Below are 144,179 nucleotides of genomic sequence, written 5' to 3' on the forward strand. Positions count from 1 at the left end.
AGCAAAGCTATCAGTGGGCCTTTCATTTGAAAGAAGACACTGTTGTAAAAAATATAATGTTAAAATATACTTCCATTATTTACCTATGCACTGTACAAAGCTGATACCTGCAGACACATCAGCACACTGCCATGGCAATAGTTCGATCGTATGTTGTTTAATATGGGTGTCATAATCATTATTATGTTGCATGCACTTTCCAAATATATTGCGAACGAAGAAACAATATCCAATGTTTCGACCATCCTGGTGTGTTTATTGGCAAAGGTATCTCTCTTTTACTCTGGCCCAATTAAAAATGCATAACAGCCAGGATAATTGAGTCAGTGGAGCACTGAGCTCATGACCCCTATGGTCGTGAGTTCAAGAATCTGTCAGTCGACTCAGCCCACCATCATCATCTTTCTGGTGTTGCTAAAATGAGCACCACCTGGTGAGGCAGCAGTAGACGGCACAGTGACAGAATGGGTAACCCCGCAATACTGGCTCCGGATCAATGGAGACGGAGCGTTTGAAAGAGCACAATAATGACTTGAGTGCTTAATTAAAATATCAATACCAATCACTTGACTGCACCAGGATGCGTTGCGCATACAACACATGCCAGAAGGGTCAGTATGAAATGTGGATAAACAAGCAGAATAGCGTATATACATGGTAAGTTAGTAAATTACAGCCAATTGGTCAATCCACTGCCGGATGAGGGCATCCCTTTGCTTTATTGCTCTTACGGGTTGTATTTACCACATTTTACCATGCTAGTCCGTTCAGGTTGTGAAGGGGGGAAACCCATGACGCATTCAGATATTTCGCCTATGATGATAGCCGTGGTAGGGAATCAAACTCAGGTCACCGGGTCCGTAGCATAGTCCACTAACTACTGAGATGCCACTCCACCTGAATAAAGTAAATGCTTGCTCATGCCATTGCTGGCCCACGCTGGTAAGACGTCTTGGAAGAATTGGGAGTAACCACACTTTAGGCCACTACACTAATCCTGCCTATGGCTTCAATCGTCATGCAGAGAGAACGCCCAGTTTGCTCACTATCGCACCACGGGCTGCTCCGATTACGCACAGTATGTACAGGTAATTTAAACACGCAATGACCCATCAAAGATACGAGCGGTGTCATCCTGGAGGGAGCCACGATCGTTTTTGCAGTGGTCCTGGATCTCGGGTTGGAAGCGCAGAATTCGCGGCGCGAGGGTGAAATCGATTGGGCCGCGCGGGGCAGCTCCCGTAGCGTGACGGAAGGGGCCAGTTCCGCCCGTGCCACCTTTCATCTCTCCACGTCCGTCGAACCTGCACGTCCCTGCACACGTGCAGAACGCATCGGCTGTCCATTGCATCACGCACCTTCCTTCCTTCATACATTAATTGTGAAAACAATCCGGTGTAAAATCCCGTGAAGGATTTCCATCGAAATGCACGTAATGCTCATCATAGGCACGCGAGCTCACGCGGCGACACGCCGTTAACTCTTCAACGTGATGCACAACGTCGACGTTTAGCTAATTTTTCTTTTATTTTCGTCCTCACCAAAGTTTGCTCCCAGTGCGTCAAGAAAGTCCAGGGAAGTGCGATTTGCGCACCCTTGTTGCGTATGCGCCCTGAGTCAAGATGTTGCAAATGATTTATGGCACCTGTGCCACGTGGGCCAGCCAGCATATTGACACGTGTGCGGAGGTGATCGCTAATCACTCGACGTGTGCCGAGATCAGATGCGCGCCAGACGAGCAAAGCCCTGCCCGCCCGCACGAACACTCTCCAGCGTCTGCGAAAGTCATCAAGAATTCATTACCTGCTTCGGTCTAAATGACACATGCTGCCTCATGTCAGCGTGAAACGTGACTCCTGTGCAACCCTTGGCTCTGCAACCCTTGGCTCTGCACACCCCCCCCCCTTCTGCTCTACCCAGTGCCCGTACAAACTCAATCCTCGGCTGCCGAGCGCTCCCACCTTACTTTCACTTTGCACAAAGGCAGCTGTGTAAAGTCACCTCTTCCACCCTCTTCTGTCTCTTTTGTGTTGTTCATTGTGCCCCTCCCATTTTGGCTGTTTCTTTATTCTGCTACTCAAAAAACCCCATTCAACAGGAGTATAACGTTGTCAGCTGCTCCGAAACTAACACACCAGCGTAAGCCGTGATTGTTTGCGGTGCAAAACGTGTAAACTGATCGGTGCCAGGGAGAATGAAATGATTTGACACATTGGTTACAAAGGAGGCAGAGGAAAAGCACGGGACGAGGGGTGGGGGAGCTAGTGGGCAGGTGCTTGCATTTTCGGGGAAATTTGTCTTGAGGGTGGCCCGTCTCTCGGTGTTTGAGCGTACACCTGAGCAGCAGGTGCTCGCGGTTCTAAGAGACGAGGTGGAGGGTGGGAGGGGAGTGAAACATAAACCCGGCGTCCACATGGGCGTATTCTCCGTGTGTGTTAACACAGATTAAAGTTGACATAAGGAATAAATGTTGTCTTGATCCCTGGAGGTCAATCGGAGCAGTTGCCTACAACTGTGTTTAATAGAGAGGATGGGCGAGTTAAGATGGACTCCTCTGCGCATGGATAACCGCGTAAGTCACACGAAGTAAGACAAATTGCTGGAGAGTCTAAAAATGCAGACGGCACCGTGCTGTGGCTACTAAAACAATTGTCGGAAAACTCAAGGCTGCAATCCAATAAAATTGATTGATTTAAAAAAATATTTGCAGAAGATAATCAAATATTGTAAACACACGAAGCCAAACATAAATAAGCTACAGTTCTATATTTTTTGTCATGTGCTCGCATTTCTGTCAAAAAAAACTTCTAAATATAAATTCAGGTCTGCATGCGGATGTTGAGTTATTTTTCATTTGAACACACACACACATATCATTGTTTTAAAAATAGAAGTAGCACAACGCTGACCTGCATTACAGGATGTCCTATTGTTTCAAAAATGTTTTAAGAATGCAAATATCAGTAACCCCGCAAACATTGTAAACCCTGTTACCATAAAGTACCGAAGTTGATGTCTGCTTTTGGAGAATTCTACATCAGTGTCATATGATCCAAGGGTATCAAATGAAACAACCACATTATTACGTTCACATTTGAATGTTTAGCGTATATACAGTACTTTTTCCCCCTCCGTCCTGTTGTTTTAACCTCCGATTTCAAAACGCAATCACTCAATACCAGCACAATTCCTCAAAGATTGTTCTATGAGCAAGAAGCAGAGGTCCCTGTTTCTCGCCATCCCAACTCCTGCCACCGCCTTGCCCCCCACCTCCACCCCGCCAACAGAAGCGCACCATATGGCAGGTGAGACTCAGGAGGCGGGTGTGTGGGGGGAGAGGCGGCGGAGGAGATGAACTGATTGGGCTATTGTGCAAACACACTTGGCTGCCGGGGACGAGTTTAAAATCTGAGGCGGACCGCGTGCTGTCACTTGCCAGGGCGAGTGGCGGTGGCGGCGGCGTGCGGTTTACGGAATACCTCCCAGTGGAAGCCAAAACGACTTGGTGGGAAAGCTTCGGTTTGGTGACACGCGGACCGACGGGAAGGCGTGCAAGCAGCCCCGAGGCACGGGGATGCCTTCCCTGGGTCTCACGGTGCCGAGATCAACGCTGGGCTTTTACTGCCACCAGATGATCCGGCAAGACGAGCGACTGTGAAGATCTGTCAAGAAAATATCGTCGTAAGTTTTCAAGTACTACTGCATCGCGATTTGTGTATTTGGATTTTTTGTAGACGCAATTGCGGCATAGTTTTAGAGTAAAAAAAAACACTTTGAAGACTTATGGAGATGGACTTGAAATAAAATGGCCTCTTTAAAAGCTAAACATTTCTGTAAAGTAAAATCACAATTGTAGATATTTGTTGTCTATAAACAAAAACATTTGTCTTTTATGTAAAAGATGCACAATTATCATAATTTATCATCACAGTTGGTAATGCATGGAGAATTACACTCACCATTGTTCTAATTTTCATACGGCTAAGTGTTCCTTCTTACAAGAGGCGTGAAATAGCTCATCGGTGATTTTCATTTTGTCAGCAAATTATTCATTTATGGTATAACTCAGTTTTTCATGTCTTAACAAATGTCATGAGAAAATTAAACGAAAACAATTGTTTATCTGTCTCTGAGTAGAATTGAATACGATAATTAAAATCAAGGAATGAAAATAGTTTTTTTGCAATAATGCCGATTTAAACAATCGGCACTAACCATATAAAAAGTTTGTTATAAACGTTCACGCCTCTGATTTAAAGCTTTCGTGACTGCAGGGATTCATATTCTTGGTTGTTTCGGTAAAGTCACGTAGAAGGGAAACAATACAATTCTCACGACGTTTCCACTGCAACACAGCAGTCGAAACGCCGTGAGAATTTTACTGTTTAATATTTTGATTATTTTATTGTTTCCCTTCTACGTGACTTTAACCGAAAGAACCAAGAATATGTTCACACCTCTGTCAATCCACTGCTCGATAAAGGTTCCCTCGCAGTATTGGTCGTAGAGGTTGTTTGACCAAACCTCATCCCGCTGGTCAGTGCAGGCTGGCAAAGGGTAGGGAGTGCCCAGCACCGGTAAAGATATCACCCTCCACTTATATTACCTATGGCCTGGATTCAAACCGGTTTGTGGGTTCATAGCGCAGTGTGAGAACCACTGTACCACCACCACCACTCTCCTGCCAAGCTCTTCATTATTTATCATGGGTTACTTAGAATCGACTGCATTGCACGCAAACTAAAGAACACCGTAGTGTAACTGACGTGACTTCTCTCCGGCGTTTTCCCCATAACTCCCAGTGGGACAGAGACTTCTTCTTCACGCTTCAACAAAGGAGTGTTTGAAGAAAAAAAAGACGTTACCATTTATACGGCACCACTCGACCATGGAGCGACCGTCAGGAATCCTGTGTGTGATGCTGCTCATGTGTGACGGCATCTATGCGGGAATAGGTAAGCGAGCCTTCTCACCCTCATTTGTCTTGTGTGGATGTTTACATTAACCTTGAAATTCACGAGTCGGAAAATGTATTGTTTGTGTTTTGTCCCCAACCATTCCGTCATTCTACAAATAAGAGACAACGTGCTTAGCGACTTTGCAATATTTTAAGTTAGTATATGATTTTAAATGTAAGGACTGCATTGTATATATTTGCACATTTAAATTAGTTTGTATTTTAATGTACGTAATAGACGCTTTTAATTTGCATTTAACTTGTAAGGGAGAAATTCAACTTTTTACGGGTCCGGTTATTTAGAGTGCAAACATTCCACCATGATGCGCCTTGAGATATGTTCGTACAATGCGTACATATGGAACAATTCTGCATTACTGGTTAGACTCATATGACAGGTAAAAAAATTGTTGAATTCCTCGTTTAGCGCATTTGACATAAGGTAATGTTTGACATAAGCAACGTGTGATGTTTCCTCCTTGAAACAAGTGGCAGGGAACAGGGGTCACGGTCAAGGCAGTGTTGTTGTTTTTACAGCGTTTATTTTTTTAACACAAATTCAATGGCCGCAATGCCTCTTAAAAATGTATGCACTGTTATGATTATCGCAAACGAAACATATTTTTTCACAATGACAGCAAAATAATTCTCACGGAAATACAACAAAGTAGAGTAAATAAATAAATTCGATTCCTCTGCGTGTGAAGTCTCTTCTTCTCAACTGCCAGTGTTTGTAAACCTAATCGGCAGACTTTAACGACGTAAATAATTCACGATAAAAAATAGTTTGGGCTAGATCGCATAAATGTGTCGTAACCCACCTCCACCCGACACAGCCAATTACTAAGGTTTTGCCACGTGACAAAAACGTGCCAATTTGTGACTACTGCAGCACACCGATGTGTTTGTGAGCATTTACAACACAACGGTGGGCTTGATAATTGGCTGTGTCGGGTGGAGATGGGTTTACGACACATTTACATGATCTTACCAAAAAAACGTTATCATGAATAATAGTGGTCGCAAAAACCTACGTATTATATGTAAATAAATTATAATTGGGTGTCTCAGATGTTATACTTAAGAGGTCAACACCGTTTATTTTAATTTAGTTGTCTTGCATTTTTTTAAAAACATTCACCGATTGTTTCCTGAAATGTACTTCAACAAAATGAAAGCTTTGCATTCAAAAGCTAGAATCCATCTTTTTCCAGTATCATGTTGAGGTCAGGTCTTGAGTGTCCCGTGAAATATAACGGGTACGTCTACTAAAAGTATGAACACTTACAATGCCATGGTTCTTTTTGCCAGTGTTGAGTCACAGAGGTGCAACGAGTGCCACGTTCGTGGAGGGCTTGTCGCCGGTGCGCGTGTTCAAAGGAGAAGTCACAGTTCTTGACCAGCGCGGGACAATGGCATACATACAGGCGAGTGCGAGCTGCACAACACGTTGCTTGTGCCACGCAACACATTACTTGTGCCACGCAACACGTTGCTTGTGACACGCAACACGTTGCTTGCGCCACGCAACACGTTGCTTGCGCCACGCAACACGTTGCTTGCGCCACGCAACACGTTGCTTGCGCCACGCAACACGTTGCTTGCGCCACGCAACACGTTGCTTGAGCCACGCAACACGTTGCTTGCGCCACGCAACACGTTGCTCGCGACACGCAACACGTTGCTCGCGACACGCAACACGTTGCTCGCGACACGCAACACGTTGCTCGCGCCACGCAACACGTTGCTCGTGACACGCAACACGTTGCTCGCGACACGCAACACGTTGCTCGTGCCACGCAACACGTTGCTCGTGACACGCAACACGTTGCTTGTGCCACGCAACACGTTGCTTGTGCCACGCAACACGTTGCTCGTGCCACGCAACACGTTGCTTGTGCCACGCAACACGTTGCTCGTGCCACGCAACACGTTGCTCGTGCCACGCAACACGTTGCTCGTGACACGCAACACGTTGCTCGCGACACGCAACACGTTGCTCGTGACACGCAACACGTTGCTCGTGACACGCAACACGTTGCTCGCGACACGCAACACGTTGCTCGTGACACGCAACACGTTGCTCGTGACACGCAACACGTTGCTCGTGCCACGCAACACGTTGCTCGTGACACGCAACACGTTGCTCGTGCCACGCAACACGTTGCTCGTGCCACGCAACACGTTGCTCGTGCCACGCAACACGTTGCTCGTGCCACGCAACACGTTGCTCGTGCCACGCAACACGTTGCTCGTGCCACGCAACACGTTGCTCGTGCCACGCAACACGTTGCTCGTGACACGCAACACGTTGCTCGTGCCACGCAACACGTTGCTCGTGCCACGCAACACGTTGCTCGCGACACGCAACACGTTGCTCGCGACACGCAACACGTTGCTCGTGCCACGCAACACGTTGCTCGTGACACGCAACACGTTGCTCGCGACACGCAACACGTTGCTCGTGACACGCAACACGTTGCTCGTGACACGCAACACGTTGCTCGCGACACGCAACACGTTGCTCGTGACACGCAACACGTTGCTCGTGACACGCAACACGTTGCTCGTGCCACGCAACACGTTGCTCGTGACACGCAACACGTTGCTCGTGCCACGCAACACGTTGCTCGTGCCACGCAACACGTTGCTCGTGCCACGCAACACGTTGCTCGTGCCACGCAACACGTTGCTCGTGCCACGCAACACGTTGCTCGTGCCACGCAACACGTTGCTCGTGCCACGCAACACGTTGCTCGTGACACGCAACACGTTGCTCGTGCCACGCAACACGTTGCTCGTGCCACGCAACACGTTGCTCGCGACACGCAACACGTTGCTCGCGACACGCAACACGTTGCTCGTGCCACGCAACACGTTGCTCGTGCCACGCAACACGTTGCTCGTGCCACGCAACACGTTGCTCGTGACACGCAACACGTTGCTCGTGCCACGCAACACGTTGCTCGTGCCACGCAACACGTTGCTCGCGACACGCAACACGTTGCTCGCGACACGCAACACGTTGCTCGTGACACGCAACACGTTGCTCGTGCCACGCAACACGTTGCTCGTGCCACGCAACACGTTGCTCGTGACACGCAACACGTTGCTCGTGCCACGCAACACGTTGCTCGTGCCACGCAACACGTTGCTTGTGCCACGCAACACATTGCTTGTGCCACGCAACACGTTGCTCGTGCCACGCAACACGTTGCTCGTGCCACGCAACACATTGCTTGTGCCACGCAACACATTGCTCGTGCCACGCAACACATTGCTTGTGCCACGCAACACATTGCTTGTGCCACGCAACACATTGCTTGTGCCACGCAAACGGCTACATGGGGGGGGGAAATACACAAGCGGAAATAAAACTGGCCACGTTTCCAATCGGCAATAAAATAATGAGTCAAGCAACTGCAGGGTCGCGCAGTGACGGGACACACAATGACGGGTCATGGCTTGACGGATCACATGGTCAGGAACTGCACAATGGAGGACAGTACATTTTAGGCTTTACGAGGTCATGGCATTTTTAAAATACCATTATGTGCCTTGTCAACTCGGAAAAAAATACATTTGAGATTACGAAAATAACAAGCAAAACCATCGGAAAAATCGACATTCAACATAATGTGAGGGGAGCAAAACAATGGCTGGAAAATGGGAAATGAAAGTATGAAAATGTAACGTTAAAAACAAACGGAATCTGGTTCATCAGTAGCAACAGCAATGAATGCTTCTAAGGGGGAAAGCTGTGAGGCTTCTGTATCATGACTCCCCCGAGAGCGACAATTAAACGAGTTCATAACAGATGAAGGGCGCCTGCTATGAGACTGAGTAAAATGAGACAATATTGTGCGGCATTTGTTTACCCGAGCCGTCTGGCAACTTGGCTTTAATTTGGGCTCTTGGGTTTACTATTAACTCAGCCTTGTTGGGAATTATTTCAGACTGCGTAATATGGTGCCATTGGATACTGCTGAATCAAGTTACTACTGGGCTGCTTTCCAACAGAGTGCCAGGCTTGTAGTTGAATTTAATACATATATATTACATTAATGACAATACTGTGGCCTCTCTTTAACGTGAGAAAGATATTTATTATATTCGTAGCTTTCTGCAAACACCCAATGGCGAAAGTTATAGGCTTACATATAGGCACATCCTATGCATTAAGAGTATTCAGATATCAAATTGAAACAAAGACTCCCAACCTACCCCCCCCCCCCAGTCTTAATAAAGCTATTCCGACCACCAAATATATTGCAAATAAAATTTAGCAAACATCATCTGCCTGAGTAACCATGCCCAAGTAACAAATAAATCGTTAGTATTAGTGAATGAAGGTCTCTATTAGCCACATGGTCAGGGCTTAATTTCTCACTCAACATTTTCCGGAATGTTGCAACCACAGAAGTAGTGATTATCAACATAAGACACTCCCACTAAAGTACAACGTTTGCCTATCCATAATAATATGATATTGGCAATATGGATGTGGCATGTGTCAAAATAATCTGCGGATTAATATGCTGGACTTTTCCAGCTGAAATTAAGCACTGCATAACGTCACCTCCACGCATGCACATTTCTTGAGCAGCGAAATTTCCAGTGAGACTTCAACACAAAGAGACGCAGAGACGTAAAAACCAGGCCCAAACCATCTCTCTTTCTCGGTCAGGCCTCCATATTGAATGCAGTGGACGGGCAGGCAGAAGTCCTCTCCACGGGCCAGGACGGCGGCCCCGGCGTCCCCTGGGTGCAGTCGTCCGAGGGCACGCTGACCCTGCTGGAGCTGAACGGAGCCCACGCTTACCAGAGGGCCCTGGCTGCGCTGACATACGCTAACCTCAAGCACAACCCGGACCCTCGGCCACGCCACGTCCACGTCATCGCCGTGCGGACAGGTCAGGAGACGGCGCGGGTACAAACGGCTGGGTGGCGTAGGGGGCCCCTGCCGTGTCAGCGGACCGGTGCTGCACTGCTGAGATCCAGAGTTCGAATCCAGGTTTCGCCCACTTGCGATTAAATTGGTATTCCCAAGTGTAGCGAATGATGGCCTTAGCCTGGTCGCCAATGACCAAGTGAGATATAACATCGTACCGAATTTCACTTTTCACTTACTTGGGCATATTTAATCTCTGAAAAATAAAAATGTGAGTTTGATTGATATTCTATGAACAACCTTGGCATGGTATCTAAATGGTGTGCTGCTCATGGGGGTAAAGAGCCCTATTGAAGAGACTGCACAGATAGGTGTGTAACTTCATCATCTTTTGAAACCGTTCTTCCATACAGGCTGGTGCACTCTTTGCTAGGCGAGTTCCAAACAGAAATGTCTTTATGTCATTATGTGATGCCGACTGTAAAACAGACATATAATTGGGATAAAAACATTAAAAGGAGCGTGCAGCCCCAGCGTAATTCGTGACCCATGAAAAAAAAAACAGCACATGCTGGATAGACGGAAAATTGGATCAAATCAATCCGTGAATGATCACCCTCATTAGGCCCCTCGGAGTGTTTACCGTTCGAAGTACAATGTTGCCACAACACGCGAAACTCACCTCAGCACGTTCCCTCCGGGTGCAGGCGGTCGCGTTAGCGCTGCCCTCAATACCACGGTTCTCATCCGGCTCACGAACCGCTCGCCGTTCTTCAACCACGGACCGCTGCACACGCTCTACACAGTGGAGAACGCCAACAAGTGGAGCCAAGTCCCGCACACCGTTCTTGGACTCTTTGGTAAACACAATGTTAGCTTAGCGTGCATGTGGGTGGGTAGTTTGGGAAATTAGGCAGCCTCACAGTCAACGTTTCAAAATCATTTAAATAATACATGTGAGGTGTCATTTATTTTTAAGGTGTTTTAATCTATAGTTTGAGAAAGGATGACTTGTTTGTGGATTAAATCACTGGTATGACGTATTAGAGCGAATGCAGTCACCAATCTAGTGTGGATGGAAAAGTTAGTGTCTGAGTACGTCCGACATCATGGCTTTGTATGAAAGAGCATTTCTCCCTTATGAAGAAAGGTGGACAATTACTTTTTTATTTGAATCACAGTCCTAATTGGTAAATAATACGCACAAGTAAAAAGCCACTTCATGGTTATTATACTATGAATACTTATATCTTAAAGTCTGAAATGTAAGTTTAAGGTAGTTAAGGAAGTATTTTATTCAATGTAAATGTTTTGGTCAAAACTATTTCAATTATTTTATGTAAAAAGGGAGATTGTTACACCAGATTATGTATACCCTTCATTTGCAGCATGGGAAGGTGCTAACAGAACGCATTGCTTTCTTGTTTAACAACTCCCAAGTAAACAATGTTAAATGTAAGACAAATTGTGATGTAATCATTTTCTCTGTCTCATGTCACCTTCATGCCTGAGGGTAGGTGAGGGTAGGGCCCATGATAGGTCCTCTCCATAATTATTATTTTTATAATTCTGATAATAAAAAACTGAAATAAAGGATATTTGATACCAATGTTAATCTGCCAAAAAATGCTCTTTTTACGATCGGAAGTGTGCATATATGTACTGTATATAGCCCAACATCGCATATCCAACTCTGAGGTATAGGCTGATATGTGAAAAAATCAGATATGTAAATATCTATAGAATTTTACAGTTACACCATAATGCAAAAAAATAGTATTGGATAAAATAAAACGCAAAATGCTGTAAATATGGGGAAACTTTTCACTGTCCTATAGAAGTTAGTAAACGATGGTACGGGAGATTATGAACACCATACTGTATGTGAAAAGGCTGGTTTTCTGAGAATCAATATAAAATTTACAAGTTACACCATAACGCACAAATAACGCACCGGGTGTGGGCGGTTAATTGGTCAGGGTGGACACGTGACAGTCGGATGTGGGGCATCAATTGCATGGCTTTCATTAACAAGCCTTCCAATGTGTTTACAGGTAGCTTAATTAACGACACGGACACCGGGGACCAGCTGGGCATCGCCATTGTGGGGGCCGACAACAGCCACGGACAATGGGAGTATCTCACATGGCCCGGCTCCTGGAAAGGTACGCAAAGCAGCTCAGCTTCGAGGTTATTATTACAAGAAAATTCTTATTTTGTGTGTTTATGTAACACTAAGTTATTTATCCAGGAAAGCCCACAGTGAGTCATAGGAAGCTTTTTAAGAAAGGTTTTGCATTGGGTTTCTATTTTAAGATGTTTTCAGCCAAATAATGAGATTATACAAGTGGTACAAGTATGAGGAAACCGGAGCGCCCTGAAAAAGCCCACGCATGCGAAGAGGCAACACTCTATTCCCGTACAAATGGAAACAGACGGCGATTAGTCCACTTGCTGTACTGTCTTCTCCTGGTGAGCCAGGGTATGGCACTTAGACGGCCACGGGACGGGAAGTTTACATTTGTGTGATTCGCCAACCCTCCATGTGTAGTACCTTTGTAATTGTATTGTATGAATGCTGTGCATCCACTGACCTGACCACGGGTCCCCACAGCCATGTCGGAGGGGAGCTCCGGTCCGGATAGGCGACTCCACCGGAGTTCAACGCTGCTCCGCCGCTCTGTGGCGCTAAGAGCCACCTGGGGGAACTTCCTGCGTTTCCTGCCCGCGCCACACTTCAATGGCAATTCCACAGTCAGCGTCGTCGCGTGGGACAGCACCGGTACGCATGCTCGCTTACCGGACCCAATTCACAAAACAGAATGACACGTTTTAGATTCTCCAGTGTGCATAGCCCACAGGTCGGTCAGATTGCTATGTTGTTTTAATTCATTTGTGATTGGCTTACAATGGACAGGCAGAATTTTTTTTATAAAATGGGAGATTTAAATTTTATGCAAAACTTGATTGAAGGCTTTATTTGCAATAGAGTGATTCCTCATACCAATACACTTATTTCGAAATGTACTTAGCACGAAAATATAGAGCAATGAAATGTCTCTTGTTCGATTGGTGCAACTTGTTTCAATGACACCCATCCAAGCTAAAACGATAGTTGTTTACTTATTAATTTCCCCTTGAGACAGACACGTTAATGATACCTTTAAAATTATGGTCCTGAGGTCCACTGCTTCTGAACAATACTATGCGCAGTTAATAAACTGAGATTACTATATTCTATTTTTCGATTTAAAGCTTTCGTGACTGCAGGGATTCATCTTCTTGGTTCTTTCGGTAAAGTCACGTAGAATTGAAATAATAAAATAATAAAAATAAAACATAATAAAATAATTCTCACGACGTTTCGGCCACAACGCAAGTAGCCGTTCTAGTAATAAGCAATTATGAAGTGCTTCGTCAATGCACTTCTGGGTGCGACCTTCCTCACGCTGTCGGTCATGAAGTTACTTGACGATAGTTCACCACGCTGGTAAGTGCTAGTTTGTGAAGTGAGAGGAGGCTCAGAAATTAATGTAGACATCACTCGCCACTGATGTTACCAGTTGCCAGGAAATTAACCTGGGTCATTGGGTTTGCAATGCAGTGTGGTAACGACCGCTTCACCCAAATGCGGTATTTAAATCTATTTTATTTAGGACTGCTTTTTGTGTTTAGTTTTTTTGTCCTTCCCCCGTACCTCCGATTGGCACAGTTGGCTCCGTACGGTGCGAAAGAAGAAGTTGAACATATGTAATACAACTGTACATTAACGGCTTGTTTATTGCAGGACACACTGCCTCAGTCCCAGATGGAGGGATGGTGAACGCCACATTTGTGGATGACTCTTGCCCATTCAGGTGCCAACCAGAAACTAGCACTCTTACCACTCACACGTGCAATGTTTACTGTAGCATTTAGATTATATCTGATTGCTTTGAGCCACAGCAGAGTTGTGTAAATAGTGTAAAATACATTATTGATATTTTATATTCATATGTGTGCTGTAAATCATAGTCATGACAATAGCGAATGGAAATGAGTTTGAGGAAACGATGTAATAAGATAATAAACAAGTATGCAAAGTTTGGCCAAATATAAGTAAAACAAACATCATCTAAAACGAGTTCATTCAAGAAAATGTTATATATTTTAAAAAAGATTGAGACAGTAGTTGTATATTCATATTCTTTGGGTCTTTCGGTAAAGGCACGTAGATAGACCAAATAATACAAATAATAACAATAACACGACGTTTCGATTGCAACACAAGCAATTGTTATCAGGTGAAAATTATAGCGGGAGAGCTGCTTAGAATATCGTTTTCACTTGATGACGATTGCTAGTGTTGTATACATAATAAAATGTACTTCAAAGCTCCACAAAAGCAGAAAGTGCTGGCCACAGACTCGCTTTCACCAACCAGACTCAGCAGTAACACCTTGTTACCGTCAGGTTGAGACACAGCTTACTGCAATGTTCCCTGCTGAAACCAGTTGGGAAGAGCTGGTCTGAGGCTGGCATTTTCTGCTTCTGTGGTGGCCCAAAGCGGGCTTTATCAAATGGAGATATCGGTGGGAGGAACGCAATATTGAAAAACACATCGAAATAGGGCACTTACTGAAGGCGGGCGGGGATCAAATGTATTACATTCAAGAGGGTGAACAAGAGCACTCGGGAACAGTGGCGTAACTAGGGTTGGTGTCACCCAGTGCGTAACTCATGGTGTCACCCCCAATGGACCTCCGCCCGTACCAGACCATATAGAATCCTTAGTAATATATTTTGAACTAATGTTACTCGTAAATCGTAATTCCCGATTATCACTTAATGTAATGGCAATAGTAGTGGCATAAACAACTAGCAACATTCTAATTACACCTTTAAATTACAATATTTCCTTTAATTACTACTTCATTTGAGAATAGGTTTTCCCCTTTTTGTGGCAACAAAATTTTGGTACTGGCAAATGAGGTCCCATGATGTAGCTACTACTTCATTCTCAAAACAGTTATTGATATAGGTTGACAAATACTAATTACCACAACATTGTAGCTAAAACACCAGAAAACTTGACAAAATCAGCGACTATAAAAACACCAGCAGCGACGAAAACAACAGCGCGTGCTTATTGTAGCGCGTGCAGACGAAACCACGTGATTCGAAGCGTCATTGTAATTGGGTAACAATGACAGCTCTGACCGGAGCGCATTAGGTTACAAAAGTAAATAAGCATAGAGTTTTAGCCTTGTAGGTATATTTTTACACTACATGTAAGCTGGGCTTACGAAAAATTATGTTTTTATAACTAACTACTGGGATATTTTTTATTTAAAAAATGCTGCTGAAACACTGCACAAAAAAATGTTATAGACAGTCATTTTGGTGTCACCCCCTCTGATGGTGTCACCCGGTGCGGTCCGCACCCCCCGCACCCCCCTCGTGACGCGAGGTAGATTGTGATATCACGAGACTGTGAGCGTCGGCGAATTGCGGAAGCCTTCATCCAGTAGTAAGATAGACTTTGGCTGATTATGAAATAAAAATCATTTCAATTGTTTACTATTGTTGTAAACAATGCTTAATAAAAAACCAATTAGTAGTTTTCCATTCTACAATCATACAACACATATTCAAATACTCAACATGTGTTTATATATCATGTAGCAAAAAGGAAAAATCAGTGTGTGGTGAGAAATAAAAAACAAGGCAATATTTTCAGCCGATCTGATTTCACCTTTAAAACAAAAACAACCAGCTGGCAGAAACCGAAATGCGTTCCAGCTTGCGTTAGCCGTTGTGAATTGAGCACTAGCAAAAAGCAGTGGAGGCAGGCAGAATCCCATACACACAGCTGCAGCCAGTACTGCATAGATACAGAACCAGATAGGGCTTGTCCCACACGAACCCTGCCATGGTATGTGAACAGGTCTGCTATCCTGTATGTGGGAGAGTCCCTACATTGCCAAAGTGAAGCCAACCGTGGCTCCTTAAAATGGGGAGGGGGGATGGGGGGACAGCATCCTTATCACAAACCCTTGAACGCTGGCTGCCTTGGTGTACACACTGAAATCACAAGTCCAATCTGACCTGTCCATCTGTGTGTCCATTTCTCTGTCCCGTGTATATCCAACAGCCGTGAGATGCTCACCATCACCATGGTGGTACTCTCGGTCAACGACGCCCCATGGGTGTCCCCCGAGCCGCTGTGGTTGAGCACAGTGGCGGAGGACTCCCTGGCACCCCCAGGGGACCCCATCACACTGTTACTCGACATTTGCCGAGACCCCGATGTCACTGAGCCTGCGCAGGCTCTCGGCGTCGCTGTCACAGGTGAATGACCGCACACGTCCTGAACCTCCTGGCCATGTGTGTGGCCTAGACGGCTCGTTAATTGTGGCTGTACCATGACACGGCCCAGTGCTAGAGGTAGTCTCGAACTCAAACTTCCCAGAATGTACACTTTTTGAGGTAGCTGACCTGGGAAATCTGCATTAAAAGTCCCAGTTAATGTCAATTGCATAAACATACTCCACTCAAGACAATGCATTTACATGCACTTAACCTCTATTCCGGTATTGCAAGATATTTTTCCTCCTACGATATTTCCTGGTATGTAATTTGTACCTCAAATATTGCAACCCAATCTAGAGGGAATCAGCGGTGACATTGATTCAGGCCACCCCGACTGCTTGCTATGATGATAAACCCAGGGCAACGATAAATCCCGCTCCTCAGATTCAGAAATAACCATGGGTGACCAAGAGTCCACAAGATTCATCTACAAAAAGGAATGCACCTTGCACACATAGACAAGCATTAACAAAACAGTGTCCAAGCAACTTAAACAAAACAAAGAGTGTCATATGAGATATGTGAGACATGGGAAAAGTATGCTAAGAAACATGGAGAGCTGCATGCTTTGAAATACTCTGTGAGACGGAAAGAGGAACCATGCTTTAGAGAGCTTAACTCGGTTAGATATATCATATTGACTGTTAAGAAAAGAAAATGGGTTTTGGCAGAACATGTTGACTCGAACAGATGATGACTACTGATGGAGTGGTGGTCAAATAATATAGCACGCCCAAGATGACTTCCACTGCGGAGGTGCTGTGAAGAAATCAGATCATGTGCAGGAGTTCGATGTATTGTTGCATTGCATGACCACAATCGATGGTGAGAGCTTGAAGAAGCCTTCAACCTGCAATAGATCATGGCCTGATGATGGTTTATGTTAGATTTTTGTATGTATACATAACAATAATAAACATTGATTTATACAGAAAAGCTTCACTAATTCTCAAGATTATTTTCAGGAGGGTCCTGCTTTGAGATGTTTGGCCAACTGCATTCATAATTGGCAACTGGAAGGAAACCATGGCACCCAGAAAAAAAATGCATGCATACGGGGATGTGCAAATGAAAAAATTAATAGCTCTACTGCCACCTCTTAACCACACTGCAGCTCAAGCCTACAAAACTGGGATTCCATCTGTACAAAGTCTCCAAGTATTCCACCCAAAAATTTGCACATAATGATCTTATGATTATTATCATCACCCTGATCGATCCTTCGACGAGCATACTCCAATCCTACTGAACACAAACTGTGTCCTCCAGATGTGGAGAACACCAACGGCCAATGGGAGTACAGTGCGGATGGTGGGGGGACGTGGCTAGCGCTGGAGTCATCGCTGGCGCTCATGGACGCGATGCTTCTGGGCGAGGAATGGTCCAATGAACTCTACCGCCTGCGCTTCGTGCCGCGCCTGCACTACACCGGCAGGGCCTCGCTCAGGTTCAAGGCCTGGGACTTCACAGATGGCCGCAAGGCCGGCACCCGTGGGGTAAGAACGTCTCTAATTTCACTCGCTTCATTCATAATACTCTACCGTATACCATAACAATAATATGAATCGGAATTTACAACCACTTTGTCAATCCACTTCTGGATGAAGGCTTCCACATGCCGTGTTGTCTACGGGGGGGCTTTTTCACGAAATGTCACCATGCTGGTCAGTGCAAGTTTGTAAAGGGTGGGGGGGGTGACCAGGACCAGTTTTGACCACTCGGCACTGGTGTTTGCCATGGCCAAAACATTTTATTCAAGTCACCTGGGTTCTTCGTGCAGTTGCACTAATCGATCCACCACTGGTCTACCCCCCCCCCCAGGGCATATAAGAATGTAACAATAAAAGTATTCTAATAGTAATCCTAAGCTAGAATCCAGTTGGCTGGATTCCAGTTTTCTTTGAAACAATCTACAGTTATGCTATCATAATATATCTATGACTTTTTTAATACGAGTGAGGTGAGCATCACCGAATACATAGCAACATTTGCGCATTTCAACAATTAAGCTGCAATCCTCTCCACAAACCCCATGCGTGACGCAGGTGAACGTGAAGCTGTACACCCCATTTGGAGCCTACAGCCAGTGGGAGGGCACGGTGCTCATTCAAGTGACCCCAGTGAACCACTCGCCGAGCCTGGACACCGCGGCGCTGTCCCTGGGCCACACGGAAGAAGGATCCACAGGAGGGGAAGGCACGCGCATCCGCGATTCCATCTGGGGCCACTGGTCCGACCCGGACCCTAAGGATGACCGCGGAGTGGCAGTCGTTTCCGTCGACAACTCTCATGGTCGCTGGCAGTTCTCCTGCGACGCCGGTGATCGCGATGAGCCACGGCAGTGGACGGAGATCGGTGGCACGTCTGTTGAGAACGCCGTCCTCCTGCTCGTTTCCTGCGCTGTGCGTTTTGTGCCGAAGCCTCTCTTCAACACAGAGCTGGATCTGAGCGGGGATCGGAGGCCACACGCCGACAGGCCCTCACTGGGCATGCTGGCGTGGGATAACACGGGCCGCAGCGCAGGCATGAGTGGCCAGAGCGGCGTCAACATCTCCTACTTCAACGAGAGCAACAACACGGAGTTCGGAAAGGTCGTTGTTTCGGCATACGCAACAGTGAAATCTGTCAACGATCGGCCCGTGATTAAATCTTCCAAGCCAATCAAGTCTGTCAACTTTTATGTAGCTCACGGCCCTTCTCCAGTGTTTTTCAACGATCTTTTACTTTATGATTTGGACAGCAAATATATGATGTCTGTCAGGGCAAAAGTAAGATACGCACCGGCAACAAGCCCAGCTGAGTGGGACTGTCGATCAGACGGCCAGCACAGCCATGAAACACTGAGTGTGAAGAAGACCATCCCTCCTGCCTTCTCTGTCAATGTTCTTTCTTTGTGCCCATACAGCATAGAGATAGTGGCCAGGGTGGAGGCCAATGGCAGGAAAGCCAGTGCCTCCGAGTACACACAAATTCTCACGAACCTACAGTACAACAACACATCGCCACGGCCAAGCCTTGCCCAAAGGTACATCAGTTTGCAGGCATGGGATGGGGAAGACTGGAGTGACACGCTAGAAATAGGTCTCCAGATAAAATGGCTCCCAACCCAGATGTTGCTTCTGAATGACCTCATATTGAACAAAAAGGTGTCAGTCATGCCAGTCATGAACGTTACTCTATTAGAAGGCTCTGAAGTGTTGTTTGCTATTGTACACGAGCTCGCCACACAGATGCCAAACCTGCAGCCTCAGCACATTCAGATCCTTCCAGATGGACTCAATATAACAAGGGTAAAGTACGACATCTATTCTGGAATAATCTCCATCCAAGGGGTATCAGGTCAGCATGGGGTGGAGAAAATGCACTATGCGGTGGACAGGGATGGCAATGGAGGATACATATACGGAATATTAGTCATCAGTGTTCTGCAGGTGAATTACTCACCAGTGTGTGAAAGTGCCACTTACGAAGTATTAGAAAACAGCCTGCAAGTCATAGACATGCAAAAGTATTTCAGTGACAGGGATCACGCGGCAAATGAGCTCACGTTTAGTCTGGTTATCAGCGGTGGGATAATTCAACAGGAAAACCTTACATTGCCTTCCGGAAGTCACGTTTCGAGCAATGGGGGAGCGTCACTGGTGTTCAGCCCCGCCAAGGGCTACGTGGGCCCAGAGCTCATTCAGTTTATGGTCTGTGATCCTTGCGCCGATCAGGCTTTGTACACTAAGTCGGAGCTCCCAGCGCCGTGTGAACGAGAGGCAAACCAAGTCAGAGTTCATCGCATGTCTGGCCTCCAGGCTAGTGGCACCAGACCGGGGTGTGGGATGGGCACACTCACAATACTGGTGTTGAACGTCAACAACCCTCCAGTAATTCGGCCCCTGTCGGCAATTGTGCTCACACATCAGAGCACCACCTTTCAGCTGTTCAGCTGGCTCTTTTACAACCAGTCTGAGGGTCACCTTTCCACACCAGGAATGGTGCTGTACGACCCCGATGATGCCCAGGCTCAATTTGTTTTAGGTCTCGGTCTGAACCCGAGCGATTACGGCTTAAGCAGCACGACAGACCTTGACGTTACCTCCCTGATGCTCACAGAGACTCCGCAGTTGGGAGTTGTAAAGTTGGAAGATGAGGAGGAGCGTCCCCTTTTGAAGTACACAGCATCAGCAGGTAGTGCAGGATACGACTTGTTCACTTTCAGAGTCTGCGATAGGACGTCGGCAGAAAAAAAGCGCGCCTGTGCCAAGGGCAGTGTCTCCATTCAGGTCACCAACCCCGGCCCCAGTATTGTGAGTTTCACAGCGATTCCCGCACTAACCAAATCTAGCGAAAACGCCGCTCTGCACTCTGATTCAAAGATCTCAAACGGAGACATGATGGTTGTAGAATTTGACATGGACACCAACTTACCGCCTCTGCAAAAAAGAGGAAAACTTGTTTCCAAACAAGACATAGATAAAATGTTTAATCTGTCAACCTGCTGGGACCCTGCTTTGTCAGACTATGTTGGCACATGGCTGTCACCAAAGCAGTTTGTGATCGTCGTGCTCAATGTAACTACTTCAGAGTTCAACAGCAATCGGATAGACCAGTGCTTGGTTACAGTTAGAGGGGACGTGGGGCAATGCGGAGGATTTGTGAATGATGATCCTTTGCCAGCATCTGGGTGGTCTCCATATTGTCTGACAACAACGTCTATGTCCTCTGCTCACACCGTCTCCCGGTCCCCACCTTTACAGGGCTCCTGGGGTTTAACCATCCCCAAAGTCACAGGTGTTGTTGTGCAAAATGACCACGTGCCACTCTCGCTGATCGTGTCTGGAGGTCGGAGTTACTTAGGGAAGTTCTCCATGATCACAATCGCATTGCAACCGCCCCTCTCCGAGTCGCAGTTACTGGAGTTCTGCAATGCAAACCTGGGTGACATTGTTGACAAAGATGCAATCCTTCAAGCTGGCTTTGTTGTCAGAAAACTGCAATGCTTGAATAGACATGAAGATGTGACTGTGGGGTCCTCAAATATACACATGGATTCGAATTCTGTGCTGAAGAGCACAAAGGCCTCGGGTGGTTTGAAGACATTTAAAGAGATATCAGATTATTTCGAGAACTATCAAAGCAACGTGACATCCATGCCAGTGTCAACAGACTTAACGTTGTTCATTGACTCATCTAACGGATATAATGTAGAATATTCACAGTCCTATAATTTATTTAAACGCATTATACGCAATGACTTTTTAATCAACATAGTTTCAAAAGACACAAGCGTTCATGTAACAGAGTTTGTCAAATATAACGAACTACACGCCAACAATCCAATTGAACTCTATTTTGCGCATTTTAGTGATGCAACTCCAAAGGTAACAAAAATTGACGTGAATGATGCTCCAATTCCAGTTCATGACTTTTTCAGTAGAGGCGACATCATAACGATTGAGTTTGACAGGGATACTGATACGCCACTCGTGTCTACTCGAAAGGAGCTCGATAAAGTGATCAATTTCAGCACCGTCATCGGGAAGGACTACATTGGCCAATGGCTCAACAAGAAGGTGTTGCAGATCAAGATCAAAGACAGCATCGATCAGCCACATGGGCCCGTTGACGTAGTCATGAGCTTCAGACGAAGCACTCAGAGCCACTTGCGAGATCCTCCTGCCGTTTCGAAGCAGCTGCTAAACTGCGTCGGGGTGAACGTGTGCGGGAGCCATTCCGGGGCGTCTGTCGGCGTGTGCGAAGAACGGCAGCTGTCCTGCAGAGCCGAGGGCACGTTCAACATCGCTCAAGCTGCGGGCGCGGCCAGGGCCACCTCCACCCACTGGTGGTCGTACGCCGTTCTGACGCTGGTACTGGGACTGCTGCTCAACACGCTTGTGGTTTTGTGGATTTTCTGCTGCAAGCGCAAATCAAAAAAGGACCCGCCGAGGGAGAGGGCAAACGACGAGCGCAAGGCAACGTCTGTGCAGCGGGCGTCTCCCGCGGATCGGGGCACATCTCCCGTACAAGTTCAGAGGACGAGGGACTCGACTAGGCAACAAATCGGACAGTTGGGAAGTACCTCCCCCGAATCCTCACGACTGCTCCGAGAATGTGTATTTGTTGACCTCTCGGCAGATGACCCAGCCAATATCCACAGAACTCTACTCAAGCCGCACACTAAAATGCTGCTTGAGAATGACAAACTGTAATAAGTGGCATATGCTGGCATATTACCACTTCATAATCATTAGTGAGATGCCCTTTAGGTGATTGTGCTATTTTATAATGGAAGTTTTTTCTCTCCAAATACTGTACTGTATGTAAAAAATGTAAGCATGTGGTGTATGTTTTGATGCCGCTGTTATTTTGAATGGCGTTACATAAATACATCTTATAGTATTTTTATAACTTAAAAGTATGCATTTGTTCTTGCCATATTAGGTTACTTATTTTCTGGGTGGTTTTCACACATCCACAAGTTATTGTTTTGAAAGCGATGTTATAATTTATTCTTGCAGCTGCTGTTGGAATCATGTACATACCTGTATATTCTCAACAACCTTGGTTGAAAGGACTTACTATTTGTACCATATTGTATCATAGTAATTGCATGATTTAGATTTACTATTTTATAAGGACAGTTAGTTACATTTAATATTTTTGAAGGTTAATTGCGTGTTTTTTTAAAGAATGGTAAATAAAGTTTTGCAGTAAACCCACTTAGTACTTTTTGCTGTTACTTCTGTCACCCACAATTTTCACATTCTCCTATCAGCCATGATCTATAAACTGCTTCATAAATGCCTCCCAAAAGCCGTCACCATTTCTCAAGGTCTTACAATTGAAGAGGAGTCGGAGAATGGTTAAAGCACTTCTTTATTGCACCAACGCACAACAACACTCGTTCCAATACCAACCCCAAACACACGTCCCACAGCCCCTTTTAACCCCTCCATCTCCGCCCTCGCTCCCAATACACATTCACGGCGGGCACGCCTGGCCCGGGTAACGTCACTGCCATTTGACCCCTGACCCCCGTCCCGCGCATGGCCGCGCGTGTGATTGGTGCGTGTTGTCGTGAGAGCGGAGATGTCATGTCTGCATGGTGCGTGTGCATGAGGGTGGCTCGCAGGTCCCTTACACAATGTAACAATCCATCTAGCTTTCACACATTCGCTGATTTCATCGCAATCGTTGCTTCCTGGGTATGCTTCCTTCTTTGGCCGCCACTCCCCTTAGACTTTTTCTAACGGTCAATACCCTATGTCTAATTTGCATATTTTGTGGAACTCATGTTCTATATCTCAGTGTAATTGACATATGCACACACACCAATGTTCACTCAAAAATCACATTATCAGTTTACCTTCATAGTCCGTTCAAGCAAGTGCTATGAAACATCACACACACAAGCGAACTGCTGAACACAAGGCAACACAACATTTGGCAAAGGGCTCAGATACCAAACTGATGGCCTGTGAAGGGCACACATGTACTGCTTGCAATGCACTTACAGTTTAGGCTCATGGCACCTTATAACTGATTTCTCACATCAAGCACGCCATCTTCCACATCGTGTTCAAGCCGCATTAATTCCACGGCCTGTAAAATATGAATGTTTCACAATAGTACTGGTGTAGTGACACAACGCTGACTGTTGTACAGCAGCTGCAACTGCAGGTGGACACTTAGCGCACACGCCGTTGAGCGTATACACGGTGTGTGTGCCGGCAGGGCGGAGGAACTGGGGCAAGGGTCACGGTAGACATCGTGGGGAGGCCCCTGGAACCCTCTGGTGGGTTCGAGAAGGGAGGTGCGGCTAGGGCGGAGCCAAGCCGCGCCGAATAAAAGCAGCAGAGAGCGAGAGCTCTGGGCTGCAGGATCTGGGAGTGGACTCGTCTCGTCGTCGCTGTCGCTTTCACCTGATCATTTAGCGGCCGGACAGTAGTTGGCTGTCTCGGTCGACGGCGTCGGTGCAATGCAGGCAGGGTCGTATCTAGGCCGGGTCGTACGGCAGCGTGGTCGTGAGAGAGGGGGCCGGAGTTGGCGTGAACACAATAAAAGTGAAGGATGGTGCCTCCTGCGACTACCTCGTCTCCGACTGAGTGTTTGCGCAATGCACGCCACCCGCACACACACACAAGCCTCGAGTAGAAGGAAGAAGAGCCCTACGACACTACACTGGTAATACTGTGTACACATATAGCCCTTTTGTTAATCCACTGCTGAAATAAGGCCTTCCCATGCCTGTGTGGATCGTAAGTTATAGTGATCATACGTCACCATGCCTGCAAGTGCAGGTTGAAGGCAGGGAGCATACATAGATGTGGAAGCAAAGGTGTACAATATAATTAGTTTTCTGCACTGACTCCTCCTGCCTACCAGGTATCCGCGACCGCCCAATCACAACATACTGTATCTGTGCATGGTGGTCAAACTCTCAAAGAACTATCCAGGCTCACCTCTGCTTGGATTCCAAGATATGACGACATTAGGCAAAATCCAATTTGGGCTCAATAACTTAATAGCAACACCGGCCTGAGAAATGTAAATTTAAAAAATGCATAAATTCAACCAAGTTAGAAAGGGAGCAGCCTCGAAAAGATATACGTAACATGGTATCTGGTAAGTTATGTAAAATGGCAAGCCTTGAAAACATTGAAAGTATATACGTGATTAGGCGCAGTGGTGCTATGGTTAGTGCGTTGCACAATGAACCGGGCCACAGCTAACATCAGTGACGAGTCATATCTGTTCCTGACTTCCTGCCGTCACCATCTCGCAGGAGCCAGTGTGGTTAAAGTACGAACCCGAATAACCTATATGGTCATGGGGGGGGGGGGTTGCTTTGATTCACAGAGGGATGCTGTTATGATTCACCAGATTATTAAATCTGGCTAGATTACAAAGGAAAACCCTGTGAAAAAATATACAAAAAAGAGCAGGCTATATAAAATTCGTTTCTCTAAAGATGTAATGTAAAAGTAGCTAAGTTCATTGCAACAGGATCTAAAAGTAACAATCGTTGCTTCTCACTCTATAAACACATATTCAATGTATGTGATGCTGGTGTGTGTAGATCTGATGCGGAATTGAAGAGATGTGCAAATTTCACAATTTTGCCAAGTAAATCCGGTCTTTTAGTCATAGCAGTGTGCAGTACCGGTAATTATATTTTTACTGCACTTTGACTTGGCTCTAGTTACTCAGGATATTTATTATTTTGTATCAAAATATGTATTTATCCTGGAGGAATCCGATGAGGGTCGAGTAGGGGCGGGTCAGAACGTTACAACAATACTAAAACATTATCGGATTGTACAGCAAAGAAAGGTAAAAACATCACTTACAAACATACAAGCAAAACTAAATAATATATATTTTTTAATCCTATGAGGCAGAGCCCACTGAGGTATTAACTTATTTTTCAGAAGCGACCTGGCCACAAATGATAGTCCAACAAAGTGGCTCTCATATGGAAATTCATAGCAGCAGAATAATCTCAATGCATGTGTATCTCCACATAAGAAACGCTACTTTTTACACATTCAATCAGGCGCACACATTTCATTGAGTGCATGCATCATATCGTATATGACTCGCCACAACCGTATGGCCATGTAGGGAACAATTCTTCTTACCAAGGGCTCGAACAAAACTTCCGAATACTTTTTTGGCAACATTTAGCCCTACTGAGTATGTGTTTCATGCATCTCACTGGGTTTTTGTAATATCCTGCGGGAATTAAGTACACTATACAAAAAATACATGTTCTGTTTGCTAACACTGGTTGAGACTAGGCCCTAAAGAAGGCTATCTCTGGTGTGGACCAATCAGTTTCAAAGACAATGCATATATTACCAAAGCATGTTTTTGTTTGCATGTTCACTGCAAGTATGTGTGGTTAATGCAGACATGATTCCTTGCAAAAGGTTTCTGTTTGGTGTTTGAAGATCTTAGCACCTGCTGTTTTCAGTGGCGGCTTGTAACATTTCCACTAGATGGGGCTATTGTGAGTGACATCTGAAAATATGGTGTTCTAATTCATAAAAATCTCATCATGTTATTGGCCTTCCCGCAGAAGTGATGTAACTGTCTTATCTACCAACGGCAGGCATTTATACAACACGTTCCTTCGGAGTGGGCAGATAGGAACTTGGTTGGACAGCGCATTCGTGCACGACAGACAAATATGCAGAGGTGGGACAAAGTCATTGTTATGCAAGTCCAAGTCGAGTCGCAAGTCATCAAATTCATGACTCGAGTCTGACTCGAGTCCAAGTCACATGACTCGAGTCCACATCTCATAGGTGGGACAAAGTCATTGTTATGCAAGTCCAAGTCGAGTCGCAAGTCATCAAATTCATGACTCGAGTCTGACTCGAGTCCAAGTCACATGACTCGAGTCCACACCTCTGCAAATATGCACGACAGACAGACAAATAATCCCTGGTGGGCAGTGTGGAACCTGTTGTTCCTACCTGTATAACTAGCCTTTAGCCCGTACAAGGACGGGTGCATTTCAGTAAATCTGAAACTTGCAAGCGAAAAGCAGACCGCGACGTGATATTCATTGCATCAATTCGTGTGCAATTTGTAAGGCCGCGGTGACACAGACCTATTTCATTTAAAGGTTATAATCCCTTGTTCATTATGACGTCCGTTTTACTTCAATGTCTCAACAGCGCTACGGAGATCGCATGACGTGAGTGTTCTGCCTTTGTAGTGAGGGTTGTAAGTTGACGCCGAGGAGGGGGGAGGAGGCGCCTCGCCCCCCCCCATGTGGAGTGACGTCACCCGCTAATTATTATGAATGGGGGGGGGTGTCCATTTGGAAGACGTCACCTCTAATAAGGGGGGCTGTTCGATGTGGAGTGACATCACCTGTTCATGATTATTAATGAGGGGGGCTGGTCAACGTGGAGTGACGTCACGTGCGGGACACAGCCATTCTTGGCTCATTATAGTAGTAAATACTAAACAAAACAACAAAGCACCCAAATGCTGTCCCCATGACCCTCAAGTCGACACAACACAACCCCTTTGACACTGCCAAAAGAACAATTAAAGATCATCTGACACGACTCAACAAATTAAATAAGGCAACAAAGAAACCGTATACTGTACAATAACAGCCACATATCGTCGTACACCCACCTACACAACAGCTTTGATCTTTATTCACTTGTGACATTAATACAATGTACACAGGCCTACTATTGACTTCACTTTTCATTAGAGCGTGTTTCATTGTGGTCAGTTTGTCTCACTGTCATCTGTGGCAACTGTAACATCACTTTACACTGACTATATTGTTGAATTGAAAGCTAGTTCCTAAACTGACATTAGTCTACAGATTTGATTTTGGGTTTAAGCCACGTAAAGTGCAATGTAACAACTATTTCAGATTTTAAGGCCACATGAGTGCTATGAGGGTACATCTTTAAACATATTTCAATCAACCCACTACATTTCCATGAAATAATTAACATAGCTTACTGTATATCATATCCCCAAAATAGGCCACTCACAATAACAGGTTCCCTTTCCTCTCCATTGGCCTATTTGTCCAATAATTTGGCACGTCAATCCTTCTGAGAAGCAACTTTGCTGTTGTTTCCTCCTAGAGCGTGTCAGCTGTGACCTGCTATATTTGCACAGTGCAACCTAATGTTGTGACATCGTCTCATTACAGTCATGGGCGCATTTTTCACTGCTCTGAAATGGGTCTCAAACGGCGTGGCTACAATGCTCGAAGCTAATCGCAACGAATGATAGAGGATATCTCTCACTCAGACGCATTCAGTCGCACCCGAGACCTCCCCGAGACCTCCCCGAGGCACAAATCAGGTTGCGGTGTTGCAGCCGTTTCTAATACGAACTTAAAATGTCATCTTCTCATCTCCAGCGACTTGGTGGGGCGGCGCCCCAACGCCCCTAGTGGATGAATCGTGCCTTGCTGTTTTATTGTAACAAAAAAGCTGTAAAACCCATTCTTTTACCCCCTCTAGTGCCTGATCAGTGCGGCCAAGATGCTAGCGGTGATGAATAACGGAAGCGGCCCATTTCAAAACCGCGGGCCCTGTAGATGCAGCATCAGTAAAACATTCATATTCTAAAAATGTTCCCGGGTGACATGGTCACAGGACAATACAAGGCGTGCATTTATAACTTACTAGCGGGAAGTACCCGGCGTTGCCCGGGCGAAAAAGACACACACACATCGACTTACACACACACACAGACACCGACCCACACACACAAACACATCGACTTCCACACGCAGACATATGAACTCAAACACACACACATCGACTCACACACACAAATACATAGACTCACACACATATCAACCTACACACACACATGGACTTACACACTCACATATCGACTAACACACACATATCGACTAACACACACACAGACTCACACACACAGACATCGACTCACACACACATATATCGACACACATACATCGACTTGCACACACACACAGCGACTCACACACACACATTGACTTACACACACACATCGACTTACACACATATGGACTTACGTGCACACATCGACTCACACACACATATCGACTCACACACACAGACATCAACTGACACAGACACACATCGACTTATACACACACACATGGACTTACAAACACACATCGACTCACACACATCGACCCACACACACATCGACTTACACACACACATCGACTTACACACACACATCGACGCAGACACACACATCGATGCACACGCTCACATGGACTTAGACACAGCACATTATTTTAAAATGTACTAACTTAATTTTGAAATTTTAGTTGTCTACACACAAACATTATTATTTTATCTTTCCAAACTGATTGTTTAAACATTAGTTTACTATCTACGTGAGTTTAGCGAAAGAAGCAAGAAAATAATACTTAACATAGCCGTGGTGAGGCCTAGTCCCGTGCAGAGCCCCCGGCCTTGCCTATATTGCCCAGCCTGCCGAAGTGGCACCTTGGCAGGCTGGGGTTGGGCTGCTACCCGCCCCCACCCACGATCACCCTGCCAGCTCTGCAGTAATATCTACGGCCTATAGTCATAACATCTACCGACTCTATAGTTGTAACTGCACACATTGGGGTGGGGGGGGGGAGAAGAGGGCATCACACTGTGAAGAATTTACCTCAGCGTTTTGTGTATTTTTATTGCATTTTGAACGCGAATGAGATTTTTTCCAGATCGTGTGTGCGTTGCTAGGGGCAACCCCCGTCAGCGTTTCGCGCATGCGCAAATGCGTGCTGTGTCACGCGCTGAGCGGCGTAAGGAAATAAATAAAGCTTAAAATCAAGATTCAAATAAAGAATTAAAAATACTGTAGCACTAACTTGTTAATTTAACCACTATAGAGTTGACGTCATATTTGAGGGGGTCTGACTTTTTGTGACGCCGCGTGACGAAAAGGGGGGGGGGGGGGTCAAAAATCGTCCAAAATCGCGTGACGTCATTTGTCATTTATGGACGGCCCCTTAATACCACAAAACACGGACGTCACATCAATAAACACTCCCGATAGCTCCTCACGCAACTGATAGTTTATGTGATCGTCGCGAATTGAATTGATCTGTAATCGATAACCACCCCCTCCCCCCCGTCAGAGCAACGACGGAGTTTCTGAAACACGGACCGATCGCGTTGTTCGGTGCCGCCGATTCGTCAGCTCCCCCCCCCTCCCTCTATCTTTCTATCGACAACCGCGCTCCACACCCCCTCCCCCTCCAAAAATAAAAATACACCGAGCACGAATAACTTGTGAACAGTTCATATACTGCGTGTTCGCGTTCACGCGCCGCGCGTGTAAAGAAATAAAAACATATTGACGGAAGTGCGCGGCTTCGACACCAGGCGACGAATCTGCCGGGCTGCAGATTCGCGCCTCGTTTCAAATGCCGCGTGGTGGACTGCGTTCGGTGCGGTCGCCGATTGCTAATCGATGATCTACAATTCGCGTCCGTCGATCGATTAAAGCACAAATAGCGGTGAAGTATGGAGGATGCAGACGTGCAGACGCTGCCGGCGGGCGGGTTCTTCTGCGTGCTATGCGACGTGAAGATTCCCAACCGTGAGAGCGCGCGGGATGCGGGCCGAGTGCTATTCCACAGACACCCTCCACACACTTAACACGTGTGCACATACAGACACGTGTGCACATACAGACACGTGTACCACTTCACATGTACACATACAGACGCGTGTACCACTTAACACGTGTACTACCACTTACCACGTGTACCACTTACCACGTGCACACACGTGTACCACTTGACACGAACACATACAGACACGTGTTCCACTTAACACGTACAGACACGTGTACAACTTAACACGTGCACATACATACACGTGTACCACTTAACACGTGTACCACTTAACACGTACACACACGTGTACTACTTGACACGAACACATACAGACACGTGTACCACTTAACACGTACACACACGTGTACCACTTAACACGAACACATACAGACACGTGTACCACTTAACACGTACACACACGTGTACCACTTAACACGAACACATACAGACACGTGTACCACTTAACACGTACACACACGTGTACTACTTCACATGTACACATACAGACACGTGTACCACTTATGTATGCATATACATACTGTACATGTACCACGGATATACACTTAACCAACACACGCATGCCACACATATACAGTACATAAGTGTCCATGCACGTGTATACCAAGTAGGTATTATGCATGCGCCTGTGACGAGAGACTTATATTTGCAAGAATACAGCACAGAACCGTGTGTATATTAGGCTGTAAGATGGGAGGGCGGCAGTTTCCCCATAACCTTTGGACGGAGGCGAAGTTTTGTGTGTGTGTTGCCTTTCTCATCCATAGCCTTCAATGGGGGGGGGGACCCCTTTTGGGGTTCCGACATGGGGTTCAAAGCTCCAAGATCACCTAGATCAGGGGTCGGCAACCAAAATAACAAGAAGAGCCATTTCTTTCCAATTCGGTACAAAATTCAGTATTTCAAGAGCCGCAATGCATCTGAGTACATACTGTACTCACGTACATATCGTCAAGAAGCAGCCCGTAAAGAGCCGCATGCGGCTCCGGAGCCGTAGGTTGCCGACCCCTGACCTAGACCTTCAAAATCGTTCCTCACTCCGACTGCACATTGGACCATTTTGCAAGAAATCTTACAATTGTGGGCCTCTCTGCAGATACTCATGAATGAATTTCATTTTTTTGAGGAGCGTAGTTGATTAATTGCATTATTCTTATATGTAATTCAGGTATCCAATAAAGAATTATCGAACCCGAAGACCCTTTGGCGAGTAGGCTCTGCATTTTTATATGTGGCCATGGACATTAATAAGTGGCTTGCGGGATCAAATGCAAGGGGTGACAATACCGCCCTCACGTGGTCACCTCGCATATTTGTTCTATAAATACATCGAGTATTGTACACACGTTGCTGCCAAGTGGATCATAACTCTTTGGTTCTTTCGGTAAAGTCACGTAGAAAGAAAAAATAAATTAAATAATAGCATACGACGTTTTGATTGCAACACAAGCACTCATCATCAGGTACAAATGAAAGAGAAAACAAACATAGTAAACTTAGAAATATAATGCAATACAACACAGAGAGTCGGCTAACATAAGTCAACACCCTACCTGGTTGATTACGTTCTTCCAAAGATTGCTAAATTTGAGAGAGAGATAAAACACAGACACATAAACAGAGAGAGATAACACAGAGACACACATGTGAAAAGGCAACATAAGTTAATTTAAATGATTGAGACATTTTCAAACTGTGAATAACATAATCAAGAAGCAGGTTTTTTTTAGGGCAAAGCGTGTCAGTCAATTAGGACTGCAAATCAGGTGGAAATAATTTATCCGCCTGTCTTGATGAGGAATAATTGTTAATGAAACATCACAATATGACTTTTGCGTCCACGCTGGAATTCTAATGGTGCATTCCGTTTTAGCTGCGTGTGAAACTGTTGACTTGTTTAGTAAATTATCCATATTTCTAAAACCTGGAAAATGACACCCCATATGTATGTTGGAGTTTTAAGTTTTGGCTGCAATGTTACCACAATTGGAACCAGCCAGTTTCTGCTTGCGGTGGTGGTCATTAGCAGGGCGTGTTGTACTGTGCCATATGGGGTAAGGGATAGTGAGTGTATCCTCTTGATGAAAGTGCTTGTCGGGTGCGTCCACTTTGCCCGCTGTTCGCAGAGTCCAGCTTGGACGCCCACCTCGGTGGAAAGAAGCACCGACGACTCGTGGGTCTCCGGGCATTACGGAAGGCGCAGGAGGAGCGTAGCGTGTTCGTGAGTGGCTTTGCAAAGGGAACTTCGCAGCTGGAGATCACAGACTACTGCATGGCGTTCGGCAGCGTCTCCAGCATCATCATGGACAAAGACAAGGTGGTTTGTTTGGCTGCGGTTGTTGGAGCAAGCGGTCAGGGAATGAGAAAGAAACTTAATTTGGAGCTTTCGTGACTGCAGGAATGACTCTTTGGTTCTTTCGGTAAAGTCATGTATAAAGATAAAATAATACATTAAATACTAGCATACGACGTTTCGATTGCAACACAAGCAATCATCATCAGGTATAAATGAAATAAAAACATAAATATAGTATACTTAGAAATGTAATGTAATACAACAGAGAGTCGGATAACATAACGTAGGGTGTTGACTGTTATGTTATCCAACTCTGTTGTATTACATTACATTTCTAAGTATACTAGATTTGTGTTTCTATTTCATTTATACCTGATGATGATTGCTTGTGTTGCAATCGAAACGTCGTATGCTAGTATTTAATTTATTATTTGATCTTTATACGTGACTTTACCGAAAGAACCAAAGAGTAATGAGGCAGAAGTTCTAGTCCGTGTTTGCATGGCCATCGTGAATCATACAGGGTCACTTTTGGAACCAGAGAGCCGTGTTCCAATTGCAGCCCTGCAGTTATTGGCCCCTGGGACTTACTTCTTGACCCATGCTGCATGCTTAAAGTTAGGTTGACCCCTAAACAATCCAGATGTTACTGGGTCAAAATAGAAGTGAGGTGTGCAGGCCCATGGCATCACTCGTTTTTGTGTTAAAAATGTCCGGTTAAAAATATAAATGTTTTCAAGTTAGTTTAATTCAACCATGAACTACATAAAACTCTCTCAAACACGATGGAGGGTAAGAGAAAACATGAGGGCGGGGAAATGGAATGGAGGGGAGCCCACAAAGCCTCATGGGGCCTGGAGAGCAATGGCTCAGGGCCTTGTGCCATTCGTGGGTTGCTCTTTGGCCAGCAGAGTCTAGTTCCCAGTGCTCGTAGAAACGTAGTAAATATGAGGAATAATCAGCTTATTTACCCCAATTAGAAAACAAACGTAGTGAGAGCTATGGTTGATGCAGACCCTCACGCTGGCACATTCAATTCACCATCTTTGTTCAGCTACTTAATTTGACAAAACGGATAGCTGACCACACTTGTGAATATTAACTCATCTTCTTTACTCATTTGGACATTGGGCACAGTAGAAGCATGTATAGGAGGTGCAGCTACGCTTAAACGTGACTGGTGAAGTATGATTCATCACTCATAACTGATCGTTGCTCAACACATGTTTTTGCAGGAGATACAAATGGAATCCATCTTGGAATTCCAAACTCATACAGTAATAAACTCAGTCTGTTGCTTTTCAAAAGGCATACTCAATGAAGTACATCAGAAATAATACAGCTCGTACATAAAGCAGATTACACTTATTTAAAGAATCTGTGACCTTGTTACATAGGTGATTTAAAACACCTAAATAGATTTAGTGTATAAAAAATATATATAAAGCCAATTATTCATCATGTATCACCGCCCATTAGCCATTTATGGTCTTAAAGTACGCTTGCAGTTGTGTTCACTTGTTTATCTTTATGTCTGTTAATATGCACGCGTTTGTAGGGTGTGTACGCCATCGTGGAGTTTGAAAGCGCGGACGCGGTGGAGGTGATACTTTCCCAGAACGACCACGTCATGAATGGGCAGTGCCTTCGCGTGAAGCCCCGCGAGAAGAAGGGATTCCACGTCGTCGTGCGCAAGAAGGGGGCTGGCGGCAAGGGCCAGCTCATGGGCCTGGAGCAGCTCTCCACCTTGCTCTGCCAACAGGAGACCGTAAAACATTTCATACCCAGGGCCAGATTTTGAGTAACGCTGTCATCAAAAACCAAACGGGACATTTGTCCAGGGCCTAAAACTTCAAAGGGGCCCATAAAAAAAAATTACGTGTTTTTTTCAAAAATGTATAACTTCATATTTTAAATATTAAAATTATTAAAATTATAGAGTGCATCCCATCGGTGAGGGCTAGGGATTTTTTTTTTTACACAAAGCTGGGTGTTGGAATGATTGGCAGTTGACTCAAGCATTGTGACTGGTGTGCAGGTGGAGGAGCAGATGCTTCAGCTGGTGCGAGTATTTCAGCTGTCGGAGAGTGCAGTGCGGCTTCGAAACCTGCTAGTCAACCTCCTGCAGGAGGTCTTCACCGAGTTTTTTCCAGGTTTAGAAATTAACCCCGCATTTATCACACTACCTCTTAGGTTTTCACGGTTGTGCCATACAGCTCTCCGTTGTGTTTTTGCGATGTTTGGCATGATGTCCAACGCTCTGTTCACGTGCTGGAACTGAACGTTCAATTCGTGAGGAAGCTCCCAGAGCGTGGAGTGAAATGTCGGAGCTCGTGACGAACAATGCGATACAACCCGAAAACACGTCGGAGAGATTTTTTGTGCGGGAGGGGGGGTTACATTGTAACAATAACTTGTCTTGTTTCATTGTTGTGCCTGTATTTTTGTTTCCTCAGGGTGCATTATTCACCCGTTTGGCTCCACCGTGAATGGCTTTGGCTTGCGTGGCTCTGACATGGACCTTTTCCTCGACTTGGAAAATGCAAAAACCTTCCAAGCCAAATCAAAAAAATTTACCGAGGTTTGTATGTTACCGTAATAAATCACGTGTTTTTTCATACTGGTCACGACTATTATAGTAAAATTAGTGGATAAACAACATTCACTGTAATGATTTAAGTAAAATTCGTGAATAAACATCACTAGCATGGTTAGAGTAATTGTGATAACATCTAAAATATATATGTAATTAGTATTTTTGTGATTCCATGAATTATCACGCTACAGAGTTGCAAGAATCATATTGTTTTACATCCTAGAGAATGTAGTAGCTGCTCACAGCTTGCTTGAGTTACGTGAAGTCGTGAACACATTACATACAATGGATACGATGTGAAAAAATATTGGTTTTCGTGCATGCCGTTCAATGCGTATTAGATTTAAAAATCTATTTTAATTGATGAGCCGACACGTCTTTGCACCTCTAATTGAAGATAATATTTCATTGCAGAAGGAAGAGGAAGCAAAGAAAACCACCGAACCCATGGAGGAAGATAAAGGGCACACTTCGTGGGGAGATGAGTCTTCGGATGAATCTGTGCATTCTGAGGAATCCATGCATTCTGAGGTGGACCTGGAGGGCGCTTTGCCGGCCGAGGTGCTGGAAATGGTAGCCTTGGTGCTGCGCAAGTGCGTGCCGGGCGTGCACAAGGTGCAGGCCGTCCCGACAGCCCGCCTGCCAGTCGTCAAGTTCATCCACCGCGAGTCAGGTCTCCAGTGTGACATCACGATCAACAACAGGTAGATCTTTCTGGCAATCAGTGTCTCAACAATGTTGTTTTAAGTTTGGAAATAGAACCATTGAATAATAATTGTAATCTGCCTTGTAAATGCTTCGACTTATTACAGGCTACCTGTTCAAAACACGAAGCTGTTGCAGTTGTATGCAGCGGCAGACAGTCGTGTGAAGCCTTTGGTTTACACTGTCCGCTATTGGGCCAAACAGAAGCAGCTGGCCGGTAAATATACCAAGTCTCCTCTGCTCACCCCAGTCTACCTTCCTCAGCAATCCGTGTTCTTGACTCCCTCCCCCTCTTCAAATTCAAGCACAAGATCTGTATTTTTCCTTTGAATGTGAAGGCATCTATCCACAAATATATAGTTTCTTTACTGCTTCTTGCAATGCGGTCACATTTAGATGCTACGCGAATCAATGTTATTGTAAACTTGTGTGTTCACAAGTAAAACCTTTGTGCTTTCTGTGATGTTTCACACTGCTTGCAAATTGAAAAATAAGAATTTCACGATATCATGGCAAAGGTTGTTAATTTACAAATGTTGCTGCATGGACACGTTTCAGGCAACACGTCTGGAGGAGGCCCACACCTGAACAACTATGCCCTCACCCTGCTGGTGGTTTACTTCCTCCAGACACGCCAGCCGCCCATCCTGCCCACCATCAGTCGGCTCAAGGAGCTCGCAGGTCAGTGTGGCACTGGGGAGTGTACATTCATGCCCCAATTAAGTCGTCCGTGCTGGTTGTGTTTGGAATTTCTCAACGGTTGTCAATCCACCAGGTGAGGTGGAGACCCATGTGGTGGATGGCTGGGATTGCTCCTTTCTGAGCGAATGGACCGACGAATGTGATACCGATAACACGGATACCCTGAGTAAGTTTCAGCTACTCAAATTAAGTCATCTTGTTTGTAATTTGTGGTGGGTTTTTGTTCTTGCATAATGCCAAGTTTCTTACTGTAATAAAAGTGTTGGTTCCCTTACAGATTCACTGCTGCCAGAATTCTTCAAATTTTATGCTTCATTTGACTTCTCTGGCTCAGTAATATCATTACGAGAAGGTGTAGTTTTTCCCGTGGCGGAATTTTTTGGAATTTCCAAGACCGAGCAAGCGAATGCCAAGCCGAAATTAAGGCTGGGGCCGATTAATGTGCAGGATCCTTTTGAGCTGAACCACAATGTGGCTGGGAATGTGTCGGAACGGATGGCACGGCGATTTAAAAAGGAGTGCGATGTAGCGAGCAAGTATTGTCGCAGCCTACAGTACCAGCACAAATCCACCAAGGGGAAGGTATGGGGACTGGTTAAGCTCTTCCAGCTGACCGGAGGGGAGGATATCTCGCCTATGGGGTCTCCTGACCCAACCTCATCCAATGCAGCAGCCACGAAGACCACGATAGAAATTGCATTCAAAGTGCCGTCCATGTCAGAAACGCTGAAGAACAAAATGAAAGAGGCGGCCAATTTTAGGGGCGTTTGGTTCAACAAAGTTTGCCAGTTAACTCAACGTATCCTGATGGAGGTGCTCAAGTTTGATGTTTGCAGAACTGATGTTTTGGCGAGCGAACCGAAGGAATCTGAAGCAACAAAAGTGGGACACCTTGAGAAAATGCCTCAAGAAATTGATGTCCAACAAACTTCGTCTGCCTGCTCCAAGAGAACACACCCAGATGATGACGGTGGCCATTGCAGCAGCAGTAAGAAGGCCAAAATAGAGAGTTGTGTCACAGGGTCTGTCAGGTGGTCTTGCAGCATATCCGCCGTCATTTGGGTGGGACGACGGAAAGTCAAGCGGCAGGTTAAGCTTGAAATGCAGAAATCTGCCAAGGAGCCTGCTAGTTTAAAGGAGCCTTGCGTGGAGTCCACCCTGCCAACCATTGTGCAAGAAGAGGCCAGGATTACCGAGGCGATCCTAAAGCAAAGCTCGGGCACCGGTGCAGGTGATGAAAATAAAGGTCCCCTTCTGAGCTTTACGTTGTCGGCCGCGCTGGCTGGCGGCACTCAGGACACTAAGGCTTTGCTCACAGTCACTCCCATCAAGGATGAAAAGAACTCCTTCCAAGACTTCTTTCACTTTCTCGATTACTTCCTGCCCAAGCAGGTGGAAAAGTGCCTGGAACATGACAGCTGAACAGTTTTTTTGCTGCACAGTTCATTAAAAGCAAGCTTTATATTGAATGCATTTGGCAGTTATTTCATTGGCATGTTTTTCCTTTACCAAATGCCTGCAGCCTTCTACCAACCTAATGGCCTAATACGAAAGAACAGTATTTGGTATTACTATTGCAATGTTTAAAAGGTGCTGCTAAAGTAATACTGGCAAGTTTGACTTTGGCTCGGTGTACTTCTTGGACTAACGGGGTACTGTTTAAACATATCTTGGTTGTTATAATGTAATTGACAAAAGCAACGTGTCTTAGTATCTATGACCGCACAGGTTCTAGTTGTAGTTTCCAGACATTTGTAAGTCTTGGAATATTTATGTTCGAATGACAGATTTCCCTTGCTTTATGCGGTAGAGGCATTCCAAAAAAGGGGTGCACAAAGTGAAATCAAGGAAATAACTGTCTAGTACATACAGGAAATAACAATGTTGTCCCACGCCCAACCACATGAGTAAATTCAAACGGCATATAGCAAAGTAGAAATAGGGTAGCCAGATGTACATGAAATTGCATAGTGAGCAAAACCTGTAAATGATGTAAACCAATGGTTACATTTTTTAAGCGACTACTTTTTGTAATCCCTTGTTTAATTTGCCACCGTCAAATTTTTATTTACTGAAGTGGGACGTTTGTGAGCAAGATTACACAATATTGTGCAAATGTGGCACCTATGCGGTTTACATATTACGCGAGTGTGGTTTACACATTAAGTGACTTTTCAAGGCTATTGAAGACGACCTGAGGTGATGTCAGTTGTGGTGAAAGTGGCATGTGACTTCATTTCGCCAGTCTCACAATACCATTTAAGCTGCGCAAATGTTATTAACCGCACAAGGATTCCTGAAAGTTGATCGGCTCATGACATTTTTGTTGAATCTTTTATTTTACTATTTACAGTTTTATAAGTACAAGAAGCAGATAATGGTCCGAAGCGCCGTTCTTTTGCAAGCAATGTTGTACAGTATATTGGACACTGTATTTAGGGGAAACAATTTCAATAAATAAAGACGTGGGCTTTGGTTGTCTCGACTGAATTTCAGCACACACATACAAATTTAAACATGTTTAAATAATCTGAATTTTACGTCCTAAACTGGACTAAACTTACCTTTTTAAAGAATGTGCATTGTTTAAATGCTGAATGCAAGTTATCAGAGATGTCCCTAAGATACAGCATAATTGGGTGACCACCCCAGGCCCCGTTTTTTGGAGGGCCCAGATGTCAGATGTAATACTTACGGTTTAGTTTGAAGTAAATGGTTAGGGTGGGGGGCGCAACACATAGTATGAATTGCTCAGGGCCCTGCACTCCCCTATGGACGACTGGTTATCATACCACTTGCTGCTCATTTATTGCTGTTACTGACTTTGACCGAAATGGCTACAATTATCCTGCCTCCTTAAAAGACATGGTTCATCCTGGTCAAGAAACTGCAAGTTATTGTAACCTGCAATCAAGACTTGTAGAAGCAACGGGCTATAGTTAGGAGTGAAACATCAAAGCCTATCTGGATGAATCGGATTATGCACCGACCCATTTAACTATATTTAAAACCAAATGTTCAGCAGCATATTGTGATTGAAACAAATAACAGGACCTTTACCCAGAACACAATCAGACTACACTGCCATCACATGCTACATGCTTACATGGTTACATGGTATGGCGGGTTTGACTAAGGTCTCTTGCACTCATTGTACTTGGGTTCATACTGGCTCCTTTACAAATAAAAAAAAAAGTTTAACATTTCCAGATGCCAAAATAATCAGGCTTCTGATCAGCAAAAAGTCACAAATTGAGCTGTTTGCTCATTACACTTTCTCATCAGCTGTACTTGAAACATGGATGACACGGGCCTGCGTTGACAAGTTATTTTCACTTTGCAGTAGCTGGGTCTTTCAGGGACTTTGTTACAAATTAACAGGACAGATTCTCATCACTTTCCCAAACAGAACCCGATTTTTTTCTCCATTCAAGTTCACGGCAAAGTGTACGAAAACAGTGCACGTTCAATGTCACACTGGCGTTACAGCGCCTGGCTGATGGGCTTTGCCAGAGCTACTTGTCTCTCCTCCAGGCATTTGCCCTCCAACACCGAGCGGATCTCCCGTGCGTCCAGCGTCTCGTACTTGAGCAGCGCCTCGGCGAGCAGCTTGTGCTCCCGTGAGTGCGCCTTCAGGATGCTCCGTGCACGCTCGTACGAGTCCTGTGGAAACCGTGCGATTGTAGGAGGAACACCAGTCGCACAACTGATCAATGCCAGGAAGGGTGGGAGTATCAACTCGCATGCCCCAAATGGAAGAGGCCCAAAGGTGTGCAAAACATTTGCTAAATTGCTACAATTAATGGAAAAACTTTATTTTATTTGTTCAATTAGGTATACCCATACATTGATAAAGCCAGACAAAACATACGAAAGCAAAACAGTAGATCACGTAGATTTGTGAAATTCCAAAATCCACTGGGTAGTCAATAGGTGGCCTTATGATAATGACTTGATATATTATTGAAAGCAAACCACCATTAAATTCCACATAGTCTAAATTTGAAAATATTAATATCACCAAATGTCAAACTATTCATTCATACAGCAATACACACAAGGAAATTGGCATCAATTTTAGCTGGGGTATTTACCTGGAGCATTGCCCGGACTTCGGTCTCGATAGCAGACTGGGTTTCTGGGCTGAGCTTCTCCTGATCTTTGTAAATCATCACTCCAAGCTGCATCACACAACAAAGTACAGCACAGAAAACAGCAACTTAGTCCTTGAAGTTAAACGTATAGTTCACAATAATAATGTGCATGGCAGTCATAAGCTTAGCTATGCTGTTAAAGCACACTTTTCATAAATGTTATGCATCACAGTGGAACCTTCACTTACCTTTTCACTCATGCCAAATCTGGTCACCATCAGACTTGCTATTTTGGTGGCAGTTTCAAAATCACTTGATGCACCTGAAAAAAAAACAAGTAATGTATTAATCAGACATTCCACAACCACACAAATGTATCAACCCCTCACATAAATATTAAACCACAACAATAACCTATGAGCAATTATGATAAACAATTACGATACATAATCTGAAATCTTCACAGAGCTGGTTGACAATATTACTGTTAATAACCTACATCCATGTCAATAATGTGCTGCAATGGCAGGCAATGCATGTTTTACCCGTGGTAATGTTGTCGAGCCCAAAGATGATCTCCTCCGCCACACGGCCGCCCATGCTCACGTCCATCTGGGCCAGCAGCTGGGCCTTGGTTTCGCTCCACCGGTCATCCTCTGGCAGCAAGGAGACCTGCACCCGAGTAGACAGGCAAAGGTAAACGTTTGCAGGCTTCTGCCATCACGCTCCCACAATGCCACCTTAAAACTTGTGCAGGGATGTCGATGAAGGTGTGCTGTTACTGAGCTAATAAAAAAAAGTCACGGACATAAAGCATCAATAACGAGTATTTTTTTCACAAATAAGCCACATCCATCTCAATGGTACTTCCCGGTATGACTAGATATAGAAATCAAACAAACTTAATAGCTGCACATGCCACAGCCACTAGCGGACTGATGTTTCCATTTCCCCTACTTCAGCTGGGCAGTACTCACGTGTCCCAGTGTGGGCCCGCGGGGCATGATGGTGGCCTTGTTGATGGGCATGGCATCTTTGGTGTAGAAGGCCACGAGCGCATGACCACCTTCGTGGTATGCCGTGATGGTCTTGTTCTTTAAGTCAATCTCCGCGCTGCGACGCTCCGTACCTGGAGCAGCCAGAAGCAGTACAAGACTTGTATTTAAACTTTGCCGGGCTGCACTGTGTCACACACATCTCAATACAGTACCAGCTGTAACCATTTGCTGCATCATGACTGTACTCTGCAGGTTGCTGATACATAAGGCAGGACAAATACTTTGATCAACAAAGACGGCTTACCTCGCTGCTTCCAAGTCCTCATTAAAGAATCACAATTAGAGATTTTAAGACGTTTGCTAAACTATGGAATTAATTACCCAATTAATGGTGTAAATTAAAAAACAATTTGAAAGCCTACAAGTTAAACTTTTATCGCTAAACCTATGGTGCACCACTGCCTTGAATAAAATGTCTTTAGGTTATGTCTTCCATGTAATTCATGCTTGTTGTGATCATATGTTTGGGATTTTTCTGTTACTCATCATCAATGCTATTTCAGTGTCTCCAGACCTGCCGTGCATGTGTGAGACGCTATATAAATAATATATGATGTCCTCCATCCACACCCACCCATGAGGATCTTGTCCTTGGCATACTCCAGCTCCACCATGCTAACGACGTCCTTGCCATCCATGGCCGCTTTGAGCGCCGCCTGATTCACCAGATTCTCCAGCTCGGCGCCCGTAAAGCCCACCGTGCCACGCGCGATTGTCATCGGGTCCACACCTGCGAGGGTTGCGCGCACAACGACTTTACCACCATTGCCAAGGGATTCGTGAAGCTGTGGCAAATGGTTTGTGTCGTGCGAGGTGGAGATTGTGTGCTGGTTAAAGGCAGAGGTGCGAGAATTACCACTTTCCATCTTGACCTTGCTGAGGTAGAGCTTGAGGATCTCTGTGCGTCCCTTGACGTCAGGACGCGGCACCGTCACCTGCATGTCAAAGCGGCCCGGCCGCACTAAGGCACTGCACACACACGCACACGTCTAGTCTACAAGTTGCACATTGCAGTCATGACCACAAGCACTGACGATGAAGGCATTTCACAACAATGTATCAACACACTGTCATTTACTTGAATCAGATTTTTTAATAGTTATTATGAATGTATCATAATATGTCAGTAATTATAAAAATATACACTGGACAGCTTAAAAAGCTATTGCCACTCTTATACTTGAAAAACCTCAAAGTTAGCATACTTATCCAAAGCTTCAGGGAAATTGGTTGCTCCAATCACAATCACTCCTTCATTGGGCTTGAACCTAAAAAAAAGTATCAATTAAAACGTGCACAGCATATAGTGTCCAAATGCAAATGAACAGGCACTGTGCAAGCATTACTTATTAAACGGAATACTTCATTAGACAGACGTAAGATTAAATCAGCTGTAGTCTGGTAATAGCTGCAGTGTTTTGGTGCTTGCAAACAGTATAACTCACCCATCCATCTCTGCCAAAAGCTGGTTGATGGTCTGTCGCGAGTACGGATGCATGGGAGACTCAATTCTCTTGCCACCAACAGAGTCCAGTTCATCAATGAAGATGACACACGGAGCGTTTGTCTTTGCTTCACCTGCACCACAAACAGCCATTTACAATTAAACTCCTCACTGCACAAACCAATGAGATCATTAACCGTCACCTTGGCACAGGCCAAATAAATGACGAAGAAATTGTAATTTATACTTTGACATCCACAAACTTGCATTTGACAACATTACATACAGTGCAACAGATTAATGCCTCAAGCAGAGCCCACAGTTTAAGGTTGTAGTGTATCCAAATGTATACCTTGTTGTCAAAGTGGCCAGTATTAATTGTTTGTCACGGTCACTTACGAAATAGGTTTCGAATGCGGCTGGCCCCCACACCCACGAACATCTCGTCAAACTCAGAGCCCGAGGCGTAATAGAAGGGCACATCAGCTTCCCCAGCCACGGCACGTGCCATCAGGGTCTTGCCTGTGCCAGGTGGGCCCACCAACAGGATGCCTGGACACACACAGCAATAACAAGAGAGCAACATAACATCAAACTTACCGACAAGGCACAGAGCAGCCACAACAAAGGCCTGTTTGTGGCAGTGCTCTTTCATCTTTCTAGGATTTTTTTACATTTGCTAGTTGTCACAGACTAAGAAAAGTTTCCCGGGTATATGTGCAGTGAACTTGGTATGCACTCTGTGGTATTCTGAGAATCCAGAAGACCGCACTAATTTAAATGTTCACTCCAGACATTTTATGCAATGCTTATACAAGACTAGCTTTACAACCCGGCTTCGCCTGAAACTTGGATTCTTGTCTTGGATTAATACACGGCCTACGCGGACGGTAGGGGGGGAGGATGCGTGACGTCAGCAGGCACACTGCGTAACGCTGCCGCATGCGGGTGACATCACAGATGTGACGTCACCGCTCACTTGCCGTGCAAAATATATCCATTATTGCACCCCCCCCTCCCCAAATACAAAAGTCTATTTTGATACTTTTTGCATTGTGTACAGTCTGTAAGCTACCCACATGCCAAATTTCAAGTTTGTTGCATGTTGGGAAGTATGCTAAACATTTCGAACAGACACACATATTCACAGATCTTATCTTGTAAGTACATTCATTATACAATTTCCTACATTTGCCAACACACCCGTGACAGCACTGAAGTGATGTCACTGCGTTGACATTCCATATTACTAAGTTGACGTTGCCGTGACCACCACTACACAGTACCATCATGATGTTCGAATAACTTTAAAGTCTATTTTTTTTGTCACGTACGAAGCTTCAACTCATGCTGGATAGCCTGGAATTTCTTACCTAAGTGCATATCTACAAGAGTTATGTGTCCTTTAGCTTTTGTCTTTTAGTACACACATTTCTTACAAATATGTGCCCCATAATTACATAGGTGACCTGGCTACAACATTGTGTTTCCATGCAGAATGTCGGAACATTCGGCAGAATTAGAATGATTAATGTGACCTTTTGGCAGCTTGCCACCAAGCACAGTGAACTTCTGTGGGTTCTTCAGAAACTGCACCACGTCCTGCAGCTCTTCCTTCGCTTCATCAGCCTGAACGGGCAACAGCGCAACGTTAGGATTGCTAGGGCAACACAGACGAGCAAATTCACAAAGGCTGCCACCAGCGGTGCATGCTTTTTAAAGAGGAAGATCAGAAATACCCCCTTGACGTGCTCAAATGTCACGTTCTTCATCGTGATGGGGTCCACCGAAGCATCAAATCCTGTCGACGTGCGGAATCGCACTGCCGCTGTTGAAGGACAAAACAACAAGACGGTATTTATAGACACAGCATGATCACCGATGAAAACAAATCTAATAACGCAGAATCAGGCAAAATCACGATAAAACACACCTTTAAAGATACATACCACACTCCATGCACACACGTTAAGAAGCAAAATAACCTAGCTAATTACATTTCATTTAATATGTTTCAATACATGATGATGAATCGGATTGCAGGATGTCTAGATTATTTTGAAAACTGAAAAAAATGCAATGTTGTAACATAAAAAACATGCATATTTACCAGAGAGGAATGGGTTTTTGTATAGGAGGTAGACGCCGATCAGTATCAACGCCAGCAGATACAACCGGCTTTTCCGCTGGTATTCTGTACGGCAGCCAAACACAACATTACAACGCAAACTCACATGACCGTTGGCAAGAAATGATTAGTGCCATAAATAGCTTGTACAAGTATTATAAGCATATACACACACACACACACAATGAGCTGTAGCTTTTGTTGCCACCTGAGGTGCAAAAAACAGAGACACATGATGGGAAGTAGAAGGGATAACTGCACGTAATTTACACAAAAATAATGTTCCAAGAAGACTAACAGATTTTCCAGAACTGCTACCTTAAATAGAGGATAATTGTGAAAAAAACAGGACAGGTGGCAAACCGACCGGGAGAAAAGTGTAGCGCAGGAAACACTTGCCTTGGGCCCGCTGTGTGAACGTCTGCACTGCCATGAAGCCCTCGGCAAAGCCAGTCTTGAAGGCGTCCTTGTGACCCTCAGGGATATGCTTCCGTTTAAGTATCTTATCCAGGTCTTCTCCCTCTCCGACCTTGTCCCTTAGCAGTCCCTAAAAATCCAGAGTTATATGTTGACATATTTCGTAAATACCGACAGCCTCTCACACATACACACTGCTTTAAAAGCAACCACAAATTACAGCTGTATACTTTTCAGGTTATGAAGGGGCTTTCAAGCCTGTGATGGAAAATCAGAAATACCTTGACGAAATTTTGTCCACTGTTCTCTCCTCTCTCTTCGCGGTCCTGGAGTGTGTTGCGACGGACCCCGTGCAAGCGCAGGGTCTTGAACCCACGCCGCTGATCCATCCCTGCAGCATCACGGTGATATTCAGCCTTCACAATACACTATGCACCTGTTAAGTATTTTAGTCCCTTATTAAATCTACTGCTGGATGAAGGCATCCCTCCACCATGTCGTTTGTGGGGGAAGTTGTATCGTACATCGACACACTGGTTAATGCAGCTTAAGGTCATGTTCAAATAAGACTCGGCAGTGATGTTAACCGTAGTCAGAAGATTACCTTGTGTCGCTGTGCTTACAGCACAGTGCACGAACCACTGCCCCACCACTCCACCCACTGTGTAATCCGCAGGAACACAGGAATGTGGAGTTTTGCATTATGGGAGAAGAGAAGAGATGCGTTTTCAGTGCTTACCATGCAGCAACTGCAGGGTGTAGCTAACGGTGGGCACAGAGCAGGGCTGCAGGTAGGAGGACATGTAGGGCGAGTTGCGTCTCAGTAGATTGGCAGGAAATCCTTCACGTATGCAATGCATAATAAAAGACACATTCAGACACACACATCAGTATAATTAGCTTCATCTTAAGACAAACACTCCGAGCAATACAGTTTTGTTTAAGGCTGCAATGTTTATGGGTAATTGCAAAAAGACAATTAAACAAATGTACGTACCCTCACTGCCAGATTAAGGCCTACCCAGGACCTTCAGTAACAGGAGTTGTTGACCACACTATACCGCGTTGTTTAGTGAGATTGTGAAGGGGGTGCACTTTGGACCAATTCAAATATCACTGCCACTGATATTAGTTGAGGCTAGGATACTCAGGTCACTGGGTTCAAAGCACAATGTGCTAGCCACTGCATCAACACTCCATTGAAACATTATTGTAAATTCCAGAATATCTTTCAACTTTGCTTACATTTTTGTGACAGCACAGATGTTGACACAGAGATAGCTACCCCGGAGTGGTCAGTTGTTCAGAGTACACATTTGTTACTCATTAACATGTCATGATGACATTGTCAAAGTTTGTTTTCCTCCACACACACTCTGGCTGCCACTCCTATTCTATCTCAACCACCAGCCACCATCTCTTTTAAGGATGTGTTCTGCCCAGGCCCGCTTACTTTTCTTAACAGAGAGTAAGAGATCTTTAACTTTCGTATTGTCTCCATTTCATGTTGTTATTTTATCACTCAGAAACATGGACATTGACAACTAAAATGGAATAAAAGCCAAAAAACTAAAAAGTGCAAAAAGCATTGAGGAGTGCATGCCTTGAAGTACACTTTGTGCCAAGATTAATTCACGGACACGGCTCTCACTAACCATGCTTGTTTTGGAAGAAGGTCTGCGAGGAGGTGTGAGAAGATTTCCAGTGCGCGCTGAGCGAGGGGAGTGCAGACGGAGGCTGTGGAGTAGGCAGAAGCCGGCCGAGGAGTTCCTCTGCATGGCCGACAGTCAGCTCCGGCAGCCCCAGCTCTCTGAAGACCAGCGCCGCCTGCACCGTACCACAACACGATACCCTCTCCTCAAGACCACCTTGTACTACTTATCTTTCTTCTTCTATATATATATAAAAAGATACATTTGTGAATGTGTGTCTGTTCGAAATGTTTAGCATACTTCCCAACATGCAACAAATTTGAAATTTGGCATGTGGGTAGCTTCCATACTGTACACAATACAAAAAGTATAAAAATTGACTTTTGTATTTTGGTGGGGGGGGCGCAATAATGGATATATTTTGCACGGCAAGTGAGCGGTGACGTCACATCTGTGATGTCACCCGCATGCGGCAGCGTCATGCAGTGTGCCTGCTGACGTCACGCATCCCCCCACCCTCCGCGTAGGCCGTGTATTAATCCAAGACAAGAATCCAAGTCTCGGGCGAAGCCGGGTAGTAAAGCTAGTATGATATAATTCACATCACCCTTGCAAATAAGACCAAGTTTACGTGTTTGTCTTAACAGATTTTTAAACATATCCTGATGAAATAATGATCAGATTTGATTGGTTTCCCTCTCCCAAGTGTAACAAATATACACATAGATGCAGTCTTTAATGCCATAGTTATGCATTTCCAGTGTGTTTACCATTAGTATCTCAATACTTATTTTTTGCTTAGAAAACTTGAAAAGGAATTGTGTTTTTCTCATACAAATATAAAATTTTGCAGTTCTTCAGTCATTTCTTGTAAAAAAAGAATAAGAATTGTTGTTGTTTCTTTATTTAAGGCAGACTGGGATCAGGTTTGGTAAACTTAGATTTTATAATGAAAATCAACCTTCCAATGTGCTTAAAGAAGAGTTTCAATTGGAGCATATTACAATCAAAATTTAACAAAATCTGAAAAGAAACCAACGAAACATGCAGAGATGCATGTTGGGAATTAAAAACAAAACATTAAACACGTGGATCACAGAAAAAAATGCAAATTTAAGAACTCGGTGAACTTGGGCAGGACAAATCTTGATTTAAAGCTTTCGTGACTGCAGGGATTCATATTCTTGGTTCTTTCGGTAAAGTCACGTAGAAGGGAAATAATAAAATAAAAGTAATATAAAACAATAAAAAATAAATTATCACGACGTTTCGACTGCAACACAAGCAATCACACCTGATGATGATTGCTTGTGTTGCAGTCGAAACGTCGTGAGAATTTGTTTTGTTTAATATTAATATTATTTTATTATTCCCTTGGGCAGGACACTTTTCTAACAGGGATGAGACGGATAAGAGAATGGCAGGCAAAGGAGAGAATATTCCTCAGAGATGGAGCGATGTGTTCATGTGCAGGGGCGACATGGATTATGGGATTGCAAAACCATGACGGATACTGTCAGTGTGGGGAGGCCTTTAACGTGTGGCGAGAGTGGCTGATGATGACCTTGTTCCGTAAATAGCATGTCACTGTTGTGTAAATATACTTTAACATATCTAAACGAAATCACATACAAACACAAGACAACTATAGGCTCATTGACAGATGTTATCCCTGAGATTGATGACTCGCCGGTAACGAAGGCTTACTAGCCAATAAGGTTGGCACTTGGTACAGCAATGCTGTTCTGTCTCAAAACCCTGTCTTTGCAGCGGCCATGTCTGCTCGTGGCATGGAGATGAAAATGCCACTAATTGTGGCATGTGGAGCAATGCAGTTGAACGCACCGTGTCATCAGATCCAGATGAAATACGTTCCAAGTCGGCCGTTGCCTCCTGATGCCGCCGTTGCACGGACGCCGATCCCACAGAGCTAGCGGCGCTCTTGAGTGCGTGCAAGGCACTCAGCAGTTGAGACAGTGGCACTGTCACCTGCTCGACACACAGCAGCACAGTTTCAAATGCCAGTTGGGTGCCATGTTCTCAGTTGTGTACCTTGCTCTATAGTTGTTCCTGAGTTGAGGTGGGTCACAATCCATATTCACCTAGTTGTGCTTGAGTTGTGGTGGGTTCTGTACTAAGCTCACAGAGCTGTGCCCAAATTTTGGTCAACCATTCCAGTACAATTGGTACTGTTGACTAAACACAGAAAATTGTGTCAAGTCTATATGTAGGCTCTAATTTCAAACACAGAGCCAATCCATGTCCTGGAAAATGTGCATTGTACCTAATGGTTGACAAAAAATTGCAGATTCTCTCAATTACCAATTTTTATAGGTGTGAATCTGGTCTGTTCCGTAACTCAGTGTCTAAACATGTATTTCTTTATTTGGCCAAATTAAGTTGTTAACATACGATAGGTGGGACACGTGTTGAAGTACACGTACTTATTTTTTTAATCAGCAAAATGGGGATGAGCGGTATTGCAGTGGTTAGCATACTGCAATATGAACCTGGTGAGATAATTTAAGATTTCTGGCCAGCATTCGTATTCATAGGCAGTAGACAACGATGCTATCAGCCAAGTGTTGACTTTTAAGCAGTGATGCAACATACATGCAACATGGGTACAAACAGCCTTCTCAAGCCATTACACAACCAAGTGTCATTTAAATAATATATTTCCTCATGGTGAATGAGAGACAAGGACAAATGAACCAGGCAGCTCAAATGCTAAGTCACAGGTGTGTTTGCTCAAAGTTTAAAAGCAAAAAACCCCTTAAAAACACCATGGAATACCACAAACACATGCTTAAATTAATAAAGAGAACACTTAGTTAGTTTTTTTGTTGGAAGCTAAGGGTGAAGGTGACCCCCATAGCATCCACCCAATCATCCCTCACCCCTTAATAATAAACCAGGCCCCAGAGGAAGCAATTAGAACTCATGCAACTGGTTTCATAACAGCTGCATCACCAGGAAGTAGGGAGTGGGGTTTTAGTTCCAAATACGTTCCCTAAATCCAGGCCAAAGGGTGTCCATTTAATTGTAACGGAACAACAATATATTACCAACGCGTGTCTGGTACAATGTGGACATTAAAGACGTTTCAGGAACAGCTGCAAAAAATTACGGAACTCTGCTGACATAAACTAGCGTCACACCAGCCCACATGCCTACTAACATGTAAAACTTACATTCTACTAAGTTGGAGATAAAAGCAGAACTCACGAGTGGTCGACGTTTCTCATCCACGTATATTACAATTGCGCCATCAGCATTGTCAATCATGACATTTCCATTTATAATGCTGGGAAAAAGCGGAACACCACCTCGACACTATCAATTCGTACACTTGAGAACCCAGTTTCATCATGAGCGACTAAAAATGCGAAACTCAACCTGGATTTTGGGAGTGCCGACTCAATGACTCTGAAATGGAATTATCTCCGAGCCACATGGTTAATAATTAAGTGGGTTTGATCCGCCTGCACACCTGAAGGTGAAAGCCCATGCGGGTTGGCCCCCTGGATCTGTCGGCCTCCCTATCACGAACTGAAACTCCCTTCTCCCAACCATCTGTGCTGTCGACTGTGTGACCCCGTACAGGTCCGGGCACAATACCCCTCCTTCCTCCCACACCCGCGCCACCCTCTGCTTCGGCGTATGAAATAAAGACTCCTCCTTTATCCCTGGGGTGCCCATGTTCCAACGTTCTGTACGGCGTCTTGAGATGCGGTGGCATCTGAACGCTATAAAATCAAACACTGCACAGTACTGTAAATTGGAATTGCATTAACCCTCTTGAGCCAACTCTAAAATGGGTCCCTGAACCCAGAGGGCACCTCTTGAATGTATCGTCTGAATAGGTGCGATCTCTCTTTGAAGGGGCGCAATCGCTTGACCGAGCCCACTCCGATAACATTCCGATCTCCCGTGATCAACCCCTTATCAGTGCCTACCTTATTACAGACCAATTCAGACTGTATTGGTCACCCCGTGCCCCTTATGAATCTCAACTTTCATCCTACAAAGTCCCACCACAAGATAGAAACATATGTTTTGTTGTTGCCCGCATCGAAACGGCTGTACGCCGTATAGCCCTGAAAACTACATTTCCCTGTACAATAATACGGGGTAAACCGTATGGGTTGACAGGTATGGTATAGTATTGTAGTATATAGTACGTAGTGTTTAGCAGTGAAATGTTTAGTGGGGTGTATAGTAGTGTAATGTATAGTAGTGTAACGTATCGTAGTGTAATGTATAGCAGTGTAGTGTATAACATACCTGTCAATCCCTTATCAGTGTCTACATTATTAGACCAACTCAGACCTTATTAGTCACCCAATGCCCTTATAAACCTCAACGTTCATCCTACAAAGCCCCATCACAAGGAAAAAAAGACAAACAAAACAAGACGCATTTCTTTGACCGTACGGACCTGAAAACTCAATTTCCCCGTACAAGAATAAATACGGGGTCACCCGTAAGGGTTGACAGGGTTATGCCAACGAGTTTGCTCGGCGTGGGAGGGAGGACATCTCTCCTGTAGCTGCGTCCGACGGCCTCACCACGAACTCCACAATGCGTCACTCACAAGGGGAAGGCCGCGCTCACGCCGACTAGCAGATAACGCAGCGTCGACCAACGCAGGCCGAGTCGCACGACGGTCAACTAACAAACACAACTCAACAACCGTAGCGATATCGAGACGGGGATAACACCGGGAGATTGAGGAGGGAGGTGGGAGGAGGGTGCCCTGGTAGCTTGGCCGAGTGAAGTTGCGAACCCTCCAGGCCGCGGGCGAACTGCGACCCGAAGCGCTTCTTACCTGCGACGGGAGCGTGGCGAGCGAGAACATGGTTCGCTGCGGGCTGCTCTCTCGCAAGCGGCTGCTTGTCGACGTCGAGACCACTCTCTTGTGGCGTTGTTGTTTGTTGTTGTCGTCGTCGCTGTTGTTATATAATCTTCAGTTTAAGTGGTAACCGCGCGGCTGCTGGCGACCTTAGAGTCGCTTCGTTCACGTCCTGGGCCTCCAACCCACCCTCAGCCAGCGCGTCACGCGCGTGACGTCACCGCATTCCGTACGGGTCGCGCAGAGGCACTGAGGAAGAACGCGATTCGTTTTACAGGGTGCTTTTAAAAAAAATGTTAACACTTATATGGGGCTATCGTTTTTTCATTGAAAAGAACTGATAATACACTGTAACATGATGACAATGTATGCTAATAGATTCAAAAAGTCAGTCTCCACTTGTTCGCCATCATTGTCAACACATGCCTGGAGTCTTCTCCAGGTGGTCTTGTTGCAAATTCTCTGAAGTGTTAAAAAAAATTGAAACAATTTTAGGGTTTTTAAAAATTATTATTTCTGTTATTTAAGTCAAATGTGGGTTTCTTTATCTCCAAACGGAAATTCCCGCTTGAGATGTACATTACACATTTAGAACGGTTCTCTATGTGGCACATACTTAGTAAAAACACGTAACGACAGGTGCATTTCGAGCACTTAACAATTGCTCCGTAATTGTTGACGCTACCGATGATGGTTTACGTATATTATTATCGGGAGGGCCTATTACAGTGAGCAATTGGGGCATTGTGTCAACTCTTCCACGCTGACGAGACGTGCCTACACTTGCTGTACTGTGGTGGATACAATACTCATGTATACTGCCGAGTTTGACAGCGACGTGGACTTAATAAACTTGTTCTTTCGGTAAAGTGACTTTACCAAAAGAACCAAGACTATGAATCCCTGCAGTCACGAAAGCTTTAAATCGAGACTTAAGAAACTTTTCCCATTGATTAAATCGCCAATTCTTAGTGAGGTTTCGTCACCGACACGGGAGGACTTATTCATAGTTCTGGCTGTCGCCTGATGAAGCTGGTTGCAATCACCGGCGAAACGTCGTGCTCGAATTGTAAATGCTGTTTACTCTCCAAAACAACTGTGTGCTGAAGTAATACGGTAACTAATTGACATGTGTTGTTTTACGTGACAAACCCTTACTAATTCAGTGTCAACCCATGCAGTTTACCCCGTATTCTTGTCCAGGGAAATTGAGTTTTCATGTCCATACGGCGTACAGCCGTTTCAACATGGGCAAAAAAAATGTGTCTTCGATTGTGTTTCTCCCTTGTAATGTGACTTTGTAGGATGAACGTCGAGATTTATAAAGGCACGGGGTGACCAATAAGGTCTGAATTGGTAGGCACTGATAAGGGGTTTACAGGTGTGCTAATTTGGTTTTGTCGGGTGGTGGCGGGTTTCACGACACAAGTGTGCGGCAAATCGGAAAACGTTTTTACCAGTTTATTTTCATTTGGTTACCGATATTTCAAAACAAACGATTGTAACAACTCGTCGACTCCACCTCAAATGAGTACTGTACCGGTGTGCGATGTGAAGTATAAACACCGCCACTGGAGAGACAAAGGCGGTCGGGCGTGGTGCTGGACACCCACCCCCACGTGTGCCGTGCCGGCCTTCATAGGTGCTCGCTAACAACACTTGCCCCAACAGTCTGATACAGGCTACAAGGGAGATCCTATAGCCTTAGAGCCTTAGACAAACGACGGTGGGGAGATGTTAACGACCTCTCTAGGTATACAGGAGGTCGTGGGTTCGATCCCAACCCTGACACCTGCTGGATATTTGGAGTTTGCGGTGTCTCTCCGTAGTTGCATGGAATTGTCTCGGGGTCTCCCCCTCCACATATATTTGGCTGCTATACATTTCCACACGATAAGCCACTTCGTTGCAGCTATCATTTGAGGCAGCCAGGTCGCTTCTGTAAAAGAGTTACATATGTCAGTGGGCCTCAACTGAAAAAATAAGAATACAAATTTAGTTTTTAGTTTATATAGAGTTCCCGTGCACGGTGCTGCTTAGGCGAATTGTTACATCATAAGACGGCTTGGGGAGGCCTTCATCAAAGCAGTAGTTTGACCATTGGCCGACGATGCTTACTGCAATCTTCCGAGCAGCTTGAGATGAAGTCACACCACATCTCCATGTCATCACGCATACCGGGCATCATCGCGAGGCACGCACATAGCGTGCGATGTCATCACTTTGGCCGAAAAGGATTTTATATTTAGCAGTGGATGTTTGTGTTTTTTGTAAGGTTTTGCACAAACCTCTGATCTGTTTTTCTGGTTTTCTTTAGAGTTATTCCCCAATAACAAAAAACACACATTTATAGAAACATTTATTTAATTTCGGATCAATTTTACGAGAGTTTTGGCCGCCCTTTCACAAACGGACAGAGATAGTGTGCAAAACATACATTTGAAAAATCGATTGAATTTCTTCAAGTGCATGCACTTACAAATAATATAACTTAATGATGACTAAGATAAAAAAAAACCATATCTCCTTCCGATAAATGCAATTACCGTAGTTTGCAGTACTGTATGTGCAACAGCCAGGTGGCTCAGCTGTAGGTTCACTCAGCCCATCATCAATAATTATTCATCCATCCAAGGCTGATAAAATTTGTACCACTCTGTGGAGAAATTAACAATGGTCTTCCTATGGATAAGCTCTCCCCTGCCCATAGGTTTTGGGCATTTTCAACACTTAGGGCTGTAAACGTATGCGCACCATCTCAGATGATCATTAGTGCAGAAAATAGCGTCAACTTTTGCTTTATATGCACAACAAATTTACATAAAATCATTTATTTAGCACGACCAATTCAACATATCTATAGTTATGGCAATAATATATATTTTAAAGGATTGATAAATGGCTGTGTTTAATAAAATAACAGAAATGGATAACATTTATCACTTTTTTTTACTCGAGTTTGACATTGTGTTTCCAGTTAGAAGTACGAGATATTACATACTCCAAAGGCATGTAATCAATGACCCGTCACGAATCAATGACTTAAGATTGCAAGTGGCTCTACGTGCTATGAAGGGACGTTGCCCGAAATTTGGCCTTTTCTAGTTCTTTTGATGGACGTGTTTAATTTATTTGGGCATACGCACCACTGCCAACGCAGTATCGCAAACAATTGTCAATAAATATTACAAATGTATTCAATACCCTTTTGCTTCTAAATGTATAAATGCTCTTACTTTCTGTGAGTGTAAGAACTGATATGAATGGATGAATTGTTACATAGTAATAACTCCAGATGAATTAGCAAAAATGCTCATTTTAATGGATGGATGGCAATTACTCCACATATGAATATTTATCCTTCACTGCATCCTAAATGCACTTATATATTATTAGTTTAAGTGTCTTAAGTAAAATGATCTTCTATATATATAAAAAAGGGAAATTTGTGAATGTGTTTAGCATACTTCCCGACATGCAACAAACTTGAAATTTGCCAGACTGTACACCATGCTAAAATTATTAAAATAGACTTTTGTATTTTGGGGGGGGGGTGCAATAATGGATATATTTTGCGCGGCAAGTGAGCGGTGACGTCACATCTGTGATGTGACCCACGCACGTGGAAGCGTCACGCAGTGTGCCTGCTCACGTCACCCCCCTCCCAACCCTCCGCGAGTAAAGTGCCATACAAATGTGTTGCAGGTCTAAGGCGTTCTTCGCGCAGCATTGCTTTATTATTCCAGTCGTTTACTGCCGTACGCACCCTCAAAGTTGTGTCTGCAGCAAGCACGTGTTTGTGTACCTATGGACGCGCGTATGTGTGGGGAGTGGTAGTGTAGTGGTTAGCGCGCTGCGCTACGAACCCGGCGACACGAGTTTGATTCCCACCTCACGGCCACCACCGGTGACGATTATTTGAACCGGTCCTGGGCCCTCCCCTAGGTCGACTCAGCCTCAAACAAGTAACTGGTGTGGTGTGTGAACATCGCCACTGGGGGGACAAAGGCGGCCGGGCGTGGTGAATCAAAGTCCAGGACGAAGCCGGGTAGTAAAGCTAGTTTTGTATATTAATGTACTATAGTTCATAAACCCTTTACTCTGCGTAAAGTGCAATCATTTGACAAATACAGCCAATCAAAGCAGTTATTTACACTTTTCATTTAGCACAGAAATCACTCTACTTGTACAATTAATGAGTCTCATTCACGTGATGCACATTTGTTCCTTTAAACCACAGTATCATTCACGAGGTTTACAACAGTGTGTAGTGTTCTTCATGGAGGCATACACTTGACTCGGAGGCAACACGTTCATTTAAACACCCCAACAGGGTAACTACATAAACATACGGGATAACGACATAGGTGATAGCCACTTTTGAGTATTAACTAAGCCACAACGGGGGAAACTACATTACTGAGTCAGTCAGTAACATTCTGACTGACCCACGATGCCGAGCAAAGACCGAAGATCGGAGTGACATAGCACCAAGGGTTGATTCCAGAGAACAGCCGCAATCGGGACTCGGCCTTTATAGGCCGTGGCGTGGCTCCGCCCTTGGCCACATCCCCTTCCAGATCCTTCCCGAAGGCTCTGGCCCCTACATCACGTGTCCCTCTCTCCCCCTTTTGAGCCCCCCTTGCCACCTCGTCCAGTCACGTGCCCTCTCGGGGTCACCCAGGCTGTCATGTCCTCACTCGACCTCTCTCTCACTGTCACCAGAACTATGCCTCCTAGGGCCTGATTCCTTGCCATACCCACTCTAGTGCCAGAGAGAGATCCAAGACACACAGCTCCACTCTTGTGACAGTAGCTAGCGCTAAACGCCATAGTGACCCCATTATGTCACTACAAATGAATGGGAATTAAAAAAAAACTTAACTTTTACAAACTAAACATAACTAAAGACCTTGAAATGTATTTACAGGTCTTATATATTGAATTAGATTTTTTTGTTCGTAAAATAGTCTAATTGGACAATTTCGAATGGAAGTCATTTTCTCATTTTCAAGCGAGGTCAAGGTGAGTTAATGTGTCGTCCTGCAATTACGGTACTCGCGTCTGCCACTGCTGTCAGATGGGCCTCCCACTATGTGGTCCTATTGTACCACACTGGAATGCAGTATATGTACAGTATGTATGAACTTATTTCGCATTGTACTTAAGAAATCGTGCTAATCGAAGGTGTGGGAAATAAAGGTATTGGAATAGGTGGGAATACCCACACTCTACCCCACCACACAACCTGCCAATCGACTAAATGGAGTGAAATACCGTAAAAGCAGTTTGCAAGGTAAAGGAATATACAAGTAAAAGACACGTGGGTACAGTGTCTGCCGCAATAAATGGCAACACATTGAATATGTCATGCGCATCCAATATTTTATTCAACAAAATTGAGATTTTGATATACATTACATTATTTTACAAAATTTTAACTGAAAGTGCTCATGACTAAAAATATAAATTATTCATCTCTACATTCATGTCTTGTGGCAACATTTGTCTGTTGCTTAATACTTTAACTGATTTAAGTCATGCATTAGCATCACGATGATATTTAAAAATTAGTGCAAAGTTGAACATTTAACGTACCATTTCGTATTTACTGCAATCAGTACGTCATACTTTTTACATTAACCATCACATTCTAAAATAAAACTCAAGCAGTGGTTATTTACCTTTAATATGTATCGGTCATCTACTGCATGAACATAATTTATACTCTAACGATTTTAAAGATTTACGGGGTTTATATCTGTAAACTTGACTTATTTTCAGTGAGGAGCCAATATTTCCTGATACCAATGGTGGACAAATCTATGAATGATAAACTCTTAAAGCCACTGATCGGCAACTTCATTAAAACGGAGGTGTGGAACCTAATACAATGGTACTTATCTCGAAAGGTTATTGTATTGGTGCTAGTGCAATCATGCAATTCAATTGTTTAATGCGAAACTAGAGCTGGCAATCCCAAAAGAGCAGAAGGCATGTTTAACAGCTTGCATATAAGTCATACAATCGGCATGCTAAACAGGATTACTTATTTTTATTGTAGAAGTAGTTTTTACATTCATCAGTTTTCTAAAACTACAATTTCATCATTCCTGGACGAATCATTGATTGTGAAAATATGAAGAAACCTTTGCTAGGCAGTTTTTCTGAAAAGTGGAAAAAACAAACAAATTTGAGTCAACATACATTATCGCCATTTTCTAAAGAAGAAACAAACGTGTGTCCTCAAGCCGTCGAGTGTTTGTTATGCAGTGTCATAAACTTCTTCATTAATCAAGCAATCACATGCCTGTATGGTAATTACTTACCTACGCCTTTTGAGAATGACACGGACAATCCACTGGGCGAAGAATGGCCACGCCAGAAGAAATAGCAGCGTTAGGCGTGACAGACCGGTGCGTTTTCCTGCAGCACGCTGTCAGAACAACATGTGCTCACTATTTGCAACAAGGACCAACCCTCGAAATCTGCTGTAAGCGACTTTGTTTACACTCACCAATCTTAACGGCACATGTCCTTCAACCCTCGTTGGAGATAGAGCCGACATAGCCTGAAAAAGAAAAGAATTCAACTTTTACAGTTAAATACACAATACACTATGCCTGTGACAAAATCACGTGACGTGCTACTGATCTCGTCAGATCACAGACACTAAGCAGGGTTTGCCTTAGATAGGCGACCACCATGCATAAAACAGGTGTTGTAGGCTGCTGCAGGGCTATGTCAGGGTGGTGCAGCAGCCTCTCCCCACTTTCACCAAACTGCACTGACAAGTATGGTGAAGTATGTTTAAATAACCTGCTCCGTGCAAGGAGGCCGTCATCCAGCAGTGGATTGCCAAAAGGGCTGTACATGGAAGCAAGTGTGGTCAGTACACAGCAACCTCTAACATACTTTCCAAAGATAAAATTCATAATTTGGATAAAGCATTGGTGTAAAATCAAGCCATAGATTTAAACAAAGTTGACATTAAGCAAAGATTAGCCCAACGTAGGTCAACAAATGCAGATTTGATTCTTGTTGGTTGCTGAAAATGTTTGGGTTTCAAATTAACATTTTGGGAGCATTAGTTCTCTAACAAGTAAACCCGTAAAAACAAAGTTTTTCACTATAAATCCTTTATATGCGTGGCGGCTAGAGTCTTCTCGTCCTCTGGCTTGAGATGGCTGCCACCTATGGGTCATATGATTGTCTGCCAGTATTAAGCAATTGGTAATAAAATATTTAATTTGTTTTCCCTAAACAGTGTAAAATTTTGGGAATTTTTTTTCACGAACATTGTCTCGCACAACGAGTCTGTGTGGAAAATGTCAGCTCGATTGGATCACGGGAAGTGGGTTAAAAAACGACCGAAAGATTTGCACGGTCGTAAGCAAGCACGCAAGCAAGCAAGCGAACTTAATATAAAGGATTTAAAAACAGGTTCATGTCACCCGAGCCAAATTTGTCACGCTGACCTGAGAGGAGACAAGTGCCTCCAAGCTTCCAAGCTGGCGCAGAACCCTCTCCATGTCCTCCTGCAGCCGCTGGAGGGTGATAGTGATTTGTTTGCTGATATTGAACGTCCGTCGTCTCGACTGGTCAAATTCATTGCTGCTGCCGCTAGTGCCAGCTGTTGGCTCCTCCATGCTTCCATCGACCAACATGGCGAGTCCTTGGCCTGGTGATGGATTTGGGTTGGTGGTAAAGCATTATAACTCTGCTCGCTTTTTTTAATGCCACATACAGCCGACTACATGAATGAGTTGGATTCAAGTGTTTTTCTACTATGCACCACACCACATGCAATAATATATCAGTAATAATATATCATAGAATTCTGGAAAATGCATATGAATACCAAATACAATTCTTTGGTTCTTTTCGGTTAAGTCACGTCTAAAAATAAAATAATAAATTAAAATAACATATTACGACGTTTCGATTGCAACACAAGCAATCATCATCAGGTATAAAAGAAATAGCAACAAAAAATCTAACTAGAAAACTATAGACAGACATACAAGCAGACAGACATCACAACGGCACACAGAGAGAGGACACACATCGGCACAAAGAGAGGGGTTGTCTCTATGACGGTCCCTTAAATATAGAGAGGGGGGGCGAGAACGGAGAGAGGGAGGGGGCAGAGAGAATTAGCATATCAATGAGTGTACGCCAACGTACTGCTGCTGCTGCAAGTAAGATGACAATGTGGAACGCGCACGCAAAATTGAAAACTAGGAGACAGGCACACGAAAATTAAATAACCCAGCAAAATATCGAAATGTGATGTAATACAACACAGAGAGTCGGTTAACACACAATTAACGCATAGCCTGGTTGATTACGTGTTTCAAAATTTGCTAAGTTAGAATTTTAAGTGTGAAAATTCCAAAGAGAGGACACAGGCAGAGAGAACAAATAGCCAGAAAGAAAAAGGATAAGCTTAAAACTTCCCCGTAGAAGTGGTTCAATCTTAATTTAGGAGCTTTCGTGACTGCAGGAATTATTCTTTGGTTCTTTTCGGTTAAGTCACGTCTAAAAATAAAATAATAAATTAAAATAACATATTACGACGTTTCGATTGCAACACAAGCAATCATCATCAGGTATAAAAGAAATAGCAACAAAAAATCTAACTAGAAAACTATAGACAGACATACAAGCAGACAGACATCACAACGGCACACAGAGAGAGGACACACATCGGCACAAAGAGAGGGGTTGTCTCTATGACGGTCCCTTAAATATAGAGAGGGGGGGCGAGAACGGAGAGAGGGAGGGGGCAGAGAGAATTAGCATATCAATGAGTGTACGCCAACGTACTGCTGCTGCTGCAAGTAAGATGACAATGTGGAACGCGCACGCAAAATTGAAGACTAGGAGACAGGCACACGAAAATTAAATAACCCAGCAAAATATCGAAATGTGATGTAATACAACACAGAGAGTCGGTTAACACACAATTAACGCATAGCCTGGTTGATTACGTGTTTCAAAATTTGCTAAGTTAGAATTTTAAGTGTGAAAATTCCAAAGAGAGGACACAGGCAGAGAGAACAAATAGCCAGAAAGAAAAAGGATAAGCTTAAAACTTCCCCGTAGAAGTGGTTCAATCTTAATTTAGGAGCTTTCGTGACTGCAGGAATTATTCTTTGGTTCTTTTCGGTTAAGTCACGTCTAAAAATAAAATAATAAATTAAAATAACATATTACGACGTTTCGATTGCAACACAAGCAATCATCATCAGGTATAAAAGAAATAGCAACAAAAAATCTAACTAGAAAACTATAGACAGACATACAAGCAGACAGACATCACAACGGCACACAGAGAGAGGACACGTCGTAATATGTTATTTTAATTTATTATTTTATTTTTAGACGTGACTTAACCGAAAAGAACCAAAGAATAATTCCTGCAGTCACGAAAGCTCCTAAATTAAGATTGAACCACTTCTACGGGGAAGTTTTAAGCTTATCCTTTTTCTTTCTGGCTATTTGTTCTCTCTGCCTGTGTCCTCTCTTTGGAATTTTCACACTTAAAATTCTAACTTAGCAAATTTTGAAACACGTAATCAACCAGGCTATGCGTTAATTGTGTGTTAACCGACTCTCTGTGTTGTATTACATCACATTTCGATATTTTGCTGGGTTATTTAATTTTCGTGTGCCTGTCTCCTAGTTTTCAATTTTGCGTGCGCGTTCCACATTGTCATCTTACTTGCAGCAGCAGCAGCAGTACGTTGGCGTACACTCATTGATATGCTAATTCTCTCTGCCCCCTCCCTCTCTCCGTTCTCGCCCCCCCTCTCTATATTTAAGGGACCGTCATAGAGACAACCCCTCTCTTTGTGCCGATGTGTGTCCTCTCTCTGTGTGCCGTTGTGATGTCTGTCTGCTTGTATGTCTGTCTATAGTTTTCTAGTTAGATTTTTTGTTGCTATTTCTTTTATACCTGATGATGATTGCTTGTGTTGCAATCGAAACGTCGTAATATGTTATTTTAATTTATTATTTTATTTTTAGACGTGACTTAACCGAAAAGAACCAAAGAATAATTCCTGCAGTCACGAAAGCTCCTAAATTAAGATTGAACCACTTCTACGGGGAAGTTTTAAGCTTATCCTTTTTCTTTCTGGCTATTTGTTCTCTCTGCCTGTGTCCTCTCTTTGGAATTTTCACACTTAAAATTCTAACTTAGCAAATTTTGAAACACGTAATCAACCAGGCTATGCGTTAATTGTGTGTTAACCGACTCTCTGTGTTGTATTACATCACATTTCGATATTTTGCTGGGTTATTTAATTTTCGTGTGCCTGTCTCCTAGTTTTCAATTTTGCGTGCGCGTTCCACATTGTCATCTTACTTGCAGCAGCAGCAGCAGTACGTTGGCGTACACTCATTGATATGCTAATTCTCTCTGCCCCCTCCCTCTCTCCGTTCTCGCCCCCCCTCTCTATATTTAAGGGACCGTCATAGAGACAACCCCTCTCTTTGTGCCGATGTGTGTCCTCTCTCTGTGTGCCGTTGTGATGTCTGTCTGCTTGTATGTCTGTCTATAGTTTTCTAGTTAGATTTTTTGTTGCTATTTCTTTTATACCTGATGATGATTGCTTGTGTTGCAATCGAAACGTCGTAATATGTTATTTTAATTTATTATTTTATTTTTAGACGTGACTTAACCGAAAAGAACCAAAGAATAATTCCTGCAGTCACGAAAGCTCCTAAATTAAGATTGAACCACTTCTACGGGGAAGTTTTAAGCTTATCCTTTTTCTTTCTGGCTATTTGTTCTCTCTGCCTGTGTCCTCTCTTTGGAATTTTCACACTTAAAATTCTAACTTAGCAAATTTTGAAACACGTAATCAACCAGGCTATGCGTTAATTGTGTGTTAACCGACTCTCTGTGTTGTATTACATCACATTTCGATATTTTGCTGGGTTATTTAATTTTCGTGTGCCTGTCTCCTAGTTTTCAATTTTGCGTGCGCGTTCCACATTGTCATCTTACTTGCAGCAGCAGCAGCAGTACGTTGGCGTACACTCATTGATATGCTAATTCTCTCTGCCCCCTCCCTCTCTCCGTTCTCGCCCCCCCTCTCTATATTTAAGGGACCGTCATAGAGACAACCCCTCTCTTTGTGCCGATGTGTGTCCTCTCTCTGTGTGCCGTTGTGATGTCTGTCTGCTTGTATGTCTGTCTATAGTTTTCTAGTTAGATTTTTTGTTGCTATTTCTTTTATACCTGATGATGATTGCTTGTGTTGCAATCGAAACGTCGTAATATGTTATTTTAATTTATTATTTTATTTTTAGACGTGACTTAACCGAAAAGAACCAAAGAATAATTCCTGCAGTCACGAAAGCTCCTAAATTAAGATTGAACCACTTCTACGGGGAAGTTTTAAGCTTATCCTTTTTCTTTCTGGCTATTTGTTCTCTCTGCCTGTGTCCTCTCTTTGGAATTTTCACACTTAAAATTCTAACTTAGCAAATTTTGAAACACGTAATCAACCAGGCTATGCGTTAATTGTGTGTTAACCGACTCTCTGTGTTGTATTACATCACATTTCGATATTTTGCTGGGTTATTTAATTTTCGTGTGCCTGTCTCCTAGTCTTCAATTTTGCGTGCGCGTTCCACATTGTCATCTTACTTGCAGCAGCAGCAGTACGTTGGCGTACACTCATTGATATGCTAATTCTCTCTGCCCCCTCCCTCTCTCCGTTCTCGCCCCCCCTCTCTATATTTAAGGGACCGTCATAGAGACAACCCCTCTCTTTGTGCCGATGTGTGTCCTCTCTCTGTGTGCCGTTGTGATGTCTGTCTGCTTGTATGTCTGTCTATAGTTTTCTAGTTAGATTTTTTGTTGCTATTTCTTTTATACCTGATGATGATTGCTTGTGTTGCAATCGAAACGTCGTAATATGTTATTTTAATTTATTATTTTATTTTTAGACGTGACTTAACCGAAAAGAACCAAAGAATAATTCCTGCAGTCACGAAAGCTCCTAAATTAAGACCAAATACAATTGTCTAGCTTTTTTGTCCTTTGCAAAGGCATTTGATTCAGTGGGAATGTATGCAGACATTAAAACTCTAACAAAGCAAAGCATATTGCTCCAACATGTTATTATCAATGCCAAATATGTTCTTAATAATACAATTTTTTATTTTTGTATTATTTCCCTTCTACGTGACTTTACCAAAAGAACCAAGAATATGAATCCCTGCAGTCACGAAAGCTTTAAATTAAAATGCCAAATATGTCATATTTGGGAGTTATAACCCAACCGATAATAGGTGCTGCATATTCTCAGATTAACATAATCCATTGTATTTTATATAACATTAACTCTCTTTTGGTCTTCACACCTGACAGGCTTACAGTGACAACATTACCTTTACTCTATTTAAGATCGAAACAGGAAGACGTTTTCACAATTCTGGAAAATTTCCTGAAGCTGTTTGTAATAACCAGCGAAACGTCCTCAAATTGTAAATGTTGTGGGTTTAGTCTGCAACACACCGGTGTGCTGAAGTAGTAACTAATTGGCACGTTTTGTTCACGTGACAAATCTTACTAATTGGCTGTTGGGTGGCGGTGGGTTAACACTACTTTTATATTTACGCGATAGAACCGCTTTTTTTTTATTATGCAAATATTAAATATTTACAATAGTTTCATAACTCATTTTGTTGATTAAATAAATATTTCTATTGGATCTTTTTGCCAGTATCAAACTATGAAAAATAAGAATAGGTTTTACCCTTTTTGGCAATAAAACAGGTGTTAATTTTGTAAAACACAAAATAGATACCTTGTAGCAAAACATGCAAACAAATATTGTTAATCACCTTTTTCCGCTTGATTCTTGAATTTTTCAGTGTCTTCATTTAGGATTTCCTTACCATGAAGTTGAATAATACATTGTGAGGCACAAATTGTCCCTTCCCTGTAATGGATACCATTCTTTTCTGGCGACATTCCTTCTCCACTATGGATCATTTTACTTTTTCTTTCAAAATGAGGTGGCCTAAACGAGCCATTGAGAAGCATCTGCTGGCCACGATATGTCTTGAATTTAGTTTCGTCATTGACAGGGCAGTTAAGTTGGGCTCTGCTATGTTCCATACCCTCTGTGGCTTCTTCAACATTGAGGTGTTCCATGGAGTCACAGTAATGTTCGCTGTCCGAATCACCTGTGAAATGTGGCAAAATTACACCTCCATCTATTGCAGACCGTTTTAGTCTGCCACTCAGAGAGATTGTGATTTCATCCGATGCACTGCCTTCTTCTCCTTCAACGTGTCTCAGCATAAGCAAAGGCTCCTGTTCCACTGTAAAGGAGCTTATTTTGCTTTCATCTGGGTTGCTGCCTTTGGCTGCTGTATCTGCCATAAAGTTGACACCTTGGAGTTGGGTGCATCCAGAGGCTGGAAGATTGAGCAAACTCCTCTCAGGGGAAAAGGACTTCTCATGCTGTAAATGTTCATCCTGGTGCAAACAGTTCATCTTTGGTTTATTGGTTTCATCTTTTTGGAGGGATTTTAAAGCAGTGCCCGTTGTAGCAGTCAAAGGGAATCCATTATGTTCACCCAAAGCAGGACCGTCAGCTGCATGTTCGTTCATCTGACGATTTTTCATTCGCTTTTTTTCTGAGAAAAAGAAACACGTAAAAATTAATTTTATATTACTTTTAAGACTTGCATTGTACATTTAAAATACCAGTTAAAGCATATGCAAATGTGAAAACGTCACAATGAAAGAGTGCCATTTATTGCAGTCTACAAATGTTTACTGTTTCTTTCATCATCAAGATAATCTTCAGTGTCATATTTTCCATTTAAATTTATGTCATGACATTTTGAATCAAGGCTCTGCTGTGGGTCTTTGCCATTCTGCATGGGAGAAGACTTATGCCAGTCATTTGGTTCTGCAATACAGGCACACGCACACCGATATTTTCCACAACTCACCCTGTTTTGAGGTTTCATACAGGTCTCATGCAATTCTGTCCGTATTTCAAATGCACATTTATTATTTGTGCAGGTTAGACAAATGCATACTTAATAATTGCTTACCCAAGCTCAGGTATTTGGGGTAGTCCGATATGTTTGGTAGGTTCAAGTTTTGTTTTGTCGATATGTTCAGGCTATTGTCTACGATCTCGTAAAAAGGACCAAGCGTGAGAAGAAATTCTTCCACTCGGTCTGTAATGGGCAACATTTCCAATATCTGTAATGACAAAGTTAATAACCATTGTTAATATAAAACATTAACTTATTATGCTTTCATGTTTTCTGCACTATGAACCTGGCGACCTGAGTTCGATTCCCGGTCATGGCTAACATCAGTGGTGAGTGATAGCTGAACCGGTCCTGACCTACTCACCTTCACCCAGTCTCACTGACCAGCTTGGTGAAGTTTAGTCAAACAACACCCATAACCAACATGGCGTCAGGAAGCATTCATCCAACAGTGTATTGAAAAAGGTCTGTAAATTAATACTTATCCTTTATTATATATATTACCATATTATAGCTTGTCTTGACTCTTTCTGTGCAAAACTACAAGACAGGTACCTTTCTGCTTACGTAGACATACATACCTGCTTGATTTCATTCACGTACTCAACCATGGCCTCTTCCTTTGACATCTGACTCAGTGCATTCCAGGCATCCCTGGCAGATTTATGCAAAAAAAAACTGTACTCGGCTATACATGTTCAACATCATTATCGACAAATTAACAAAGCATTTGATTATAGACTGTTGCAGTGGAAGTTGCACTTCAAAAGGGCCAAAGGGGAAAATGAATATCATGCAAAATCATATAGTTAACATAAAAAAACTATATTAGCAGGTTGCTTAATGTAGGTTAACACAAAGCAACAGCTAGACATGATACAGTTACTGGAAAAAACAAGTGCTCATTTTGATATCTCATTAATGAGACAATATTTGATATTAAAAAAAAATAGATGCAACTCTCCAAAATAACCTCCACTGTAAAAAAGGAAACTAAAGTGACATGTAAAATATGTATGTTTGCATGTCAACGCTAATCATGTTGGTCAATTTTTTTTTTATTTTAAGCCACTTTGGAATGCATGATAATTCCATTCCACATTTCAATTTAGAGTAAACATAAAACTGTTTTATAAATCGAATGCTGGATGAGGGCCTCCCCACACAGTATAGCTCACAGAGGTTATTTGACGATACATCATATTGCTGACTGACCAGTGTGGATTGGTCAAAGTAAGCAGCCTAGAGGTGAGGGCATAGAAAAACAATGGATTTAGTTGAACTGCCATCTGCTGCCCACTACGTAGCCCCACATAATGACAACCTGTTTGTGCATGGTGGTCACCCATCCAAGCACTATCCAGGGTCATCCCTTCTCAGCTTCCAAGACAGGATCAGGAACATTCCAGTCAATTTGGCCATATGCTCTATTTAACCCAGTTTACAGTACACAATAAAAGTATACAATATAGAAGCAAACACGTCTTTTGAAGCCAAAATCATATTGATTTGTAACACGTGAAAATATCTGTGTCAACATCATTTGCTTCCTCTACCACTTTTGGCGTCCAAGTGGGTCCCAGAAAGAAGGCCTTGAGATGTTGCATGGCCCCCGTGTGGCTTGCTTAAAGAATCCGTACAGTCTCAGCATGACCTCATTGGACGGCTGGACTGATCCTAAAACAGCACATGTGAAGAAAAAAAAAAGGAAATTTTGTTTCCACACTGAAGTTCGTGACAGCGTTATCTTTAAGCTGGGCTAATCCATTTATTTAAGTAACCAATTTATCGCTTTTCGGGTTCACCTACACGACTAAATCGGGGAACACGAAAATATCTCACGAAAGAAAGTCTCACCTCTCCATGTTTGCCGCCGCTGAACGCGAGGCGGTGGCGGGACTTAGCGATTTCATTGGCTTTATCAACTGCCGCACACTGGCTGTGAGAGGCAGGCTGCGTGAGATTCCGCTATTTTTAAAGAAGCCTGAATAATCAACCACAAAAGCACTAGTAGATTACAAATTTTAGTCAATTATTCAACTTAATTGACTCATCAATCTGGCTCTATTTGTTTTTAGTTCATGACATTGGCTGACATCATGGGACCTCATTTGCTAGTACCAAAATATGAGAATAGGTTTTCCCCTTTTTTCTGGCAACAAAACAGGTGTTAAGATGTTAAAACACCAAACCGAAACCTTTTACAAGGAATCATGTCTGCATTAACCACAATACTCGTGGTCAGAATGTAAACAAAAAACATGAGACTGGGCTCGAAAGAAGCTGTCTCTGGTGTGGACCAATCAGTTTCAAAGACAATGCATATATTATCAGAGTATGTTTTTTGTTTGCATTCTGACCACAAGTATTGTGGTTAATGCAGACATGATTCCTTGTACAAGGTTGAAGTTTGGTGTTTTAACATCTTAACACCTGTTTTGTTGCCAGAAAAAAGGGGGAAACCTATTCTCAGACATTGGCTGACATTCTAAGTTTCCAGAAATTGAATGCAAAATGGAGTGAAATGTCAGACATTTAGACAATTTTGCATGTACAAAACACCTGCTAATGTAATTGACAACCAATTATGGAAGTCCCTTGATTATCCATATTAATTAGGACCATGTGCCAATTGAAGAGCGCTGGTTTGGTTATTAAATATATGTCCCTGCGGATTTGTCATGCACATATTACACACAAATGCCACCTGCGCATAGGTTTTTCGTTATTTTCCCAATGGTTCTGTATTCCACGTAGAATGACGCTTCGCTGAGAAGACCACACATAGGTTGTACTAAAGCACCATTCTGCAAGATACAGGACTCTGTATAGGGGAAAAGCTTAAGTGTGTCACCTAGGCAGGCATTGGAAGTGAATAGGTTACAAAAAATAGTTTTTCCACACCATTAGAAACAGCTCTTTGTCATTTATCCATCTCATGTCATCTTCATAATGGAGGGTTGATGTCCAAGACAGATACTTTCTATATTTCACGATCTTCAGCATCTCTCGTAGAGGTATCTGTCCAACTATTCACATTTTTCCTTCCTCTTCCCTACCAGTTTCCCCTGCAGAATCATCTATGTCATTTCTGCAGCTGACCTACCTAGGGTATGTTCTTGTATATGCCACCTTCCTTTTTATTAGGCTTCCTGTTAATTCTTCATAAACACGATTGCCAAAAATGCTGGTAAAGATTTGAGTGAGCTTCAGTTTGCTATTATCATAGTAATGTGCCAGGCATAGCTGATACTCATTTACAAGCATAGTGATCTATTATTACACACAGGAATTCACTACACTGCATGTGACCAACAGAGGTACCTGCAAGGTGTCCGTCAAAAGTACAAGTATAGACCCTTTTTTCTTCTTGGTTCTTTCGGTAAAGTCACGTAGAAGGGAAATAATAAAATAATAAAAATAAAACATAATAAAATCATTCTCACGACGTTTCGGCCACAACGCAAGCAGCCATCCTCAGGTGAAGAACAGGTCTGTCGGGAAGACAGCGTCTGAATGAAACACCCCAGGCTTGGAGCGTATATTTAGACAGACCTGTTCTTCACCTGAGGACGGCTGCTTGCGTTGTGGCCGAAACGTCGTGATAATTATTTTATTCTGTTTTATTTTTATTATTTCCCTTCTATGTGACTTTACCGAAAGAACCAAGAAGATGAATCCCTGCAGTCACGAAAGCTTTAAATCGAAATATAGACCCTTTGACAATACTGTATACTGAAGGATAATGGCCTCCTCATGCCATGTGGGCTCTGGGGTATATTCACCATACTTCACCACACTTGTCAGTGTGGGTTGGTTGAAAGCAGGAAGCGTAGATGTATATAAGTCACGTTATTCGACAGATCAGAAGCGTGGTATTTTAATGCTTTATTCCATCAAAATTGGGGTCTAAAGTCAATCCTTGCTTCAAGGGCAAACTGCTGTAGACAGTAATTTTAGGTGACATGAATGAACATGATTCACAAAAATAAGTATTTTGATTGATACGGGCTCTGCAAAGTTTTTTAAATGGCAGCTAGAGAAACAGACTGACATCCAATATTAAACTGAATGTGCATACAACTTATTCTGGTGATGATGACCAGTCACTTTTATGAACTACTTCTTGTGATGATGAGCAGACTGTTTACGAGCTGGCTCTTTAATACATTTACTTGCAGTCAACTGAATGAGATACAACCATTCGATTCCATGCTTTTTATGTCTGTCGTAAACAAGGCTGCAACAAAACTGGTGCCATAATGAATGCATGCTATTACAAAATAATCATGTACAGTTTATTCTGTGGAGAAAGGTCATGGCTGTGGATGGAAAATGTAACCGAAATATGCCTATCCCTTGTACCAGCATGGCAAGTGGTGGTGGCCACAGAGGTGCTTGCATTGTATTGCTAGGTTACTAAAATAGACTCCACAAATTATGGTTGTAAAGTGGGCACCTGATTGGTGCCTTAAAGTCAAGAGCTATATCCGCCACAGCAAACATCATTGCAAGTACAGCAAACCCTCTTCTATCCACAACGCTTACATTCTTGAAAATGCTTGTGAATACAGAATTAGCAAAAGCAGAAACCTTGTTCCAATGGTAAAAATGGGGTTATGTTCCTGGTACGAGTGCACATAGGGGGGAAAAGGTAAATGTTTCATCACAATGACTATAATATATAAATGTCATATTGTAAAGAACAATGTGTTTTTTACGCACAATAGAGAAGGGGATTGCTGCGAGACTGAGGACTAAATGTTGCAGCCGAGGGGGTGTGCCCAATCTTCGCAGACAGTTTCAAATGCAATATTCTGCGCGTACTTCCCCGGTGTCAGTGGTCTGGCACGTACATTCACGAATACTGTAGTCCAACGGGTCACAAATAAGGAATTAGTCTCCAGCTAGTAGCTCGCAAATATGCAAAATTCTCGAATTCAGATCTCGTGCATTGCGAAAGTTTACTGTACTGCCAACCTTGCCTGAGTGTCAGGTATGGATGGGTATACACAGCAGTCGTCGGTCTCCGAGACCAATCCTTGGTATTGATGCCAGTTTGAGGACATTTTCTCAAGTCTCAAGTTCTTCACCTTGGCCTCAGCGGTATGGCCTCAGTCTGAAAACATGGCATAGAGGCACCCCACCTTGACACTGGCCTCAGCATAGAGGATCCAGCTTTGACTGGCCTTGACATTAGTCTCGACCTAAAAAGCTCCTGACCTCGATCTCAACCTTAGCCTTGTGGGTCTCAACCTAGAATATAAGATTGATGCACAGAAATGCATCAAGCAGTGTGTAGCATAAGGATATTCTGTAACAAGAGCCCCTAGGGGCAGTGTTAACAAACATTGTAGAAGCTGTGACAGCAGCTTGGTGCCAAAGATAATCACTCTAAATGCACCTGATTTTGTTAAATATTGGAAGCTAAGCAGTCTTGGGCCTGGTTTGTACTTTTATGGTTAAGCAACAAAGATTACCAAGTATTGTAGTCATGGGGTTGTGAGGCGGCCATAGGACAGTACATTTAACCCCGAGGACACGTGGGTTTCATCCAAGTTCTCTGATTTCCTCCTACATGCCAAAACACTCAATAATAGTGCTAACCAAACCCAATGCAGGTCCCTCCAAAAACAGATGCTTAATGCTCAGTAAAACTTTCTATACAAATGTCTGGCATGTGTATAAGTACATCTACACAGGTTCCTTTTGTGCCAGTAGGATTAGGTTGCATTAGCACTTTGCACAAGTAATCTTAGATATTATGGGCATGCCCAAGGTCACCTTGGACAACTGCACAAGTCAACTTAACCTTGTGAGAGTAGTTTATACTGCTGACCAATATTAGAGTTAATGACATTTCGACACCTTGCACAAAACAGTAAAGTAGGAACCTACAGCCCCCAGGCGAAATAAGATACGTAACCCAATTCCATATGGGCTGCAAGGATTTTGGCCACATTAAAAACGGGTACTAGAGGGGTATATGTTCAACCTGACACCACCATGTTTCTAGTTTTATCATGTTTAATCACCTGTAAAGGTGAGCCCAAATATGTTTGCTCTATTATTGAATAACGCTAAGGTGTGTATTAACGTGTGGTTACCTGCTAAAATTTCCATTTGGCCCTTATAGTAAGGATAAGATTCTCTACCCCTGCAGTAGATTGACCACAGGTCTCCTACATACAGGTGCCACATCTGAGGTACAACAAGCCAGGATGTATCATGGGAAGAAAAATATCTTATTAATTACCAGAAGATGGGAGAACATGTGTAAATGTTTTGTCTTGAGTGGTGTATATCTATGTAACTGACAAAAACTGACTTGAATGTCCAAGGAAGCCTTACAGGTTTCCAAGAATAGCTACCTAAAACAGATATATACAGTACCGTATACTCAGATCTCCAATCTGTGTTTCCACACAAAAAATAGAAACATGTTTTAGTCCATTAGCCAGACCAATATTACCTTCTGGTTCTCGTCAGGTCAAGAGTTTACTTGCTTAAACGCATTCGACTTGATATTGATCTGGAAACCCATTCATCTGATGGACTAAAATATGCTTATTAAACAAATGCTGCTGCATTATCAGTTACTGGCAAGAGGAGCACTCAATATACAGACATTTCCCGGAGATATGAACGCCCGACTTACAAACATCTGCACTTACATGTGAACCGCCATAAGATGATATTCTTTTTAACCACCCGAATTGCAAACGTTTGCTTGTCCAGTAAGGTCTCAGAGTACGTGAGGGTTAAGTTCTGTGTGCCTCTGCGTAAGTGCGAATTCGCGTAAGTTGGGGTTCGCCTATACGAGGGTATATAAAATGTAAGCATGTATATAAAATGTATATAAATACATAAATGTTTAATAAAGTACAGTACTGTGCAGTAAATTATTCACTAATCATATGTATATAATATATACGAAAGATGCTAATTGGGTGTACTCATTTCTTGCACGGGCGATACAGTTACACACCATCAAATAAACGTTCACGTGATGGCGGGGCATGATTTGACTCGTTTCCCGCCCCGTTTGTGTAGCGAAAGTATGAGTCACAAGTGTAAGTATGGATCGGGGTCGGTCGCGTATGAGTGCGTCTGCGTACTCTGAGCCCGCGTACTCTGACACCTTACTGTTCTTACGAACCGAACCGCAGAACAATTTTGTTCGGTGGAACGATCCTCCGCAGGATGTAATGAGTCCCAGCATCCCGTGTGATGCACGACGGTGAACCGTTTGACTCAATAAAACAGGTTTTTTTATTTTCATACACCTTATTTTATGTTTTATTCAATATACAGTATACCGTATGTACAATTAAAGATTGAGTTCCGACAAACAAACAAATCGACTTACGAACGGATCTCAAGAACGTAACCAGTTCGTAAGTCGAGGACTGCATGTAAGCCCTATTTAATGCAAAACGCTATCGGTTTGTGTACCTCCAAAAGAGGCCAACACTGAGGAAAGCAGGCCAGGTGACACAACTCTGCAGGTCCGCAGCCATAATGCTGGCGATGCTGATACCCCGAAAACCATGACACAAGGGAGGACTCACCGTTGTTAGGTAGACTCTGAATAAGCTTAACAGCCGCATCAAACTGCTTTTGATGCTGAGATCCGCCGTCTGCCATTGGGAACCCTGCCTCGCCTTCCTATAACACCGGACTCACCTGGAGAGAGAGAAAGAGAGAGGAACAAGTTGGTTTTATATTGATTTGAGACACGGATGGTCTCGTTTAACCAGTTTCCTGGCCGTTCTGCAAGGGAGATCCGTGGTGTTCGAGCATAGCCGTAAATATTTTAGAGAACAAACGCAGGGTACTTAAGAAATATTGCACAACTAATAACAAACGAGGTGTTTAACAATCTAAGCACAATCAAAGTGTGCAAATGCGACGAGAGCAAGCGGCGCCAAAGAAAGTTGGGTACAGGTGGCAGCAAAGTAAGCGGAATGTGTCCATAGTCTAGTCAAACAGTGGCATACACACACGCCAATCGAAAAACAACAGGACACATGTAGGAGCCCAAGAAAGTTCGGTACAGGTGCAAATAAACACCGTGTTTTGGCCGAATCGAGAGGTAAAGAATGGGTAGTGAAGGGAGGGAAGCAAGCTATAGATGAGCATCATCATAATCATCGTCATAATCATCGATTGCATGATAATCATTGGTCTTTGTACAACTGTCGAGAATCTGAATTGGACACAATTGTGATACTGTACGGTATCACAAGATCAGAATCAGAAAGGGTTTTTTTTATTCGCCATGAAAGTTCGCAGACAAGGAATTTACTTTGGCAGGAAGGTGCTTACATTCAACATATAGGAATCTTAAATCTTAAATAAGTGGTGTACAAGTCGAACTATACTAAATGTACAAAGTCTAACTAATACTAAGGGGCTAACGTATGTAAAAAAATTGAATAAAATAAAATATAAAATAGCTATAATATACAATATAAAAATACAAAAATACAAATAAGGTAAATCAAGTGACTGCATCATCCATGTCATGGCATTCAAACGCAGTTATCCGTACGCTTAACATCGGTAACTTTAAAGGGGAACAAGTAGCTCTGATGATGATGTCGAAGAGGATGAGGGCATTCATACAACAGTGCTTAGACAATGCGTGCAATAACAGGACATTTGATGAACTTCGTTCGCACCGTACATAGCCAACCTTGCTAATCGGAGGTGATTATGGGGATGCATTCATCCAGTCGTCGATAACTGCGGATGACGATACTGGAGATGCATTCATCAAAGTGGATTTGCAATAAACACGACGGTCAGGCCACTGTCCAGCAGTGGATTAGGCTAAGGCTATTATAATAACATGGGAGCCTTGGTCCAGAAGTGAATGAACAATCGATCATGGAGATGCATTCATTCAGCAGCGGATAAGACCACACACACACACACCTGTCAACCCCTTATGAGTGCCTACATTATTACAGAACAATTCAGACCTTATCGTTCACCCCTTGCCCCTTATAAATCCCAACATTCATCCTGCAATGCCCCATCACAAGGGAGAAACACAAACAAATAAGACACAAAAAAACATCTTGTTGTTGCAAACTCAATTTCCCTGTACAAGAACACGGGGTATAAACCGTGTGGCTTTAACACGGTGTGAAACCATAACGTGACGACGTTAGTGTCCATATTGTCCACTACAAACAGCATTGACTTGCACAGAAGCAGCAGCAGCATTAACGCCACCCCACGGGCATCGAACCTTGCACGTCTGACACTCACCAATGCGTCTGGCCCACGGCCCCGCTTTGTCGCTTGCTATTTGTCGCACCAGGACGACGTCTCGTTGGTAACCTCCTCGAGGACACTGATGATGTCGCCGCCGTCGCCGTCGTCGTTTTCGCTTCAATCCCCCGCCGCCGCCGCCACAGCCGCCACAGCGGCACTTTGCTGCGGCGTTGAGATGTCACGGACCCCTTCGAGCTCTGCTTCAACAACACTCTCTTCCCCTCTCGTCTCACACCCACACCGCCCGCCACCAACCCCGAGTCTCTCTCTCTGTCTGTGTCACTAAAGTAGCCGCCTTCACCTTTGGCAGACTTGCTCAGTGCTGCCCCCCGTCGTTTTGGAGTGGGACAGCGCTTCTTCATCCATTGTTCCACCCCCCCTCCCTCACCGCTGACCCCTGACCCCGGTTGGCTGCCGAGGTTGTGGTGGTGGCTTTGCGGTTGGTGGCTTTGCAGTGGAAAGATGGGTTTGGTCCGGGTTTTAAATGGGAAGATATTGTTTGGGTGGGAGGGAAACTCATAAATGATTCCTCCGATTTCGATTTAAAGCTTTCGTGACTGCAGGGATTCATCTTCTTGGTTCTTTCGGTAAAGTCACGTAGAAGGGAAATAATAAAATAATAAAAATAAAACATAATAAAATGATTCTCACGTCTCCAGTGTCAGACACTGTCTTTCGGACATACCTCTTCTTCATCTGAGGATGGCTGCTTGCGTTGTGGCCGAAACGTCGTGAGAATTATTTAATAATGTTTTAATTTTATTATTTTATTATTTCCCTTCTACGTGACTTTACCGAAAGAACCAAGAAGATGATTCCTCCGATCCCCACTAGACCTGAGGAGGAGCTTTGCTCCGCCTGTGCGTGTCCCTGTGAGTCTCAGTGCGTGTCTGTGGACCTAGGAGTCTTATCTGTGAGTAAAAAAAAGAATCCTTGATTTCTTTCTGAACGCAGTCGAGTTCAAATTGTCATTCCCACCACGGCCTTACGGAGCATTCCGGCCCATTCCACCACTGAGTTTCGTATGGCCACTGATGAGCACCCATTAGGTTGTTGCGTATGGCAATATATGCAGGAGATGAATGCCAGTGTTGGATGTCTGCTAGCCACGAGAGGCCTTCGGGAGAAGTTCCTCCTCCTTTGAAAGAGCCGCATACTACAGTGGTTGACTATATGGTCCATAGTTTGGGTTGCATGGTGACAACCTCATTGTGTCTTTAATTTTCCATTTTAAACTTGTTTTCTACATTTTACCAGATAAGGCCCACTGAGCTATATAGCTCTTTTTCAGAATCTACCTGGCCACAAATGATAGCTCTGCTGAGTGGCTTATCACGTGGAAATGTATAGCAGCCAAATACTATACACGCATGTTTCTAAGTGTGGAGATGAAAACCGGAGGACCCGGAGTAAAATCCACGCGACCACAAGGAGAACATGCAAACTCCAAATATACAGGTGTCGGGGTCAGGATCGAACCCACGAGCTCCTGCATACCAGGCGCGATAGTTAACATCTCGCTACTGTGGCGAGATGTGTGCATCGACCTGTTGATGTTCTGGTGCTGTTGATGGTCCCACCGGTGTCTTTCAGGAGGAATGTCAATGATGTTAATTCTGGACTTCTGCATTGTTCCACTCTGTTTGCCAGTATTCTTCTGGAACTATGTGAGATTCTCGGATGGTAACAGGGTGATCCCAGAAGGGATGGAAAAGGAACTTGAGTTGGCGGTGAGGTACATTGTTGAAGTCTTGGTTGATGGGTAGGTTGCCGTTGCCAAAAAAATATAAACAGTACTTTCACAAAACTATGATAGATTCGGTGGAATAATTGTGGCATTGAGAGGGAAGACATAATTAATTTGTCGGGCATTTTATGTGTGCGTGGATTATATAATTATCAATCTATTGCAATTACTAATCTACTCAATACAATTATATCAATTACCACACGATCGAAAGGGTTCAAACGTCGCTAAATTTTAAATACTGTATCGACAATGTATTGTATACTGTACATAGCGATGTTCATCGCCCCCTACTGCGAAACCTTGGCAGGATCCTCTTGAAAAAGTCACGAAGCTCAGGCCATCCTGGGTAAACAAATGGAATAGCATTTAGCACATATTGTCCGTGAAAATGTAATCTTTATGTTAGTTAAACGAGCATGTTAGCACATAGAAGACACCCCAAACAAGACAGCATAAACGAATTAAGATCATGAACCTGAAATTTCTCAATTAACCAAATCGCTAAAGGCAAAAAACCGTGACGTCCAAAGTATATGGATACACTTAGATAATTGTTTCACCACTACAAAGTGAATTGAGACGAGACATCCATAAATGTTTAGAATAACTATTGGCATTAAGACCAATGTTTCCCCGCAGCATTTGTTAAAATCGAGAAACCCTTTTACCGATTTCCACTGAGTCTCATCAGCAGACACAAGCCACGGTTACTTTTTTGTTTTACGATGCTAATTTTAACCTTGATTGCAGATTCTTTTTTTTCTGTTCGGCTTCACAAAACACTGTGAAGCGACGGGTTTGGTTGTTTGGACGGATTAATATTTAAACTGGCTGGAATTTCAATGACGGGGCTGTTCTATGCCGACCTCGCGCTCGCATGGATTTAAAATCCTGGCTATGAAAACAAAATCATGAACCACCCCCTTGTTGTTAACGCCGTCGCCCTACCCTGTAAGCCGGGAAATAATGCAAGCGGTACTGTATTGTATTCAGCTGCCGTACCGGGCAGACGGGTAATGTCTGATTTTCCAGAGAAAGGCAATAAAAAGGGGAGATGGATGGAAATCGGCAAACGCGTGCGAAATAAAGGACCCGTACGGTTTGTCGAGTTAAAGGGCCGGCGCAAAGTGCATGGAGGTGGTTTCTAAGTCTCAAAACAACACACGAAAACGTGTAAGTAAAAGCATCAGCAGCCACATTAGTACATTGCGGTCCCTCTGTTTTAGGTCACTATCAAAATAAATGCGAGAAATTGTTACCGTCTGACAGGCGGCAGTGATACACTCAACGATTTTTTTTATCAGGTAAGTCTAATGACAACATATTAACAAGATATGAACACTTACTTCCCATTGTCAATACAGACATATTTGCTCCAAAACAGTACGCGCGTCCCACGCTTTTATTTAGAGTTGGTTCAGAAGAGGCCTGGCCACAAATGATAGCGCAACGAAGTGGCTTATCATGTGGACATTTCTAGCCGCCAAATACTCCAAGGGGCCGTCCATAAATGACGTCACGCACCTAGGGGGGGGGTCAGACATTTGTGACGAGGGGGGGGTTGAGAAATGTGACGTCACATCAAAATGCGCAACTTTAAATATAGACAACACGTTCTACTTAATTAAATAGACTTTTTAATACATGTTTTCTCCTACAATATCAGAGTGCAGCGCCACATTAAATACGCACTACTATGACAATAGATTAAAGCGATTTGAAGCATGTTTTATTTTGTGTGGGGAGGAGGCAGAGCTTTGTGACGTCATATTTGAGGGGGGGGGGTCTGACTTTTTGTGACGCCGTGTGACGAAGGGGGGGGGTCAATAATCGTCCAAAATCGCGTGACGTCATTTATGGACGCCCCCTAAATGGGGGGTTCTAAATGTGGAGGGAAAAACCGGAGGACTCCGTGAAAAATCCACGCGACCACGGGGGGAGTAGCACCGCAAACTCCAAATATCCAGCAGCAGGCGTCAGGGTCGGGATCTAAACCACGACATCCTGTATACCTGGCGAAGGAGATTTCGCCACCACTTATTGAAGGGTAGGGAACAATTACCCCGATGGTCGAATGGAATTAAAAAAATTGGTATGACCCACATAAATACACGCCTCAGTCGCTGACTGACATCCTTGCAGCGACAGAATTGACAGAGAAATATCGTATTGTTCCCAAGATTAAATAAAATATGCCTGGTCGTGATGGATAAATATCGTTGAGTGGCCGTCTCAAAGTGATGAGGCCCCACTGTGAAATGAAATCGCAGGTCGAGAATTGCCTCTGGTCATTGCTATATCCCCCCCTCTACCCGATTGAGTTGGATTCATCCAAAACGAACGACCTCCTCCCAACCCCCTCCCCCCCCAATCCAACCCAACCTGGTATCGTCCTTGTAGTCACGCCCACTTACCCAATGCCCCGCCCCTCCCCGCAATCATCGAACGTCGCGCGCTCGTCGTCGGCTGCGTTTGCTTGGGAGTTGTGAGCCACGGGCTCATTCTGCACTCTCCTCTCGCTTTCCTCCTCACGTTTGCGCTCTCCTCTCGCTCTTCCACCCTCTCCCCTTGCTATTTCGTTTCGCTGTGCCGTCACACTTACTCCATTTTTTCTTATCTTGCTTTCCTCTCACGTTTTGTTCTCCCCGCACCCCCCTCCTCTCGTTTCTCTCCCTTCACGCGTTATTTTCTCACGGTTTTCCCCTCACTCGAGCCCGGCCCGTTAACCTCGCCCCCTTAAACTTTCTCCGCCCCTTCACCTCTCCATCCACCACCCCCGCGATCCCCGTTAACTCTCCCCGCCCACACTTCGCTCAACCCCCCCCCCCCCCCCCGTATAGCCCCGCCCACACTTCGCGCCCCCCGTATAGCCCGGCACACACTTCGCACCCCCGTATAGCCCCGCCCACACTTCGCCCCCCCTTTTAGCCCCGCACACACTTCGCACCCCCGTGTTGCCCCGCCCACACTTCGCCCCCCCCGTATAGCCCCGCACACACTTCGCACCCCCGTATAGCCCCGCCCACACTTTGCCCCCCCCCCGTATAGCCCAGCCCACACTTCGCCCCCCCCGTATAGCCCCGCCCACACTTTGCCCCCCCCGTATAGCCCCGCCCACACTTCGCCCCCCCCCGTATAGCCCCGCCCTCGCCTGCACACCGCGGCTCACGTTGCCGCGGTTCCGTTAACTCTCCCTGCATAGATCGCCCCGCCCTCTCTTCCCCCCCTCATCACTGCCTCGGCTATCTCAACCATAGTCCCCCCAATTCAGCCTCAGCTCCCTCAACCATAGCCCCCCCCCCTCTTGTATCACCCCCCTCAGCCTCAGCTCACTCAACCATAGCCCCCCCCCCCATTTGTATCACCCCCCTCAGCCTGAGCTCCCTCAACCATAGCCCCCCTCCCATTTGTATCACCCCCCCTCAGCCTCAGCTCCCTCAACCATAGCCCCCCTCCCATTTGTATCACCCCCCCTCAGCCTCAGCTTACTCAACCATAGCCCCCCCCCCCTTGTATCACCCCCCTCAGCCTCAGCTCACTCAACCATAGCCCCCCCCCCATTTGTATCACCCCCCTCAGCCTGAGCTCCCTCAACCATAGCCCCCCTCCCATTTGTATCACCCCCCCTCAGCCTCAGCTCCCTCAAACATAACCCCCCCCCCATTTGTACCCCCCCTCAGCCTCAGCTCCCTCAACCATAGCCCCCCTCCCATTTGTATCACCCCCCTCAGCCTGAGCTCCCTCAACCATAGCCCCCCTCCCATTTGCATCACCCCCCCTCAGCCTCAGCTCACTCAACCATAGCCCCCCCTCCCATTTGCATCACCCCCCCTCAGCCTCAGCTCCCTCAACCATAGCCCCCCCCCCCCCATTTGTATCACCCCCCCCTTTGTATCACCCCCCCCCCCCTTTGTATCCCCCCCCCTCAGCCTCAGCTCCCTCAACCATAGCCCCTCCCCCTCCGTTTCTCCCCGCCCTCACCCCCTCTCACCCCCCTCCTCTTCCCCCCGCCCCTCCCCCCTCTTCTTCCCCCCCCTCCTCTTCCCCCCCCCCACCCGCCCGCCGCTCCCGGCTCCGCGGCGCGCGCCATGAGACGCGGCTGCGCCCGCACAAGATGGCGGAGCTGCAGATGCTGCTAGAGGAGGAGATCCCCGTGGCGCGACACGCGCTCATCGAGAGCCACCGCAACCTGGAACGAGTGGCCGACTACTGCGAGAACAACTACATACAGGCACGTCCCCCATCCCACCACACGTGTGTGTGTGTTCGCTCGCCGTCGACACCGGTCGGCGTTAGCAGCATTGCCATCATCGTTGGGCATCATCGTCGTGAGCAGTCGTGGGAGGCAATGACAATAACGGCGGCGTCGTCAGCACCGGTCACTCGTTGTCGTGGTCGCCTTTATTGTTGCCCGTCAGCAGCGATGGTCTCGTCGGTATCAGCAGCAGCGACAACGACGACGACGACGATAGCAACAGCAGCAGTAGCAGAGGCAGCAGAGGCAATGATAATAACGGCGTCGTGATCATGGACACTCGTTATGGTAACGTTCACCACTTGCCGTGTCATAGGCGTTATGGTCAATCGGTAACAGCGACAGTGTCATAAGCAACACGAACAATAGCATTGGCATCATGGGGAGCAATCTCGCCGCTGTCAGCAGGAGGAGTAACGTCAGAAAGTATTTTGCTCGTGGACACTCATTGTCAATACTGTACTGTCATCATCACTCAGCAGCATTGACAGCAGCATTGACACTTCTAACCACGAATCATCGTCGATTGAACGTCATAATCGATATCCTCACCACTGGTCATCATGACAATAGTCAATATCGGTAACAGCGATATGAATATTACGGTACCAGGGTACGACGAAATCACTATCCTCGCTACCCGTGACCACTGTCGTCGGCACTTTCATTCTCGCCACAATTATTATTCATCATCGCCCATTATCAACATCATCACTTCCATCATCATCACCATCATCACCGTGGGCAGGGATGGCCCGTCAATACGGCACGAATCGCGGTCTAAAGATGAGAAAAAACAGATATACACATATCCTTAGTTTTTATTGTGATCATCAAAACTACTTTTCTGATCATTTGGCTTCCCAACGAATGACCGGATCGAGCTCGGGTATCGGCGTGTTTGTTGAACATTTTTTTTAATGATTGGAGGAAGATATGTTGGCAAAATACTGTATGTTAAATGCCGTATTGTGTTTTGTTCTAACACGCAGTACGCTATAATGCATTGCCTGATGACACACTGGCTGTGGTGTTAATTAAGGCAAGACAATTAGTGGCACCCAGTTGCTGGAGCTGATTGGAGGGTAGTCCAAGTGAATGATGAATGACAGAAATTATGATGATGGTGGTGGTGGTGATGATGAGAGATGTGATGGCGGTGTTATAAGACATGCTGACGATACCAATATACTGTATATGTAGTGGTAATTATGAAAATTATAGCTTGATATAGGCTATAACGTGATGAGGCATGATGGGGATAGTGGTAAATGAGAGGTAATGGTAGTGAGTGATGGTAGAGAGAGAGAAAGAGATGATGGAACGGTAGTTGTAAGAAATACTGATGGAAATAAATGCAAGAGGTGGTGGTTATGAAGAATTATAGTTGCTGATGACGAGGGCAATGAAGTGATGAGACATGATGTGGTCGTAGTAAATGGAAGAAGCATGGTGGTGGGTAGAGGTGATGCTGTTTTCCGTGGCTTCAGAAGCTGCAACCGCCATACGCTTTTGCTCTTTAAATCGCATACAAAAAAGGGCACTTAAAATATTGCACGGATTTACTCGCGTGTGCTACTCTACACGTGTGTCATGTATAACGCCACCGCTGAAGCAGAAATGCGGTCACATGCTCCACACGAAAATCGTTCAATTGCAGATGTAAAATTGTACAAGAAATGGAACGTCCCCCCCCCACCTCCTTTAATATTCAGCGTGTAGGCGAACTGTAGTGCATGCATTCTCTGCATTGGAATCTTTTGTTTGTGCAAGAGAAAGCCAGCGTTTAAACAATGTCATTTACAGTATTTAAAACAATACTACAATCTCCACGTTGATAGAAATTCCGGGTCGTACGTGAATGTGCAATTTGTGGGGAAAAGCGGCAGTGCAGCGCAAAAGATGTCTTTTTTGCAGCAGGCGCTGGCTGTATATTTGATTGCTATTCGTATTACAGTACTGTCTGTGGTGGGCTGATGAGTGTGTGTGTGTGCCCTGTTTTCAGCCACCACCTATTACTGTGGGAATGCTGCTGCTGCAGTAATAAGCGGCCTGCAGTGCAACACGCGCAATGTTAAACAGCTGGATTGTTTGCTGTGCACCCTAACAGGCACAGGACAAGTGGCGGGCTCTCGAGGAGACCAAGGCATACACCACCCAGTCCCTGGCAAGCGTCGCCTACCAGATAAACACTCTCGCCAACAATGTCCTGCAAATGTTGGATATCCAGGCCTCTCAGCTTCGCAAGATGGAGTCCTCCATCAACCACATATCTCAGGTCAAATAGCGCGTACAATGACCGATTTTCATAGGATGTTTAGTTATTTTTGCTGAGGTCACACGTATTCAATACTCTTGTCAAAGATCAGGTTTTTGGCTAGCATATGTGCTACGTATACAGTCCACTGACAAACCATATGAACAGTTGGTGACATATTTACATATGGTTATAATTGATCTTTTCATAAAATAAACATTTGACTAAATTTAATAGAAAAATCTTACCGCTCTTATTAAGCATTATTTTACATCGACGGAGGAGAAATGTTATATTATAATGTTATATTATAATAGTTTTTGGTCCAATTTGTAAAATAATATATTGCCGGATTTTCGTTGAATTAAAATAAATGGTTACAAATTTACAAACTATTTAAGTGGCTGTTTGATGTCTGAGGAAGTACACATTTGTATTTGCTGCTTCAATGGCTATTTTACAAAATGAAAACCATTTGCACTGTTATTTAAAAGTAACTGAAATTAAAGAGGAAAGTGTTTCTGCCCAACATCCATCTGACGTTTCTTGCAAAAAGTAATTTTGGCAGTAATGTTTTGTATTAACTGCATTATTTACATATAGCGAATACTATAACTGGGATTGTTTTATTACAGCAGTTTTAAACTACTGCAGCTGCCAGGCAGCTTTGGTTTTATATGAATCCAAAATAATTTAAATTTTTTAAAATGCTCTTGTTGACATTTGTGAAATTATTGAAAGTGAAGAGTGAAGCTTCCTTGGCAAATTGAGATCTAGAGCTGCTTCTGCACACCGGTACATGTGATATATGTGGTGTGGAGGAGTGGCACAGTGATATTCACACTTGGCTATAAGTTCAGCAACATAAGTTCGAATCCTGGCCATAGCTAAAATCATAGGCGAGTTATACCTTGGGTTTCCCTTCGCCAATCTCTGCTGACTTGTATGTTGAGGAAGAATGTTTCATTACTTTTTTGTTAAATCAGGGGAGAACTCAATAAATTAGGATTGTCTCATGCAAGGGTGATTTGGGGCATTAGTCTGCCAGTAGGTGGCAATGATTGCTACGTATATTCCTCATTTCATCATTTTTGGATAATATTCTAAGTTGGAAAATGTGGACCCTGATGCCAAATGACAATTGCCTACGATTGCAAATTACGTCGGGGGATCTTTAACAACCACTGAAGCAGGCTGCGCATGTTATTATGTTTATTACACCTGCAGTAATAATCAGGATGGCCGCTGGATTTGAGCTGTGAATCTTTGCACTAAAACCTTTTTATTGTGAGGTCATTTAACTGCTAAGCCATATCTGCCCAGGTATGGTGAAATAACCCTCATTCTTCACACAGCATGGAGGGGACTTCTTCCAGAATTGGGTTGACAAAGGGCTGTACATTATCATTATACTGTATATGTAGAATATGTTACATCCCCTTGATAATTATAGGTGTTCGGTACATAGTGCTAGTAGTCCAACTTGGAAAATGTAATACGGCAATATATTATAGACTGGGGATATACGTATGGGCAAGTGTAACTCAGAAAAATGTAGTGCTTCATGAAAACATGGTAAATGGGGATATCATTTTGTAAACTTATTATTTCAGACTATGAATATCATTCCGTCATAAATTGTGGCAAAATGGAAGCCCACTTGAAAGGTAATATCTGCAAACCAGCTGTTAGGAAACTCTGGAAAATGCATTAACTGTTAAACTGCAGAAACTATCTTTAGAAAAATCTTAACAAGAACAAGCTGATTTAATAATACACTGGTTATGTTCGACTATCAATTCGAAAAGTTAGGTTTATTTTCTAAATAAAGTTAACGTAATAATAAAAACAACCTTAATTTTGCTAGTAGGCTGCACTGAATGCAGCCAAAGATCTAACTAAGAAGCAGTGTCGAGTGCTGTTAATAAACATTTGGAAAAGATGATCTTTGTCTGCTGTCAAAACAACCCTCTAAACTGATTTGCAGTGTGGTCAGCTTGCAACCAGTGCATGAAATGTTTGTCGAGGCTTGATGAATGAAGTGTGTGCTTTAATGATTTTTTTGCTATTATAGCATATGTGAATATAATACATCATTGTCAATGCATGCGTGCAGTGGTATTTTTCCATTTGTGATAGTTTGGGTTTCTTAAAGTCTAAGCATTGATTTCGATTTGCAGTGATTTTGTGGTAATTAAAGTGTGATGTATAAACACTAAACGTGGGCATGCACAGGTTGTTTGAATATTTAATATTTTCAATTTCTCATCAGGTTTGTGTTTTTAGTGAAGAAATGCTCAATAAATTAATTATTTCCCACAAATGATCTATTCAGTGGCTTATTGCATGCTGAAAGTGCATATTGATACCTGATAATCACCGACCATAGTACAGAAGATGATTAGGGTGCAATTGTGGTAAAATGTTACTTTCGGAGCCTTTTTAATCTTTGTTTTTCAGTGAAAAATCTAAACCAATGAAAGCAACTTTAATTAATGTTTTGTAAAAGTGAAAGCACTGACAACATCATACGTGCACTGTGAAGATTGGTGGTTTTGACCTGTGCAGCATTTGGTCCGATAATTTTTAATCCCAGCAATGTTTATGCAAGCTCTGCTTGTATCAAGCGGAAAAATGTCTATCGTGCATAACATGTGCCAAGCTGAAGCATATTGGCATCCTTGTGTCAGTTCAATTTACGTGGAAATGTCACGGGAATTTTTTTAATAGTAAATGGCAGATCTACAGTGTGGCAGTTTTTGCTGTTGTAATTGTTTTGATGCAGAGAGATAAAATTAATGGATCCCTGATGCTAGCTTGTTGCATTGATTTGCAGTCAGTGAAGGTTCATCATCACACTTAGGCTTTAAAAAATTAAGTGTTCGAGACATTTCAAATTGTGCAATGTATATAGTATTCTTAGACATATTATGTAGATGTTTTAATTAGATTCACATAATTAAAATCTGTCCCTGTATTTAATAATGTGATCTGAAAAATGCCTTCTCTCAGCTTAAATTGCTGAATTTTTTCTGATTGGACTACACAATTTGTATTCACCTAATGGAAGCTGCATTATTATATTTGTTGTTAAATGCAATATACTTAAGTGTAATATTAAGTGATAGTTTTCTTTTCCTGATAACGTATCAAAAGTTCCAATTGAAAGCAGATCTATGGCATACATATAATACACTACACTCAGCCCATTGTACAATGATTTAATTGTTTCAGTTTTGTTTCCTATACATTAGACATGAATCATGAATTAAACATGGACAGGGCATGTCACTTGAAGGGCTAGTTTGGCATCCAAGGGAGGTAACTTGCCACCGTGCAGATGGAGCGATGACATCATCCTGGGTACTGGATTGTTAAATTTCTGCACCGTGAGAGATGGCTTGGTGAGACCTTCATACAGCAGTGGATTAATCATGGATTATGATGGCTGATCTTATTTCAGACAGTGGACATCCACAAGGAGAAGGTGGCACGGCGTGAGATTGGAATCCTGACCACCAACAAAAACACGTCTCGCACTCACAAGATCCTGGCACCAGTCAACCCTGAGAGGCCTGTGCGCTACGTGCGCAAGCCGGTGGACTATAGCGCACTGGACGACGTGGGGCATGGTGTGAAGGTAAGCGCAGTACTGCACATGGCCAATTTACAAGTTTTTGTTCTCTGTCAAGGTCTGTTACACCTTAAATTGTATTTCAAGCTTCTGCATCTATTTGCTGTATATGATATTTTTTCAAAAATATATTCCACTAGGTGGTGATTTTTCATTCGTAAAAATATATGTACATCATATATAAAATGTTCAGAATGTTCCTTGAAAATACTTTTCTGACGATACCTTCATAAATATGCTTTGACACTTACGCAGTTTGGTAATAATTAATAAGCCTCATGACTACTGTTCAAATGAAATACGTCTGCTTTTCACCTTAGAATTGTGAATTTGATCGAAATTGTAAAGTATATGTATTTGGTTACAATGCAGTTGGCAATGTGCAAAATGTTTATTAAAGTAAAAAAAGTTAGCCTTTTACCCTTACAGCCAAGCCTGCCTCTCCAAGGAGTTCCTTAGTGTATACACTTACACATTGGCCACACAGGAAGTCGTATTGCCCTGCATGTTGTTTCGGTTGATTACAGCACCTTTTTCCAGATGGTCAAATGTTTATGAACCTTAAGGTTTTTCAATCTTAATGCTACATGAATGAAAACATCCTTTATGATGTACACATTTTTTAATTGACAGTGCAACAGCTCTTAATCCTATTAATGTCACATTATAGTAAAATTTTATGGTCAAAAGATAACGTTTTTAAACGTAGACAAAATTTAATGTTATGTCTGCGTGTATACGGATTACTGTACGATCTATTAATAGTATACATTTGTCGCAACCAAAATGTTTATTTTTAAGAATCATGTGTCGAGGTTATTGAAAAAAAACTCGACACTTTTGGATTTGTTTAATAGAATGTGGGGGGGGGAAGTTACAAGGATGAGACAAGTAGCAGATGTTTGTACAGATGGTGGCTACCAAAGGCCTTGTGTAGATAGCATAACTTTTTGGTCTGTTTAGTGCAATTATGTATAATTAAAGTTACATAGTATGTGTGTATACGTACACACCACTTTATGTATGCATGCCCCATATAACTTGGTTTTTAATGCCGTAATAAAAAGTAGTATTTTATTAAAATCGTAAAAGTCATTAAAAACAGCCTTCATTTGTTTGTCTTTAACTCAAGACATATTTTTTGTTGCTCCTTTGCATTTCACAAAGTGGCTTTTGAAAGTCAAGGTAAGAAGTGTATTCTTGGTTTCTTGAAAACCCAGAGTAAAACATATCTTAGTATTTGAAGGTTGGATGCCTTATTATAGATTTATTTTTTAGTTTATTACTGTGCATTGTTTGCGTTATAAGTGAAACATGTACCCTGCATAGGTAGATGTAAAGAAAGAAGCATGTTTAATGTGTTGCAGTGAATGACCGCACACTCGAGGGATTTCATTAATCTGGTTCAGTACATAATTTGGGCATGGCTGAATTAAAATTTTCAAAGTGATTATACATTGTTGTAAAAATAAATATTTCCTTTTGAAATACCAATCTGTATGTACATATGACAGAAATGTGCAATGATGGCCACGTGTATAGTGATAGATGCCATTACATACCCTAGTGGGAGTTTATCACGATGTTTACTTGAGCCAATGAATCCTGATTATTTAGGATTATGTATTTACAGTCATGTTATTAGTATTATGTATGTTGCATTAACATCAGCGCGCCAAGTGCTTTATAATAATATAGTGTTAAAGATTGCATGCTGTTGGTTTGTTGCATTCATTGCAGCAGGGAGGAAACCCCAATGGGAGAACAAGTAGCGTGAGCGTTCCGCGAAGCACACCGCCCACTCAGAGGCCCCCCAGCCCACCAGCGGGTGGTCGTGGCACCATGGGGTATGCCCCTCACATGTCTGTCGTCTTGAACTCTGCTTGCATTGCGGTCCCTCAGGTTGCAAACATACTTTGCATTCCTTTTCGTACAACCTACGTTTTTGCATGTTTTCCAATATAAGTCCTCTCCGCACAACACTGCACTCTTCTGATAATGATTACGTAAGTGTAGCTGTATTTCCATCATCCCTAGGGTTGTGTGAACTACAAGTGCTCGCACAGCTGATGTAATAAAACTTGTGCTGTGAAATTTCATATGCCTAGACTAGGGCGTGCAAAGGGTTTTAAGTACCTTGGTGCAAAGGCAGTAATGTGGCATCGTCCTTGCATGCATTCATATGTGTTTTTTAGCTAAACAGACAAGGGAGAATAATACACTTTTCCTAGGACTCAATCAGTTTGGGTTTCAATGCAAGCCTTGCACAAGTTCAGTCTCCCCAGCGACCCGAAAGGCTACGGAGCTCAGTGTCATTCATTTGTTTCAGGTTTTCTGGCTTCTTACTGCACTGTAGTGTGCAGGGTACAGTATAAAACAATTAAAAGGTCTTCATGCTTCGTACTATAGATGATTATTAAAGTTCGTCTTGGTGTGACTAAATCGTTTTGATCTGATAGGCTAAAGTATAAATGAAATGCAATTTAAGAAAATATTGAGCTCATTAAATACACGCACCTCACTTAGAATATGACTACAACTTGAAATGAAAGGGATAACTTTGACCAAGCATAAACAATGGAGTGCTTTCTGTGGAAGTCGGCTGCTGCTTGTAAAGTTGCTGTTTATCCTGGTTCAGTAGAGAATTGCCACTTGAATTAAAATAAACTCGGCAGTCTCTTTAAATCAATTTTGCGGCATACTAATTTTTTCCCAAACTGCTGATAGATCTTTAATGCCTTGAAAAAAATGTCCAGGGTGTAATTTAAGTGCAAAGTCTTCCTGGGCTGCACATTGCTGTGGCTTTTCTCAAGGGACAAAATATGAGCTTTCAATGCTGTGTCTTGGCATGCGTGAACCATAAAAGGTTTACTCCTATTCTTTGAACATTGTTCACAAAGCCAAGTTAACCACAGCTCCCTTCTTTACTCGCCTGCTTGCCACAACTCCGGCGACGCGATCGCCGTCCGATCCCGCAGCACACTGGGAAGAAAGGGGTACGTCGTCTTTGCTATCAGCTCTCCTCCTTCAGCCTATTTCTAGTCTTTTTACACAGGGCCTGTCTGGCTTTGGAAAAAAATTTGAATGCTGTGGCAGTTTTTACATTTGAAATAATATGCATTGTTTTATAGCTTTTTTAATCCGATGCAGCAGTATTGAATTGGCAAAGCCGGTTTCCCAGTGAGGTAATACTGAGGTTGCATCTTTTGTGCCAGAGGATTCAAGTTGGATGTGGCTTTTATTTTCAACTAGCAGGAGGTACCTGGCGTTGCCCGGGTCAAAACAATATTTCAAACCTCCTCTTAGAAATGTAACAGCAGTGCATACTGACTGTGGTGGTACCTGCTATGATTACAGCAGTGCATACCGACTGGTGGTACCTGCTATGATTACAGCAGTGCATACCGACTGTGGTGGTACCTGCTATCACTACAGTAGTACATGCTGACTCTATAGCAGTATTTATCGACTGTATAGCACAAAGTACTCACCTGACAGTGGCGTGGTGAGGCCTAGTCCCGTGCAGAGCCTACGGCCTCGCCTAGATTGTCCAGACGGCCGAGGTGGCACCTTGGCAGGCTGGGGCTGGGCTACCCTGACCCCCCCCCCCCAGGCACGATCTCCCCGGCCGCTCTGCAGTAATATCTATGGCCTATAGTGGTAGCATGTAGCGACTGTATAGTAGTAATCACTGCACGCATCGGGGTGGGGGGGACATCACACAGTGAAGAATTTACCTGAGCGTTTAGTGTATTTTTATAGGATTTTTAACGCAAAAGAAAATGACCCCCTCACTCCCACCGAAGGCGTGCGACTTGGCATGGGCCGTCCCCCCCACCAAAGGCGCGTGAGTTGGTATGGTCGTGCATGCGTCATAAATAAATAAATACAAGGGAAGTGCGCAAAAATCGCACAAAATCGCTAAACTAATTAAAAGTTGACGGATGTGAAAAAGGAATAGCGCTTGCTCACGGCAGTGATTAATGGCGTGATACCTGGCTATTTTTATTTTACATAAACCCCACCGTTGGAGAGCCAAGCGCACGAACACACACAAACCCACAAACAAACCCTGCCACAAACCCACACACAATTTTTTTCTTTTTTTATATATATAGATGGTCCAAGTTGGGTTCTCAAATAGCACACAAGCTTTGCATGTTGTAACAACACTTTTATCAGAATCATTACCCTTGTCTGCCGCATTAACTGTTCATCGTGAGGCCTCTGTTGTTGTGCACCATGTCCCCTTGTAATGCACTCGGCCCCCATGCGTGTGCGTACATGTACGTGTGTGTCTGTGCTGTCCTGCCGGGGCTGGCAGGAGGAGCTCGCCCTACCGCACCCTGGAACCTGTGAGGCCGCCTGCTTTGCCCAACGACTACTCATCAAGCCCCGGCCGTGCCACGCCTACGTACCCGCCGCAGCAGGAGGCACAGAGTCCTTCACGTACCGCCTCTCTCAACCAGAGGGCACGCACATACAGGTGCCATTAATTGCCTCGTGGTTAATGACGGCAAGCAATTACACGATTTTTGATGTGCTTATCAGACACTTGAGTCATGTCGGTAATCAGTATACAGTAATCATGAAGTGAATTTTTACTTTGACATACCTTCATTGTGATGCCATGTATTATGATGATACTCAAAAGTTGAAGGTGAGGTTGCATAATTGGTGGAACTATCCCAATAATAACCTACAGGCCACCATTTTGTAAGGTCTGGCAGTCTTATGCACTTGCTTACTCTATCAATTTTTGTTTACACAATAATGCTTTAACAGTGCATATAAAGTTCCCAGGACTAAATTAACAGCTATATACGAAATTATTAAAGAGCCAAAAACTGAGACTACTGAATGTTTCATTTCTGTTGTAAGTTTAATGCAGAACAAATGTTTGGAGGGCAAATTGATTTAATTCTTTGACAAACTGAAATCATTTGATTTCAAGCTTGGAACATATTTGACCGCAAATAAGTATGTGTTTAATGCAGCGTATAATATAGCTTTTATGCATTTTGGTTAATTTTATTCCATCCATCTGATCCCTGGCTTTTTGTTTGTGGTTACAGTGGCAGCAGTGGTGGCAGCCGTAGTGGTGGCAGCCGGGAGAACAGCGGCAGTGGCAGTGTGGGCGTTCCGATACCGGTCCCCACTCCATTCATTCCTAATGCTTACGGGCCAGGTCAGTATCACATGCATCCTTGTAGCCAAATCACCAGCCCATGCCTCGAAATACACATGGAGTGCAGTACTCCTGTATAAATAAATATCCTTTATAAATTAACCACTTGTGTGAACCTTTAATGTGTACTAACTTTTTACATTTCCTATACCATTTCCGAGCATAGATTCCTTCTACAATAATAATACAAATATTTTCTCATACATACTGTGGAAGTCTTAAAAAAGCAAATTTAAAAGTTGGCTACTGTGTAAATTGCTTCCGCAAGTAGTATGCAATGTGTTTACAAATATCTGACCTTGTTTTCTCTGGCACGATTATGTGGAAGTGAGTTACTTATGCTTTAAATGTGCACGTATAACCTTGAATTTGCAAGTCTCGGTGACCTTTCTGCACGTGTAATTGCATGTGTTACCTGCGTGCCTCGGCTTTTCACCTGCACTCAAATTACCCAGCTGCCCCGTCCCCTTTGCCACCTGATGGCCTCACTTCTCCACTGCCCCTGCCTCCTGCACAAATCGCAGGTCAGTCCCCACTATGGCTCAGAGGTTGTTGCGCCACCGTTCTGGCCCGCACTGTTGGCCATCGTCCATCTCATAGTTCATCCACCTGTCTCTGTCCATATCAGCCATACTTATACATTTAACCAGACACTTTATCATCCATAATTTATATAATTGGTAAAATTACTTTTTTTTATGTCTTAAGTGGTGATGAGTTAATTGTTTTTATTTAATTTTTTAAGTTGTGTTATCATACATTTTTTTTACAGTGATGCATGACCATGTAATTTGTACAGGCAATTGTGAAAATGTTTGTGCGGTTAGCCATTTTAAAATCTGCTATATCTGCAGGATTGCCTGTTTAGTTTTATTATCACCATTTTAATATTTTTAAATGTATTATGTACATTGGTTCAATGTGCTTGATCGATACGTGACCTCAAGTCAGGCGAAAACCTTCGCCTTAGCTGAATGCCTCTGCCAAATCGATGTCATCATCTGTGTACTCAAGGGCGTTGCTTAACATGCTGTGTGATGTCACGCATGTCAATTAGGCAGTGCTAAATATCTGTCATTTTCTTGTATGCTACTTTGCAAAAATGTAATTAGAAATATAATTAGATTTTCATTATTTGACTTGCAGTCTGGGCCAAGTTAAATTGGCTCTTAGCCTGTATATGATGTATTAATTAAATAAATAATTGGCGTTCTTATCTTGCTGTAATTTTTTCACCTTGGCTCATGTTGCAACACATGCCACCAACACAGAATCATGATGACATTAAACATCACTTTAGTAGACAAATAATAGTTGAATATGTAATTGCTGTATGTGTTTTCCCTGGCTACCAGCACCCATGATGGGTGTGCCGCCACCTCCTCCCCCCCCTCCTGTGTTCGGTGGTAAGACAAAATGTATGCTGTGTCCATAGTAGCTTAGTCTGTTTTGCGGGGGTGTCGCCAGGCTGCCATAAGAAGGATCCAAGTCCCTGCTGTGACTAACGCTGGGGAGCTTTTGCACATCTGAATTCTAGAGTAGCAGTAGAGCCAACAAGAATGGCCCTTTCATATAACATGAGCCCCTGAAGACTCCACTTGGGGAAATAAGCGTAGTAAGCATCTTGGCAATGCTCCTGTCTTAATTATTGCATGGCTCACCTAATGGTAGCATTTGCTGACTTAATTCCCTAATACAATTCTGATGAGGCTTGGGCAGCATTTTGTGGTTTTATGCTGAGTTGCATTCTTTATTTGTCATTGGACATGGCATTGTTTATTTTTGATTGGAGGCAAATAATTTTTGTCTGGCAAGAAAGTTATGGAGATGGATCTGCGATAGGTTTGCATACATTTGCTTGAACTAATTGGTGTTATTCATGTGAATAATTTATGTTTTTAGCTATTTGTGTATGTGGTGCAATGTTTACAGCTTAAGTATACATTTATTTTCGTGAGTATGAATAGTTTTTAAGTAAGGCTGTGTCTTATCATACATGAGAAAAGCATGTTCATGTTGAATAATCCCAATTTAGTTCCATATTGGAACAAATTTAAGGTACACAATATAAACTTTTATGGTATTGGTTTAATGTCGTACTTTAACTAGACTGAGGTCAATGAACATAATTTGGCAACAAATCTTGGTGAGTGGTGGTGATTAATGGCTGGTGTGTTGTGTATTGTGAATGGTATGTCCCGTATAGCTGGTCCTGCACCCCAATACAACTCGATGCCCAGGCAGATGTCACGACACAACTCAGCCACATCCATCAGCTCAGGCGTTCCCCGCCGCCCACCCTCGGTTACTTCACAGTGCTCGCAGCTCAACGGAGGTCCCTTCTACAGTCACAACCCGAGTGCGTGCAAAGATGCATGTGCACTTGGTCTTACAACACAGGGCAGTTTGTCTCTCCGAATATTTTCATCACTGGTGACTGCGTCGTACTATTTGTTTCCCATGAGACTTTGTCGCTTGATTGAACTGGAGCTGCTCTGTGCGTGCTCTAGTGATGCAAGCACCACCACCTCCACCGATGCCTCAGCTCACCCCACAGATCCCTCTCACAGGCCTCGTGGCACGCATGCAGGAGAACAGTGAGTACCTGTAATTTCTACATTTTTCATTATGGCCTCTGGTTAGTGCCCATTTCACAAGGTTGGTCAACTTGGCCTATACCCTGTTCCTATGGTCATAAAGTCATTGGTGGTAATTCTGTATAGAAAAGTCCCCTTACCATAGGAATCTGGAATGACTACTACTGATTTGCGACTGATAACGAATTAGATCTGCTCAACTTGGAAAGTTTTTTACCTTGACTAAAGAGCACTGTAAAGGTACTAGATTTATATGGAGATACTCCACAGTAGCTGTATGGTGGGCAGCAGAGGGCAGTGCAGCAAAATAGTTTTTCTATGCTTTTATGTGACCACTACATCTACCATCTCCATCTTCAACAACTCGCAATGACCAGTGTAAAGTGTAGTTAAAGATCCACCATGACCTGAACTGCGTGGGGAGGCCTGTATCCAGCAGTGGATTGACAAAGGGCTGTACATATGTTGTACAGTAAGACATTAATTATTTTGAATACATTTCCATGTCAGCAAAAATGAGCTGCACATTTTGTTACATGTATTGTCTTTTAAAACTATATGGTACCTAGGTACCAAATCTATCTCAATCTTTTGTGATACTCATTGAAATAAGGTTGTGTGCAAGTGCAAGGTAGATTGTTACATCTCAGAACCATGAGAAAGTGTATGGCTTGTGGAGCCCATCATCCAGCAGTGGATTTATCATGGCTGATGATCTTCCATTCTGCTCCAAGTCACGGAGGGCCCGTCACAGCCATTGCCACCGCCGCCTGAAGAGCTGGCTGGGTTTGGAGCGGGGCCTGTGGAGCCGCTGATGCCACCACCTCCACCTGGTGACTACGAGGAAGAGGAAGCTGCTGTTGTGCAGTACTGTGATCCCTATGCTGAGGCTGACCCTCCATGGGCACCCAAAAGCTACCTGGAAAAAGGTAATGGCAAGGTTCTGCATTGCACACGCATGCAGCCAAAGAACCTCAGACAAGAAATAACTATAACACTTTAAGTATTTGCTATATTCCTGAAGCGTAGCCTAAATACTTTCTAGAAGGGCTCTAGAGCTTCCGCTACTGGAGAATCCACCAGCAGTAATGTGACTATGCAATTGCTGGGCTGCACCTTACCTTTTACTCGTTATACTAGGGAGCTTAGGACACATTGGGTACCTTCTTAACCAGTGTCACTGCAAGTGTCTGTGTGCACAGAAACACAAACACACTTGTTACCTACACAATATTCAGCTGTGGTGTTGTTGTCCATTCTTTCCCCAGTGGTAGCCGTGTATGACTACAACAAGGACAAAGAGGACGAGTTGAGCTTCCAGGAGGGCTCAATAATCTATGTCATAAAGAAGAATGATGACGGCTGGTACGAGGGCACCATGAACGGCCAGACGGGGCTTTTCCCTGGAAACCATGTTGAACCCATCCTACACTACGCCAGCTAGATTTACGCTCTCTGGTCTCAGCGTTCTGTGCCCCTCCGATGCGTCACTCTTGCCAAATACCAATCCATGGGACAGACTTCTTGCAGCTTTGGACTTTTAACTGCTGCAGCATTTCAACAACTATTCTGTTGGTGGATGAACAGTACTGTATAGATATCTTGTCCTGTGCAGATAAATCTTGCCACAAACTTTTTGCAGCAGTACTTGTGTATGAGATACTTGGATACATCTCCTAAGCTTGTCAAAAATCAAGATTTTTTTTTTATATACTGGTTATTGTGGTTGTAGAAGTGTAATTTAAAATTAAGTTAATTTTCATGTTACAAAACGAAACAATGGTGTTTTAATGCTGAATGTTTTGCTTGATGGACTTAGCGTAATCTGGATAATTTTCGAGTGCCACAGCTGTGATGTGGGTTGTGTGGTGTGAGAAAAAAAAATGCAACTACTGCTTAGCAGAGATTTATGGAAAGCTCTAGTGATTGTTAAAATAAGAGCTACACTTTAATAACATCTTGCAGAGGCTTTATTTTATGGTTACTGGATTGGATAATTTTCACATGTTTGAGTATCTACAAAATAGACAGTTTGTATAAGCTATCCTTATAATTGGTCTGTAAATAACATTCTATTGTGGAAAGTACTTGTCAGTCCACAATGTACGGGCCATTTTAATTTCATCAAGTTGTGCAGTGCAGTATTATGGTGTCATTTTAAGCTTTCCTCACTTGTGCAGATTGGTGTAGCTCGGTGAAGTTGGAAGGAATCAATTGTTGCCAAGGCATGTGAAGATTCTAAATTTCATTACATTTAATGGTCTGTTTCCACAACAATTGAAAACCATTGCCTTAGAGAAGCAATATCCTAACTTCTCATTGGCTTATTTGCATGCGATACATTTTTAAGAACACCAAGTGTACAAATTTACCCCAGACTTTCCATGAGCCACATAGCCAAAGTAACTCGCATAATGCATGCTTACAAAATTTAGTTAACCTTGAGGTACTTTAAGCATGGCATGTTTAAAAGGTGTTAGAAGCAGCTAGCCCAACTGTGTTCACACCTTGCTATGGGATGTCTGCATTTATCCTAGGTGTGGAATGCTTTTGTGAACAAATGTTTATATTCCGAATTTCTCCAACGACTGGAAGGACTCACTTTATTATAGGTCAATGACTAAAAGCAGCCGAGTTTGTGAAAGAACATAATTACTATAGCTATGTACCTGTTGCATTTTGTATTTGAGCTTCCAGAGTGTATTGGTAATCTAAGGCTCAAAAAAAACTGTGGCAGAGTGGTTTTTGTACATCTTTGTAAACTTATATGTAATAGTGATTGTTCTGACTTTTGTAATTGTTTAATGTTAAGTCACTGCTTGATTTTGAAATGTGACCAGGTGGGGCCAATTGCTACAACAGCATCTAATCCTCAGTTGTTTTTTCAAGACTGCGGTTGGCCACACATATACTACTTAACAGTTGGATAAGCTGTATGTGAAACAATGCATCTTAATGCAGCTTTATAATATATATGTAGGAGGTAACTGAGCTCAACCTTCAAGAATTCCTTGCTTGTTGCTACTTTAAGGTCTGCATGCTGTTTGCATATTTCTGACATTGTGTATATATTATGTACAAACATTTTCAAAAAAATAAAATAAAAACCTACGCAATTGACTGCAAGTTTTTTTTTTATATACAAGATAAAACTCATGTCTTCAGACATCCGAGTTGCAATAAGGCCTTAAAATATACAGCTGCCAGTCAGATGTAAAAAAAGCCATTATGGCAATGAATGTTACTGGCCTCAATTTGAAAACTATGTAAACATGTTTGCATTTTTAAAAAGCTTGATTACAAACACTTTTTGGTGACACTTTCAAACATTTTGCAACTTCATGCGAAATTACACAAGTGTTTAAAATAAAAACTATTCAAGTGATAACCGTTCAAACGTAGTAATACTCTGAACAGCTTTAAGTTTTCATCAGCACCCTTAAATGTCGCACAATATTTCTGCAAAATGTTTCGCATTTATCTTGTACAAATCACAATTTATGCACAGCTGCATACTGAATCTGGGCACCGTTATTCCTTCCACCGAGTGCACACATACCCTTCCACTAATCTATTCAACCCATGTCATTCCCACCACCAAAACAATAAATTCAGGCCAATGCAGACCTTTACTTCAGGAAGCATTAACAGCACTGGCATTTAATAGCGGCTTGCGGTGTTAACCCTCAGTCATTTATCTCGTGTGAGCACCATCTCCGTTATCCGTATGAGTGCATCACGTTCAGGTGATGGCCGCAGGGTGCTGATGAGCTTGACAGCTTCGCTGCAATAGCGCTGCGCTAGGTCTCGTGTCTGCTGTACGCCATCACTCTTGAGAGAGGAAAAAAAACATTTGGTTTTAAATGGACTGCCAAATTACAAGCAGTGATGTTCATGTACAGAAATAAAAAAAAAACATGCAGAAAGATCCTCACCTCCAAGACATGCTCCCAAGCTTTCTCAACGTCTCCAGTGAGGCTAAAACGTCTCATTATCATACTGTGCAGTTCTGGGTGCTGACAGTCCAAGCAGAACAAATGCAAGCAATGAAACAGATTATTAACTTAACAAAAAGGAGCATTATGTAAAAAAAAATTCAGATTCTGAGTATTGTACGAAATACACATCCATTATATGAGCTATGGAATAATTTGTGAGACTGCAGACTTAGGCCTCACCTTGTCACAAGCAAATAGCACAGGTGCCGTGGCCAGCCCTAGCTTGAGATCAGCTGCAGCTGGCTTGCCCAACTGATTTCCACATGCAGTGAAATCCAAAACGTCGTCAATCAGCTGACCACAAAGAAATGGGGAGGGGGGGTAAAGTCGATTAATGAATGTGAATATACCAAGAGTTAAAAAATAACCCAAGCTTAAATCCTAGTTGAGTCATACATTTAGAAAACAAACATATTAGTGATCTTTTCTGCAAGCTGTCAAGTAGTTGAGACAGTACATGTCCAGTCCTTTGTCAATCCATTGATTAAAGCCTCTCCAGATTGCAAGTTGTGGGGGTTATATGACCATACTTCACCACGCTGGTCAGTGAGCTGGTAAAGGTGTGTTTCATTGTGGCTTAAAAGTTTATAATTTTTTGTTATCGGATATGCTTGTTATCAGATAGTCCAGCGTCCAGATTTGTTTTCAGCTGTTGTGGGCTTTTGTTCAGAACACATGGGTGAACGCCCTTCTTGATATGGAAAATCAGTGGGCGCTTAATGTCTGTAAGATTGACTGGACCATATTTGTATGTCTCATCGAGGACACCTCTTGCAAAACATTGACAGAAAAAGGATTATGTTTTCCCTAAAGCAAACAGGAGTACAATACTTGTACTCATTGCAACCTGGTTTTTCTTTAATAGTCATTCTTTGGAATTCTGAAGTCTCAACAATGATTAGCTTTTGATAAAATAGTACTAAACCATTTTTTTCTGTAACATTAAATATCTGTAGTTATTTCTAAGCAGACTTAAAAAGCACACGTGCTTTATTCACGTAGTTCTATGAGAAACTTTTAGTTTCCTATGATTTTTACTGGAAAGTGACATTATTTAAGGTTATCATTTTAATCTCGCAATTTAAACTGTACATTTACAAAAAAGTTACCACAAGGTGTACCATGCAATAGTTGTGCCAATACTGATGTAAGGAGAATACTGCAGAATGAGAAAATTAAATCACAACAATAACTAGCAATAAGCTGGATAAGATGAGTACAGAGTGTCTAGACTAGAGAGAATAAGACATGAAGCATTTATAAAATGCATATACAATCACGCTGGGATACTGGAAACCTCTTGATGTAATATCTGTAAGTGATAATACCTGAAATGCAATCCCCAAGTGTTTGCCATACATGAAGGCGATTTCCTGGACATCGGTATCTACTTCACCAAGAACAGCAACCTAAAAAGACCCAGAAGAAAATGAAAAACAGTTTAAATGAGACCGTAAATTAAAAAAATGGTTCAATTTAGCTTTGACCATGACAAATGTGTCAACTTACCGCTTTAGCGCTGTGTGCAATAAGGCTCGCAGTTTTCTTGAAGTTTTTTTTCAGATAGTGCGCAAACCTTTCATTCTCATTCTCTTTCGAGCCTAATTGCATAAACTCCCCTGAACACAGGCAAAACAAATGGAGCATACAGAAACGTAATTATTTATTTCACTCTTGATTTGAGGCTTTCGTGACTGCAGGAATCCATACACTCTTTGGTTCTTTCGGTAAAGTCACGTAGGTATAAAATAAAATAAATCACGACGTTTCGGGCGCAACACAAGCGTCCGTCATCAGGTGGGAAAGCATAGTCTGCTGCTGAGGCAGACTGTTTTAAAAGGTTTGAAATGGGTGTAGCTCAAGGGTTATAAAGAAGTGGCCGGGGCTAGTGATGTTAATGTGAGAAATTAGCATGTAACTGTAAGATAGAAGAGCGACCTCCTAAACGAGGGCACGGAAGTGGTTATGTTAATGTGAGGGATTAGCATGATGTTAAAGTGAGAAATTAGAGGGCACGGAAGTGGCTATGTTAATGTGAGGGATTAGCATGATGTTAAAGTGAGAAATTAGAGGGCACGGAAGTGGCTATGTTAATGTGAGGGATTAGCATGATGTTAAAGTGAGAAATAAGCATGTAACTGTAGAAAGGAAGGAGAAGAGGTGGGCCTCCTCGACGAGGGAGTGCAACCCAACAGGTGTAATATACGAAGGGCCTGTGAGTATGAGAGTGCAATCCAAAAGACATGCGAGCATGAGAGTGCAATCCAAAGCCAAGAGAGTGCAATGCAATATTTATTTCACACTTAGTATATGCATTGTAATGGTTTGAAAATGATGCAATAGAATGAACCATAGACATTAGATGACGGGCTTGAGACTCACCATTGACGAGGTCATCAATGACCTGAGACAGGAGTGACACAACATCTCCATTCCCGAGACGGGCTAGGGCTACTGAGGCTGCAGAGAGAATGAAATCTCCTGCTAGGATCGCCTGCAATACATCGTCCACACACGCCACTAAAAACCCCCAGCATGCTGCACGTTCCCATAAACAAAACTGTTGGATGACATTTCAAAAACTGGTAGATTTTCATCACCATATGGAAGGATTTCTACGAGTTGTTAATGTGTTGCAATAAATTAATGTGGTTTTAGACAATACACTGGTGCTGTTACTTGAGATGAATTTGCTTCAACAGGGGCCAACACGCAGTTACAGCTATCAATGTCTTACCTTCTTCTCACCCCATTTGAAATTCACCGCAGGTTTCCCACGTCGTGTGTTGGCTTTGTCAATTACATCGTCGTGCACGAGGCTGGCTGTGTGGATCATTTCAGCGACCATGGCTATCCGTCGTTGGCTGTCGCTCACCTCACTGGAAATATAAATTCACCAATTGTCAAGTAGAGTACAGTCATCTTCTTGGTTCTTTCGGTAAAGTCACGTAGAAGGGAAGTAATAAAATAATAAAAATAAAACATAATAAAATAAAATAATTATATTATTTTATTATTTTATTATGTTTTCTTTTTATTATTTTATTACTTCCCTTCTACGTGATTCATCTTCTTGGTTCTTTCGGTAAAGTCACGTAGAAGGGAAGTAATAAAATAATAAAAAGAAAACATAATAAAATAATATAATAAAATAATATAATTATTTAGTTTTATTATGTTTTATTTTTATTATTTTATTACTTCCCTTCTACGTGACTTTACCGAAAGAACCAAGAAGATGAATCCCTGCAGTCACGAAAGCTTTAAATCGAAAAATAGAGTACAGTCGTCCCTCGGTTAATGTTTTAATCCGTTCGACGAAAACTGTTAACCTAAATAAATGTTAATCGAATTAGGAATTACATTTCTGCCAAAATAGAAAACAATGCAAACAAAGCCAGTCGAGGTCTAAACGCTCATAAATGGGCGTCGCCGATTGAGATACGCTCAACCCACCTACGAGAACTTGGACTGGCCATAATTAGTGCTCGCGCGCATAACGTACACATATCGTTAATACAAATGTTAACGTTAGTCGTTAACGTTAATTTTAACGTTTTAAACGATGGGGTCCTATGGGAGGCAAAACGTTAACCGAAAAACTGTTAACTGATGTTGCTGTTAACTCAGGGACTACTGTACTGTTTAAGCTACTTGTCCTACATTATTGAAACTTTTCTATGAGCAGCTTATACCTGCACCTCTGAAACAAGTTCAACATACCTGGTATTGTGCTGGTGGAAATTACATGCCCGTGCCATCAGCAGCACCACCATCGGCCGGAATGACTTTCCCTTCCCATCAAAGTAGTAATGAGTCATGTCCCTGAGGTCTGCGATTCCTGTCACCAGCTCCTGAGGTTTCATATATGCAACGTGTTATTTGAGGTGTCGACCAATGTTTTCTTCATATCACATTAAAACCACATGTACACAGGGCAGCTATCAGAAGCTGCCCTTATGCCTAGTAATATTCCCCATCTTCCATGGAATGTCAATGAGGGCAACTTGCACAGCATCCAACAAGACTTGCACTGCATCTAACACTGTTTGCATCCTCTCTTAGAGCATTTGCTTACCATTATGTTGCATTGCAGTATTAAAAATAATATGTAACTTGCAAGCAAGCCTCGTTAGGAGTAGCCATTCATTGTTAGCTATGTCCATAAACACTGAACATCAGTTAAGTGCTCGTTACTCATCAGCGCTACAAGTACACCATACCTTTTTAATGTCATCGCAAAGGTTGCTCATGTCATCCTGCACCAGTTTGTATGGGTTCTGGTGCCGCTCTTTCATGGGTGCTTGCGTGCAGCGATAGGCATTGGACGTAGTGTGGAAAAACCTGCTGTAGCTGATGAATAAAATGTAAAAACAGACAGCATTGTTTGGCACGTAAACTTTGTGTATGCATTATGTATAAAAACACAAAGAATGAGAAAAAAGACAAAGGGCTTGTGTATTTTATTGTCACCTTTTAAGTCTGTAATTGATCACGCCTTATGCACAAGAATGGTCAAATGGTAGTCAACTATAACAATTAGCAAACAATGAATCTCGAATTGATTTTAAGTTACAAAAGCAGACAGCAAAAAAGGTGCTTTATTTGGTGTTTGGAGTACTGTACATGTTAAATCAGTGTTGCAGTTTTGTAAATTAGTGTAATCAAGTATATAACAATTTGTTATATTAGCCGTATGTTTAACAAGCCTGACTGCTTATAAGACTTAAGGTAGAACATTATCCAGTGTTCTTGTTTAAACAAATGCTGCTCGATCATTTTAGTCCGAAAAGCTCATTGGGTGATGAACAATAACATGATATTCATGGAGACAATATTGTGATCTTTTAATTACCCATAATGCTCCACAAAAACACAATGTCTTTAATATGTTCACTTTGAGCATTTCACCTTGAGATTACAGTACAGTTGGTCTCCCTTGTGAAGGACAGCGGCCTTAAGCAGGGCTGTGTGGAGAAAGAAATACAGTACAGTACTGTATATATACAAGTTTCGTGTACATCACAACTGAGGCTACCCAGTGCAAAGTTTTGGATTGACATAAAGCAACAACAAAAAATCGTAATTTAGTATATTTTTGTTGTTTGGTATATGTTTCTTGTATACAAGTAAAACATTACATAATAAAAGTACTCAATGTAAAATAATGAGGCATACAACCCTAACTGTTTAAAAGACACATTACAAAGTGTGCTATAAGGAAACCTAAAACGCTCTTGCCAACAGCTCGCCTTACATTGGACTTCGGCCGTAAAATTAAACTGCAGACAACTTGAACGTTTGCAAGAGACAATATATCACATCTTCCTTGACGCAATCCTTTTTCAGAATAAACTGATTGGCCTCTCACCTACTTAAAGGAGATCGAGTTTTACAATGAAAATGCAGTACTGTAGTTGGACAGAGGAAGCTGTTACTTCTCTAATTTAAAATAGCTTCCGTTCCGCTAACACGTGGGCCTGAAAAATACCTCTACTGAACTCTAGCTTTGGTTTAATAGGAACTTAACGGCATCTCACACCACCCTTCAATCAAGTTCATAGATTCACGACCTCTTTCAATGGGAGACCTGAGTGGACTAGTAGATACCTACAGTCACTACCACCACCACTGCTCAGTACTGTACTTTACAATTCCTCGTGACTTTGAGTGCAGTATCTGTGTAGGCCCTTGTATAATACGAGTGTACTGGTTGGTGAAGGTGGGGCCGGTGTAATGTTTGTTTTAGTTTGCGTTCTATACCAATCCCGTTTTGGTTTGTACGAGTGAATTAACAACACAGCGCAAAGTCCAGAGAAGTGCTGAACACAATAAACTCGTCGTTACATCCGTCGCTTGTCAATAATACGAGCGCCAGTGCTTACCCAATCTTTGCACGCACTCAACCTCGCCACAGTAACGCAGAATGTCCACCACCCTGTAATCAAGAGCTTAGCCCCACCGTCGCTGAACCCGTCTGACCTACAGTGCACTTAAGGCTCTGCTAAGTTTGAGCAACAGCGTCTCAAGTCACGAATAACCCTTTCGCCCTGCCACCCACAAGGTCGCGCTTGCCCGGCCACACACAGGCCCCCCTCTTGCTTACCGTGCACCTCCGGGCGCGCACGGCCGCAAGTGCCGCGGGCCCCGCTCGGGGAAGAGGTGAAACGCCTGCAGCGGCAGCGAGGGGAGCGGCAGCGGGAACGAGGACGAGGTGAGCTCGGAGTCCCGCACGCAGAACGCGTCCCGCACGCAAGCCGCGCCGCAAGGGGGCCGCCATGTTGATGGAGGGCAGCATGCCGGGAGGCGGGAGAGACCAAGTGGCGCGAGCGGACGGGGGGGGGGAACAGGGCGTGAAACCGCGGGGGTGTGCGGGTTAAACCAAGTGGCAATTCACTACGGGGGGGGGAGGCCAATGTGAGTTTTTCAGTTTCATTCAGTTTCATTTACTCTTGGGTTCTTTCGGTAAAGTCACGTATAAAGAGAAAATAATTATTTAATTTATAATTTTCTCTTTATACATGACTTCATAAAGAGGAAATAATTATTTAATTTATTATTTTATTTTTATACATGACGTTATAAAGAGAAAATGATTATTTAATTTAATATTTTCTCTTTATACGTGACTTTATAAAGAGAAAATAATTATTTAATTTATTATTTTCTCTTTATACATGACGTTATAAAGAGAAAATATTTATTTAATTTATTATTTTCTCTTTATACATGACTTCATAAAGAGAAAATAATGATTTAATTTAATATTTTCTCTTTATACATGACGTTATTATTATTTTTTTCGATTTAAAGCTTTCGTGACTGCAGGGATTCATCTTCTTGTTTTTTTCGGTAAAGTCACATAGAAGGGAAGTAATAAAATAATATTATTTCGGTAAAGTCACGTAGAAGGGAAGTAATAAAATAATATTATTTTATTACTTCCCTTCTACGTGACTTTACCGAAAGAACCAAGAAGATTATTATTTTCTCTTTATACATGACTTTATAAAGAGAAAATATTTATTTAAGTTATTATTTTCTCTTTATGCATGACTTCATAAAGATAATTTTTTTCTTTAATTTATTATTTTCTCTTTATACATGACTTCATAAAGAGAAAATAATTATTTAATGTATTATTTTCTCCTTATACATGCCTTTACCGAAAGAACCAAAGAGGATTTTCTGCAGTCACGAAAGCTCCAAATTAAGATAATTGCTTCTTTACCCTTCTATCTGGCAACAAAACTGACACCTTTTTACAAGGAGTCATGTTTGCATAGACCGCAATACCTGCAGTCATAATACAAACAAAAGAACATAACTCTGATAATGTGCACTGTCCTTAAAGTTGATTGATCCACACCCGAGACAGCTTTCCTTAGAGCCTAGTCTCATATGGGTTGGACCAGATGACGCCAAAAGGCGCACAACTCAAAGACAATGCACCATCAGAGTATGAGAGCTCGGGGCAAGCATCTACACTATGGGAACCTCATTTGCCAGTAAAAATATGATAATTGGTTCTTTACCCTTCTATCTGGCAACAAAACTGACACCTTTTTACAAGGAGTCATGTTTGCATAGACTGCAATACCTGCAGTCATAATACAAACAAAAGAACATAACTCTGATAATGTGCACTGTCCTTAAAGTTGATTGATCCACACCCGAGACAGCTTTCCTTAGAGCCTAGTCTCATATGGGTTGGACCAGATGACGCCAAAAGGCGCACAACTCAAAGACAATGCACCATCAGAGTATGAGAGCTCGGGGCAAGCATCTAAACTATGGGAACCTCATTTGCCAGTAAAAATATGATAATTGGTTCTTTACCCTTCTATCTGGCAACAAAACTGACACCTTTTTACAAGGAGTCATGTTTGCATAGACCGCAATACATATTTTTACTGGCAAATGAGGTTCCCATAGTGTAGCTCCAAATTAAGTTTCAGTTTCATTTATTTGGTATAGTTGTGAGCCATGCGGCTCTTGAATCGGGTGCAACCGCAACAAACAAAAACATGAACAAGAAACATTTTAAAGTGACTATGCGCAAACAGAAAAATCCAGGAAAAAACAGCAAAGTCTTCAAAAAAAAGCACCATTTATCAACGCTGTGTGCAAAAATCCTAGTGGGATGCAAGTCAAACAATAACAACCATAATACAATTTAGACTAAAGTTATCATTCTAACTCTGTACTACAACAAACAAATATGCCTAAACCAAAACTTTTTCGAAATCACCAAAACAAAGCTATAAATGTGAATGTGGGAGCGGTGGTGTAGCGGTTAGCGCGTTGCGCTGCGAACCCGGCGGCCTGAGTTTGATTCCCTCTCACGGCCAACACCAGCCACGATTATCTGAACCGGTCCCGGGCCTCCCCTAGGTCGACTCAGCCTCAAATGAGTACCTGGTGCGGTGTGTAAACATCGCCACTGGGGAGACAAAGGTGGCCGGGTGTGGGCCTTCATAGGTGCTCGTTAACAACACTTGCCCCTAGAGTCTGTTACAGGCTACATGGGGGATCTTTGTCTTTGCTGAGTTGGGAGGTCACCGTTGCTGAGTTGGGAGGTCACCGTCAGACATGATCATGGGTCAGCAACTTTCGGCTCTTTAAGGACTGCTTCGTGACGTTATTTATTAAGGACCACCGTCTTGTAATCACGTTGCAGCATTGCGCCTCTTAAAATATTGAGGTTTTTTTTACCGAATGTTTAAATAAATTACTCTTCTACTGGTAGGAACCTCCTGGTTACACCAGCCCACAGGGGATTATTGTGTCCGTCCGTCGTGCATGGGAGGGGATGGGAGGGTGGGGAGGGGCTGGGTGGGGAGGGGCTGGGTAGGGAGGGGAGGGTGGGGTGGGGCTGGGTGGGGGGTGGGAGGGGTGGGGCTGGGTGGGGAGGGGCTGGTCACCCTGTGGTGCCCTTATAAAACTCAACGTTTAACCTACTCACGCCGGCTTGTGCCCGCCCTCACAGTCGGGCATATTTGCGGAATACACCACGCCGCCGTTGACCCATGGCCATTGACCGAGCAACCCAACGTTCCTACCAGCTCCCTCCGCAGGAATGTGTTTGTTATGTTGGTTGCCGGCCCCTGGGTCATGATCAACCCACCGCGGACGTTCGGCCGTCAGAAAGCCGTTTTGAAAACACTTTTCGCACAAGGTGAATTTTTTAATCGAAACAGCGCGGACGAATTCGTGGGATTCAAGCAAATTGCCCAATAAACACCTTGTTCAGTGGAGCCCGTAACCACTCACACTGCCCGGCTTCCACAACACGCAGTTCATCAGCGAGCCCACTACCACCACCACTACCACACTGCCCGGCTTCCACAGCACGCAGCTCATCAGCGAGCCCACTACCACCACCACCACCACACTCCCTGGCTTCCACAACACGCAGCTCATCAGCGAGCCCACTACCACCAGCACCACCACACTGCCCGGCTTCTACAACACGTAGCTCATCAGTGAGCCCACTACCACCACCACACTGCCCGGCTTCCACAATACGCAGCTCATCAGCGAGCCCACTACCACCACCACACTGCCGGCTTCCACAACACGCAGCTCATCAGCGAGCCCACTACCACTACTACCACACTGCCCGGCTTCCACAACACGCAGCTCATCAGCGAGCCCACTACCACCACCACCACACTGCCCGGCTTCAACAACACGCAGCTCATCAGCGAGCCCACTACCACTACTACCACACTGCCCGGCTTCTACAGCACGCAGCTCATCAGCGAGCCCACTACCACTACTACCACACTGCCCGGCTTCCACAGCACGCAGCTCATCAGCGAGCCCACTACCACCACCACCACACTGCCCGGCTTCTACAACACGCAGCTCATCAGCGAGCCCACTACCACCACCACCACACTGCCCGCCTACCATGCACGAAAACAATGGGCAGCGCTTATCCGGATCCACACAAACCACGGAAGATGCAGATACCGAAGTGGGGAATAAGACTCGATCTCCTGTGTGTGACTGCGTCTATGAAGTATTTGATCTGCGTGTGTTCTCTAAATCATGTGTGTAGGGGGGCGCGTACAATATTTATTTGGTAGATAAATTCGATAACCAACACTAATTTCGCATAACTCACATTTTCTGTAAAATGTGCATATGTCATTACAAAGTACCCTGTCATTTGAATGTTTAGCCAATTCTATTAATGACTGACTTCCATCTGGGAGGAAATCAGAGAATCGGAGATCCCTCAGAATATCCATCAAGCAAACGCAGTCACGCTCAAATCTCCACACACATTAATTCAAGAATCCGCTACTTTGCTGTCACATACCTGTCAACCCCTTGTCAGTGTCTACCTGATTACAGACCAATTCAGACTTTATTGGTCACCCCGTGCCCTTATAAATCTCAACGTTAATCCTACAGTGCCATCTCAAGGGAGAAACAAGCAAATATCCACATTTTTGCCCGTATTGAAACGGCTGTAGGCCGTATGGACCTGAAAACTAGATTTCCCTGTACAATAATACGGGTAAACCGTATGGGGTGACAAGTATGTTGTCATTCCCTAGCCACCTCGCAGCTCGAGCCTATAACAACTGGTACAGTATTTCCAGGCATTCTTACGTCCGGGTACTCACTGTTACATTGCGTATGGCTTCATTTTGGTGGTTTCGAAAAGTTTTTTGGTTTGGCTGTTTGTTTGTTGTAGTACGGAGTTAGAATGATGGCTTTAATCTAAGTTGTCTTGTGGTTGTTGTTTGACTTGCATCCCACTGTGATTTTTGCAGTGTTGGTGTACGATTTTATTTTCTGGAAGACTTTGCAGTTTTTTTCCTGGATTTTTCTGTTTGTGCGTAGTCACTTTAAGATGTTTTCTTGTTCATGTTTTTGTTTTTTGTTTGTTACGGTTGCACCCGATTCAAGAGCCGAATGGCTCACAGGGCTATACCAAATAAATGAAACTGAAACTGCGATTTCATAAAAAATATATATTTTCTTAGCATTTGAGTGACTATGGTGACCTCTAGCGGCTGCAGGGGTCAAGTGAATCCAAGGATACAACAAATCCAATAGCAATGATGGCAATAGCACTGGCGAATATATGCATGTCGTTTGAGATAAAAAAAAAAATCGATATTAATCGAGGAAGCGGTATCTGTAATACACAGGGATGGGGCATTGAAAGAAAAAAACGTCGCTACAGTATATCTAAAATCGATATTTACTAAAATATCAGAACTAAAACATCAATGTTTTTCGATGTTGAATGTTTGAGATGGTGTTTTATCCCGCTATTTACATGAAAGCGCAAAGGAAATACTCAAAAGTTATGTTGATTATTGCAGAAAATTTTCATTTAGCACAATCGCTTTCAAATTGCGTGATGGCGCCATCGCGAGCGTTGACACGGCCATGCGCGCACGGTGCAACCTCGAGTTCGAAACCAGGGGTCGGCAACCAAAATAATAAGAACCATTTTTTTCGGATTTGGGAAAAATACTAAATATTTCAAGAGTCGCAATGCATGTGAATAACGTCACGAAGCAGTCCTTAAAGAGCAGCAGGTTGCCGGCCACGTCCCAGACCACTTGGAGCCCCTGTGAGCCTGTGTGAGGATGCTGTGACATCAGAACGATGGAGAGAAGACTCGAGTCTAAAGGTGGCAGAATCGAATCCGTTTGACCAGAGCCGGCCAAGCCACTAAGCGACCCTTGCAATTGCAAAGGGCCCCGTGGCCAGCAGAGGGCCCCCTAGAGTCACTGCTAGCTAGTGGGTGAAAAATTAAAACATAATTTTATAGACAAAAAAAATGTAAAAATAACATAGTAGATATAATATGTACAGTGTAGTTATAAGATAGTCATTGATTTTCTTTAGGCCTTACTTAAAACGGTCAAAGGGGCCTCCAACCAAATTTTGCTTAGGGTCCCCAAAGGTCTAGGGCCGGCTCTGCGTTTGACAAACAAGGAACAAGGCATCTAAGGTTTATGAGTGTGCAATTGCAGGTGAGGATACAGATCCCTTGGTCTAGGTGAAAACCTTGAGCATGGATATGAAGGGACATGCAAAACGCTGGCAAAGTGAGAGGGAGAGGGGAGAGAACGTTATTTACCTGTACTGAATGCATTAAAACACTTTCATGAATTGTTTGTGTGGGGTGCTTTTTGCATGAATGGTGATGTAGGAGATCAAAGTATTATTTTTCTTCTCTCGACTTTCGCTGATGTCAGGCGCTGTAGCGATAACTGTCACTCAACTTTGTGTTGATTGCATCGTGTGTCTCATATGGGTTGCGATGTTTAGCGTCGTGAGATGCAATTTGCATGAATGACACTATATATATCATGGGATCTCCTTTGCCAGTACCAAAATATGATAATAGGTTTTCCCTTTTTTCTGTCAACAAAACAGGTTTGAAGATTTTAAAACAACAAACTGAAACCTTTTACAAGGAATCATGTCTGCGTTAACCACAATGCTTGTGGTCAGAATGCAAACAATAAACATACTCTGATAATACTGTATATGCATTGTCCTTGAAACTGATTGGTCCACACCAGAGACAGCTTTCTTTTGAGCCTTTTGGTGTCCTCTGGCCTAACACCGTTTGAGACGAGGGTGGGAAAGGGCTGGATGGGGAATGTGGGGAGGGGCTGGGTGGGGAGGGGCTGGGTGGGGAGGGTGGGGTTGGATGGGGTGGGAGGGGTGGGGCTGGGTGGGGAGGGGCTGGTCACCCCGTGGTGCCCTTATAAAACTCAATGTTTAACCTACTCACGCCGGCTTGTGCCCGCCCGCACACCACGCCGCCGTTGACCCTGGCCATTGACCGAGCAACCCAACGTTCCTACCAGCTCCCTCCGCAGGAATGTGTTTTATTGGCATTATGCCGTGTATGCTGTAATTCACTTCATCCACTAAAGTCATCCACTCTCCACAAAGGGGACATTCTAAGACAAGTTCAGAATCAAGATGTCATCGTGGCCAAAGCTGTTGATGCTACCACACCGTGGCAACTTTTCTTCCTTCTACCCGATCCCGCAGATACTGCACAGTACACACGCGACCTCCAAGATTTCTGTAACAGTATGACACCATCCGGTCTCAGGCCTTTTTGGACAATCAACTTTTTTGTGGGTTATTAAGTTAATCCAGAATACCCCTCAATTAAAACTGTTTCCGTTTGGCAATGTAAAATTCGTGCTTTAAGGAATAATTGCACGCAGAAAACGTTAATTATTTTGGAATGTATTGGAGTCAAACTATTAAACCGTTAGCTATTGATTATTGTGAAGAACCTCAAAGCAGTCTGAGTGAAACGTAGGATATCGATGTTAAATTCAGCCATTTTAAAGCCTGAAGTCACTGATGACCTTATTGGTCAGAATTTGATAAATACATTGCCATGTAGAAATACTAACTCTGTAATAGTAATTATCTCGTCGAGTAGTGGGGGGTTAATGACAATAATTTTGGCATAGAATTACCACGTGGCCCAACCAAAAAACTTGAACGATGGATAAGTGCTGTGAGTCTGGGTGACTTGGGACGCAGGTTGTGCCGTAAGTTCAACGTTTAAATAATGCCACACTAGAGGGAGGCAGAGACACGTCAAATCCACATCTGCCACAGTTGTTTTCATTGATGTGGCGTTATACTGGTAGGAGCCACCTGGTTCCACCAGCCCACAGGGGATTATTGCGTCCGTCCGTCCGTCGTGCATCCAAAAATGTGAGGGGTGGGGCTGGGTGGAGAGGGGAGGGTGGGGAGGGGCTGGGTGGGGAGGGTGGGGAGGGGCTGGGTGGGGAGGGTGGGGGATGGGAGGGGTGGGGCTGGGTGGGGAGGGGCTGGTCACCCCGTGGTGCCCTTATAAAACTCAACGTTTAACCTACTCACGCCGGCTTGTGCCCGCCCTCACAGTCGGGCATATTTGCGGAATACACCACGCCGCCGTTGACCCTGGCCATTGACTGAGCATCCCAACGTTCCTACCAGCTCCCTCCGCAGGAATGTGTTTTAAACTGCATCTATGTATGTGTGTGTGGATTTATTATGCCAATCACAGCATTTTGCGAATCCTGCGATCTGAGTTCGATTCCCGGACATGGATAACATCGGGGATGTCCGAACCGGTCCCGGGACTCCATTATGTTGACCTGACCCCTTAAAGAGTAACTACTGTGGTGTGAAGTTTGATGTAAAGCTTTCGTGACTGCAGGGATTCATATTCTTGGTTCTTTCGGTAAAGTCACATGACTTTACCGAAATAATCAAGAATACTGTGGTGTGTACAAATAAAAGCACAAAAGAGTAACCAGTTTGGTGAGTAAATGTAAGGTGGTCGGACGTTGGTGATGACTACACAATTATCTCATGTGCCCTTTCCGGCCATACCAAGTGCAAGCTAACAGCCATTGCACGAACCGTCTCTTTGTACAGGCTCTTCTGGAGATCTTTGTGATTTTATAAGGTACAGGTGTGGTTTTCACAACTCTTTACCTCACACGTTAAATTAGTAATTTCCCTTCGAGAAAGCGCGTCATACGTATTGCAGTGACACAGCACCTGGGGTAGACAAGGCGCCTTAACTGCAAAGTGAGTCATTAAGATCATTATTTAAAATGTCACGTGAATAAAATAAAAGCTGCCTTCACGACTGCACGTTTTTGTCTGTTACGCCATCGGCATCATGTGATGCATGAGACGACATTCGTGGAAACTTGTGCATTGTAGAACGTCAAATGACCTCTTATCCGCACGAGGGGCCGCTACACCTCACACGCAGATGTCAGTCAACACAGCAGAATTAGATTTGCCAAATGAAACGACAAAAACAAAGTTAACAGGGTGATTTTGTCAGTACTGTGGACAGTCTTTGGTGACCGTGCTGAGACCACCACCAACACGCTACACTTAAGAAACCGGTTTAATCTGAAGACCTGGATTCAAACCCAGAAGATCAGCAGTGTCGGCTTAGATTTTCGGAACTATGACCCAGTATACATGTGTTGTGTGGTAGAAAGGACGCTGAATGCGGTCGTGTAGGGGCTGACGCCAAACTATTTATTTAGGGCTTACGCCTAACTCGGGGGAAGGGGTTAACACAAGAGTTCTTAACTCATCTCCCCAGGGGAAGGGGTTAACACAGAGTTAGTAACTAATCTCCCCAGGGGAAGGGTACTGGGAGTTCCCTACACCCCACCAGGCTATCAGGCTCTTCCCACAGCACTGACCGAGGGTTCATCCAACGCGGCCAGCCGGGTAAAGCAGCCCCCCTTTAGCCTGACTCTCCACCCTCTATCCCTGAGCCCCCTACTCCCCTAACGCTCACTCCTCTGACCCACGGCGAGGACCCCGTCCACGTCACGGGTCTTCCCTCAAATACCCCGGGGGGCATGACGTCACTTTACCTTGACGGTATTCCCCCCGAGGCGAGTGTGACCTGACGTCAGCACTCCACTCCTCAACACATGGAACGTTATTCTTTGATTCTTTCGGTAAAGTCACGTATAAAGATATAAATTAAATAATAGCATACTACGACGTTTCGATTGCAACACAAGCAATCATCATCAGGTATAAAAAAAATAGCAACAAAAATCTAACCAGAAAACTATAGACAGACATATAAGCAGACAGATATCACAAAGATACACAGAGAGAGAACACGTATCGGCACAGAGAGAGAGATCGTCTCTGTGACGAGGCCTTAAATATAGAGAGGGGGCGGGGGCGGAGAGAGGGAGGGGGCAGAGAAAAATTAGCATGTCAATGAGTGGACGACGACGTGGTACGGTACGCAAGCTTGAAAATTAGGAGAAAGACACACTAAAATTAAATAACCTAGTAAGCTTGCGTACCGTACCACGTCGTCGTCCACTCATTGACATGCAAATTTTTCTCTGCCCCTCCCTCTCTCCGCCCCCGCCCCCTCTCTATATTTAAGGCCTCGTCACAGAGACGATCTCTCTCTTTGTGCCGATACGTGTTCTCTCTCTGTGTATCTTGGTGATGTCTGTCTGCTTAAATGTCTGTCTATAGTTTTCTGGTTAGATTTTTGTTGCTATTTCTTTTATACCTGATGATGATTGCTTGTGTCGCAATCGAAACGTCGTATTATGCTATTATTTAATTTATTATTGTATCTTTATACGTGACTTTACCGAAAGAACCAAAGAATAATTCCTGCAGTCACGAAAGCTCCAAAATTAACATGGAACGTTGCTCCAACGGTTCCAACCACATGCCACCATTGGCCCAATATTGCATATTTCCATTTTTGCTGTGAATACATCCGACCACCTCTCCAGACCATCACCTTTCCATTGCTCCTTTAAGCATTGCATATACAGTACATTTGTTGTAGGGCGAGACTGACTCGATTTTAGAATTTAAATGTCAAAATAAGAACGCATAAATATTTACTATATGGCAGGCGACATTTCATGACCAGGTGGTTGCTATGATGTACAGAGGAGGTGAAGGCACAACAGCTGTTCATGTAGGTTGGGACAAACGACACAGTTGTAGGGGAATGAAGAAACGTTCCTCAGAGGACGTCCACCGCAGAGACGGAGCTATTAAATAAACTCGTGCTGAATTAATAGCTCCGTCGATGGCGATGGTTTGCGGGGCTTTCATTCAGCAGTAGATAGACCATGTTTTATGGATGGTGCCTATATATAGATGCTTATGGCAGTGCTGACGCGAGGGGTGCGTTTACATTCGACGTGTACCACGTGGAGCGTTTTGGTTTATTGCTGAGGGCGGGGTGATTGACTAATTAGCTCAACGCGTTTAGGGCTGCCAGTGGCTGAGATAATATGCGGTATATCGTGTCCGACTAGGCAGTACATCACTTAGTGCGCGCTGCATTCAATTAGCAGCCTATTATTTAACTTCAGGAGCATATGCAAATCTGTGAACCATTTTAGATAGTTTTAATTGCACGTCAGTGAATTTCTCTCGCCGTGCATTTTGCACGTACTATAATAATAATAAAAAAAAATCGAAAACGTTTAAAAGCGACGCCCTGAATCAACAGACGAGCAATGAATCCCTCCCCCCCCCCGCATTGCGCCAAATCGGCAGTGTGTCCGAAATCTCATCTAAACACATTGAATACGCGCATCAAGGGGCCTAATTTCTCCCTAGATTATTTCTGGGATGCTGCTAGGCTGGCTTTGAGTAGGTATAATCGGTGTAAGGCACTACCACTAGAGAACAAGGTACGCATATTCCAAATATAAATCTTATGAACGCGTTATTTACCAAATGAGTAATGAAAAAGTATTGTCAATACCAAAATAAATTCCCGAACAGCCTTCAGACTCTTGGCTAAAATTAAGCACCGTTTAAAGCCCATTGAATCAGCCCGCTGCTATATGAAGGCCTCCATGTGGGTAGTAGGGGGGGGGGGGTAATTGACCATTCTTTACCACGCTGGTTAGTGCGGGCTGGTGAAGGCGTTGGAGCATAGTTGTGAGGGCATATAAGCACACCACATCTGATTTTTATTACTGGCGAAGCGTCGCCAGTAACCGGTAATTACTGGCGAAACGTCGTATTCAGATTGTAAATGTTGTGGATTTGCTCTCCAACACACTTACTAATTGGCTGTGTCGGTTGGTGGCGGGTTTAATGACACATATTTACGCGATTTAACCACCCAAAAAACCTGCATTATGGACATCTGATTTTGCTACTGCTGCTGCTGTTTATACTGCTGGGTGGAGAGAGATAAGGGATATTTAATTCACTTGCCCATCATTTCAACTTCGACGCCAGATCGAATCGAATGGGCGACATCTGGATTGCAAGTCCAGTGTGCTGCCCCTGAACACCACGGCAGCCATCCATTGAAGTATTCATGCGCCCTAAACATACACATCCTTGCTTATCACTGGTCCTGTTGGTTTAGATGCGTATCACGATTGCTTGGTCTCATGGAGCAATGGCCAGCGAGAGGTCTGACGCGACAGGGAGGATGAGGAGTAGTCTCCCACAAAGAATGTGGGCGCAGAAATAGAATCTGTGGTGGCGCGTGGCCAATGCCTAGAGTTCAAATAAACTTCAGCGCATGCAGACAAGTTAATAAAGCCAAACGTGAGAGGTTTAACGCTCATCAGAACTGGCAGCATATAATAGCATTTAAAGTTTACGGTGGGTGTCGTGATTCCACACTCTGTCGCAGCACGTTGGCTGAAAAGTAAACTTCTTTACCTCCTTCTCGTGAAATTAGTTTTCCAAATTGATTTTAGTCGCGCATCTCTCCACACACTACACACCTGAAGCATACGTAACTAGTCTGAGACAAGCATAGTCAATCATACACACAGATAACTCGCTTTCCCCTTCCCCCTCCCCATATGCGCTGATAACTAAACACAATTATATTATCAAAGGAAGGAAATAAGAGTGATAGCGCAGTGGGTAGGGCACTTCGCTACGCACCCGGGTATCTGAAATCGTGTCCCGGCATCGGCGAACATCAGTGGGCAGTGATAGTTGAACCGTACAAGTTCCGTCCCTCCACCTTCACCCACTCAGCCGCACTGATCAGCGTACTGATGTTACCGTCCACCGCATCACCGACACAGCTTTGGGGGAGCCCTTCATCCAGCAGTGGATTGGCATAAGGATGCAATTATTATAATTGTATATAATTAAAGGACGAGTGTATTGAAAGTTAAAAAAACGCTGGGTGTTAATTCTAAAAGCCAATGCTCAAAACATTGTGTCCGCTTTCATCAATGAATAATAGGCTACTTGGGACAGGCTGCGTGGCTAAAAGATTCGCATACCACGGTCGCAATAATTCCCGAGAAAGCCAGGAGTGGCGCCAGCTGATTAACTGTCACTTGTGTTAACGTCACAGAGATCATTCATTCAATTTGTGCCCGCCCGGACAATATGCATATGGTACTGTCCTCCGTGAGGATTTATTCGTACACGTAATGATGAATAAACGCACTGGCTCCGCCCTATGACCGAATCACCCGAAATCCATCCCATCTCGTCATATCCCACAGATGTTAAGCAGCTTGAATTGGTGACCGCAATGCACAATAGGTGTTATAGGCTGTGGGACTACGTTGTGGGCAGTGTCGAAATACACCGTTGTGCTATGCTTCTAACCGCCCACGTCCATGCTCCCTGCCGACACCAAACCACGGTGGGAAGGGGCCGTGAGAGGCCTCCTACAGTGGTGTATTGACTAAAAAGGGCTTTTTATACGCCGTATCTGTCAGTGTATATCATCATCATCCATTATTCTCTATCCACTGGGTGAAGCCACCCCACCCACGCGGTAGCTGTCCCTCGCGGGTCATGTTGCTGCCACCCTGCATCTCACACGTGTACATTCACTGATCCCATCGCTGCATCTTCCGCGGCGGTCGTCATCTTGAGCGCGTTGTAAGTACATATATAGAGGTAAAGCTAGAAGTGCAACCCTGCAATTGCTTTTACACACACCTCTGTCAGCGGAAGGGTTTCCACTGGAGAAGCCATCTCGAGGGCATTTGGTCTACTCTTCCATGCTGGCCGGACGTCTTGGAGGAAGTGGGAGTACCCACACTTTACCCCACCACACGTGACCTGCCCATCGACTGTGGTAAACCTCATTATTACACCTCCGCGTACACTTTGCACATTTTTTGTTAAACTGCCGCTGCGGGACATCGAACCTGCGCCATCTGGATTGCCAAGTCCCATGTGCGAACCCACACGATGACACCACGCGCGGCAGCATCCCATCGCGGCATTTTAAATACAGTCTCCCCATAAATGCGAATCCTTATCCTGTGTATTTCTTGCAACTTCACCGAGTCTCATCGTGAATGCCGGGTCTCATAAACCAACAGCCAGCCACTGCACTCACGCAACACGGGGGGGGAGGATCCCATATGCAGTCTACACATTAATGAAAGGATGAAACCCACTTGCCACCGCTGCGGGTTTAAGGCGGACTGCCCGTGGCCGCCGGGGTTTATAAAGCGACTGAGTGAGAGCCGCACACACGGGGCCCGCGTGCGGGGAAACGCGACATGCGGTCGAGGCGGCGAGCGAGCGCCACGCAGCTCCGGGGAGACGCGCCGAATCGATTCACGCGGGTACTGCGGCACACGCGCGGACGCACGCGCGCGACGAGTCCCTGATGCTTTGCGGATTGGTCGTTGCCAGAAACGTCGCAGATTACACATATATATGTTTTATACTCTTTGGTTCTTTTGGTAAAGTCACGTAGGTGAAAATAAAAAATAATAAAATACATAAAATAAAATGAAAATAACTAAATTAAATCACGACGTTTCGGGCGCAACACAAGCGTCCGTCATCAGGTGGGGACAGACGCTTGTGTTGCGCCCGAAACGTCGTGATTTTATTTAGTTATTTTCAATTTTATGTTATTTATTTTATTTTCACCTCCGTGACTTTACCGAAAAAACCAAAGAGTATGGATCCTTGCAGTCACGAAAACTTCAAATCGATATATGTTTTGTTTCTATTTTAATGCAGTGTCATTGATGAATATGTTTTGGATTTAGAAATTCAGTAAAGTCGGGTCATAGGACTTTGCAGGCTCTTTGTCATATTGTTGAAATATATGAATGTGGCTGTTGGGGCAGGGAGTGGCGCAGTGGTTAGTGCACTGCGCTGTGAACCCGGCAAAGAATTCGTTAACCGTTCATAACATCGGTGGTGATATATATTTGGACCGCTCATTGCTATCCCTCCCCTTTCACCCACTCGCACATTACATAGCGTGGTGAATTATGGTCAAATAACCCCCACGGGCTGTACAGTATGGTGACGCCCTCATCCATTAGTGACCACATATTGTTTGACGAATATTCGGTATACTGTGTAGGGAAACGCCGGGTCAGTGATACAGAGAATCGGCATATGCCTATAGAGACAGTGACTGTGCTCGCGAGTTGAGAATTCTGGCATTAAGATAGTACTGATTAAGTGGCATTAAACTCGCGGAGTTGTTAAAGGTCCCTTGATAAGCTATGAGAAAGTTCGCCGTTAATGTACGTTGGTTTTGTGGCCAAATTAGAAATGCATCTTTCTCGTATTATGGTGTAGAAGTGATTACATCTTCGTAAAAATATGAGTCCCTAGTCTTAAGCTCTCTCCTGTCAAATTACTCCTTTGGGATTGTACATCACAAACATCACTCCCCTCACGTGAAAACTTGGCAGAACCCTCCTGAAAAAGAGTCATGAGGCTCTTAGAGGCTTTCTTTGGTAAACAAACGTAATATAAATAATAAAAACTGCGTGGAAAACGCGCCTGTTATGTTTTCGTGTTAGTTTTACCTCCAGGGTACACACCAAAGCTTAGCGAATAGCTCTCTTGAAAATATTCACTAGGTTCTTACCAGTTAGTATATAATCTGGACGTAGGCAAAACTTGGAGATTAATTGACGACTAAATATTTTCCAGATAGCTGGTAGACTTAAGTTCAGTTTCAGTTTTATTTATTAGCTATAACCCTGTGAGCCATGAGGCTCTTGACTCGGGTGCAACCGCAACAAAACAAAACATGAACAAGACACATCTTAAAGTGATTATACGCAACAGAAAAAATCCTGGAAAAAACAGCAAAGTCTTCCAGAAAAATCACCGCATTTCAACGCTATGTAGGTACGTGACTAGTAGCCATAGCCCAGAGGCCTATTTTATGTAGTGATCCGGGTGCTGACCCGGACAAACCCGGTCGAAATGACGCCCTGGACTAACTAAAGTCAGCCTACTCCGCATGCCGTGTTGTAGAGGCTGTACATTCAACAATGGTAATACCTATTCTTAGTTCTTTCGGTAAGGTCACGTAGAAGGGAAATAATAAAATAATAAAAATTAAACATAATAAAATACGCTGCCAAGCTTAGCAGTGTTCATTAGGACGCTGTCTTTCAAACAGCTCTGTTCTTCACCTGAGGACGGCTGCTTGCGTTGTGGCCGAAACGTCGTGAGAATTTAATTGTTGTATTTTTATTATTTTATTATTTCCCTTCTACGTGACTTTACCGAAAGAACCAATAATATGAATCCCTGCAGTCACGAAAGCTTTAAATCGAAATGTAATGGTAATACCATAAAGGGGTGCACGTTTGCTTTGAATCGGGAGCCGTGAGTTCGATGCACGGTTGTGGATAATATCGGTGGCAAGCGATATCTGATTCGGCCATGGCCCTCTCTCCCCATTCACCAACCTACGCTTGCCAGCATGATGAGGTACGTTAAACATTCTCTGTTTTCGACACATTCGTCAATAACACTGCCTTAAAAGAAAAACAATAGGCGACGTTTCGAGTGATATCCCTTCTTCATAGCACATGAAGAATGTGCTATGAAACGCATGGAATATTTTTTTTCTATTGAATGCCAATAACTCAATTAGGCTTTCTTAAGTACATAATTGGCGTGATTGTTACGTTTCATCGTGCTATTAGTAAAACGTATAGAGAGCATGCTAAATTACCTAATTGTTAATTAAAGGTGTGTGTGTGTGTGTATTCACAGTGTATTGGTTACGTCGTGTATCTTATGGGATTAAAATACACGACAGTTCACAATCCTTATCAATTAAAATCGCGAATTAGAAATTCTCATTTGCTTCGCGATAGAGCCTCATATTAATTACACGTTTCGGGTTTTGCACTAATTTAATGAACACACGCGTACGTGTGTTGCCATCACAATAACGAGTGGTATCAGTGAAAAGCACTGCTGCAGAATTAACTGACGACCCTCATACATTCAATATAACAACTAATATTCCTGACCGGGAATCCTCTAGCTCAGCGGTGGCCAATCCACCAAGCACTGGTGCATCCCAACGGGCTCTGCGATCCACCAGGAAAAAATATCTATGACCAACAATTACCCGGATGCAGAGGTCGCAAACGGGTTTTGATTCCTTACCCGTACCCATACCCGGCCGCACCAGGGTCGCAAACGGGTACCCGATACCCGCACCCTACCCGATACCCGGCTACCCGTACCCGGCCGGGTATCGGGTAGGGTACGGGTACGGGTACCCGATTGCGACCTCTGGGATGAAGCCATGTTTCAGACGCGGGTGGGTTGATTCTAGGAACTTGAATTGTGAGAAGAGACAAGACGTTGGGAAATGAGTGACAAACGGTGACTCACCAGTTACTCACGGCCTACCCGTACCCATACCCGGCCGCACCAGGGTCGCAAACGGCTACCCGTACCCGTACCCGGTCGGTTACGGGTAGCCGGGTATCGGGTAGGGTACGGGTATCGGGTACCCGGTTGCGACCTCTGCCCGGATGAATGTAACCGTGCAATATCCGAGACAGCAGTGTCATTCATTGCTAGGCCTGCGGGCGACTGGCAGCCCCTGGTTGGCTTTTCGTGCGGATCCTGGCGCGCGGCCCCCCATCACAATGCACAGAGTGTGTACAAACGCCCCCCACCATCATCCATAATAGAGGTGTTTTTTTGGGTTAGATCGCGTAAATATATAAATGTGTCGTTAAAACCCGCCAACATCCGACACAGCCAACTAGTAAGGGTTGTCAATAAACAGAACGTGGCCAATTCGTCACTGGTACAGCACACCGGTGTGTTGGAGAGCCAAGCCACAAGATTTACAATCTGAGTACGACGTATCGCCAGTCGTTACAACTAGCTTCATCAGGCGACAGCCAGATTTGTGGAGAAGTCCACCTGTTTCGTTCCTTATATAGAGGCGTAGATGTGGTGACCACACATCTGCGCTCTTGCGCAAAGTGGGGGTGGGGGGGGGTTAATGAGTCAATGGCTGTGTCGGGTGGTGGTGGGTTTAAACGATACATTTATATATTTATGGATGATAAAAGCCATGCTGTCAAACCCAATGGTTTCAAATGTGTGGCGGCCCTCAACACTGATGTCTTATCGGCGAAAGTGTCCCCCCCTCTGGAAATGAGAACACTGCTCTTAGAGTACTGGCATACACATTAAGCACTAGCGCTATCTATCCATCGATGTTATTGTTTAATGTATTAATTCTTCGTTGGGGATTTTTTTTGCCGTCATCACTTGGTTAAACAAAATAAACTAGAAACATGGCACTTATTGTATTGTTATCTCTTGGTCACCCCATTCTATGTGAACCACCACCTTTCCATGTAAACCACCAATCCTTGCCTCTAAAGCACTGGATAAACAACCTTTGGTAAATACAGCATAGTAACATGTACTCTCCGGTGTGCTGTCAGTTTGTGCTTCGAGTTGTTCGGCAAGATGTCAGACGTGCTTCTCCATGTGCTCTTTCGGATCCTGAAGCTATCTTGCTAAACAGTGTGCGGTACAACCCAAAATAACGCTTCCTCAGCACCAGAAACTATAACCGAGAAAAAAATATCTTTTGACTAAATACATTTAGTATTCAACATGAATGTAACGGGGTTTTTTTTGTCGGAGCCTGCATGAAAAGCCCTAGCCGAGAGCCTTCACAGATAGGTCGTCGCAGAGCCTGGCTATTAATGGTGGTTAGAAGTTAGAAGAATACAAGCGCAGGCACCCAGGGAGCACAACAACAGACGTAATTCGAAAGAGAAGTAGCTGAGTGGGGAATCACGAGTGCAAAACAGATTAGCGTGTCTCCACCTGCAGGCATCACTTTCTTTGTCAATCAGTCGGGTGTCTCGATTTGCAGTGAGGGTATACCTTACTAACATTGAGTCAATGCATTTAATATTCTTTAAAGCTCATGGGCATGGATGGATGCGGGCAGGGGTACAAATGGGATGCTTGTCCAAGGCCATAAACGCCAAAGAGGCCCACGATTGTAACATAAGTATACTGTAATGTAGTGTGTCCTGGCTGCAACGGTGGAGGAATTTGTGTGTGTTAGGGGAGGGATCTTTTCTACGCTGCTGCCCCATAGGCAAAGATAACCTACACCTGACTCTGCCGATGAATGTAGTTGATATATTTTGATTCATTTTAAATAATTTGTGCAAAATGGACTTTAATTGCCAAAAAATGGCATGCATGCATACAATGCCTCTGAGGTTAACTGGCACAATTTTCTAAGGTCTTATGACAATTTGGTGCATCTGTATGTTGAATGGAGCAATCGTTGCTGTCGTCTGTATGATTGTGCAACATGTACATGTGCAATGGTCCCGCAATTATAGAGAGGGCTCCACAAATAATATGGATTTCTCTCGGTGCTGATCTCTTTTTGGTGTTTCTTTAACCGCTTTCCCATGACCACTGAAAAGTAGGCTGGGCAGGGTTTACAAAATGGGCTTGGTCAGAATTCCCCCAGCACTCTCACCGGGACAAGTGAGCTGCACCATGGCAACATGGACAACTGGGCCATGTAACTCAACTTTTAGTGGGCTGCTTAGCTTTCTTTGCAAAATGAGCTATGCTGGGCCACCCTCAAACAGCCATGGCGTCTCTCGATTAGGTCAACTTAAGAGCCAATGTTTTACGATAACAACGCGGTGAAAATGTACAAAAATATCATACGACGTGATTGATGCTGCTGCATTGCCAGTGGTGCACAAGCACAGTACAAAAACATCAACACATTCGTCAATAACACTGTGGCCTTGAATGGAAAACGATATAATAGGCAACGTTTCGTTCAATGCTCCTTCTTCATAAGCACATACATAAAGAAATGCAATATGATCACGTGACATAACATAAGCATGTTCTCGTACCTTATTTAATAAGTAAGTGTGGCGAAAGCCGGAGAGAAAATGCTAAACGTGCAGCCCAACCTCGAAATCGGCACTGGCAATACATTAAACCTTGTTACAAACAATGATAACTCAGGGTTGCTTCCTTGAGGCAGTGGAGGGAACAGAGAGGCGGTGAGCAAGAGGTCCTGTTGAACTCATGGATGCGGACAATAGGACAAGAAACGGCCTGGACTTGACCTTTCCAGGAATGGACCAATCACTACCTGGGGTCTGATTTCTGTGGCCATGGAAGTGCAGCATTTGTCACTCTCTGTCTGTCTCAAGGCCCCATTTAGGCCCGCTCCCCATTCAACAGCATCGAGACAGTTCTGAGAATTAACGACATGGCAGATAACGCATAAATGACAGTTATATGTGATGTCCACCAGCTTGTAACATGTCACAGTATGCTGGCCCAATGGTCGGAGGTGAGTTGGGCACGTCATTACATCCTCCAACCGTCATTTGAATATTGGTGCGTGCGCCTCTGTGCTGATTAAACACATTCCTGCGGAGGGAGCTGGTAGGAACGTTGGGTTGCTCGGTCAATGGCCAGGGTCAACGGCGGCGTGGTGTATTCCGCAAATATGCCCGACTGTGAGGGCGGGCACAAGCCGGCGTGAGTAGGTTAAACGTTGAGTTTTATAAGGGCACCACGGGGTGACCAGCCCCTCCCCACCCAGCCCCACCCCTCCCACCCCCCACCCAGCCCCACCCTCCCCACCCAGCCCCTCCCCACCCAGCCCCTCCCAACCCTCCCCACCCAGCCCCTCCCCACCCTCCCCTCTCCAACCAGCCCCACCCCTCCCATTTTAGGATGCACGACGGACGGACGGACACAATAATCCCCTGTGGGCTGGTGGAACCAGGAGGTTCCTACCAGTATTATGAATCCTAAAGTAGGTTGGCCCAGCACACTTCCCCAGCAGTCGTGGAAACGTCGCACGTATGCCCATCAACAAAGCATTGAGCAATTGAATGCGGGAGCCGTGCAACACTGTGCACGGCGTGCGTGGAGCGTGAATTCACTGGCCATGTCACTGAAAGCCAGGTGGCGCCATTTGCTTTAACGCTATGAGCAACACACGGAACTGAGGGAAGCATAACATTTTAATGATTCAAGCTGCTTGTGGATAAGTTGAATTGCTACGATGCTGAGAAGGGCAGTGGAAAACACAGAATGAACCTGTAACGCAGCAGGGGTGAATCGTGAGTGGGTAATCGAGAAGAGAAGTGTGCATAAAAGGTACGGCGTGCTCCACAATTAATGACTTGCACCTGTGCACGTCCCAAAAGATCTTCACGGAGCACCACAGGTGCAGCGTTTTAATATGTGGACCGTGTCCATTTCCCTCCGGGGGTGTTTTCAAGTCGCGTCCAAAGCTTTGCGAGCTCTCTCTCTCTCTCTATTCCACGCCAAGAGCAAAATACAAGTGCATGTGAAATGTTGAGATCCTTAATTTCTTTGGGGACCTTTATGTTGTTCCCAGTTAGCCCAAAGCAGACAGTTCGTGACTGTCTATTGGCTTGTGGCAAACGATACGAGAGCATGGAGCCTGGGGGAGCAATCAGTCTTCCGGCATGTCCTCAACATGCTGCTTACGACTAATAGGACAAATTAAAGCTATTGTGCAGTAGCTCAGCCATTCACTCTCAAACGCATTCGCATGCTACTGCATGATCAATGCCAGAATATACTGGCGCGTAAAAAAGCACGTTGTTAACAGTTACTATAATATCAGCAGTCTCGCTATGTTATTATGGCGTTAACAGTGGGTGTTCACTCGGTTGAAGGTCGCTCATATAATATTTCAAATGCATTTTTCTGGAGTTATGTATATGAATAATGTGAGACCATTAGTATGAATAGCATTTTTATGAAACTGTATATTTATTTGACAAGGCAATGCAATCTCTAGCTATGATTTGTAAAAAAAAACGATAGTAATTTGATAAATATATAAATGTAACTGAATGTGTCAAAATGGCAAGGAAAAAAATGACTTCATTTCTAGAATCATCATTTCACACACAAAAACATGAAACAGGTTTATATTTTGCGAATGTGCCTAGTGCTGTGAGTGTGGCTTTAGGATGGAATAATTTATCAACCTTCGTGCGATTGTTTTCATGCCATTTTTTTCTGCCTTGCAAGGGATTTTGTTTTGTCTCTTACCAGTAAATCACACAACCTCTAAAATTGACACGGACCCCATTTGTGAATACAACACACCGTGCCATATGTAACGACAAGCACACGCCTATCACCCATCCCGCGAGTGTGCAGGTCAGGTTGAGTCTATAAAACATCAATAAGTAATTATTGTCCTTTTGGCATATTTCAAGTTTGAGTTTGTGGTTACAGTGACACGTGATGTCGCACATACCATACACGCGTTATATTTACAGGGCGCGTTTCATATGTAATACGTTGATGGGCACGATATCCAATTAGTGTTTGGTTCACTGCAGAGCCTATAAGTCCACGAGTGACCTGATTTAATCAGCTCATTGGAATTTCTGAGCAGTCCAGAAAGTGGATACTGCTCTTCACATTCCTTGAGCCTCAAATCCTTTTCATGGGAGAAGCGGTCGATCGGTGACTAATGAAGGCACCAATTAATCTCTCTCAATGCTGGTGGCCTCGCCGGTGTAGTGCATCAAAGGTGCGTGTCTTCTTGGTTCGCGTGCCTGCAGAGGCGTCAACAATATATCTTACACATGCCATCATGCTGTGTATGCACACGGTATCATCATCATCATCCGCCGTGGACAATCCACTTTCTGATGAATGTTTCACCAAGCCGTGGCCACCTCTTACGATCCCGCGATGTAATAATCCACTTATCACCTGCGCACGACCTGACACACACGATATCTGTAACATTTATGTTACGGTGTGTGTACATATGCGCATTTGACAACCCACACTGACAAGCGTGGTGAAGTATGGACAAGCATAGCCCATGACCAACAACAACATTGGGAGGCTCTAATTCAGCATTAGATTGACAAAGGGCAGTGATTGTAAATATATAAACATATACCCAGTGTACAACTTAAGCAGGAGATCGTGTACTGCACATATGCAGCACTATATATAGAAAAAAAACAACCTTGCTTTTGAGTCAGCAGCTGCAGTATACATATTTGATCAGAAAAAAATCTGGACAAAAAGGCATTTGCTACAGTGGAACAATTTTGTTTTGTATGTGACAGACTTTCATAGTCTGTGTGCTCTCTTTTGGATTGAGTACTACAAATGTATTAATGTACCGCTTGTTTGTCAATCAGCTGCTGGATGAGGGCTTCCCCACAACATGTGGGTATGAGGGGCTATTTGACCCTTCACCACACTGGTTAGTGCAGGTTTGGTAAAGCTGGGGAGAATAAGCGTGGGAGCATAGTCGTGTAGTGTTACAGCGCCGGCCTTTGGACAGCAGAGGCAACTGTGGTGGACAGACTGCACACACACGCCGGTGAGCGTGAGCACGGGTGTGTTGGCAGAGCAGAGGAACTAGGATAAGGGTCACAGAGGACCCCATTTGGAGGCCGCTGGAACCTGCTAGCGGGTTCGAGAAGGGAGGCGCGGTCAGGGCGGAGCCAGGCCGCGCTGGGAGCATGAAAGGAGCTGAGAGTGGGGGGCTCGAGGCTGCCGGTTCTAGGAGTGGACTCGTCTCATCGTCGCTGTCGTCTCGTCGCCGTCGTCGCTAAACATCTCCGCTAGATATTGCGCTACAAGATAGTAGTTGGCTATCTCAGTCAGCTCCGTCAGTGTTAGATGGCTAGTGTAATGTACAGGCTAGGCTGAGCTACTGTGGAGAGTGTGCGGACGAGACCGTGAAAGTTGTTAATTTGAAAGTGCCTCCGAGAAACTCTGGCTTTGAATCGTTGACACTACAGTAGTACAACACATTTTACCTCACTGCCCTATTGACCACAGTGTATCCCCAATCTAATAATACATTTACCTCCTGCAGTTAAGTTTTTATAACTATACATTGGATGCATACTGCCTCGATAGCTCATTTGAGCAATGAATTGGAAATCCCAATCCATTGGAAACACAGTCCATCATCCATCTGGTGGTCAATAATACAAGTGTAGTGACTGACTTGGAGACGTAACTTCTTGGAGGCAATTATTTCATTAAACACCAAGCACACTTTGTACACGTTATACAATACACACCCTACACTGTTACACGTTCTCTGTCTCTCGCTTATACGCAACTCTACACTGGTTGCTAGCCGACAACACAACGCTAGCCGTCTGACACTGACGGCGCTGAACCGAGACAGCCAACTACGTCTAGCAGCGCAAAATATATCAGATGAGACGACAGCGGCGATGGTGACGATCTTCAGCAGCAATGCCGATGTCGACGGGGATCCCACTCCAAACGACAGCCCCGAGCTCCCATTCGGGGTCCCCTTTTACCCTGTTAGCGTGGACTCGCTCCGCCCCGGCCACGCCCCCCTTCTGGAACCTACGAGCGGGCTCTCGACGTGTCCTTTCCATAACCTTTCCCCTAGATCCCTCTCGGGTCTATCACGTGGCCTGCTGTCAGTCAGGGCTGCTACAAGCTGCAGAATTCCCTTCCCTGTCAGCAGCCATCGCTATGCTACTTAGTGACCAATTCTATGTCACGACCCAAGGACCGATTGGTGGGCATATATATGAAGAGCCTGATTAGATTTATATTGCGTTGTTCATGCAAATTCCATCTCACAATTGCTGAAGAACCACAGACTGGAACCACAGGCTGCCAGGTAGTGAGATGGCGCCATCTATTGCTCTGCAGTTCTCTATGTATTAAGATGTTGTCAGTCAATTAATGTGTTTACACATGTGGGAGGAAAATGGAACACCTGGAGAACCCCACGCATGCGAGGGGGCAACGCTCAATCCCATACAGAAGGGACAGATGACATTCGTCCTCACTTTGCTGGGCTGCATTGATCTGCGAGCCAGGACATCGAGGCCCACGGGAAGGGAATTTTGTAACATTTGTGCAATCCGCCAATCTACGCCTCCACTATGCTAAATTAGCAATGGTGGGTCGAGATTGGGCCCTGTCAGAGGGCAGTGGAATTTCCACCACTGGCTTGGGATCGTAAATGGAGATGTGCATTTGTCACCGCTTGAAAAATCAAGGGGACATGCTGACTTTGCCTTGACATGTGCAGCAAGCTGTAAATACGTGTGTGAATTATGTATGTGTAACAGACATTCCACACGCATTTCCAGACGCGATATTATTTTCCTTTACCGTATTTCCAATCGCACGCAGTTACTTCCCACCGACCCAATTTAAAAACTTCCATTACCGTCCCTGTAATTAAGACAAAGCCGTTACAATTTTACCACTACCGTACTTCCTGGCGTTTAATTAAATTTGGGTTTTCATATTTAAGCATTCTCTTTAATTTACTCACTGCAATTAGCTGTGTATTCTATGAACATAAAACTAGCACATATTGTTGCATTGCGCGTCGTCTCCTCCTCCCCAGCTGTGTTTTCTTACGACTATTTAAAGTTTATTTTCTACGCACGCAGGCGAAATAAAAAAACCCATCTTGACATCTCTTGTGGAATCTAGATAATTGAATGAATGGGGGGTGGGTGGGGGGCACGTGGGCTGCATGGCTGAGCTAGCGATCTTTTTTTGGAGAAACAGGCAGCGCCGGATGGATTTATAACATTAGCATGTAGATCGCACTGGCTTAGCTCACTCTCACCCAAAACCCAACCCCACCGTACTCGCTCCCTCGCCACAAATGCCGTCGTCCCACGGTTCGCAATGAATGAAAGCAGCGTGCGCGGCGGCGGTGGCAGCAGCGTGCGCGGCCCTCTGTATCCAAGCGTCTGACAGGCTGCCTGCCGGCAGGGTTGGCTATTGGTGGGGCTATCTCGCGCGCGCAGCCTGGAATTCACAAGGAGGCCGTCCCATCTCCCCCCCTCCTCCTCCCGCCTCCTGTGCCGTGCGCTTCTCTGCCTGAGATTTCCTTCCCTCGGTTCCGCGGGAGACCGGCGTCTTCCCACCCCTCGCCCGAGTGTGAGCAACGTGAGCGCACGTTTGTGCACCAAGCGTCTGGTGGAGGAGGTTGGGGAGGGGGGGGTGGTGCTGGCGAAGCTGCGTGGTACGGCGCAGATGGGATCGCGGTTGGCGAGCTGTATCGGCGGACGATCATCGTGGCCCTCCGCGACGCTTCTCAGCTTCCTCGGGTCACTGCTCGAGCCAGGCAGGAACGAAAAGGGGTTGTTGCAGCGCCCGTTCCACGGCCTGTATATTTAATTACAGCCACATTCTGCGTTGCTGTACGTTACGCGCGCACTCGGGATGACACCGACAATCCATCTCGCTCTTAACGTTCCCTCGGAGAACGGACCTTGTGATATACAATTGGATTTTTGTTTCTCAGGAGCGGTGCCACCGCTTGGCCGATAATTGCTCGTTGCTTAATTCTTCTCTGAAGTCGCGCCGTCGGCGAAGACAGCCGCAGCAGAGGAGGTGCAAGATTTCAGAAGGGTTTTTTTTTTTAAAATCTGAGAGTCTTCTGAGAGAGAGAGAAAGGACAGTTGACTCTGCTGCTTTGGATGGGAGTGCTCCATCTCTCTCATCCTCGGGGATACTGTGCATACGGAATCCAATATCCTGATATTCCCAGAGGAGAGGTCTTGAGGGTTGTATCCAGCAGAAACAGCAGCAGCAGCTGCAGCAGAGTCACAGTGGGATGTGATCCTATGCATGGTTCTCGACGTCATTCGCGGAATCCCGTGCAATCACGTTGCTGTGCTCGGAGAAGTAGGCGGATTTTTTTTTTAAAGGATTTTGGAATGTCCGTATGACAAGCGTGGATCTTCCTGCAGCAGTGGGCATAGAATCTAATTTTCTCATCTTCTACCCGGCGGATTATCCCCGCGTGAGTACTGCATGCGTGCAAGTGTGTGTGTGTGTTTGTCGATGATATTGCAAAGGGGGAACTTGCAGAGCTGTGGCTGAGGGTGAATGGCTCTCAGGTGTTGCTGCAAGATCTAAAATGAAATGGAAGCAGGGTCCTTATTCCAGTGATAGACTCTGTTCAGCATGCTTTATATCTATTCAGTCTGGGGGCTTCGGATAAAGCGTGTGCCTATCTTGGGGAGGAACATCTTGTGGTTTAAGCTCTACAGAGCTGATATTTTTGATTATTTGTGGTTGTATTAATGTATCATACAATTGTACCGGGCACTTTAAATGCAAATTGTGTGTGCATTTGACACGATGTATAGAGATTGTTTATTCATAACATCTAGTTTAATTTTACATCTTGAATAATACATCACTATATGACAAAGAGCATATTGCATTTACATTTGCTATCATACAAACGATGAAACTCCAATACTAAATAATTTAAAAAATATATACTTAACGTGAGTAGTACGCATGAACGACATGTCACTGAATGCCATACGTGGACCATCAAAATGTGTTTATTAAAAGTTATTCGTTGCTAACAGCAGTGAGAGATTAAATTACAAATTGCGGACATATGTACTTCATCCAGATGGATCAATTTTAATGAGTTTAAGGGGCGTATACGTGCAAATAACTGTTCACGCCTTGCATTTCTAGGGGTGAGGTCCAGTGCTGGACCAGCCTGGGGTGGTGGCCTCAGGAAATCCCTGCGAGGGGAGCTCAATTGTCCACTCCAGAGTTGTCCAGGACACCGCCGCCACCACCGCAGCGAAGATGGACCTGAAGGGCGCTCGCTCTGAGGAGAACGTGGAGATGCTCGGACACTCCACGCTGGAGAGCTTCGCCGGGAGCTCGAGTCTGCACGGCATCAGCCACATCTTCTCGCCGGGCCGGCTGTCGGTGCGTCGCCTCCTGTGGGCCTTCGCTTTCCTGGGCTCGCTGGCCTTCTTCGTGCTCGAGTGCGCCGAGCGCGTGCAGTACTTCCTGGAGTACCCGCACGTCACCAAGCTGGACGAGATGACGGCTCACCTCATCGTCTTCCCGGCCGTCACCTTCTGCAACCTCAACGAGTTCCGATTCACGCGCGTGACGCGCAACGACCTGTACCACGTGGGCGAGCTGCTTCACCTTCTGAACGAGCGCATGGAGATCCCCAACATGCACCTGGCCGAGGCGCACGTCTTGGCGCAGCTCAAGGAGCGCACCGACTTCCGCACGTACAAGCCCCGGCCGTTCAGCATGCGGGAGTTCCACGAACGCACGGGGCACGAGCTGCGGGAAATGCTGCTCTCCTGCAAGTACCGCGGGGAGTCCTGCTTTCAAGAGGACTTCCAAACCGTGAGTGGCCCACCGGCCCTCCTTGCCCCACCACCACCCCCCCGACCCCGTAACAGAATCACCTACCGACACCACCACTGCCACCACCGCCTCTGCCGTCGTCGCCACATATCACCATCACCACCGCCTCCCGGTTATCGCAACTTTTATGATTAACTTAAAACAAATTTTTATGAACAAGTCTTACTGCAGACACGGAAAGGAGGCATGCTTTCGAGAAGACCAGGACTCTCAGAGCATGTGTGTCTTCCTGTTACATATTCAACTACGGACACCGCCACACACCACCCTCCCCTGTGGTTTGCCACTTCATTCCCCGCCCCCCTCCATCATACAAAATACGTGAACACACATGAACACACGTGAACACACGTGAACACACGTGTAACTAAAGAAATGGTAGCATTTGGTGGTCCACTGATGAATTTTATTGTTGGTGATGTTTATATGTTCTTTTCTCTGGGAGGAATGCTATAGGATGGCATGTTTTTTTTGTGTTCCCAAATAAAGTCGAAGAAAATTAGCAGGCTACCATCACCATCACACACCACCTACCGGTTACACCAACTCTTGTAATAGACCGCAAAGAGAAACTTAATTAAGAAGCCTGAATGGAGACAAGGTGGAGAGGAATGCTTCCCAGTAGACGACCAAGGACTTTCAGGCCGTCAGTGCCCTTCCTAATACAAAAATAAGAGAGGACCTAACCATACCACCACACATCATCTCTTGGTTATACCGGACTCTTATGATAAATTGGGAGAAAAAATTGCTTATTACAAAGCACAAATGGAGACAGAGAGAGCGAGGTACATGTTGCAGCAAATCATTATTGAGGACTTTCAAACCGTGAGTGCCCTCCCGTGAAAAGAAATCACATACCGCCACCACCACCACCACACGCACCATCTCCAGTTGGTTCTTGTGATGAACTGAGAATAGAGACCGAATTAAAAGCCTGCATGGAGACAGAGAAAAAAGGCACACTTCCAAACAGATCACTATGAGAATGAGAAATGCATAATATGTTTTTCCGAGTTGATCGTGCTGAAATGTAACAGTGGTATCTCTGTGTGCGTTCAATCTATTTTAAACTTGTGAGTTATTTCAGACATTGTTGTGTCGGAAGTTTCAATTAATGTAGCATTAAATAGAATGTATTGGTTCATTACGTATTGGATAGAATAATAAGAGCTGATTGGTAGATTTACAATAATATTAATGCTGCATTATGATTGTGCCTACATCATTTCCAGTTCTAGTTATCGCCTCATTTGAGGTGAAGTGGTGGTGCAGTGGTGATCGCACTGCACTTAGAACTCGGCAACCGACGCTTGATGCCGATCCACAGCTAACATCAAGTAGTGAGTGATATTTGTACTGGTCTTGGGCAGCCCTACTCCCCATTTCACCAACCAGCACTGGCCAGCTTGGTGAAGTATGGTCATACATACCTCATGAACAATAGAATTGGAGAAGCCTTCATCCAAAAGTGGATTGATAAAGGAAAAGGGCTGTAAATGAAAAAAAGTCGTATATTATAATAATCATAATATAGGTTTTTGGGTCAGATCGCGTTATTTATAAATGTGTTGTAACCCTCCACCACCCGACACGGCCAAATAGTACAAAATGTGTCACGTTTTTTAAAGGACAAAATAATTCACTTCTTTAGCCCACCGGTGTGCTGAAGAGAGAATCAACAGCATTTTAATAATAATAATAATAATAATACCAAAAAGTACACATTCAAGACCAACACTTTATATTGCATTTTCTATTTTTTGTTAATAAACATGCCATGACTGAGGCAATGTTTGGAAGCCTTAATCCAGCAGTGGATTGATACAGCGCTGTAAAACCCATGTTGCTATACAAACACCTTCAAACCTGTATTTTGTCAAAATCTGCAATTACTTGGTGGGCAGTTAAATGAACAAGTGCAAATTACTATCGATTCGTAAATACGGTGCTTGTTTCATGTGTCACGGGTTGGTAAAAATAATATAATAAAGATTTGTGTGGAACAGAGCGGTTCGCTTTTTTGGCAAGCAGTTTAAGAAATCGGTTTCTTCCAACATGTTCCTTTGTAAAATGCCACAGAGGTCAGGCAAATCAACGTAGGTTCAACATCACAGCACTTGTCCCTGATCCATCAACAGGTGATCAAAAAACAAATAACACGGATCCAGTCGAGATGTAAACATTTCTGAGAAGGCATGTGACACCAAATAAAGTAAATCGATCGGAAAGAAAGTAAAGTGGAAAAATAATGTTCGGCCCTTCCATCGCGATATGACAACTGCTAACACGAGCACATTGCAGTGCACACATTCTCACAACACATGAGGAAAATGAGAAGAAATGCAGCAATAACGGGTGCCATTCAGGCAGTTGTTTACCAGCGCATGTTTATACTTGGCCACTGCGGAGCTCCTGAGGTGCTTGTGAATTGAACGATGCGTGCAATAGAGGCAGATAAATGCACCTCAATGCAAAATACACCATGGCGTGTATCATGGGAGGCAACGGCTGCTGGTTGTATGGATTGGGGGTGATGAGAGAGGGGACATGCGTTCAGGGGCCTGCCCGGTCCCTTCCCAATATTGTCTTAAAATGACTCATTCCCTCAATAATTAGGTCCTCAAATCTGCTGTGGGACATGTCCTGTGTGATTCAGCACTCTGCAGCATGGCGTCCTTCTATCTAAGTCTCCCGTGTGGTTTTCAGGGTTGGACCGTGTGACGTTCGGCAGGATGTCTGATGTTTTGCTCCGCGTTTTGCAGACTTATTTAGGAAACTGAATTTCAGTGTTTCGATTCAAAAATTGTCAGCCTTCTGAATGTCAGCTTCCAGAAGAATCTCCCAGCGTGTTGAGCTGAAATTCGACATTGCGCCGAGCGACACGCGGGACGACCTGGAAACGCTTTGGAGAGATACACAGCACAACCGCAAAAACCTGCATAGAGATGAGGGGAGGGGGATATCCCAGTCTGGAGTAAAATTCGACTTTTGTCTCCCTGGGATCACTAAAACCGGTACTATTTTTTTCAAGAAAGTCAACCGTGTTTGTCCGAGGTATATGTATTTACAGTCACGACTCTCTCACGAGAATGTGGATTTTCTATTCGTGTTTCAAGTCTATGATCAAAAATACCTGGAATGAGCACGGTTTTTTGTCAAGTAACATAATAATTACTTATTTTCCCAGGAAAGCCACACTCAGCCCAAGGGCTCTTTTTATGAATGTCATGCATTGGATTTTTATTTAAAGGTATTTTTCAGAAGATGTATGAGTGTTTATTCAAGTGGGAAGAAACTGGAACACCCAGAGAAAATCCACGCAGACGAGGGGGGGCAACACCCTATCCCCATACAGATCGAAACTCGTGGAGTTTAGTCCAGTTGCTGTACTGCCTTCTGGAAAGCTGGGGTATTGACACCTCCATGCCCACGGGAAGGGCGTTTCAGAACTCTTGTTTGATCCACCAACCCTTGCCTCCACAGTGCTGGATCATAGATGTGCGCCACCACTACCCGGCATGTATCGAAATCTAAGAAGAATTGAGCCTGAAAAGTGCTTGGATGGATGACCATCATGCACATCAGACGGGTGCAGTACATGTTGTAGGCAGTATAGGAAAGTGCAGCAAACTCCATTGTTGTTTTGCGAAGCGCGTTTAGAGTGTTTGGCTGATATAAATCTCCAATGATAAGCTACTTTGTTGAGCTATCATTTGTGGCCAGGTCGTTCCTGAAAAAAATCTATATAGCTGGGTGGACCTTATCTGACAAAATAAAAAAATAGTTTAATAGTTTAAATAGTTTGGTTCAAGTTTAGAGCTGTGGAGAGGAGATTAGCACCACCCATGCTCATTAGAGCAGGAACGTTCTTTTACCTCTGAGCAGTACAAGCACGTGTGTGTAAACCACCAAGACTAAGGTTGATGCTGAATATTTGTGGAGTTCGTCTGTGATGTTCATGTATGATTTAGCAGAGTAAAAAGACCGTGTATTCATTCATTGGGTTTAATTTACCATCTAGGATGCTCCGTTCTCAGGGTGAAGAGGTGAGTTAAATTTCACCAAACCTGGAGGCGGCCTGGGTGTTATGCAGCCATAAAGTCCACAGGACGGACAAACGTTTCATGGTGGGTTTTCAAAATGTGCACGGAGGCCTGACAGTGTTGTTATCGTAGATTTCAAATTTGTGTTGTGACTTTTGAAAATTGTGTTTTTGCTCATACGTGAAATGCATGAAGTGGCAATTGCCTCCGGTTCATTCCAATTACTTTAAGCTGCCACCTGCGCCTGGTGGATAAACGCTTTATTAGTATGAAAATATATATATATGCTGGCACTCAGGGATTTTCCCTCTACACTAAATGACTGCCTTTGAATATTTTGCGTGATAAAGTATTTTTTAGTCGTGAAAAATTAATTTTGCTGGGACTTATCCTTTCACGGATTGGGAATAATACATGTACAGTGTAATCGCGCTAAACATTGAATACTTCCGGCTGCTGGCTACCCTTTGATAATTTCCCATAACCAGGCATCGTATATATTTGGCCACATTTATGCAATTTCACACGGCGATGAAAGTAAAACAAAAATGGAAATGTGGGTGAATAAAAGAAGAAAAAGCCTTCTCGCAGAATTGAGGCCCTCATGCAAGATTGTCAGCTCATGCCATCTACGTCGTTGAGATTGCGGGGAAGGAGCCGGTTTTTGGAATCGTGCAGTAAGACAGGACATGCAACCACAACTCTGGGTCCACAGAAGCCCTAAGCTCTGATACATTATGCATAGTGCACTGATTTTAAGACATGCGTTTACAAAAAAAACACCCGATGATGGATTTTAGTTATTCGAGCATTAAATCATCTCCCTTCAACAAAAATTGCCAGAGTTATTTTCCACAAACATAAAATCCGTTTTGTGTTAAATGACAAATTGAACATCATATGAACCTGAATGATCTAATGTATAAAAAAAAACGTTTAAAAACTCAAGTTTAAATCAAGCAGGTAACCTGTAGGTGACTGTTTAAACATGTGTTTTATTACCCATTTAAAATTTACTACTACCCAGTTTTAATCTTGCAGCATTGTCCCATTACTTAATTTACAATTCACCTCTCATCGTGCAAGGTAGTGAATGTAAGCGCACTATTGCGTAACGAGTGCAGGCACAATCCGAACATCCAAACATAGTCAAAGTTAACAAGAAAAATGATTTATAGTTGCTTTGAAAGACTGTAAATAGATTCATTGCGTCTTGTTTGTGTGTTTTTTTTTTGCTCTCAATTGTAATGCATGGAAGCTAACGTTGAACTGAAGGTTCTGTGATATGATCAGGGCAGTTGTGTGTTGTGTGATTAATGCTTCGTTCGCCCTTCCCGTCTCATTGCTCCGCCTAACGCATTGCCCTCCCATCTTCTACCGCCCCCGCCGGTACCCCCTCCCATCTAACCAAAAGCTTCCCTGGGATGGAAACTGTAAAAGTTGATAGCATCTCTTTTTATTGCCTTCAGTTCTAAAGACTGAATTGCCACCATCATATTGAAAGCATTAAAATCCAATAGCCGCCAGAGTTATCGTGGACCTCATGAATAGATGCACCGTGGAATAAACAAAATAATTATTATTTATGTCCTCATCTTATCAAGGTGACTGGCCTGGTGGGGCCGTAATGCGATGTGTACTTTATATCATTCATGTTTTTTTCCTCCCTCGCCGCGCTCGCTCCGTGCACGCATTTGCTCGCCGTGTAATATACACACAGGGCGCGTCTTGTGTGCCCATACCAGATGTGCAAGTGTATCGTGTGTCGTGCGGCATCAGCAAAAGTGAGCCTGATCGATGCCGCTTTGTAAGATGACACGCGCGCATGGATTTGCACGTGCTCGAGAGACGGGCGGTAGGGTAGGGATTGGATCGCGAACGCCAAGGGCCCCGACGCGACCGCGAGCGGTAACCGAACACGTGGCTAATGGATCCAGGTCGCCAAAGATCTGGCCGATGGGGTTCGATTCCCATGGAATGCCCGCCGGGCAGCCCAGACTCGTGTGTAACGAGCACCCTGCATCACGCCGCCGCATCACACACTGCTGACATTGTCCGACTTCAGCACATTCTGTATCGGATCCGTTGTGGAACCTTGCTACAGGCGAACCGCGGAGCCTGCCAGGGTGGCCGTTAATTTAAGTGCTTCGCAATGACAACTGCTTTTTTGCCGATTGCCTGACCAATGGCCATGCAATAATGACCAGTTGGAAAAAGAACATTTTATTCTGCTTTCGCCCATCTGTTCGTGGTACATTTCTCCTGCTATAGCATTAAAAGGTCACAATTGTTGACAATTCCGCAAAACGTATTTTATGACTGTTGGAGACTTCCATCCAACAATAGACTGGGAAAGGGCTGTACATATACCATACAGTACTGCAAAAAATATACACTCGGGCTTTAAATGTGTATTTTTTATCCTATTGCCATTTTGCTACAATTCCTTGTTATTTTTCTGCATTTAAGTAACATTTGTTTTAATTGATTGTTATAATAATGTAAACATTTCTTGAATACTTAACAAAATTATAACACTACGTAAAAAGTTAATTGTACCATATTGTCAAAAGGGTTACACCGATATTTGCAACATACAAACACAGATTGCGTTTTTGTACCAAGTAGCAAGGACTGTCCATCGTCTGTGGAGCTTGAAAGGAAGATATGTTTTACTTGCAATTCATTTCCCCCCTTGCCGTGGTATTTGAATTTCTGTCCATTATGAGCATGGGCCTATTCATCAACATTATTTACGAGCTGGTGCATTTATTGGAACCAGTGCATTCATTTACTAAGTGCATTCATTTACGACGCATTTGCTTGCACAGGGCATTTATTTTCTGCATGTGGGGAGTGTCTGTGAGAGGCTGGCTCTTTAACAAATTGGGGGGAGGGGGTGGGAATGGTTCCCTTTCTCGCACTGTCCCCATTATATTGAACTGAAAAGCAGATGGCATTCATCCTGCCAAAAACAAAATGCCACTTAGGTGTTATTTTTATTTATTTAACTAGGTGAGACCCTTTTTAAATTGCAATATTTTTTTTTTAGGCGGATTTTGGCAACTAATGAGGGAAAGACCAAAGCTATTGCTATACTTCAAATATGTCTTTCTTTCATGGGAGCGGCTTGTGGCCTAACATCATTTATTCTTGTTAATGGCGTCACGCAACCTTTAAAATCTACAGTACAGTACTTTAAAGGGGATGGGGCCTTTTGGTAACTCCCCAAAGCGTCTTCGAGGCAGCTGTGGAGGCTGAACCATTAACCGTCTGTAAACCGCTCCAGTGGACAGAGATGGTCAGTCACAGTGTAAATATTGGACGCAGAGGGTTAAATTGCCTGCTGACATCCTGGTAGCAAATGAAGAATAAATGAAATCATAAAGGGGGCTTTTATTTGGGAAGCTACAGAAGCAAATTTATTACAATTACAACCATTGAGTCGTCGATTTCCGTAAAAAAGGTGAAATATTATTGTACGATAACGGGCATCTTAGCCACCAGGAAAGACAAGCCCTAAAGCAGGGGTGGGGAACCTTTTTTTCTGCCAAGGGCCATTTGGATATTTATAACATCATTCGCGGGCCATATAAAATTATCAACTTAAAAATTTGCCTGTTATATTTGGTCAAAGATTTAATGAACTCACCCCTAATGTGATGGCTGGAACTGCTTCTCTTTGGCGAGGCGTGTGATGTTAGCTGGTGTTGATGATGTTGCTACTCGCAACTGCTTTTCCAAGTTTGCTCCTAGATGTATTGAATTTCAAGTCCCGCCTGCGGTTGCCTTGGCAGGGCCAGACCAAATGATTTCGCGGGCCTTATACAGCCCATGGACCGGACGTTTCCCACCCCTGCCCTAAAGCATGACTTTCTTCTAGATTTGAAGCTTTCGTGACTGCAAGGATTCATATTCTTAGGTTTTTTCGGTAAAGTCACGTAGGTAAAAAAATTAAAATTAATAAAAGTAAAATAAAAATATTTTTGTTTTATCTTACTTGATGCAGCAGTCGTGTTGTGACAGTTCTACCTGAAGACGGAAGCTTGTGTTGCCTCCGAAATGTTGTGATTTTTATTTTATTTTTATTTTACTTTAATTAATTTTAATTTTTTACCAACGTGACTTTACCGAAAAAACCTAAGAACATGACTTTCTTGACATGCCGGATTTATACGACGGCATTATCTCACCACAAAAGGTGCAACAAATTGTCTCAAAAAGGGTGGCCCCTTAACCATCCCCCGTACCGGCTGAACGGGACACGTTGGCGTCACAAACTACACAACACTCGTGCATTTTTTCGCCGAACACTGTACACAAGGATGATAATATTCGGTCTGTACAACAACGTGCGCTTGGCCGCCCGCAATGCTGGTAGATGGAGCTCCTCTTGCGATGTGAGTTAGGGTGAGATCGGGGCAACGGTTAAGTATGGGGCCGGCAGGTTTTGATAGAGTAGGGGACCGGCTGGCGGGTCGGGAGGTTGAAGTGATCCCTCACTGCGCTTGCAGGTTTCCCCGGTATACTGTGAAAGAGGGCAGATTGAGAAGACAACGAATTGTATTGAAGTGAGATTGAAATCACGGCCCGCAGCTGTCGTGGGTAGTTTGTAAAACCAGCGGTGGACGAATCTGTCTCCCATCATCACTGGGCTGTGCTCCTGTCTGAAGGCTTCAGCTGTGGCCGACACCCAGCCGTTTTAGGGGCCGTCCATAAATGACGTCACGCGATTTTGGACGATTTTTGACCCCCCCCCCTTCGTCACACGGCGTCACAAAAAGTCAGACCCCCCCCTCAAATATGACGTCACAAAGCTCTGCCCCCCCCCCCCCTCCGAAAAAAATAAAACATGCTTCAAATCGCTTTAAACTATTGTCATTGTAGTGCGTATTTAATGTGGCGCTGCACTCTGATGTTGTAGGTGAAAACATTTATTAAAAAGTCTATTTAATTAAATAGAACGTGTTGTCTATATTTATTTAAAGTTGAGCATTTTCATGTGACGTCACATTTCTCAAACTCCCCCCACCCTCTTCTTGGTTCTTTCGGTAAAGTCACGTAGAATGGAAATAATAAAATAAAACATAATAAAATAATTCTCACGACGTTTCGGCCACAACGCAAGCAGCCGTCCTCAGGTGAAGACCAGGTCTGTCGGGGAGACAGCGTCACACATCGTCACAAATGTCTGACCCCCCCCCCTCCCTAGGTGCGTGACGTCATTTATGGACGGCCTCTTATGAGTGCACACGGTATTCTCCCGAAGGCCATCGCCAGTGAAACTGCGAGGCTGCCCCATAGCGTCGGCGAGGGGCCTGGGGGGGGGGGGCTCCCCCTCTACCCAAATGCTCAGCTCCCCAATTCTAAATGGGTTTTAGTTTGACGATTGTTTCACATTAACTCTGCCGTGCCCCCCCCCCTCCCTGAGTTTTAGTATGCACCCCCCTCCCCCGCTACCTTCTTTAAACAAAGTCATGCTACAAGGTTGTTGACAGCGCAATTATACTGCAGATTAACCGAATTTGTGAATTAATGCATGTTACCCGTTGTTAACGTTTATAGCATCCATCCGCGTCCTCTCGTCACACGTGCGCTGAGCATTAAGATTTGTGCTGCGCGTGACTGCAGCGGTGTGATGTATGGAGTACCACTAGAGGCAATGAATGAGTGGTAGCATTTTCCGTAATGGCTTGATGGTGTCGTCTTGACCCAGCTAAGAGGGGACTCTCTATGTACATTTGTCTTGTCGGTCTCCTGCCAGCCGTACCACGCACAATTTCAGTGCTCACGGCATGCACTCATCCGAAAGTGTATCCACACACGAGTGGTTAGATCGGTGCTTTGAGAAGGCGTTCTGAAAAGAATTTAAAACAACACGGGCGTTTTTACACGGCTGGATTGCCACATAGGGGAATTGTTCAAGCAGGTGGGTGGAAGCAATTGTAAGAAGAGAAATCATCGAGATAGAACAAAGCGGTAACACTGGCTACGGAAAGAGGACCATGATGGAAATTCATTTGGCCCCATCGTTGCAAAGTAGCTGACTGAAGGAACATATTATGAAGACTCCAAAACGTCTACATTTTCTCTTATGTGTTGTTTAAATGTGGCTGGTTGGTCACTATTACTCAATTGCTTGATGGTAACGGAAAACAATATCCATAATGCAGTTCTTCAGGAACTGGTGGTATTGCACTATGCGTAAGGCTGAGAGATGTTTGTAGACACTGCATGTTTTTGTGCAAACTGTATGCTCGGCATGTGATGCTATACAGTAGCGTGGTGACACAGATATCTGCTTTGAAAGGCAAACTGTGTGAATCTCATCTTCTTTGGTTTTTCGGTAAAGTCACGTAGATAAACAAAAAAGGAAATAAATAAATTAAAACTTCGACGTTTCAATCACAACACAAGCGATCGTCTCCTGTTTTATTATGACACGCTTTTATTTAACTCACTGTCGTTGTTGTATCCTCAAATCTTGTAACTCAATTTTAACCCACTTCCCAATGTGCTATCGACTGCAAACTTGGTATACGTATGTCATACTGATGACATCATAAAAAAAAATATTTAAAACATTAATTTTATGTTATGTTTCGGCTTGGCTCTAATTGTCCACGGTAAACTGATGTTGGCTGTAAATCACCACCGGCCCCTTACGTTATGGCAAACTTCGGAGCCATTTCCTGGAGTCGTGGAGTTCTACCATTACTCGTACGGTACATTTCATTAAAGCGTGTTTCTAAAAAAGTGTTTAAATATGACTTATTTTTCAACGTTTTGTTAACGGTTTTACTTAACT

The 144,179-nt window shown here is 43.9% G+C and overlaps 6 protein-coding genes across 11 annotated transcripts; 3 read left to right on the plus strand and 3 right to left on the minus strand.

The window, feature by feature from the left end:
* Positions 1 to 3,340: 3,340 nt before the first annotated feature.
* LOC144720905 (uncharacterized) lies at positions 3,341 to 22,906 on the plus strand. The gene is made up of 11 exons (XM_078598050.1): positions 3,341 to 3,681; positions 4,803 to 4,955; positions 6,269 to 6,384; positions 9,645 to 9,870; positions 10,556 to 10,708; positions 11,903 to 12,013; positions 12,463 to 12,630; positions 13,636 to 13,705; positions 15,982 to 16,178; positions 17,469 to 17,695; positions 18,245 to 22,906. The coding sequence occupies exons 2-11, from the start codon at positions 4,889 to 4,891 to the stop codon at positions 22,394 to 22,396; spliced, it is 5,487 nt and encodes a 1,828-aa protein (XP_078454176.1). The 5' UTR covers positions 3,341 to 3,681; positions 4,803 to 4,888; the 3' UTR covers positions 22,397 to 22,906.
* Positions 22,907 to 30,086: 7,180 nt separating this feature from the next.
* TUT1 (terminal uridylyl transferase 1, U6 snRNA-specific) lies at positions 30,087 to 39,100 on the plus strand. The gene is made up of 10 exons (XM_078598051.1): positions 30,087 to 30,293; positions 32,457 to 32,647; positions 34,185 to 34,394; positions 34,665 to 34,779; positions 35,083 to 35,207; positions 35,637 to 35,926; positions 36,035 to 36,144; positions 36,486 to 36,608; positions 36,703 to 36,795; positions 36,907 to 39,100. Exons 1-10 carry the CDS (start codon positions 30,218 to 30,220, stop codon positions 38,049 to 38,051), a joined length of 2,478 nt encoding a protein of 825 aa, XP_078454177.1. The 5' UTR covers positions 30,087 to 30,217; the 3' UTR covers positions 38,052 to 39,100.
* YME1L1 (YME1 like 1 ATPase) lies at positions 38,950 to 52,499 on the minus strand. The gene is made up of 19 exons (XM_078598053.1): positions 52,254 to 52,499; positions 49,268 to 49,411; positions 47,426 to 47,597; positions 46,510 to 46,611; positions 46,052 to 46,161; positions 45,753 to 45,900; positions 45,336 to 45,419; positions 44,965 to 45,053; positions 44,764 to 44,854; positions 43,625 to 43,777; positions 43,227 to 43,359; positions 42,987 to 43,049; positions 42,638 to 42,750; positions 42,356 to 42,511; positions 41,701 to 41,852; positions 41,269 to 41,395; positions 40,972 to 41,045; positions 40,724 to 40,810; positions 38,950 to 40,292 (listed from the first exon to the last, which is right to left on the minus strand). Exons 1-19 carry the CDS (start codon positions 52,281 to 52,283, stop codon positions 40,113 to 40,115), a joined length of 2,208 nt encoding a protein of 735 aa, XP_078454179.1. The 5' UTR covers positions 52,284 to 52,499; the 3' UTR covers positions 38,950 to 40,112.
* Positions 52,500 to 57,645: 5,146 nt separating this feature from the next.
* Positions 57,646 to 75,875, minus strand: LOC144720908 (acyl-CoA-binding domain-containing protein 5-like). 2 transcript variants are annotated; one of them, XM_078598054.1, is made up of 11 exons: positions 75,594 to 75,821; positions 73,886 to 74,000; positions 67,871 to 67,991; positions 66,896 to 66,968; positions 66,369 to 66,522; positions 66,086 to 66,220; positions 65,142 to 65,942; positions 59,756 to 59,958; positions 58,795 to 58,848; positions 58,607 to 58,713; positions 57,646 to 58,444 (listed from the first exon to the last, which is right to left on the minus strand). In XM_078598054.1, the coding sequence occupies exons 2-11, from the start codon at positions 73,959 to 73,961 to the stop codon at positions 58,432 to 58,434; spliced, it is 1,737 nt and encodes a 578-aa protein (XP_078454180.1). In that variant the 5' UTR covers positions 73,962 to 74,000; positions 75,594 to 75,821; the 3' UTR covers positions 57,646 to 58,431. The 2 variants fall into 2 exon arrangements, with proteins under 2 accessions (XP_078454180.1, XP_078454181.1); XM_078598055.1 differs by lacking the exon at positions 66,086 to 66,220 and having other exon boundaries at positions 75,594 to 75,875.
* A 5,525-nt stretch (positions 75,876 to 81,400) lies between these two features.
* On the plus strand, positions 81,401 to 98,400 carry LOC144720909 (abl interactor 1-like). Of its 5 annotated transcripts, none has more exons than XM_078598056.1 (12): positions 81,401 to 81,580; positions 83,715 to 83,882; positions 87,325 to 87,501; positions 89,236 to 89,342; positions 91,820 to 91,981; positions 92,571 to 92,683; positions 93,139 to 93,207; positions 94,039 to 94,089; positions 94,890 to 95,042; positions 95,194 to 95,280; positions 96,015 to 96,209; positions 96,549 to 98,400. In XM_078598056.1, exons 1-12 carry the CDS (start codon positions 81,464 to 81,466, stop codon positions 96,722 to 96,724), a joined length of 1,575 nt encoding a protein of 524 aa, XP_078454182.1. In that variant the 5' UTR covers positions 81,401 to 81,463; the 3' UTR covers positions 96,725 to 98,400. The 5 variants fall into 5 exon arrangements, with proteins under 5 accessions (XP_078454182.1, XP_078454183.1, XP_078454184.1 ...); XM_078598057.1 differs by having other exon boundaries at positions 89,239 to 89,342; XM_078598058.1 differs by lacking the exon at positions 94,039 to 94,089.
* PDSS1 (decaprenyl diphosphate synthase subunit 1) lies at positions 98,397 to 105,585 on the minus strand. Its single transcript, XM_078598062.1, has 11 exons — positions 105,385 to 105,585; positions 104,190 to 104,245; positions 103,502 to 103,631; positions 103,002 to 103,132; positions 102,016 to 102,157; positions 101,661 to 101,772; positions 100,788 to 100,897; positions 100,607 to 100,687; positions 99,459 to 99,572; positions 99,216 to 99,296; positions 98,397 to 99,111 (listed from the first exon to the last, which is right to left on the minus strand). Exons 1-11 carry the CDS (start codon positions 105,574 to 105,576, stop codon positions 98,971 to 98,973), a joined length of 1,290 nt encoding a protein of 429 aa, XP_078454188.1. The 5' UTR covers positions 105,577 to 105,585; the 3' UTR covers positions 98,397 to 98,970.
* Between the last annotated feature and the right edge of the window lie 38,594 nt (positions 105,586 to 144,179).

This window comes from Lampetra planeri, chromosome 10 (genome assembly GCF_965212315.1).
Source record: "Lampetra planeri chromosome 10, kcLamPlan1.2.h2, whole genome shotgun sequence".
In the NCBI taxonomy this organism is placed as follows: domain Eukaryota; kingdom Metazoa; phylum Chordata; class Hyperoartia; order Petromyzontiformes; family Petromyzontidae; genus Lampetra; species Lampetra planeri.

Excerpts from the sequence above, each read along its gene's own strand:
- PDSS1 (XM_078598062.1), bottom strand. The coding sequence starts at position 105,576 with ATGCTGCCCTCCATCAACATGGCGGCCCCCTTGCGGCGCGGCTTGCGT. Across the intron at positions 100,688-100,787 it reads TTGCACACAGCGCTAAAGCG|GTTGCTGTTCTTGGTGAAGT; the intron begins GTAAGTTGACAC and ends GGGTCTTTTTAG. Across the intron at positions 99,573-100,606 it reads ACTTGGGGATTGCATTTCAG|CTGATTGACGACGTTTTGGA; the intron begins GTATTATCACTT and ends CTTTGTGGTCAG.
- LOC144720905 (XM_078598050.1), top strand. The coding sequence starts at position 4,889 with ATGGAGCGACCGTCAGGAATCCTGTGTGTGATGCTGCTCATGTGTGAC. Across the intron at positions 13,706-15,981 it reads GATGACTCTTGCCCATTCAG|CCGTGAGATGCTCACCATCA; the intron begins GTGCCAACCAGA and ends TATATCCAACAG. Across the intron at positions 17,696-18,244 it reads GCAAGGCCGGCACCCGTGGG|GTGAACGTGAAGCTGTACAC; the intron begins GTAAGAACGTCT and ends TGCGTGACGCAG.
- LOC144720909 (XM_078598056.1), top strand. The coding sequence starts at position 81,464 with ATGGCGGAGCTGCAGATGCTGCTAGAGGAGGAGATCCCCGTGGCGCGA. Across the intron at positions 91,982-92,570 it reads CAGAGGGCACGCACATACAG|TGGCAGCAGTGGTGGCAGCC; the intron begins GTGCCATTAATT and ends TTGTGGTTACAG. Across the intron at positions 96,210-96,548 it reads CAAAAGCTACCTGGAAAAAG|TGGTAGCCGTGTATGACTAC; the intron begins GTAATGGCAAGG and ends TTCTTTCCCCAG.
- YME1L1 (XM_078598053.1), bottom strand. The coding sequence starts at position 52,283 with ATGTTCTCGCTCGCCACGCTCCCGTCGCAG. Across the intron at positions 46,162-46,509 it reads CACCCTGCAGTTGCTGCATG|GGATGGATCAGCGGCGTGGG; the intron begins GTAAGCACTGAA and ends GTGATGCTGCAG. Across the intron at positions 43,360-43,624 it reads CCGCATTCGAAACCTATTTC|GTGAAGCAAAGACAAACGCT; the intron begins GTAAGTGACCGT and ends TTTGTGGTGCAG.
- TUT1 (XM_078598051.1), top strand. The coding sequence starts at position 30,218 with ATGGAGGATGCAGACGTGCAGACGCTGCCGGCGGGCGGGTTCTTCTGC. Across the intron at positions 36,609-36,702 it reads TCGGCTCAAGGAGCTCGCAG|GTGAGGTGGAGACCCATGTG; the intron begins GTCAGTGTGGCA and ends TCAATCCACCAG. Across the intron at positions 36,796-36,906 it reads CGATAACACGGATACCCTGA|ATTCACTGCTGCCAGAATTC; the intron begins GTAAGTTTCAGC and ends GTTCCCTTACAG.
- LOC144720908 (XM_078598054.1), bottom strand. The coding sequence starts at position 73,961 with ATGGCAGACGGCGGATCTCAGCATCAAAAGCAGTTTGATGCGGCTGTT. Across the intron at positions 67,992-73,885 it reads TCAGAGTCTACCTAACAACG|GATCAGTCCAGCCGTCCAAT; the intron begins GTGAGTCCTCCC and ends GTGCTGTTTTAG. Across the intron at positions 66,523-66,895 it reads ACGTGAATGAAATCAAGCAG|ATATTGGAAATGTTGCCCAT; the intron begins GTATGTATGTCT and ends TTGTCATTACAG.